Consider the following 144,179-nt stretch of genomic DNA (forward strand, 5'->3'; position numbering starts at 1 on the left):
ATTTAAATAACTCCAATAAAGATTTTAAAAGATATATTTTTTTCCTAATTCCTAACAGAATAATTTTTACTATTCACAGAAAATGTCAACTGTTACACTCCTACGTGTTCAAAAAGCTGAACTGGCTATATCTCTTTTTCCCTTAAGAATCAATTTTTCTTATTTTCCATTTAGTAAAGAGCTTTTTGTTAGTTTGTTTTGTTTTGTTTTGTTTTGCTTCCTAGAGTAACTCAGTGACTAGCTCAACATCTTAGAAAGATAGTGATGCTTGAATTCAAACTTGAGATGTTTCTAGAGGTTTTAACACTGCCAATGTCAACTTTCCTTTGCACATCACAGCATTCTGAAATGTGGTGACCCCTGGACACGCTCTGATCAGCCTCCTTAAAATGCATCAGCAAAACTTCTACATTTTCACTTTCATTTGTGAACATGGTCCTCGAAAGTTTTTTGATTCTTTAAATGTTTTCAAATGTTAAATGAAGAGCAGAGCAGCTGTACCAAGTCATAAGCAGCATAACTTCAAGACCCTCAACTGTGTTCTTTATGAAGTGACATTTCATACAATCGCAGGAAAATGTGAATAGATAGAAACTAAATGGCCACTAAATCAACAAACAGCTCTTTTTTGATATGTGATTATAATGTACATGAAACATCAGAAGTCTCCCATTAGACATGAACCTGGTAAAATGAAAACCGTGAGTTGGTGGCCAGTAACATTACCGTCCTAGCTAAATTCCACGGAGCAGGGATGTATGTGAGAGTTGGAGAAGCTTAAGCTTCTGCTAAGGCATGAATATACCAGATAGAACCAGACTTACACATGATCATATTCTGGCCCCATACATGGACAAAATATTCTTTAAGTAAAACACTAGGAGCTGATGAATGGGCAGGAGGCCTGTACAGAAAGCCTATTTGAAAATGCCTCTTGAGCCTTGTTTGTATTAAAAGCTACTTAGAACTTGGAAGAGTAATACCGTGTTTCCCCGAAAATGAGACCTAGCCAGACAATCAGCTCTAATTTGTCTTTTGGAGCAAAAATTAATATAAGATCCAGTATTATATTATATTATATTATATTATGTTATATTATACCCCATCTTATAGTAAAATAAGACTGGGTCTTATGTTAATTTTTGCTCCAAAAGATGCATTAGAGCTCATTATCCGGCTAGGTCTTATTTTCGGGGAAACACGATAAGATAAAACCGCATCACAGGAGATGTAGTATAACTTCATCCAAAGCTAGTTAGTGCAACTGGATCCTTGCCCAACACTAGTATTGCAGCCCTATCCTATTATCCAAACTCTAGAAATCATATAAAAAATTAAAAACAGAATACATATTTTGTTGCTGCATTGTATAGATCCTTGCTGTTCGAAGTGTAGTCTATAGACCAGCAGTATCAGAATAACCTGGGAGCATAACAGAAATGTGCAATCCCAGTTCCCCATGAGACTACGGAATTAGTCTTCATGTTAACAAGATCCTTAGGTGTGATTCATATACACAATAAAGTTTGAGAAATGCCGCAATAGAGCATGAACACAAAAGGCAGACAGATCTACATTGAAATCATAGCTCTCACACTTAGCTTTGTGAATGAGCAAATTATATAACCTCTTGAAGCTCTAATTTCCTCGTTTTAAAAATGGAAATTATAATAGCTGGCTTATATGTTTGTTGTGACAATTAAATGAGAGCATATATGGAAAACACCAAGCAGAGTCCTAGGTACTAAGTACACGTTCTGTAATATTAATGCTCTTCTACTCTTCTTCCCATTTTAAGAGGAAAGAAAAACACTAAATAAGATAAAGAAACCATACAAAGACTGCAACATTTAGAAATTCTTATCATCCTACAATATTATTGAGAACTAAATTAGGACTTCAACCCGTATCTAAGCTAAGTGTCTTCGGCTGATTCCATTAACACAGACCGGACCTCATGTTCTTATATGGCCATTACTAATATACTCCAGGTTGCACTTTATTTTATTTTTAATTTAATTTTATTTTATTATTAGTTTCAGGTGTACAAAACAACATAATGATTAGACATTTGCACCACTCACAAAGTGATAACCCCACCAAGTCTCCTTCCCCTCTGACATCGTATATAGCTATTACAATGCCATGGTCTATATTCCCTATGCTGTACTTTATATTCTGTGACTATATATATATATATATATATATATATATATATATATATATATATATGTATGTTATAGGTGACATTCAATATGATTTTGTATTAGTTTCATGTGTACAGCGCAATGGTTAGGCATTTATATAATCTATGAAGTGATCCCTCCAGTAAGTCCAGTACCCATCTGACACCCTATATAGTCTTTACAACATTATTATGTTCCCCATACTGTATTTCATATCCCTGTGACTACTTTGTGACTACCAATTTGTACTTTCTAATCCCTTCACCTTCTCACCCATTCCGCAACCCCCCTTCCATCTAGCAACCATTAGTTTTCTCAGGTGATTACAACTAACCAAGATATCTTTTAAGAAAGAGAAATGCCAGGACACTCGCTCTTGATATTTAGGAAATTCTGCCCCAACCCACAAGCAGGACACAAACTAAAGTTAGGCTTTAGCCCTTGTCCCAACATACCTATCATCAGAAGAGGCTAACACCTCTAAGGAATATGAACTCCAAAAAAATTATGACTCCACCTTAGAAGAATAGCAACTATGAAAGAAGGGCAACAAAGTGACAACCCATGCCAGACAAAGCAAAATGAATGGACAACACCAAAGAGTAATTTTAAATCATCTTAATAAATAGTGTCAGGGAGATAAGGAAGGATAATGCAAACCAGAAGCTGAAAAAAGAAGACATGAAGAAAAACCAAATGAACATACTAGATATACAAAGTGTAACATTTAAGATAAAGTGAGTTTAATTGTAGAATGGACACAAAGTAACATACTGTGGAGAGAAAAAAAAAAAAAGATCCAGGAGCAATAATCACCATGAATATATATTAACCAAGCAATATATAAACCAATCAGAAGTCTGAGTAGATCTCAACCTTTGCACTTTATGATTTTAAGATACCCCTCTCAGGAACTAATAGATTAGAACCAAAACAAGTAACCAAATGGAAGAGTTAAACAATACATTGTTAATTTTGAATTTATTGATATATGAAACTTTAAACCCCCAAAATAATACACATTCTTTTAACACACATGTGAATATTTACAAAATTAACTATTCACTCAGTTACAAAGTAAATCTCAATAAATTCCACAGAATCAACATCATGGAGATTATGTTCTCTCATTACGATATAATAAAATTTAAAATCAACCCCCAAAATAAATTTTTGAATCTCAGAAGTCCAAAAACAAAATATCATACTACTGAACAATCATTATATTTAAGAGGAAATTATAAGGAAAATTATGAAATATTTTGAGCTAAATAGTATAATAAAACATCAAAAATTTGGTAAGGAACTAACACAGCACTTACAAGGAAAGTAACTGGTTTAATATATTTATTGGAAACCAAGAAAGCATGAAAACAAATGAGCAAAACATTCAAATAAAAATGAAACCAGAAAAAGAGCAATAAGTAAACACAGAGTCGTGTGGAATGAAATAATTACAATAAGGATGAAAATCAATGAAATGGATCATTAGAAAAATAAATAGTGAAGTTTAATAAAATCAATAACTGGTTCTTTGAAAAGATTAATAAGATTGATAAAGCTCTGATAAAACTGGAAAAAAGAAAATAAGCAAAATGCAGAATGAAAGGGGCAAATAGCTCAGACACAACAGACATTTGAAAAAATACAATAATGTTAACAATAATATAATAATGAATTGAGATAAGCTAGACCAAAGGGATAATTTCTGGGAAATTATCAAATGCCAAAAATGGCACTGAAAATATAGAAAACTTGAATTTAAGTTAAAGAAATTCACTTGAGACAACACAAAAAAAAATTGTGGCAGATTAAGAGAAAACATTTACATAATCTGCTGATTACATGTACTCCCCAAAGAAACCCAAATCTAATTCCGCAAATTCTTGTATAAGAATCCTCCATACGGCCTCTTAGTGGAAGTGCGTCATTGTTGAATATCACCCAGGGGCCTATCTTCAGCGTTTTGTGTAAGTGATAAGTGGCGGATAAATACTATGAAGCAACAAACTAGAAAAGCATACAGTAACGTGGACAGATGATAAAAATATATTGTTGAAAGAAACATGCAAGAAAGAAAACCGAAACCTATCATACAATAGCATTTACGTACATTTTACAACATTCACAAAACTAAATACTGTGCGTGTTTCAGGGGTACATACATAGCTAAGTGCATGTATCATGTATGCACTTATATCCCACACGTTACACTGGGTGCCTTTAAGAGGAACGGAGGGAGATGGAGATGAGAGGCAGTAAACTGGGAGACATGCAGGAGTGTGGAGAGAGATGACAATGTGTTCATCGTGTTTCCTGGTCAATGTGAAACCTACTTGCTCTCTGCATATGATCCATGGATTTAAATTCAGGAAGACAAGCTGACTCTGCTCAGAGACTGAGGGCAGTTTGCACATCCCAGAAGGAGGAACAGCAAGGCAAGAACCAATAGGGAACCCCCAACCTTAGAGCTGAAGGATGAATACTGGACATTGTAAATTAGAAGATAAAACCAGTGTGATACAAAAATTATAAAGATTTGGTCTTTTCCCCTGCTTTCTGGCAAAAAAAAAAAAAGCTCTGAAACCTTTGGAATCTCCTAAATTAATAAGAGTGATGTTTATATGCTAACAAGATGACTCCTGGCTAGGCCTTTAGATAGCTCGAAGGTGAGGGCTGGTCACCAGAAAAACCCAGCCATCACTGAAGTGTTGGAACTTTCAGCCAATCCACCTCACCCAAACCCCACCTAAAAGGTGGGGAAAGGGGCTGATGATTGACTTCAGTCACTAATGGCCAACAATTTAATCAATCATACTTGTATCCACATAGTGAAACCTCCATAAAAACCCCTAATGATGCGGCTTGGAGAGCGTCCAATATATTGAACACACTGATGTGCTGGGAAGTCGGCTCACCCGGAAGGAGAGCATGGCAGGGACACCCCACCTCACCTGCATACAGTGCCCCATGCATCCCCTCCATTTGGATGTTCCTGAGTTACATCCTTTATAATAAACCAGAAAACATAAAGAAATTATTTTCTTGAGTTCTAGGAGTTGTTCCAGCGAATTATTAAACCCCCAGTTGAGCTGGTTCATCAGAAATATCAGTGGCCCAGAACTTGCAATTGGCATCTAAAGTAAACTGAGGGATCTGACACTAACTCCAAGCCAATAGTACCAAAATTGAATTGAAAACACCCAATTGGTGTCGGAGAATTGGAGAAGTGGTGTCAGAGGGAACCGCAGAACCAGCTAGATGAGTAATTGGTGGTTAAGGAATGAAGGATTTGCCAACTTCCTGTGATAATCACCAAATAAAAATACTTTGATATTATTTTATGTCAATTAAATATATGAATGAAACCCAGGGCTGTCAAGTGATGGTGTGTTTTGAAGATCTCTACCAGTCCCAAATATGTAACACAAAGGTGTAACACAACAAAGTGGGATAATCTTAAAATTATAATTCCCTTCCCTTTGTGGCAGCAATAAGAGGCATGAGAGTTACTTATTAAGTAAAGCATTCTCCCCAGTTCCCCAAATCATTTTGCACTGGGTTGAACAGGCTTTTCTTCTGACCAGACATTTCACATTTCACTAATTCTATTGGCATACTTTTCCACTGCATATAGAAATAGCAAATATTAACGGGTCTAATGCTGATAGAATAGTTTGTTTTTTTGTTTTTTTGTTTTTTGTTTTTTGTTTTTACTCAAGCTGCTTTCATAATAGCAAAATACCCTCTCCAAATCTCAGTCTGGGAAACCTGGCCTTGGCCCAGATTTGTAGATTTACTTAATGACCAGGTGGGCTGAAGCCTGCTAATCAAACAATGAAATTTTGGGGGCTGCCATTATAACTATGAAGATACTCTATCTACCTAAAAGTTATGTCCTCTTCTAACTCCATAGGAATTCAGTCATAAGAAAAAGAAAGCAAATACTATGTTATACAAGTTATAAAATGCAGGCTGCAAACACAGGTGTACAAAATGCAACTTTATTATTCCATAATCATTTAATGTCTAGTTTGTGCTCCCAATTCTCTGAAGTCAACTTGGGGTTGTGTTGGAATTCCAGGGGTCTGAGGCAAATGTTAGGCATTAGAGAGGGTTGTGACCCCCAGTGTTATTTTTCTCACATGCGTCTTCCGAGACATCAGCATCTCAGGGAGCAGGTGGGATGCACGGGCCATCATGGCATGACAGCTCATGCTGAGGAATAGCCTGTACTGGTGCACATGACCCCTTCAGATCCAGCTGTGATCACTGCTATTTCCACGCCATTCTAGAAGGCACAAGAGTCATTCTGCTGGAGCCCAGGGATCTCACTGCCATTGACCATGATGTCATCTAATTCAAACATTCCTCTCCTCCCCAGAACTTAATCTAGCTGTAGAGGGTACAGTTCACTGGCCCATGTGGGAATCGCACTGGGGTCCTTGGTGTTAGGAGGGCAGCACTCCAAGCACTTGAACCACCTGTCCACCTCAACCTGCCCCAGAACTCTAACCCAGAAAACAGGCCACAGGGTTCTTGTCTTTGGGAAACTACAGACCTATATCCCCGCTCACTTCTCCATTATTCCTCTTCTCCCCTCTCCCCATCAGCTGAAGAGAATGTCTTCTGCTTGAGAGTCCAGGAAGCCTGCTCTCCTTCACGGTGCTTCTCTTCCACATTCTATCCATGCCCAATACCCAAAGTTGCCCCCACTCTCCTGAGAAAAGGAAGCCACTTAGAGCCTTTTTGCTCTGCTTTCCAGCCTGCTGAGAACTTCCCCTGAAAAAGTGAGTACAGGGGAGGATCTTGCTTGAAAGGAGCAGGGAGAATGCGAGCCCCAGAAAAGGGGGAAGGGAAAAGGGGACTTCCAGGAGAATGAATACAAGCTTCCCTCTCAAAAGTGTTATTCCACATTATCACTGCCTCTCCCTAGATAATTCATTGTGCTCTGCGTCTAAAATAGTCCCATGCTCAGATAAGCCCTTCATGGACAATGATGGCCAAGAGGAGGAGCCAGCATGTCGCAGAATACTGAATTTAAGTCATCAGCTGAAAAGGACTGGTCAAAGAGTCCTTCGTATTGCAAGCCACACCACTGGCACATCATTTGCATTCTAAAATGTATACTTGCTAGGATGAGACTCAGCTGTCAATATCCCAAATGAGATTGCTGTTTTTCAAACGCTAAACATGAAGGAATTATACTAAAACTTCCATCTAATCCAGTGGGACAGAAATACCGAGGTTGGTACTTGTTCTAAGTTTACAAAGATGTGCAAACTCAAGGTAGAGTACATTGGTTAGGACTCATTTAAGGTGTCACTGGCAGAACTCATACTGGCTGAAAGCCTAAGACATTTATTTTTCATGTGACTGATATGGACAGAGACAATGCAGGTTTCTCCTGAAATCATAATGTCAACACAGTTGAGGCCATGTTTCTCTGAGCGTATGTCACCTCTGCCCTCTTCCTTAGGTCAGCTTCCTCCTCCAAATTGTTGCCAGGGCTGTGTTCATTCACTCCACAAATATTTGTTAAGCATCTCTAACATGCCAGGCATTGCTCATTGTTCTGAGGATATAGAAGTAAATTTGTGAGATAAAGCATACATTCTGGTAGGAGAGATGCATAACAAATACAGGGGGGAAAAACAGATGTAAAATATGGTGTTAGGTTGATAAGCACATTGAATAAAAATAAAATAGGGCAAAGAAGTCCTCTCTGATGAATAAAAACATTTCATCTGGGTCCTAATTAAAGCGAGGCAGAGGACATGATAAGACTTATAGTGAAAGGGTCTCAAGCAGCAGGAATATCCACTGCAGAGACCCAAGAAGAAGAAACTGTGTTGTATGGTGGAGGAATAGTAAGGGAGCCAGTGTAGTTGGAGTCCTCTGAGCAAGAAGGAGACCAGTGTAAAATGAGGAGCGGTAAGAAGGCATAAACATGATGGCAGGGTTTCGGTAGGAATGGTGTCAATATGGGATATTAGTACAAGGGTGACAGGAAGCCATTGGAGGTTTGAGCAGGGGAGCGGCAGATGAGATCTAAAGGACCTCATGATATACAATATAGTCAGTAGGGATGTGAGGGCAGAAGTGGGGAGTACAAGTAGGGGGTGAATTGGGTTGAATATAGGCCCCCAAAAAGATATGTCTAAGTCCTAACGCCTGGAACCTGTGAATGTGACCTTATTTGGCAAAAAACGGTCTTTGCAGTTATAATTAAGGATCTCAAGATGAGATCATCCTGGATATCAGATGAGCCGTAGATTCAATGACAGTTGTCTCATAAGCGAAAGTCAAAGGGAGACTTGACACACAGAGACAGAGAAGAATGCATGTAAAGGCTGAGGCAGAGATTGGAGTTACGCTGCCACAGACCAAGGATCACCTAGGACCACTCAAAGCTGGAAGCAGCAAGCAAGGAAGGATTCAGAGAAAAAATGTTTGTGGTTTTAAGCCATGAAATATGTGGAAATTTGTTACAGCAGAACTTAGAAACTAGTACAGGAGCTGTTACAGTATCCAAGGCAAGAGATGCTGGTGGCTTGGATGAGGATGATAGTGGTGAGGACAGTGAGACGTAGTCAATCGGGCTTACAATTGAGAATAGTTTCCTAGAAATAATAGGACTCGCTATTCTACTCTCTTCCCACAGTCATCAAGCCGAAGTTCTGACTTTCATTCTGACTGAGCCATTCTAGTCATAAGCCCTCCCTGAGTCAGATGGATGCCATGCAATGAGGGGCAGAGGCCTGGGTTGTACACTTGGGATGAACACTGTGTCCTACAGCTATTTCATCTTTCCCAAAAGAACACAAATTAATCTCAACAATCTGCCTCTTTTAAAGGCAGTCCATAACCCTCAGGGCATACTGACCCCATCTCCTCCAGGACAGATCCAAGTCCGTCGCAGATGGAGGTTCCCACCAATGTGCTATAGAAATGACTACTTTGAGTGACAAGTCACTGACCTCCTCAGCAATCACAACAGCCAGGTGGACCTGAATCAATTACAGCCCCCAGAACCAGTCACATCTAGCTCCAAGCCTTCTAGCCCCATTCTTGCCCTAGGCTACCCTGAAATATTCTCATTTCAAATGTGTCCCTTGATGTGAAAAAGAAAATGGGACAGCTAATAATTCCCCACGCTGCCTGTAATTTGTTTAAGAAGAGCCCAAACCTAAGCCAATGAGTTCATGAGCTCATAGCATTTGCTGGGTAACTGCTACTGGTCTGGGGTGACCTTGTTATCAAGTGGAAAAATTATCTCCTCTCTCTCTCTCTCTCTCTCTCTCTCTGTCTGTCTGTCTGTCTCAACCTGAACAAGGAAGTATGTGCTCCTGCTTCTACTAGCAGCCACCTTGTGATTCAAAGCAACCAGCCAGAGGTAAGTTACACATGGAGAATGGAGGATGATGCAGAAATAGACCTGGAGCCCTGATCATCCATGCCTTCAGCTCACACTTCCGCTCTGGACTTTCAGCTATGAAAGTAACAAATTCCCATATCTTAAGCTTGTTTGAATTAATTTCCAATCGCTTGCACCTCAACATATCTAGTACCTTTCCCAGAACCAGAGCGGCTTAGCCTAATCAGGAGTCACTTCTTGAACAGGATGGAAGGGGGCAGTCAACCTCATCTAAACCACATGGCTAAAATAGCCACATTGTTGTGGATTAATTTGTATAATTTTTACATGACACATTATTTTATCACTTTTTTTTTCAATTGAGTGAAGGAAAACATGGAATTGGAAGCAATACTTACTTCGGCATATCTAAAAAATATTGGGAGTAACAGAGGTGACGCTATTGAATCTCCAAATTCCTATTCTCTAAGGAACAGATCTAGCTGATCTCTTTAGAAATATCAGCACCACATCTATCAAAAGAACAATACACAAAGTGAGTGCCTTCATTTTGATAGATGCAACAGTTGTTTTTCTGGCTAATAACCTGGGAAAACAATCAAGGCAGTAAAGCCTTCAATGGCAGAACAAACGAACCAGCAAATACTGAGCCACCAGCAGCCTATTTGACATAATTCCCCATCCTCAAGACACTTGTTCCTGTTTAGGCACAGATTGAGGTTTAGGGACTTCCTACTCAAAGCACCACGGACCCCATGCTGCTCTGGAAAGGAAGGTCCAGCAGACTCCATAGACTAGCCACTCACTGACCAATTTAGCCCACAGACATTCTTGTTTCACATGTACAGTGTATATTATTTAAATTATTATTTTTGAGCCCACATTTAAAACCAGATTATTTAAAAATCTAGATTTCTGATTTCTCTATAAAATTTGGAAGCTCAGTTGTAGTGGAGTTCATATTGCCCCAGGGGAACAATTGGCTAGTGTGAGCACACACGGTCCAGCTTGCTGTGCTCCCCGCTAATCCCCATTGTGCTCTCTAACTCCCCATCTAATTTTTCTCTTTAGCCCCTGTAGGCATTTGAGTTTGTGACCCGGATCTAGAGGCTGCTGGGTGGTCAGAACCACTGCCACATCTTTGTAATGTTGGGAAGCATTTCCTCTTACTACTAGAGCTCCTACAACATTTGGTCAATGTTGTCACTGTCACAATGATCTCAGAATTCCTTTTCATCCCTCTTAACCCTGACGAGTTGAGTCTTTGCAACATAAAGCATTCTTACTGATACCCTGAAGAAGATAGTTTCCATGCTCCCCCATGGGGCCTAACGTTGGGAATGAAGCTTCCATGGTATGTTACTCTAGTGCTGTGATAAGGAGAAATCCATCACAGCCTCAGTGGGAAACATGTTCCTACTCTTATCGTTTCTGCCCAGTACCTGGTGCTGTAGGGGTATGGTTTCCTTCCCTGTAACAACACAGATCCTAGAAAGGAAATTAGCACTGTTGACAAGGGGGAGTCAGGGAATGAATCCAGAAGGACCACACAGAAGGATCATGTACATTCAAGGAATAAAGTATGGCTTTCCTAATTTTTCATATCAGTTTCCCTTCCCTAACAAATACATGGACCCTTAAACTGGCAGGTTTGGTTTCTCCTCTTTTGAGGGCCCAAGCTACAGCTTTCACATTTACTCTTTTTATTTTGGCATGAAATTCTATAAATAATCCAAGGCAGTGATCATGACCACTTTGAAAATGAGAACTTTGGGACAGAGCTGTCACTTGGTGCATCAATGACCCCATTTCTTAGCAGGAGAAGCCATGTCAGAAGTGAGTTCTGCAGAATCCTGTTCTATTGGTCTTCCCACTGAATCATGCCATGGTGACTCACTCCACACACCCCCCTTAGAACTATTACACTGCCGTTACTGCTGTGTATTTAAATAGTGACACTGAAGGGAAAAGAAATACGATTTTTTTAAAGCAAACAATGATGAAAGTTTGCCTTCTTTCTAAAATGCCCGATTCAATAACAAAACACTCAAATATATGGATGTGCCATCCTTTATATATGGAAATAATGCACCTGAAACTTTTTATGGGGGGCAAGTGCTTTAAGTTACATTTTTATGGTGGTGTCAAATTTGCCTTGACTTAGCCATTCTATATTACCTTATCAGAGGTATTGGTATAGCAGAGTTTAGGAGCACTATTTAAGGTATAAACTGACAATACCAGTCCTTTAACATAATGGTTTAATAAACTTGAACAGCCATCAATGTAACATTGATCACATTTCTAAGCAAAGATGAGTTAGAATAGGGAGCAAAATTAATAATATTTATTTAGGTCTAGGGAAAACTTAAGAGAAAAAGAGCAGTCATTCACATCAACATTCGTTCATAACATTGATACAATTACTACTGACCACTGGAATGATGGCGATATGTACCACAGAAAGAAGAGAAGCCACTGAGAGAGGTCAAAATCTAGGTCTTAGATTTCAATTATATCTCAATAACACTGTCATTTTATATGGAGTGGAGGACATTGGCTGGAAATGACTACGTGGTTAAAGATTAATTCTGATACAAAAAATTGCCATAGAATTAACAAACTATCCAATTTTAGTATGATTTCTAAGACAGTTTCCTTCTGTGACACCACATTCAAAGATCCATAAAGCAGCCTTTTTTGGATTTATTTCACATTCCGCTAGCAGATCCTACAGTGTTCAAAGGAGCAACAGCCAGAATTGGCACAGTGGTTTCCGATATTTTCCTTGTATCCGAGGAGAAACAGGTTGTAAAGTTCTCATCAAATGCTGTCCTTACAGGAGCATGAGACAGAGATGTGGGGAGAAAAGGCACTTCCTGCCAGTCTCCTCTCCCTCTCCACCAGCCCTCATGCACCTGCAGTGACCCCCAAACCCCAGAGGCTGGAATCAACATGGAGAGAATCCAATTAATATTTGTGAGTAGACAAAGTAAAATCTTCATAAAAATATAAGAGCAACCTGGATTCATGCTTTTTAGTGGGGAAAAAAATCTTCAGGATAATTGACTAATATAAGACAAGCTGCAGCTGGTTTGCCTCCTGCTGGAACCTGGGTTTGCCCCGTGCAGAGGAAACCCCAAGAACTCATTCAAATATGTCACTCATCCCTCTTGTGACTGCTTTCACTAAATAGTTGGGGTAGAGAGGCTCTTGAATGGTCCTTTTCTTTGTTCCATCGAGTCATTCTGCATTTGCAAAATTGAGTTATTTTCAAATGAGTGGATTTTAACTTTTTACTAAAAGTCATAGAGAACTATAACTTGGGACAAATGTACATTTCCTGGAATTAGTCTAGCAACTGACCAGGTGCTCTCCCGCCCTTTTCACACCTCTTTATTATGATCCCCTAGAAATAGAAAGTCTTGGGGTACAGAGGCAAGCTCAGAGGAAAGAGCGAGAGTAACATAAAGGTATCAGGGGCCCTGTGTGAGTTCAGGTAAAATACCGAAGATTTCCCATGAGACCTAAAATTTGAAAGATTAAATGCATTTATGGAAGAGTGAAAAAAAAAAGCAAACAAACCACCATACATGGCCAGTAGCGAGGGACAGAAGTGCAGGGATAAGCCCAGAGTGTTGCAGTCCAGTGTGGCCACACACGCTGAATTGGAAGAACTGAGCTACGAGTGTCCTTACTGCAAAGGAATTTTCTTTTTTTTTTAATTTGCAATCCCTCACAAACTGATACTTTCGTAAAATAAATTTTAAAAGAATTATTAGAAAAACAATGATGTGCTTAGATGCTGTAGCAATGCCAGATTTCCATAAAAGTGTGAAATGCTTACTCCTGATTTCTCTACTGATCTCATCTCAGACCAGTAACGCATAGTTCAAAGGTGAGCAGTGGTCTGTGGATCACACGTGGAATAGCACTGGCTTGCTCCACAGAGACCCAACACAAAGGATTACACATGCAGTGTATCCTTCAATTTGGCAGACGTAAGATTCCATGGAAAGACTTTTCAAAGGTAGAAATCCTGGGTCCCAGTTCCCCATAAAATTCTGGGTACTGGAAACAGAGATAAAGTTATAAAGTTGGGGGGAAGGTGGTGGTAGAGAAGATAAAGGGACACATATCCTTGTCCCAAGGCAAAGACAACAAAAGCAAAAAGAAACAAATGGGACTACATCCAACTAAAAGCTTTTCAAAGCAAAGATAATCACCAACAAAATGCAAAGACAACCACTGCGTGGGAGAAAATATTTGCAAATGACATACCCAAAAAGGGGTTAATATCCAAAATATATAAATAACTCATATAACTCAACATCAGAAAAACTAACAACCTGATTTAAAAATGGGCAGATGACCTGAATAACATTTCTCCAAAGAAATGCAGATGGCCAACAGGTATATGAAAAGATGCTCAACATCACTAATCATCAGGGAAATGCAAATTAAAACCACAATGAGATACCTACCTCATAGCTGTCAGAGCAGCTATTATCAAAAAGATAACAAATAACAAGTGTTGGAGAGGATGTGGAGAAAAAGGAACCCTCGTGCATTGCTGCTGGGAGTGTAGAATGTTGTAGCCAAGATGGAAAACAGTATAGACGTTCCTCAAAAAATTAAAACTAGAACTGCCATATGACCCTGTAATTCCACTTCTGGACATTTGTCCAAAGAAAATGAAAACACTAAAAAAGACGAAGCTATAAGCACCACCCTACGTTCACTGCAGCAATATTTACAATAGCCAAGATAGAGAACTAACCTAGGTGTCCATTAACAGGTGAACAGATAAAGAAGTTGTATACACACACACACACACACACACACACACACACACACACACACACACACACATACACCTATCTACAATGGAATACCATTCAGCCATTAAAAAGAATAAAAGCTTGCCATTTGCAACACGGATGGACCTAGAGGATATTATGCTGAATGAAATAAGTCAGAAAGAGAAAGACAAATACCATATGACTTTACTTGTATGTGGAATCAAAAATAAAAAAGAAGTAAAACAAAACACAAACAGAGTCATAGATAGAGAACAAACTGACGGTTGCCAGAGGAGAGGGCTCTGGGGATGGGTGAAAAAGGTGAAAGTGAATAGAGTACAAACTTCCAATTGTAAACTAAATAAGTCTTAGGGATGTAATGCACAGCACAGGGAATACAGTCAATAATGTAACTGCATTGCGACAGATGGTTATTGGACATGTGCTGATCACATTGTAAAGTATATAAATGTAGCATCACTGTGTTGCATACCTGAAACTAATGTAATATGGTGTGTGAAATATACTTTACATTTTTAAAATAAGTTAATTATGTTTTAAAAGCATAAATCGTAGGTGAGTAATGAGAAGAGTGCACAAAACAATAACTGTGGGGGCAGAGGCAGATCACCATGGAAATTGTCTGGGTGGTGGTTTGTCTAGTTCCTGCCCTGAAGCCACCGTTTGAGCCTCCCTGATTCAGAGCAAGGTAGCGTTGCCCAATAAATGAGGACACCATCATCAATATAGAAATGAGGATGCCACCATCAATACCTGCCAGGAGGCTGAAAAGAGGGCTCAGCTTATTACATTTACTCAAGAAGTTACCCATCATTGCCCTGTATCTATTTTCCTGATATCTTGAGTCACATGTTGTCTTTTAATTTTACTTATGTGTTTTGAAAGCTTCGCAGCTTCTCCGTTTATTAAATCTTCTTTCTGCTTCTTCCCAGAAGCTCCTCTTTAAAAACACATAAACAGTTCAATGTGAAAATTAGCTGTGGTTGATTTATAATTCATCCTGGAAGAGAAGCTTTTAAAAAGACAGAGAGAATTAAGCTGAGAGTTAGGCTTGAGATGTACGTGCCTCCCTCGGCTTTTGAATTAGAAGTGTTTAATGGGAACATAGACACTAGGGCTGTGGGTAGTGGATAAAATCTATTGGCCCTGCTGATACTAAACATTCCAGCTGCGAGTGGAATTCATTTTGGAATACATAAAGTGAATGAGCCTGGACAGGCTTTGAAGCACAGTTAAAAGACCTGGCCTCTCCCTACCTTCATCAGTCCACCAGGTATCTCTTCTGTTGAAACACTGCTCTTTCTCAAAGAGAAGCTCAAATCCCAAAGCCCTTCATTGTACCCATCAGTGGAAAGTAATTTTGAAATTTTCATTGTAGTCCCTATTGAGGACCAACAGTCCCTCCAAACACCGACTGGTGGGATTTTATACCTAGTTAGCAGGTGAGGCTCCTGCAGCCCCATAAGAGGAAGCTTTAGCCCCAGGTAGAGAACTAATGCATCGAAGGAGTCTCAGAATTCAAAGATTTAAGAGATGGAGAGAGTCTGCATTGTTCCTTCATCTTCATTGTTTCAATTGGTGTTAGCAAAACAATGAAAGCACAGAAAGAGAAAGTTTGAACACAATTCTGTTAGGAGAAGGAAATCAAGCTAGAGACAAGAAGATGAAAGGAATGTCAAAAAAGTAACTTTAAAGAATCTGCTTCAGCAATTTACTTTTGATTAGAGTAAAAACAGTTCTAACTGCCGTTTATGAAGCAGTTTCTGACAAATTTATTTTATTTTTAAAAGGTTCAAAATTATTTTAGAAGACAAAATCAATATCTCTAAGAAAAGAAGAAAATTCTGCTTCTATAATAGGCTATGCTTTCATATCTTTAGTTCAGAAGAATTGTCCCAAAGGATGATACCCTGGTTCATGCACTCCAGGACTCTGGGTTTGATAGTGACCGCCGGGACATACCTGAAAGAGCTTGGATGTGCTATTTGACGGAACCCTGGAAGGGCAGACTGGTTCCACTTTCTCCGAGGAATCTCAATCACTGAAAGAAGTGTGCAAACCATATCAGAGTCCATTATCATCTCTTGGTGTTTCATATATTTAACAGATTGTTTTCTGCTCTGTTATTCTGATTCTTTTCTGTTTACTTGGCTAATAATGCGAGATTTAATAAACAGGTCAAATTTTTTTACCTTAAGCATCTTTTTCCAGAATTTATCGATTTAAACAATGTCTCTTAAAACCTTCAACTCTCCAGGATTTAAGAGGGGGAAAAAAGTGGTTTTAATTTCTCCACACATGGCATCTGTCTTCTCATTTTAGTCACCGTTTTAATGGAACCTCTCTGGTTCCAGTACTGCAGAAATTAAATATACATTTTAAAACTGTGGCATAACTCATTAGCGGTATCTTTTGGGGCTGTTCTCATTTTACGGAGCTAAGGACTCCCTCATATTGCACTAGGTCCTCATTTCCTATAAGCAATCTCATCTCCCTCCTGAGTACTTTCAGTGTAGTAAGAGAACACACGCACACTCACACACACACACACACACACACACACACACACACACACACACACACAGCCCTGTACTATGCAGCTTCATATACAGGATCTCTTTTAATCCTGAAACATTCCTGTCAGGCATATTTTACATCCTCATTTTAGAGTCAATGAAACTGACTCTAAGAGGCAAAGTAATTGACTAAAACTATACTGCTAGTAAGAGGTATAGTCATAATGTTAAACCAGGTCTTCTGGTCTCTTCATTTAATTTTTTATTACATCAAGGAAACATGTACAGTGTAATATACAATTACAGAAAAAATGTCATGACATCGCTAGCCAGATCAAAAACTACAATTCTGCCCGCAACTTAGTGAAGAACACCACGTGCTTCTCCAATGATCACCATCTTTTCTTTCCAGAGGTGATACCTAACCTTGATTCCTGTATTAATATTTTTGTTTCTTTATAGTTTTATCAACCCTGAAAGCATCCCTAAAAAATATAATTAAGTTTTGCCTCTTTTTGAAATTTACATGAATGGAACCATATAGTATGAGTTATTTTATGTCTTACTGTTCTTTCCAAATTTGCCACACCACTCTGATTCTGGGTATGTTATCACAGTATATTTATTCCATTATACTATTGAGAGACATCTATCACTCAATTTTATATTAATACTTACTATTATTTATTTCTATGATAAAAAGAGGCTTGAAAGAAAATACCTACTTCATTAGAGAACCAATTTTTCACCTATATTTAACAACCCCTTGTTCTACCTATATATAGGTATAATTTACCAACTCTAAAATTCACCAGTTTGAACTGTATGTTTATAGAATTATGCAACCACCACTACTGTCTAATTCCAGAACATTTTTATCATCCCCAAGAGAAGCCTTCTACCCATTAGTATTCACTCCCCGCTCTCCCTCCCCCACCCTAGGCAACTAGAAATCTATATTCTGTCTCAATGGAGATGCCTATCTCAGTGGACATGTCATAAAAATAGAATCATATAATATGTAACTGCCTTCTTTCATTTATCATAATGTTTCAATACTCATCCATATTGTATCATATATTAGCACTTCATTCCTCTTTATGACTGAATAACATTCCATTGTATAGATATACCACATTTTGTTTCTACATTCATCAGTTGATAGACATTTGGGTTGTTTGTACTTTTTGGATATTATAAATAATGCTGATAAAATAGGGAATACAATCAATAATATTATAATAACTATGTATGGTGTCAGATGGGTACTATATTTACTGGGGTGATCACTTCGTAAGGTATATAAATGTCTAATCACTATGTTGTGCATCAGAAACTAACATAATATTATATGTCAACTGTAATTAAAAAATAAAATAAAATATAATAATGCTCCTATGAGTATTCATATGCAAGTTTTTTGTAGCCATACGTTTTCATTTCTCTTGGGTAAATATCTAAAACTAGAATTCCTAGATCATAGGGTAACTCTATGTTTAATATTGTGAGGAACTTAACACTGTTTATCAAAGTGGGTGTGCCATTTTACATACCCACCAGCAACATATGAGGGTTTCAGTTTCTCCATATACTTGCCAACACTTGCTGTCTGTCTTTTTTTATTATAGGCATTATAATGGATATGAAGTTGTACATGTTACAATTTTGAAATTTGCATTTCCCTGATGATTAATAATGTCAAACATCTTTTTGTGAGCTTATTGGGCTGTGGGGACAGAGCCAGGAGTGCAGTTTCCAGGCTCTTGGCCTCACATAGAAAGGTGCTGGCTCAGGTAGTAAATGGACATCAACTGTGATTGGAAGGCCATCAGCTGTGGCTAGTTGGCCGTTAGTTGTAACCAGTGAGCCATTGGCCACTAATGTAACTGCTGTGGCTACGCTAGCAGCAAATGGGGGCTAGCAAGAAGATGGTGACTGAGCCAGCAAGTGGCAGAGTGAGTGTTGTGGATCATGTGGCTCCTGTTTCCTGTTTCTCCAACCCAGCCACCAGCAAGAATATAGTGGTGTGACTCCCCCATCTATGGCTCTGTGGGTGTACCTTTTTGGCCTCACCGTATCCTGCGTTCTTATGTGGGGACCGGGACCAGAGACCCTGCAGGCCGCCCTGCACGACAGGCCACTTGAACACCTTTGGAGAAATGTCTATTTAAATCATTTACCCATTTTACAGTTAGTTTGTCTTTCTAGTATTGAGTTATGAGTTATGAATATGTATTTTTTCATGTATATACATTCACTTTCTTGGTGGTATACCTTGAAGCTCCAAAGTTCTTAACTTTGATGAAGTCTGCGATCAGTCTTCTCTTTTATCATTTGTGCTTTTGGTACTATGTCTAAGAAATTATTACCTAATCCAAGATTATGTGTTTTTGTCTATGAGTTTTATTTTTAGCTGTTATATTTAGGTCTACGACTCGTTTTGAATTAATTTTTAAGCATGGTGTAATTTTTAAGTATGGTGTACAAATTCATTATATTGCATGTAGATATCTAGTTTCCCCAGAACCATTTGTTGAAAAAATTATTCTTTCCCCCATTGAATTGTATTGGCCTTTTCTATATTATGTAATGGTAAAGTTAAAAGTGAGTAAAAATGTTGTTTATGAGTACAGTTTGTTATATAGTACAACTACAAAAATAGAAAAAATAATGAATATATATGTATATATATTGTTTTAATAAAATAAATATAATTATAGATGCTATGTAAACTAAGATGATAATGAAGAATGTTGGCTAGAAATGTTATTTCCTATGATTATGGTGGATGGAAGAGCTATTGAGAAATCATCTGAAATACTAAAAGAAAATTCTCTTGTCAAAGCAAAAGGACCAGATATATTAAAAAATGGAAGACCCATAAATAAATAGAGGAAGACAAGACAGCCATCTTTGGTGAGAATTTAATAGTTAGAACTGATGAAACAAGACTTATCACTCTATAAGCCAGGCTGCATCCGATGGAGGGGATACAAATTTTAAGTATGTCAAGCCAAATAACTAAGGTTCATTGATTATGCTCCATTGGAGTTCTTGAAAGGTACCCCTATTGACTCACTTACTTACCTTTAAGCCCAGAAAAGCTGTACAGGTTTGTAATATTAGCTATGAGAATATGAATCCTTCAATCCACAAACCGGTTAAAATAGGGATAAGCTCCTACCCCTTCCACAACTTATTTTCCTGGTTAATTCTCTGAGCAAATAGAGCTGGGAGGAGGAATTGTGATCTTTTAGAGACTTTTTTTGTCCTTGTTCCTTAAGTAGCCTTGGTACAAAACTCTAACTTTAAAAAAAAAAAAAATTAAAACTTTAATAAGGGTTGTTTAAATCCAAATGCAAAATAATCCTTAAGAGCATTATCTCACTCTTGCCTGCATTAAAATTCATGCGCCACATGTAGACCCACTGAGCCTTTTAAGATCTCTCTGTCATCTGTCTCCATTTGCTTGGCTCTCTAGTCTTAAAACTTCTGCAAACATGAAGACTTCATGACTTTGGGATCCCAGTAAAGGTTTTCATTAAGAATAGCCCTACAATAATGAGACAAACTGACTGGAGCCTTGATTGAGGAGGAGAAATCTATGAAGTGACTTTTGGAGGCCAACTGGGAAAATGTTAATATGGACTATCTACTAGATAATTTTTGTATTGATCTTAAATTTCTTGAATATGATAATTATGTTGTGTCTATGTAGAAAAATATCTTTGTTCTTAGGAGATAAATGCTAAAGTATTTAAGAGTGAGGTGTCATGATGCCTGTGATTTACTTTAAAATGATAAAAATAGATTACACATACACACAGAGAAATGTAAAAAGCGTGACAAATGTGCATAATGTTTCATTTGAAGTTGACATTGTTGTAGATCTAAAATGGTCTAATATCAGCAATTAGATGTGGTTCAACCTAATAGATGAAGAGTATATGACTGAATCTAAATCAGGGTTACTCAACTTTGGGACCATTGGCATTGCTTTCATTCTTTATTGCAGGAGAAGTCTTATCTGTGAATTGTAGGATGTTTAGCAGCATCTCTGGTTTCCGCCTACTAGATGTCAGTAGCACTCTCAACTGCACAACCAAAAATGTCTCTACACATTGCCAAATGTCCCCTGCGGGTAACATCTCCCCCAATTGAGAACCACTGATCTAGAGAGATACATAAGAATGTATAGATGAAAGGTACTGTTCTTTAGATTAATATTTTTCTCAAAATAAAAGCTAGAAAAATAATAAAATAATATACAATATAATTTATATATTAATAATATTACTAATTGTTGATTAACCAATAATTTATAAAATTCATGCTGGCACCAAGTTTTGATGAATTTATTTTTTTACAATTTTAAAACACTTATAGAATCCCCTAATAATTTCATTTGATTTCATTCCTGAAGCAGAAAGTGTTCACTGTGTCCCTATTTGCCTGAGCTATAGAGAACACAATAGAACAGAAAGGGAATTAACATTTACAGAACACCAGCCACATGGCAGGTATCATTTTATATTTCTTATTAAAATTATTATGAGAGGTAGTTCCATTTGTGCAAATGAAGAAACAGAAGATGAGAAAACAAACTCAGAGAACTTAAGCAACCAGATCATGATGACATAACTTGTAAGAAAGTGAGGAAGAAATGGAGTACAAGACTGGAACCCAAAGCCAAACTCTATATTAGTTCACTGTATCAAGGAAATTTGCTGGTCCCTGGCCTGTCTCTGTTACAATAACACAAATGCCTGTTACATTTAAATAAGTTAAATTTGAATTTTGGAATCCTATTTTTAAAATTTTTTATTGAACTACTCTATTTTCTGGTTTAGTCAATTCTTTTTTTCTCTCTGTGCCCCCTCATCTCTCTTGGCTGCCTTTACTGCCATATTCCTCTTGATTTTCTCATGTAAGCCTATATTCATTCTCTCTCTCTCTCTCTCTCTCTCTCTCTCTCTCTCTCTCTCTTATCTGGGAGACATCTTACTTCCCTGGAAAGCATTCAGAGTTTAATGGAATAAACACAATAGAACTGAATTCTTGTTCCATCTTCACCATGTTCTCACTGAGTTCGATTAGAAAATTCAATGAACTTAACATTACTTAGGTTCTGAATAAAATGGAAATAGTATCAGGAATGCATACATCAAGACTTGTTGTGAAGCACAAATAAGAAACAATTTAAAGTGCTTTGCAAGTTTTAAAATTTTGTAAATAATAGATTATTGTTGCATATACACCACCCATTAGGCCTTAACACAAGGCAGGTGCTGCTTCATTTTTGCTCAAGTAGAATTTCTTTATGTTCCTACCTGAGTGAAATTTTTATATTTCATAGCTTTCTGAACATCATCAAGGAAAAAAATGAAGAAGAGGAAGAAAATAAATAGTTGAGTGCCAAGAATATCCCCAAAGTAAACAGTCTTTCTCTTTAAACAGAGAGAAAAACAGCATTTTACTACACAAAGCTCTAGGTATTTTCCCTCTTTAGGGAAAGATAGTGAGCTGTAAAGTATCTGTGCTGGCAACGAATTCATGAATCACAACAATTACCTGTTTCTTTTGGATATTGGATCTGCAAATTATCCACCAAAGTTTAGATTGGACAGCTGCTACCTGACTTCATTTAGTAGCCAATATGGAATGCTTTTGGCAGAGAATTGGTTTCTCTTTTCCCACCAGGAAAAAGGAAAATTAATTGGAAGTGTCAAAGGTTCAAAAATAGCCAAGGCAAAAACCAATGAATCACTGAAGTAGTAATTAGCAAAAATTTATTGTGCACACACCAAGAAGATAGTTGTAAACTGGGAATACTCAAACCAAAATATGGAATGAGGCTCAGGGGTATATCGTTATAAAGCAGCTTGTATAGCGAGAAGGCAGTGACTGTTTATTCTTCACAGTGATTGGTTACAATGTTAGAATTTTCAGTAGTTACCGCATACTGACCTTGGGAAACAGATCGAGCTCTGCCTATGGTTTCCAGAGGTATAAGCAAGATCAAATTAGTCTTTCAAAATAAGCTACAAAACTGTAGTTGTATGACTTAACTGGGTCTGTCTGCTCAAGGAATCCTCAAGTTGATCTCCATTTGTTTTTTATTTTAATAGAAGACTTTACTATAAATTATTAAAACATAAAAAATACTATCTCTACATGTTTGAATCTTGGATTAACTGTTGAAAGTTTAATCATTGGGTCAAGGAAAAATGCTATGTAAGGGGATGATTAGTTGAAAGTGAATTAAAATTGGAATAACTGATCAGAGAGGACTAGAAATGCTAGCAGTCAGAAGAATAATGTGTTCCAACAAAATCTATATTTAATTTTGGCTTATATATGAGAGGAGACAAATGGAACTTAGATGTTGGTATTGAAATTACCAGTAGTGTTTGTTCATCCTTAGTTTTACCCCTTGAACCAGAAAAAAAACGACATCATATTATAGATATTTGGGTAAAATAGATGAACATATGATATGCTCCACTTTATACGCAAGTGTAAAATAATACTATAATAATTTCTAATTTTAGGTTCTAGTCATTGTCATTAATTAATATATGATTGATAAATTCTTTTATTCTCTATATAATTTATTATTTACAATTGATGGAAGTACCAAATATAAAAGCTAAGTTTTCTATTTGTTTTTTTTATTCAAATAATTAACAAGAGGAAAAGCTAAGTGATTTAGAGAATTGAGTCAACAAAATAAGCTGTGTAGAAATTAGCCTACCTAATTTTTAAAAACATATTTAGCATAATTAAATCAGACAGACAACCAAAACCAAAAGGGGGAGGGGGAGTTCACAAAACAATTATGAGAGACTACTAAAGGTGCATGTCAGTTATGAAGTTTCACTTATCATTAATGGAAAATATTGATTTCCTTAAAAGAAAAAGGAAGTCTTGTCTATGGACGCCAAAATATCCAGTTGGTTTATATTTTACTAGTGAATCATTGCATAAAAAAAGAAATAAAGTTTTTGTTGCAATAACTCTATCACCATAAAGACAATTAGACAAAGACAAAGTAGAATATGCCACATTAATAATGTTCCAGCAACTGTATAAAACTAACAAAACAACAAAAACATCAAGTCAAGATTTTCTAGATTAATGACATCAGAAGCATGGAAATATGAGGGGTCTTCTTCATCTATCCCCTTGAAGTTACAAGTTGAACAGTGAAAATTCAATAAAGGACTCCCTGCACAACACACAAACATGTCTGAGAGACTCACACATCAAAACATCTGAAGGTGGGCAAATCAGGGCAAAGAGAGGAAGAGGGAAGGGAAAAGAGCAGAGACCACTGCCTCAGACACAGCCAGGTGCTCACTGCCAGTCCCAGGACAGGGGAGGTTACAGGATGGAGGTGGCCCTGAGAATTCCTGCCTGAGTGATCAGCATATAAAACAGCTGAACCCAACCCAACCCGAGGCAGAGACCTCGGACAGAGACCAAATATAGAAGTGTGACAGCTATATTCTAGCAGCCACCAGTGCTAGTTGCTAACAGTGTGGTCTTTGTGTTTAATGGGCATTAACAGTCTATTGTGAAAGATCAGAAGAGATTACAGCTTAGGTAAGAGAGGCAGAGAAGAGAAAGACTTCAGTCTGGCACAGAACTAAGAATCACAGTGCCCCTTGCAAGCAGCCAGACCTCAGAGTGTATAATAGCATGGTTTACCTAGAAAGATAAGTTTTATGCACTAAGGTGTCCAGCTTTGGCAAAGTTTTCCCTACATGCAAAGCTGCAAAAACAGTTCCTGAACTTTAAGAGACCACTACCCATTTGAACGATGAGAAAGCCTCAGCTATTATGATAGACTGGAAATCAGAGCCCTCTCTCCTGTGTTCAAAGTAGTACATAAACCTTCTGAATGCTAATGCAACTCTAAAAAGAAAAAGAGAAAAAAAGGGGGGAAGAAATGGGGAGAAAAGACTAGAGGAGGAGAAAGGCAGAAGTCTCCAGTGATAGCTGAGACACAATGTCCTGTCTGCCCTACAGGATGGGGTGTCAAATTTATCAATTAAGTTGTGTTAGATTAAGAAGTGATATTTTTGCATGGTTGAGTTTACTGAGATAAAATCTGTCCTTTTTTTAATCCAGGTGAGGATGGTGGCTCCCAATATTTAACCCCCATAGTCATCTATAGCCAATCAGAGCCAAGCTCAGCGTTTGGTTGTTTGGTCCCAAATCATATCTTCCAGAAATATTTCTATAGTGAGGGAGGTAAATGAGTCTCATTCTTCTGAGACCTATTATAAGTGGGGGAGGGGGATAAGAAGCACAACTGAGTGGAATAGCATCAGATTAGAAGTCAGGGGACTAGGACCTTTATACTGCAACTAATGCTGTATTCAACTTTGGACAGCTGACCACCTATTTTTTTATCAGCAAAATATCTCTCTGGCTTTAGAGTTATACATGTCTCATCCTCTCTCAGTAATAACTGGACCATCTCTGTTAGGCAGAGTTTCTCAAGCTTTCCCCAAGGTACTGGATGTGACTATTAGTTGGGTAACCCTGCTACAGCAACTTTGCTGCTGCTGCTGCTGCTGCTGCTGCTACCCACAAAGGAGTCTTAGAGTTCTGAATGCTCACCAGAAGTGGGGAGGAGCAGCTAAATAAGTTTTCTTATGTCTCTAATAGATTCCTTACTCTCCCACAATTCCTAGACGCTCCAATATTAAGAACAGAATTCTGTTTATATATCTTATAGCTTCTTTACTTAGAATTGTAAGAGACTCTAATTGTTAAAGTTTCTACTACCTAGAATAGGAAAAGAGTTCAGAAACAATATATCCGATGATAAATAATAATAATGTAATCAGTAAAAATTATTGAAATTTATCAATTTCCACAAATATATTTAGACTTTTAAACAGTATTTAATTCTCAAAGGAGCTATATAAAGTATATTCTTTTACTAGCCCTACTTTACAAAAGAGAAAACTGAGAGAAAGCAACCATAGAACATGGTCTCACATCTCATAGCTAGCAACTGGCAGATCCAGGTCTCAAACATAATTGCATTTCATACCACAGCCTATACCATTTCCTGTTAAATTACATAGCCCTGTGGAATAAGTAGGGTTGGGTTTAGACAGAAGGAAATGTAAAAGAGGTTCTGAAAAATACAGAACAGCTCATTCAAATGTTGGCAGCATAAATCACAAGTGGACACAATAAAAATTGTAAATAATTACTATTTATTGGACTCTTGCCCTTCTAAAGAAGACTGATACTTAAGAGGGCCTATAGTTTGCTCAAATCTTAATCATTCTCCATAAAATGATCATTCTCAATATTGAAGATAAGAGTTCAATGATGTGTATAGGAAATTCATTGTTGGACAAGCTAAAACAACAACATTGCTCAGGCTAAGAGAGAAGCCAGAATGTGTATATCTAGAGAAGCAACACTGAAGGAGAAAAAGATCAATCAGCTAATGGCAGAAAAGGAACTTTAGCTGAACAAAAATGTCTAACAGGTAATCTTAATAAGTTTCTGGGTAATGAGATGTGGATCTTTGTCTCTACCAATCTATGAAACATGTAAATTTGACATGACTAGTTAAGGCTTTTGTCATTGGGATTGATTTTTGATATGTGACAAAAACTGTTTTTTACCTCAAAGGGGAAGGGACTAAAACCAAGGATGGTCCAATGGTATTTCCTGCTATATTCAAATTCATACATTATAAAACAAATTAAAATAGGAGGTCAAAGGCATCTCAGCATACATGTAGTCTGACATAAAGAGAAAGAAGTAGCAAATATTTCTATACAAAAAGCTATTAAAGTTTACAAATGATTTAAATAAATGGAGAGATATACTATGTTCATGAATAAAATGATTTAACATAATAAAAAGTTCAATTCTCCTGAAAGAAATCTATCTAAAACCATCCTTATATGTTCAAAGTCAAAACCTGGCAAAGGGTTAGTAATCTAGTGTACACAAAGAATCATATCTTAAATATAATTAAATGTAAATGGACAAAACACTCTAATACAAAGTCAGAAATTGGCACAATGAATTTTGAAAGGTTCAATGATATGCTATCTACAAGAGACAACTTTAGATTCAAGGAAACAAACACCTGGAAAGTAAAAGGATACAAAAGGTTATAGCATAAAAACTGTAACAAAAGACAGCTGAAATGGCAATGCCAATATCAGATGACATAGCTTTTAAGGAAAAAATTTTACTAGAAAAAAAGAGGGACATTTTCTTATGATAACTAGATCTGTCCATCAGTAAGATATAGTACTTATAAGCATAAACACACCAAACAACAGAGCCCCAAAACACATGAAGCAAAACTGACAAAACTGAACCAAGAATGGATAATTTAACAATCATAGTTGGATAATTCAATACCCGTTATTCAATACCAGCTATAACAACAAGGAAGATCAACAAGAAAATAGAAGACTTGAAAACATATTAACCAACTAGACCTAAAGAAACCCATTTTCAGCAAATACACATTCTTCTCAAGTGAATATGAAGCATTCTCCAGGATGGGTTATATAATATAGTAGATCATAAAGCATGTCTCAGTAAATTTCAAGGATTGATATCATGCAAAGTATGTTCTCTAACCACAATGGAATTCAATTAGAAATCAGTAACAGAGGGAAAATTTCTAAACACACTGAAAATTTAAAAAAAAACTAAATAAAAAAATGACTCAAAGAATAAATCACAAGGAAAATTAGAAAATCTAGTGAAGAGAATACACACCAAACACAATATAACAAACACAATATACCAAATACAAGATACCAAAACTTATGGGATGCGATTCAAGCAGTATTTAAAGGAAAATTTACAGCTATAAGCACCTATACTTAAAAAAGAAAGAGAGAGAATATACAAATCAATAGCTTAATCTTGATTAAAAAAGAAAGAGAGAGAATATACAAATCAATAGCTTAATCTTATTTTGTTTAAAAAACAAAATAAACAAACAAAAAAGCAAACTAAACCCCAAAAAAAGAAGAAAACAAGTAAAATCTATAGTGAAAATAGAGAATAAGAGACAAACAGAAAAAAAAAAACAAGAAAACCAGGTGTTAGTTCTTTGAGAAGATAAAAGCATTCACAAACTTTTAATTAGACTGAACAAGACAAAAAGAGAGAAGATTTAAATTACTAAACTCAGGAAAGAAAAAGTGTGCTTCCATAACCCTGACAGAAATAATAATGATTATAAGAGAACTATCAACAACTGAATGCCAACAAAGTAAATAACCTAGATGAAACGGACAAATTTCTAGAAAGACACCAACTCCCAAAACCGATTCAAATAGAAAGTCTGGATAGACATGTAAGAAGTTAAGGTAATAAATTAATAACCAAAACCTTCCTATAAAGAAGAGCCACAGCCAGATGGCTTCACTGGAAAACATTACAAAATGTTTAAAGAAAAATTAATACCAATTCTTCACAAACTTTTCCAAAGTATAGAAATATGGAACACTTTCCAACTCATTCTATGAAGCCAGTATTACCCTGCTACTGAAACCAGAAAAGCACATTACCAAAAAAACAAACAAACAACAACAACAACAAAAAAAAAACTATAGACCTTATTCTTCATAAATACAGATACAAAAGTCCTTCACAAAATACTAGCAAACAAAATCCAGAAACATATAAAAAAAATTATTGGGATTTATCCAAGGAATGCAAGGCTCATTTAACTTACAAAAATAAATCTACATAATACACCATTTTAACAGAATAAAGAGGGGGACCATATTATCATGTCAAAAGATGCAGAAAAAGCATGACAAAATCCAACATCCCTTCATGATAATGCACTCAACAAAATAGGAATAGAAATCAAGTTTCTCTATCTGATAAAGGCCATCTATGAAAAACTCTCAGCCAATATCACACTGAATGGTGAATTACTGAATGTTTTCCCTTTAATATCAGAAATAGGAAGAGGTTGTCTGTTATCCACACTCCTGTTTAACATTATATTGGAGGTTCTAGAAAGGGAAATTGGGCAATAAAAACAAATACAAAGTATCCAGATCGGAGAGGAAGAAATACGACTATATTTGCAGATGACATCATCTTATACATAGATAACCCTAAGAAACACACACACAACTATTAGAGTTATGAAAGTTACAGGATACATGATAAATACCCAAAAATCAATTGTCTTTATATACAGTAGCAGTGAACAATTCAAAAATGAAATTAAGAAAACACTTTATTTGCAATAGCATCAAAAAGAATAAAATCCTTAGAATAAATCTAACAAAATGCAACACCAAGAAACATTGTTGAAAGAAATTGAAGACAATTTAAATCAATGCAAAGACATACCATGTTTGTGAATTGAAGATTTAGTACTGTTAAGGTGGCAATATTTTTCAAATAGCCAGCACAATCTTGACAAAGAACAACAAAAATGAAAGACTCATACTCCTGATTTCAAAACTTAATGCAAAGCCATATTAATCAAAATTGTGTGATACTGACATAAGGACATATATATATATATATATATATATATATATATATATATATATATATTTATTTATTTATTTATTTATTTTTCCAATAGAAGATAATTTACAATTGAGAAATCCTCATATTCCTGTAAAGGGACTTGTATGTACATGCACAATATATAAAGAACCCTTAAATTCAATAATTAAAACACAAACCAATTTAAAAATAGGGAAAAAATTGAATAACCATTTCTCCAAAAAAAGATCTAGAAGTGGCTATAAGTACATGAAAAGATGCCCAATTTCATTATTCACTAAGGAAATGCAAAACAAAACCACAATGAGATAGTACTTCACACCCATTAGAATGACTTAATTAAAAAGTGTTGATGATATGTGGAGGAATTGAAACCCTATACATTACTGGTAGGGATGCAAAGTGGGGCAGTTCATTTGGAGAACAGTTTGGCAGTTCCTCAAAATGTTAAACTTAGAGTTATCATATAACCTAAGTATATACCCAAGAAAATTTGAAAATGAACATCCACATAAAACTTGTACATGAATGTCCACAGCAGCATTACTCATAGTAGCCAAAATGTGGAAACAATCTAGAGATACATCAACTAATGAATGGATAACCAAAATATTATGTACCCATGTATTGGAATATTACTCCACAATAAAAATGAATAAATTACTGATACACGCTACAGCATGGATGAACCTCTAAAACATTACGTTAAGTAAAACAGGGCCACATATTTATGATTCAGAATAAAAGGCCACATAATTATGATTCTATTTATATGAAATGTCTATAATATGTAAATTAAATCCACAGAGACAGAAAATAGATTAGTCTCTACCAGGCTTTACATGGAGGGAAGAATGAGAAGTGAGTGTTTATAGGCACAGGGCTTCTTTTTAGTGTGATAAAAATAGTCTGAAATTACATAATGTTAATAGTCGCACAACCCTTTAGTATACAAAAAACTGAATTGTACATTTTAAATGTGTGAATTTATGGTATATTAATTATACCACAATAAAGCTGTTATTTAAAAGTCCATTAGACAAAGAGTTATGAAACCTGGATTCTAATCTAGATGCTGTCCTATTTTAATACTATGACTTCAGACATCTTTACTCTTTCTGGCCTCAGTCTCCTCATCTGTGAAATGAAAAGTGAGTGCCCTCCCACTTATGAGAGTTTATGGTTCTATGCCTCTATCACTTCCTTTATGAAACAGTCTTTTGTCCAGCTGTCTAGAGGTGATCTCTCCCTACTTTGAACTCTTATAATATTAACTGCCTTGTATTACTGCTATTAGTGTTTTATCTTATCTCCTTCACTAGAAACGTAAGCCACTTAAAGGAAGACTCAGGACTGTCTTGTACATGACAGGGATTCAATCATTTTTTAAGATGCCTAGAAATATAAAATTATTTATATTTACAAGACATTGTATGAAATGAAGCAATCGGTCAAAAAAAAATCAAAATTTTTGGTTTACATGTCACCAAAATAAGGGATTGATAATTTTCCCTAAATTTGACACGATTTAATGTTAATTTTTGGCATAGTAGACTTATAAACTCAATAGTTTAAATCACCATGTAAATCCCCTTGTTATACCATACAGAGGAGCTTCTGGCCTATTTTAAAATAGATTGCCTGTACCATGGAAGCTTCACTGATGTTGACGCTAAATGTGATGAAAATAATCCAAAAATGAAAAGAAATAAAATGCTTGAACTAGTGTTATTTAATTGCAATTAATCAAGTCTTTAGCATTTCAGTAGGTGTCCTGAACCACATTGCTATTTTTAAGCAATGAAATCCTACCAATAAGAGACCTCAGTAGAGTACACTATTATGAAATCCGCATTGAGAGGTTAGGCCACTGTTTTCCCACAATTATTATTGAGTTTACAAATTTTTTAAAAATAGAAAATTATACAGGCTTTGCTGCTTTGTATAACTTTCCATAATGTACGGTGACAAGCTGAAATTTTTAGACTAAGAAGAAAATGGAGTAAAAATGTATTCACTGCTTTTTTACTTCTTTTTTTCTTTAAATACAAAAGACTATCTACAAAGTAATCTTCAATTTTGTGTTCTTTCTTCCACTGATGAACTACATAATTTAATTCAAAAATATTTATTCCTCATTAATAAAAATACAAAAGGAAACATTATGAAAAATTAGTTCTAGCCTGCTAGGATTTAACTGTAACTTCATAATCCCACCACATTCCCTTTCTATTCTGCATAATTACCAGTTCAGAATACCTGAATCCATTCCTAAATGTGGAGTTTAGAAAAAGTCTTTGTAATTGATAAGAAAAAACTAAAGGCAGCATCAAAGCACTTTAAGAACCTAGGCAAAATTAAATTTTTGGTACATAACTGGTAATATCTGAGAACATTTTTTTGTTCTACACTTTGTTTTATATATGAGATGTACCTGAAAACGTGTTTTATAATTTTGGAGGTGGTTTCAGTAAGTACTCGCATCTCTCAAATGTATTGAGTTAAAGCTTCTATATAGTATTCTTATTCTCCATCTTGGGCATAACTTCAATCTGTGCTATCATTTTAAATTTGTGTTTAATGAATATTCATTGAGCACTAACTATTCTGCTGGTATAGATAATAATAACACACACAAAAACTAAGATTTATTGAATGTTTATTATAGTACTCAGCAGTATACTAAATTCTTTATAGTTTTCTCTCAATCAACACTAACAGCAGTCTGATAAAGTGGTAGTTACTCTTACTATCCACATTTTACAAATCAGAAAATTGAAGGTTAATGACATGAAGCAATTTGCCCAAAGTTACACCATTAATAAGTGGTCTGGCACTATGCCCTGGAACTTACAGTCCACGAAGGCTGTCAGAGAAGGAATCAAGTAATAGATGTGATCTATGTTATAAGTGATGACTCATGGTTGAATATGGAACTAATCAACTTAGAGATTACAATTTTAAACATTAGTGTTATGGTATGGAGTGCACGATAGGCACAGTTCTCCAGAGAAATAGAACCAATAAGATGTGTATATGCAGAGAGAGAGATTGGTTTTAAGGAATTGCTCATGTGATTATTGTGACCAGGAAAGAGCCAGTGTTGCAGTTCAAGTTCAAAGGCCATCTGCTAGCAGAATTCCTTTCTGCTATGTGTGTGTGGGGGTGGGGGGGAGGAGAGTTTATAGTCTTTGTTCTATTGAGGCCTTTAACTGATTGGATGAAGCTCACCTACATTACGGAGAGCAGTCTGTTTTATTCAAAGTTCACTGATTTAAATGTTAATTTTATCCAAAAACACATTCACAGAAACATCCAGAATAACATTTGACCAAATACCTGGGCACCATGGCCCAGCCAAGTCGACATGTGAAATTAACCATCTCACGGAGCTTTAAAAATATATAAAAAGTCATAGTAAAAATGCCATGCTCTATAGTAGAGACTTCTACAAATTTGTCTTCTCCAACAAAGCTACACCTCTTGAGCTGAGGACTACGTTATATTTACTTTGTATTCCCAGTTATCCAGCACAATGCGGGACATACAGAACATTTTTAGGAGCTCTTGTTGAATTAACTTTGCTTGAATTGAATTGAATTCAGTTTCTGACCTTTTAAAATGTCTAAAAAAGGAAAGTGAGTTCAGAATAAATAAGTGCCATTGAACAGTTTGGGAACTCATAACTCTATCAGCTTTGGTTGCCCAATTTGTGGCAAAAGTTATGTATTAGTTATACATTGCTACATATAAGCAAATGACTACCAACTAAGCAACTTAAACCAACACTTGTTTATTATCTCATCATTTCTGTGGCATAACTGGGTGCTTCACTTCCAGATCTCAACCAGGGCTGCAATGACGACAGGTTAGCCAGAGCTGAGTTCTCATCTGAGGCTGGCTACAGAAGAAATTTTTTCAAAGCTCACATGACTGTTCTCACAATCCAGTTTCTCAGCTCCTTGCAGGCTGTTGGCCAGACACTGCCCTCAGCTTCTTACCATGTGGGCCTCTCCATATGGTGCCTTACTTTATCAAAGCCAGCAAGGGAGAGAGTCAATATGGAAAAGTCTACCAGTAACATGGATGTTAAAAATCTTACATAATTATGGAAAGGACATACTTGGCCATATTCTATTGATTCGTAGCAAGTCACAAGTCGTACTCACATTCAAAGTGAGGGGATTACACAACAGCATGAAGACGGGGATGTGGGGATAATTGGGAAGTGGGGTAATGTATTTTACAGTTTGTTCCCCACACTGTTTGTTCCCTAATCCCGAGAGCAGGATTAGACTTTGGGTTGGATTTTCGGAAATCTCAGCCCTGTTGCTACAGGAAATAAGGGTTTCTTTTAAGGCAGTTATAAAAACTTTCAGGTCCTTCAGGGGCACCTAACTGAATCATATTAGGGGATGTCAGTGCAGGGAGGAGACCAGATGAGACACCCTGCCTCAAAGAGAAAGGCAGCACATGAACCAGCCACCTCACTCCCATTGTTGGGAGTCCTGATTCCTGAGCTTCCCCTACACCCAGACACCACCTTGGGAAGAAAGCCTCTGGGGAATTTGATACCCAATTTTCTAAAGACTTAATTGAAACAGACTGCTTAAAATGAAAGAAAAGTGTTGTCTGCTAATTGATCAGGTGTGTGGGTGTATGTGCATGTGTCTTTCTCTTACTATCATAAAAAGTGAAGTACTCAGGAGGACAATTAGCTTGGATATGGGAAATGAAAAGTTAGTTACTAAACTTGGTGTGATAATCACATTGTAAGATATATAAATGTCATCAAATCATTGTGTTGTACACCTGGAAATAATATATTGTATTCCCACGATAAAAAGTTTAAAAAAAAAAGAATTAGCGCAGTGTGAGTGAACTTCCAACTCTCTAAAATTAGAACTGGCTATACCTATGAATAGTTAAGTGATCACCTGTGTACCCCAGGTACACCCTGGCAGTCTATACCAGTAGGCTGCCACAATGCAAAAATCCCAATCCATTCTTATAAGAAAGGACAGGCAAAGAGAATCACGGCCTTGTCGCTAAAAGACAAGAGCTGCTTTACCTAGGAGTGGGCTGGGGAGCCCTCTCCCACACATATAACAGCAGGATCAATAAAAATAATAGTTAGCATTTATTGATAACTCATTATATACCAGAAAATCCTTTTTCTATTTCTTTCCATCTTTTAGTTTGAAATGTTTTACATCAACAGAACATTTGAAAATATAGCACAATGAATGTGCAAATAATGCTTGCATTGATTAACTAGTCATTAACATCCTTCTACAGTTCTAGATCGATCGATAGATAGACAGACATAGATTATATATACGTATGTACATACAAAATTCACCATGGAATTTATACAAAATTGACTACTCCCAGTGTCTGCCACAATGAGGGGCATATAGAAAGATTTTAGGAACTCTTTTAATTGGATTGAATTGAATTCTAAAAAGGAAAGTATATTCAGAATGAATAAATGCCACAGATAAGTCCAGTGGTTTAGGAAAAAAAAATACATACATACACACACACACACACACACACACACACATGCACACACACATACACAAAGGGTGCCAAAAAAAAATGTATACACATTTTTAAGAAAGGAAAAAACTGTATCAAAATTGTAATACTGAATATATACTGATAACAAAAGATGAATACAAGTCATGTGTATACATTTTTTTGGAACCCTTGTATATACTGTAGCATATGCTAATACTACATAGTATATAATACATAGTAGAATACTACATATAGTTATACATGTGTAAATATATATACACACATACACACACACAGACAAACCTTTTTTTGATTAAATTATTTGAAAGTATAGGTTTCAGACATCATGACACTGACACTTTTTACAGTTCTTGCAATAAATTGCCCAAGTTTGCAAAACTCAGGCAAAGTGCTGATCTTGGAACGCTGAGAGTCAAACTTGGAGACTATAGTTTTAGTAACTGTGCTATTCTTGCTCAGTTCGGAAAAGGTTAGAAAGATGCCATAGGTGGGATAGATGGGGTACCTGTCAACCACAGTCAGGATAAAAGCAGCAGGAGAAAACTTGAGGATGGGTACGAGGGAAAGATGGGGGAAGGATGAGAGAATTTTTTATATAAAGAGAAGTGCTTGTCAAATGAAAAGTGCCACTAAGAGAAAATCTCCCCCTTTCTCCTTTCATTAATACCTAGTGCAGAAGGATACACTATTTCAAACTTGATATGTGAGAGTATAAACACCCAAAGGGTAGTGTCTGCTCGCATCGATGTGAGTCCAGCACCGTACTGCATGCAGAGTCAGGTCCTTGGCCAGGCACTTGGTCTGCTTCTAATGTTAATGGGCACAGATTTCTGACTCATTGAGGAATCCAGTCATAAAACTATGTTTAATATTATGTGAATAATATGCCAATTCTCATGAAAGCTTTCAAAATTTATCTCTTTAGCTATCATGAATACAGCCGTGGGGATCTGTAATGTAAGAACAATTATAGAGGATCCATTGTACAACATGAATTTGAGTTAACCCTTGCTCATAATAGCTGAAAAAGGAGCACCAAAACAGTTGTAAAAAATAAAATCCTCAAATTCTTTAAAGATTAAGTTCACAAAATTACGTCAGAGGGTTATTCATTGTTTAAGATTAAGAAACTAACTCCATCTCTGCACTGAATACTCAACATAGTTTTTGTATCTCTATATAAATTCGTATATAACTCTTGAGAAAATAATATTAATTGAGAGAAGGAAACAAATCAATCTTATAGGCTTACCAAACAATTAACAAATAAAAAATAAATAAAACTAAATCTTGCTTACATTATACTTTGCTTCTCCTCTCAAGCCTGCTCGTTCTATTCACCCACTTGCCTGTGAAGGCAAGTTTCAATTCTCTTATTCTTTAAGGCAGGGGCTTACAAACTTTTTTCACAATGACTTGTGAGAAATATATTTTGGACATACACACCAATATATTTACAGAAACATTTATATTTTTAAGTATTATATTTGTATATATTCTTTTAAAAGCCCTTCATTCTCTCAATTAATAAAGTATTTTTCAATCTGATTAGCAACCCTGTAAAGGTCGCAGAATCAATTTGGTGAGCTTAATCAACATTTTAAAAAATAGAAAAAAAATGCCAAAGTGAATAGTAGAGAATATAAGTTAAGTACCGTTTCATGAAAATTGTTTCAATTTTGTGTGTATGTGTATATCTAACAGTGGGTCTTAGTCAAAAACTTTTGACACTTTACCATTTTGTGGTATTGGAATTTGAAAAGCATTGCAGTCTAAGAGGCCACAGTTGGCTGTCATCATCTTCAAAAAATACTCTATTCATATTCATAATGTTGAAAGTTTTCATTATGTCACATCTTAGTGTTTTATCCTCTCCCAGGGAAAATTAGTTTGAGAAATGTAACTCAGCAGTGTGTAGCTACACAAGGGCCATTTGAAATGATAGAAAAAAGAAACTTTGAATCATGATGCTGTACTCAGTTTTAGACCCTTAGCACACTAAAAAGATAAAGGTAAGTGTAGAAAACATCAAATAAGCAACAAATGGTGTAAAGACAAATAAATAAATAAATAAATAAATAAATAAATAAATAAATAAATTTAAAAAGAACTTATAAGGAACCAAAATGCTAATAAGAAAATATTAGCTATTTCTATATTTGACTGAAATGCCATAATTAAACACATAAATTCTCCTGAATTTGATATCAAAAAGGTATGGTTCTGGTGTACATGAAGAGGATTTCATTTTTAATTATAGTTTAGCCTATTTTCACAAACAGCAAGTTTCTATGGTGAGAGCCACTATAAACATCTAAAGGCAAAGATTAGCAGATGAGTATGTACTGGGCATATGGTCCAAGAGATGATAGCATAACAGTTAGAAAAACTTAATAATCAAAGATGAATAAAATGTTATCTTGGTATAAAAGAAGGGGTTTGTAGTAGTGGGAAGAAGTTTTTAGTGGAAAAATACTCTTAAATAATGTTACTGCAGTTTTATGTTTCAATACTGGAAAAGATAATAATAATAAAACAACCCTCTGGGATAAGATCCAAGATGACAGAATAGATAAATGCTGTGCTTGCCTCCTCCAGTGATCACATTAATATTTCAACTAAATTATAGAACAATCAACCTGAAGAACCATCTGAAGTCTAGCTGAACAGAAGCTTTAGAACTAAGGATATAAAGAAGAAGCCATATGGACTCTGGTAGGAGGGGTGGAAATGCTGAACAGGCTGTCCCCAAACCTCCATGTCATGGTTGAGACTCAGAGGGGATATCTCTGCAGTGGAGGTCCTCCCTTAAGGAGGAAGGGACCCCAGCCCCACACTGGGCTCCCCAGCCCATAGTACTGATGCCAAGAAGAGTAGTCCCTGTAACATCAGGCTGACAGTGGGGAACCCAGACATCCTCTTAAAGGGCCCATGCACGAACTCACTCACTTGCAGGCACCTGGACTGTGGCAGAGGGACAGTGACTCAGGAGGCATCCAAGACATACAGAGGGACCGAGTTGTGGGCTTCAAGATGAGGACTAGACGGACTGTAGCCATTTTCCATGTGTAGAATCCTCTTCCCATGCAGCCAGAAGGCGGGCACCATCTTTCCTGTGTTGAGCCCTCCCCTACACAGCCAAATCTGAATCTGAATTGGCCTAACGAGCTCTGCTCCCTCCACCCTGGTGACTCCCCAAGATCACACACCACCCAACTGTGCAACACCAGAGCCAATTATTCAGTAAACAACCAGCCCTTCTCAGACTTCTCAGACTCTTTCTTGAACAACAATCAGGGGTCCACAGGCCATGGGCAGGCAGTGACTGGCCTTGGTGTGCTCTGAGACTTTTGCTGGGTAGCTCCAGAATCAGCACTGGCACCAAACCAGAATCTAACCTAGTGAAAACGATCAACAAAATGAAAAGACAGCTTATTGGATGGGAGAAGTTATTCCCCAAAGATACATCTGCTAAGGAGGTAATATCCAAAATTTATTTAAAAACTCATATAACTCAACACCAAAAAAAAAAACAATCCAATTTAAAAAATGGGCAGTGGACCTGAATAGACGTTTCTCCAAAGAGGACATACACATGGCCAATAGACATGAAAAGATGCTCAACACTATCAGAGAAAAGTAAATTAAAACCACAATGAGATATCACCTCTCACTCAGAATGGCTATCATAAATAAATCAACAAACGACAAGTATTGGCAAAGATGTGGAGAAAACGGAACCTTTGTGCTGTTATTGGAATTGCAAATTGGTAGAGCCACTATGGAAAATGATTTGGAGGGTCCTCAAAAAATTAAAAATAGAACTACCTTATGACCCAGCAATTCCACTTCTGAATCCAGAGAAATCCAAAACACTAATTCAAAAAGATACATGCACTCCTATGTTTACTGCTGCACCATTTACAATAGCCAAGACATGGAAGCAACCTAAGTGCTAATCAATAGATGACTGGATAAAGATATTGTATATATACAGTGGACTCAGCCATAAAAAAGAATGAAATGTTACCATTTGGTCCATTCAATACCTTTTAGGTCCATTCAGCTAGTGAACAAGCTGTCCAGAAAGCTGACTTAACATTCTTTCAGAATGGACCTAAAAGGTATTATGCTAAGTGAACTGAGTCATATGGAGAAAGACAAATACTCTATGATTTCACCGTATGTGGAATCTAAATAACAACAACAAAAACAACAACAAAACAAACAAAACAGAAACAGACTCATAGATGCAGAGAGCAAACTGATAGCTGCCAGAGGGAAGGGTAGCTGGGGAGCTGGGTGAAAAGGTGAAGGGATTAAGAAATAGAATTTGTAGTTACAAAATAGTCCTGGGGATATAAAGTACAGCATAGGGAATATAGTCAATAACGTTGCAACAACCATGCATAGTGCCGGGTGGGTACTAGACTAATTGGGGTATCACTGCATAAATTATATAAATGTCTAGTCACTATGCTGTACACTTGAAACTAATCTAAAATAATATTGAATGTCAACTGTAACTGAAAAAAAAAGAAATAAATAATTTAAAAATAACCCTTTGAAAAATATCAGTTCAAACTGAAATAGTTCGCAGCAGACAAAGCAAGCGATAATATAAGTAGTACATTGAACCAAAGTGTTGGATAACATTACCCAATGACATTGTCCTTTCTAATATTAAGGATTTAAAAATAACCCTTGATAATTGGCATGTTACCTCAATCAACTGTTGTCAATAGGCAAAGCAGAGCTGAAAATAATCCTTGGCTTTTTGTTTTCAAAGCTACAGATGAATCCTGGCACTGATGGGTAAGCCAGCCTCTGGAAGAATGTTAAGTCAGCTTTCTGGACACCTTGTTCACTAGCTGAATCATATAGCAGAATATGCATAAACTCTTTATTTTATTAGTTTCAGGTGTACAAAACAATGTACTAGTTACACATTTACACCCCTCACAAAGTGATAACTCCCCTCCCCCAATCTACTATCCCTCTAACGTCGTATATAGCTGTTGCAGTTCCACTGACTCTATTCCTTATGCTGTACTCCACATCCTGTGACTATATATATGTTATATAATAGTTGACATTATTATTCAGCTTCAGGTGTGCAGTGCAGTGATCAGGCACCTACACCACCCATGAAGTGGTCTCCCTAATAAGACAAATGCCCATGTGACACCCTACAAAATCTTTACAACATTATTGATTCTATTCCCCAAACTGTCTTTCATATCCCCGTGGCAATCTTGTGGTTACCAATTGTACTTTCTAATCCCCTCACCTTCTCCCTCATCCCCACCCTGCTCCCATGCAGCATCCCTCAGTTTTTTCTCCATATTTCTGAGACTGTTTCTGATTAGTTTGCTCATTTATTCTGTTCTTTAGATTCCACATATAAGTGAGATCATATGGTATTTGTCTTTCTCTGTCTGACTTATTTCACTTAGCATAATGTTCTCTAAGTTCATCTATACCATTGCAAATGGTAAGATTGCATTCTTCTTTATGGCCAAGTAATATTCCACTGTATAACATGTACCACAGTTTCTTAATCCAGTGGTCTACTGATGGGCATTTTGGTTGTTTCCATGTCTTGGCTATTGTGAATAGCGCTGCAGTAAACATAGACATCAAATCATACTACAAGGCTACAGTAATCAAAACAGCATGGTACTGGCATAAAAACAGATAGATACATAGATCAATTAAACAGAATAGAGAGCCCAGAAATAAATCCATACCTATATGATCACTTAACCTATGACCAAGCAAGAATTTACATTGGGGTAAAGACAGTCTATTCAATAAATGGTGCTGGGAAAACTGGAAAGACACATGCAAAAAAATGAAGCTGGACCACTCTTTACACCATATATGAGAATAAATTCAAAATGGATTAAAAACTTAAATGTAATCCAAAACCATAAAATTCCTAGAAGAAAATATAGGAAGTAAATTTGCAGACATTACCCTTAGTAATATTTTTACTGATATATCCCCTCGGGCAAGGGAAGTAAAAGAAAAAATAAACATATGGGATTACACCAAACGAAAAAGATTTTCACAGCAGAATATGCATAAACTCTTGAAAGGCATTCTCATTGGTATTTCTAACGAATGTTACCTAACTTTGGGCTATGTCTCCACCAGAGGAAGAGTGTGTAGAAGGAAGTGGGGAGGAGAAGAAAGGGCAAAGATTACAAAGAACCAGCAGTGCCCTGAGACAGGAATTACTTTGTATATGGTAAAGACACCCGACTTCATTGATGAGCTACTAAGAGAGAACAATAAGGAGACCCATTGCCCAAAATGTATTGCCAATTTTTGCTTTCTGTTTTAAACACAATTACAAAACAGGATATTGAGCTGCTTGGCTTTCTTCCTCAGCATTTGCATAGAGAGATAACGAAAAAGAATGGAAATTCCAAAGATTTGTCCTTCCCATAATTAAAGCATGTTCTTTCCTATCTTTCCCAATATTTCTCTTCCAATTAAGTTTTGTATACAAGAAACAAAGTCCTAGTAAAGTCTTCCACATAATTTCCAATTACTCTTTAGCTAAGGATGTTTCAGCTTTTAATGATGTTTTAGTATTTAAAGATGATGCGTTCTCAAATTAACTAATGTGATCTTGAAAGTATAGCAACGGTTTGAGAATTTCTCTAAAACCTAGGAGCAGGGCAAGGGACAAAGCTACTACCCAGTCATTACTCTCTCCCACTGTTTTCTCTTTTGCAAACAGTGTGATAGAAGAGATAGAGGTAGTTATATTGTACTTATTTTATTTTTATCTAAATAACATTACTTTCCTTATTAAGATTTAATTGATTAAGCATGAAGTTATCAGCAAGCCAGTTCTGTTTTAATTAGATAGGTATGGAAAATTTTGATAATAATTTTAATAGTGACAAGCTGTAGTGTTCACTCATTCATGAAAAAAGTAATATTACATTGTTTGGCTTATCTAAATGGGAGGGGTAAATATCATTTCAATATTTTACATGTAGGAAAAATATCTAATAGAATAATGATCTACTAATAGGTTAAGTTTAATTGTAAAAGTAAAATCTTTACAAATAAGCCTTAATTATGCACCTATTATTAGGTCGGTGCTAAAGTAATTGCGGTTTTTGCAATTTTTGACCTTTTAAACCAAAATTACTTTTGCACCAACCTAATATATGTGAGGCACTGGGGATTTAAGTATAAAGAAAAGCCACTGACCTCAATATTTTATTGCTCAGAGACATAGAAACATATAATTTCAATACAGTGAAGAAAATATGAATATAAGTTATACAAAGCACCATGAGAACATAGAACATAAATGAATAATTTACTAGACATCCTGAAAGTGGTGGTTTAAAGGAGAAATTTACCTGGTAATTGTTCCTGAGGAAAAGGTATTTCTGACAGAGGTAAATTATGTCCAAACAAACAAACATACTCTGGATAATGTGCTAACACAACAGTGATTTGAGAATATCACCCATAAATTAACAAAATTTAAGCAAAAAATTAAGCAATGTATAGAGTATAGACTCCAATGGAGAGATATGATGGGCATTTGTTTTGGGGATTTCCAACATATGTTTCCTCCTTTTAACTGTATCCAGATTCCTTTCATCATATTATCTGTTCCACATTGTATGGCACCTTGAGGAGGTGGTAAATCCAGGTTCCTTATCTCTTGCTAAGAGAATAAGCATATTCTCCATGACACTCCAGCTCAGGAAGAAGAGTAAAAACATAGCCTAAACTTGCTTAATAAGACGAACTCTTCTGGGACTCTGATACTTGACCAAGAACAGAAGAAGCTGTTAAATATTATTCATTTCAAAGGGCATCAAGACAAAACTGTTTCGAAGGTTTTTACATTCCAGCACCCTTTCAGAGTTTACCCCCATGTGAGATATCAAGTGACCAGGAATCTATAGATCACTAAGCAGATACAGACTCCCTCAGAGAAATAATGTGCTTTCCTCAGAGCCATAGGAGTCTGCTCAACTCATGCTTAGGGACATATGGGAAATTCAGAGAATCTACCCTCAGATAGAAAATCTACCATGTACCCTTCTACCATCTACCATCTATTACAAAACCAAGTCTTTTTTGTTATTATATGTTATAGCGGACAATTGTTATTTTTGTCTTTCTAGCATCCATTCTACCTTCTTTTAGTGGATGCACACTAATTTTCCTTGGAAAACTTCTTTCCCATTTTTCCATGCATGTGATTTGAGTGGAGTTGTCTCCATTTTTAGTTCCAGGGGAAGGCATGGGTCCCAAACCTGGCCAGTGAGAGCTAATGAGACTCAGTTTCACATGTTTTGTTTGATTGTTATAACTGTTAGTACAGAGGTACAATGGAGTGCAGGCCTGCTGAAATCAATTAGCAGGAAAAAAAGATGATGGAAATGGAGGTAAACTTTCTGAATTCTCAAATGAGATAAACAACTTCTACAACCTCATACTTTTTTCCCCCTAAAGTCAATTTAATTGGTTTTTTGACATTTATAATTAAGAGTCTTAATAAACATAGGTGATTTGGACTCTCTGTTATTTTATTCTCTATGATCTGTATTCTAAAATCTCTGGCTTGTAAGTGATTTTAAAGATCACTTGGTAAAGCCAACTAGGTAAATTTTTGATGCTCCCTTCTTCCTCCAGTCATGAGGAGTTTGCAACCTTCAAAAACAGATTATATTTAAGGTGCTTGAGATTTTAAAAAATCCTAATGAAATCTATCTTCTAGACATGAAACAGACAAAAAATAAATTACACAATAACTCAGTTAATTATAGAGTATGTTAAATATTAATAAGTGATATGAAAATAAGGAAAAGGCAGTTAGGAGGGGGTTTAGACTGAGGAACACAGTTTACCTTATTAAGCCAGGGTGAGTCTCATCGACAAAATGAAATTTGAGGGAAGACTTAAAAGAGGGTAGGAAGCTAGCCAAGAAGATTCCTGGAGAATTTAATATTTTAGGCACAGAAAGCAGCTAGAACAAAAGCCCAAGTTGAGTGTATGCCTGGCATGTTCTAGGAATTGCAAGAAAGCCAGTGTGGCTGGAGCTGAATGAACAAGGAAGAGAGTATAGGAGATGAGGTGTGAGGACCAAAGGAGGGGTGTACATCATGTAAGCTTACAAGGCATGTATTACCTATTGCTGCGTACCAAATTACTCCACACCTCAGCAGCTTTAAACACTTATTATCTCACACAGTTTCCACAGTTGTAGAATTTGGGAGTAGCTTACTGGTAGTTCTGGCCCAGGGTCTCTCATTAGGTCACAGTTATTAATATAATCTCGATTGCGGCTGCAGTCATCTGAAGTTTTGACTGAGGCTGGAGTATCTGCGTCCAAGATGACTCATTCACATGACTGTTGGCAGGAGGCCTCAGTTCCTTGCCTTGTGGGCATTTCCTTAGGGCTGCTTGAGTGTCCCTACAAAATGTAACTATCTTCTTCCAAAATAATTCATCTGAGAGAGAGGACAAAATCCCAATGTAGAGCCTCAGAAGGCACATTTCTACAACATCCTATTAGTTACACATTCAGGATTACTCAGAGTGGGAAGGAATTACAATGTTAAATTCTAAGAGGCTAGGATTATTCAGTGCCATATTGGGCACTGGCTACCATAGCTGTAATTAGGAACTTGGGTCTTAGAAATATGGGGAGTCATTACAAGGTTTTAAATAGAGCAGTGATGTAATCTGACATATTTTTAAAGGATTACTCTAGCTACTCTTTTTTGACTAGAGTTAGGCAGGCAAGAGAAGAAGCAGGAACCATATTAGAAGCTATTTCAGTAATCAAGCTGAGTGATGATAGTAGATCAGGTGGTAACCAGGAAAGAAAAAAGAAGAGGTTAGATTACGGCTATGTTGAAGGTTTGGTACAGAATTTCCTTATACATCTTCTGTGGGGTTTGAAAGACTTAGAGAAACCAAAGCAAAGCTTTGACTAAGCAACTGGAAGGATAGAGTTGCCATCAACTGAAAAGGAGAAGACAATTTGTAAACCAGTTAGGTGAGGCAGGAGGGAGTGAATCTGGAAATTCAGTTTTGAAAAGCTGAGTATGATGTGTCTGACAGACATCTGACTATATGGCCTAGAGTTTTAGAGAAGTGTTTTTCTACAGCACTACAATATAAATGCATCCATATGATATTTAAAGCTATGAGACTGAATAAGATCACCAAGAGAGTGATCGTAGATAAAGAAGAAAGGAGGTCCAAGCACAGAGCCCTGGACCTTTCTGGTATGAAAAGATGGTGAAGAGAAGGAGCCAAAAAGGAAACTGAGCAAGAGCTCTCAGTAAGGTAGGAGGGAATCCAAGAAAGTGTGGTTCCCTGGAATAGAAGTAAAGAATATATATCAAGGAAGATGGGTGATTCAAATGCTATAGATGGGCTAACACTAAAACAGAGATTTGATCCTGGGATATGGTAACCTGGGTGAGCTTCAGGGGACATGGTTTGCAGGAGTCATGGCAGCAAAAGCTTGACTGAAGTGGGTAAAAGAGAGAATGGACAGAGATAAATTGGAGATATGACTATGGGTAACTTTTTCAAATCATTTTGCTGCAAATAGGAACAATGAAATGGAGAAATAGCTGTTGAAAAAAAAAGAAGGATCAAGAGAAAGTTTTTAGCTTGGAAGAAGTAATTTTTTTCTGTGATGATACAGGGGGGAAAGATGGATGATATAATAGAGAAAGGGAAAGTTTCTCAGACAATGCAGTGAGAAATTAGTTCCAGATCACAGTGGAAGTATTGATGACAGGCAGCATGTCAGAGGACATAAGGGCAGGTGGGGTGAAGTGGTGGTGATAATATCTGTAAGTTTTCTTGCGAATGTTCAAATTTTCTTAGTGGGGAAGAAGGTATTTGGGTTTGGAAAGGAAGAAAAATATTTTAAATCCTCATCAAGAGAGTGGGACAATGAATTTTTTTAAAACCATCTAGTAGGATTACCTTGCAGAATTAAAGATCTACTTCTAACTTAAAGTCAGTGTGGCAGTTTAAATTAAAGTCAGTGTGTTTTCCTCCAGGCAGTTTTCGCTACAGGATTGAAGACATGGAGTAGGCAGGAAGTTAGATTTGACCAGGGTTGTTTATTACCACACGAGTAAGACAAAAACGAGAGGAGAGCAAGGAAGCGGAAGGTGTTTACAGGGAATGATTATAATGATTAACCAAAAATTTTAATCTGGAAGGATTAATTGAGGTCAATTAAAAGAATGTAGGATCAAAATATCAGAGGTCTCATTAAGGTCAAAGAATGGTTGGGGCCCTAATACTAGAGAATGGGCTGAAATGTGGGAGATGGCAGTCAGAGAGCAGGATGTTTGAAATTGAGATTATGAAGAGTTCCAGGTATGACCATGAGAGACTGGCTAAGATAAGGGAAAAAAACAAGATCTTGGAAGAAAGGTGGTCATGGAAGTGACAGGCCAAGGTGTTAGAAGAATCATCTATACGTCTATTGAAATCTACCATAATTAAGACAGGAATGTTATTTGAAAGAGTGAAACAGACACTTATATCACCAAGAAATCTGGAAAAATAATGCAGAAATCCATAAATGACAGCAACAATGAGGGGCAGGGTTGACATCATCTAATGGCACAAGATCCACAGTGGGTTGATTTTAGGGAGAAGGTAGAGAGAAAGGTCTGAAAGTAACAATGAGGAACCAAGAGATTCCTCTTGAACAGTGGTCTAGGGAACTGGGAGAAAAAATAGCCATCTCTTGAGAGGCTACAGGGAAAACATGATCTTAGGAAAGAGTCAAGAAGGTGAAGAAAGGCTGAGGATACAGGAGATTTTGCTACCCACACACTCTGATTTCAGAGAGCACAATGAGTGAGTTTCAGTACTTGGCGAGGGTGAAAAGAATAGGGCAGGAGTTTCTCCACTGGGACTGGAAGTGTCCGATCACCTCAGAACTTGTTAGAAATTCCAGTTCTCAGGTCAGACTCTGCCTACTGAATCAGAATCAAATTCAGGCCCAGCAATCCTGTTTTAGCAAACACTCTAGATGATTCTTATAGGTGATAAACTTTGAGAACAATTGGAACAGCAGATTCACTGGCTTAAAGTGTAGGAGAGAAGGGTGACCTGGAAGTCTGGGAATTTGTGTTGGCTGACAGAAGCATGGATCGAGGACATAATGAGATTATGTCTGGATATAAAGCAGATAGTGGAGATAAATTTGAGTGCTAGGGAAAGGGGGAGAATAGGGAGGGGCAGGTTTTTGGGACTCTTCACCCCTGAAGGCCTGGAGGGTCACAGATACAAAATTTCCCCATCCCTTTGGCTTAAAAGGTTTGTATTGGTGCAGACTGTCACCACACTAGAGCCTCCACTCACCACTATCTCTCTCTTCCTCTCTCTCCTTTTTCTCTATCTTGATCAAGGTTTTCTGTTGTTGTTGCAGGTAACAGAAAGCCACTATAAATAGCTTAAATACATAAAGGAAAATTATTTTAAGGATGTGAGGATTGCAAGGCAGAAAACATTATGGTACCTAATAAGGCGTTATCTGGGGTGTGTGTGTGTGTGTGTGTGAATTTCTAGGACAGTTTATGTTAGGTAAGTACCTTGGGTGACTGTAGCTTGAGATGTGGTGGCAAATGCAAACATCGTTGCCAGGGGCCATCTGTATGAGCACAGTTAGGAAGGGAGCCATTTCTTCAAGGAGTGCTGTGGGCTGGGCCGCCACTCAAAACAGAATCTACAACTGAGACTTTGTTCTGAATCGAGGACTTAGCATAATATAGGTGGATAAATGCCTGGTAACTTCCTTTCAAATGGCAAGTGGGAGAGCACCTTGGCTAAGTATTTCTTTTCTAATTGTTTTAAACACTGATTTAATAATTTGAGAAAGCTCCTCTTTGTAAGAGAGAAGGTAGCAATTACCCTGGAAGTGCAGTATTTAATAAATTATGCAGTAGTTAATAAATTAAATATTTCCTCTCACTGACTTAAATTAGATAGACCCATCATTCTGCATATTTATAAGCCTGTGTATTTGTGTGTGTGTGTGTGTATGTGTGTCTGTGTGTGTGTGTATGTGTGTGTGCACATGCATGCACACATGTATATGTTTTGTGTTGGATGTGTGTTTTACCAACTATATCTGTACCCTATATGACTTCTGTAAGGTAGGTTAGAGTATATTTCATATTTCTAGCATTATCACACACCTTTCCTGAGAAATCCTCCCAAAATGGGTTTTAATTGAGTAAACCTTACTACTTCTCGGGCTCCCAAAATATTTTATGAAATTTAATTTTCTAGATTTTAGTAATATGTTTTATTCTTTTATAAGTTATTTCTAAGTATCTGTAAGATAAAAGTAAGGAACAGAGGTGCCAATAAAGCCTAACTCAAATGACAAAACAGATTCAAAGAGTGATATGAAAACCAGTAAGTGTAGAAGAGGTTCCCTATGCAATCAACTGCTTAAGCCTACCTATGTTTACGATCTTTTCTTCCTCCTCTCTCCTCTCTCTTCTCTCCTCTCTCGTTTCACCTCTCTCTTCCTTTCTTCACTTCATCTGTCCCAGTGCCATATTCCTGTTTTGTGTTTTATTTTTCAATTTTCTTATTCAATTTCATTACTTGTGATATATTCTCTTTTATGTCTCTGGGAAACATTTTAACATTTGTAATGCTAAACCAGCCCCTGTTTTTCTTGATGAAGGTTCAGAGACAACAGTCCAATATACAGAGGGTAACAAAAAATGTATACACATTTTAAGAAAGGAAAAAACTGTATTAAAATTGTAATGCTCAATATATACTGATGATAAAAGATGAATACAAGTCACATTTGACTTCTGCAATTACAAGAGGTGCTCAAAGTGGTTACCATCAGTGTAATTTTAATACAGTTTTTCTGTATTTATACAGATATTGAATGTTGCACACATTTTTTAAAATACAAGTGTACTGCCCTCATTTTTATCTGAACTTATCCTTTTCATGAACCATTTAAAGGAAATACAAACAGGAATAAAAGGCTTCAAAACACCTGTCCAGTTATGTGATGGATTTTTTTTTTTTTAACAAAGTGATCATGTGTCATTGCCTTGATGATGCTAGATAGAATGAAGGGTATATATGTCTCTAATATATAATGTCCTAGATTTGGATACCATTTCTCTACCCAATTTATTAGAAAAATTACTGCACTCCAGGCTATTTACATTCTTTCTGTATAAATGTTACTCAGTATGAAAAAAATTCCAGAGAGAATTTCTTAATCCATAGCCATTTCATGTTCAGTACTGTTCCATTTCATTCATTGTTCTCTTGTAGAAAGACAGTGAGCTGTGATGGAACTTACTCTGATTTGGGAAGACCTGAATTTTTCTATCATTTCTACAAATAGATGAGGTTGAAGGTATGCCCCTTAGATCAAGCATTCTTTAGAAACACAAACTTTTGGAATCTAATGCTAAAACAAAGGATTGCTATTTAAGTTTTAAATGATTGTATTTGTCTCTTATAATCTTTTTATTTTTTAAGACTTTTATTAAAATACAGCTGACATACAATATTATATTAATTTCAGGTGTACACCAGTTATTCAACAATTATAGAACTAAAGAATTGATCACCATGATAAGTCCAACACCTATCTGACAGCATACCACGTTGTCACAGTATTATTGATATATTCCCCATGCTGTACCCATGATTTATTTGTTTTATACCTAGAAATTTGAGCCTCTTATTCTTCTTCACCTTCCTCCCCTTTTTTAATTTTTCAATTATAGTTGACATACAGTATTATATTAGTTTCAGGTGTACAACAGAGTGATTAGACATTTATATAATTTACAAAGTGATCACCCCAATATGTCTAGTACCCATCTGACACCATACATAGTTATTACAGTGTTATTGATTATATTCCATGTGCTGTACTTTACATCTCTGTGACTATTATAACGGGCAATTTATACTTCTTAATCCTGTCACCTTTGAAATGAGTATAGCTCTTCAAAAGCCCCTCTTCATACACCTAGACACAAACTAACACAGTAAGTTTCCTTCAACACCCTACCTTTATTATAGTCAGTTGTAATAGACTGGCCATTCTGGACATTATAAATCTGATACCACATGAGGTCAAAATCAATCAAGACTTATTGCGCTGTAATTTGGTATTTATGCCACATTTGTTTAAAATCACAATGCCAAGAATAATAGTAGAATTAATTGTGTATGTTTTGCATAACCACACTATTTGCCACTGACACATGCTCTTCACACAGAAAGAATTCACAGGTGGTGAGTCTCCGATACATTTAAAGTATATCTAAATTAAGAGAAGTAAACTAATGGGTGGAGAAGAGAGAGAGAAAGAAAGAGAGAGAGAGAGAGAGAGAGAGAGAGAGAGAGAGAAGAGGGAGGAGGGAGTACTGAGTCTGAGTGTATATAATTTATAGCAGCACTTAGTATAGGATACAAATATTATAAATATAAGTAGTATCATAGCAGGGGGGGGGAAACAGGAACAGGCAGAGATAGATAAAAGTCCTGTAAATAGAAGTATCCTATTCCCTATTCCCTCAGGGACTTAGCAAGAAGGATGAGGAAGAGGGAAAGGAGGGGAGTAGTGTGCAAGGGAGGATGTGAAAAAGGGAAACAGAAAAATAGAGTCTCCTTTCCATGCATGTGAGGCTGAAGGTCTCCCTGACCTTCTCTAAATCTTCTGGAAATTGGGGAGTGAAAAAAGGAAACCAGATGGCCCTCCTTTCCTCATGCTTCGCATCTAGCACCAAATCCCATCGAGCCACTGGGCACTACTGCTTCTTACTGACACCCACACCAGCTTTGTGCCACACCTCCCTGGTACAGGGCAGCACTGCCACCAGCTCATTGCCTCTGCCTGGATTACTGCAATCACCTCTCAACCAGGCTGTGAACCCCAGGCTTCCCCCACTATCTCCAGCCCCTTCTTCACCTAGAAGCCACAGTGATTTTCCAAAAACAAACAACTGACCTTGTTATCTCCATCCATTGCCTTGAAGATAAAATCCACTCTCCTTATCCTAGCTTATAAAAGTCTTTCCAGTCTCTTCCATCCCTACCTCTTCAACCTCATTTCTTGTGTTGGGGTGGGAGGTGACAAGGACGTTGTATCTTTGTCAGGACTCCCGACACTAGTTGTATCATGTGGATGGCACCATACTCTCCTCACATTTCTGTTCTTTACTATTCATTACTCCTTTTTCCCCTCCACCCCTACCGCTGTCCTTCACTTTGCTCAGACAAGTCCTCAAAATCCCAGTTCCTAAGTTCCTAAGTTCCTCAAAGTCCCAGTTCCTAAACACAATGTAACATGTCAGAAGAAGAAAAGGCTCCATTGAAGAATCTCTTATGGGCAGAATCAAAATGGACTTCCACACATTTATATAGTCATTCTCTTTAGGATTCTCTTTTCTCCCTTTGTATCAATTACTTTCTCATTGGGAGGCATTAGACTGCAACCCATGGGAAGGAGCGTCCGCATGGTCTCCTGCCATTCCCCCCACCCGACACCAGCGCATTGCCCAGGGTCCAGCCAGTATTTCCTGACGAGCCAGAGCAGTTTACCTCATGGCGCTCTGCTGGGGCTAAATTCACAGACCTCCACCCTCATGCTGACAACCTGTCTCACTGTTGAAAAACAGTTCAAGGTAGCACTTGAGACCAAACGTGTCATTTTCCTTGTCAAAATGAAAGCTGTAAATTTTAAACCTAATGCTTAATGTATCCAGATATTGAACACAGGGACTTTTATCCTCAGCTTAATGGTCTGTCTAAAAACATCAAAAAAGATTACTTAAAAACTCTGGGCCTCAGAGGTCCTATAAAATTACATGAAGCACCCCCCCTCCATCTCCTCCAAGTTTAAAAAATTTATTAGAAAACACTTATGCAATATATGAACTCCTTTTTCCTTAGCCTTAGATACTATGTGTTTGATTGCTGGGGGGGGGGGGGTTAAGAAAAGCAATAGGATAAGATGAAATTTTATTAGATTACAATCTAAAATTTTAATAGAGTTTCTGCTTCTGGGAATGGATGGGAAACCTTATTCAGCATCTTCTTGAACAGGGAAAATGTAAAAGCATGGCTTTCCTCCTTTAATAGAATGCGACAATAAAGAATGGCAGAGCTTTTTAATTTTTTTTTTTAACTCAGATATTTGTAGAGACCTGATTAGAACAACAAGACAGGAGAAGGTAAGTGAAAGCAGTAGAAAGAGAATTAAAATATAATTGTTATCACCAATAAAAGGAGATTTGGAGTAAAGAGTAATTGCTAAGATTTTAGGGATGAAGGAAATTATAACACTGGACCTTGGCAGCTTTATCAAAATCTCACCCACCAGCATGCATTTATCTGAGGCCCTAAAAATCCACTCCACGGGCAGAGTGTCTGTGAAGCACTGATGTGGCAAAGTTTGTTTTGAAGGTCTTGCTGGCATAGCCCTAAAAATTATTTGTTGACAAAAACAGAATCTTGATTGCCTCTAGGCTATAAAGAGAAAGGGGGTGTTTTACATACAGTCATTATCTTTCTGCCCAGAGAAAATTATGAAGTTTAGAGGGATCGAGCCTGCTTTCAACTGTTGCATTAAATCTAAGACTTCATACTGTACACTGCTGCCTGTTCTAGAGAACAGAGTTGCTAATTAGGGGGACAAGATGTTTGGGAAAATGGAAAGCTTCCAAGTGCCTCCTGAATTCAAAATTTCCAATATTTTTAAAGCACTATAAACCCACAGATGGTAATAGTATCATTTGCTCTACCTGCCTTAAGAGTGCTCTCTGATGTGTCTGTTTCTGACATAATAATAACTCCATTATAGGCCCCATATTTAAGGTTCTTCCTTTAATGCCCCAACATTTTGGTGCATGTCTGGCTTCCCTACAATACAGCAGCCTCATTAAGGATGACTCGTGGGCTAAAGAAGCATCTAATGGGTTAATGAGGCTGGGTAGTCTCAGCCTGTTAGCAGCTGCTTAAGCAGCAGGCTGGGGAAAGCTCTGTTGATTTTCGTTCTTCACTGCTGAGTGATGAAGGGCAACCTATATGCTAGACGTCTAGTCAGGCCACAACCTGTACTCATGTACAAAAAAATTCAATTCAATCTATGTCCCAGGTCAACAATTACTCCATGACACATGATATAAAGGTAAAGTTGATGCATTTACAGTGCTGAAGGGGCTAAAACCAGGGGGCTTTGGAGATTCGTCACTATTTTGATTATCCTTTACGGGGAAAATGAATAATACTATTGGGTCTGATCTAGAACCCAAATGGTTCTTTGATTGATGATTATATATGTCTTGATTAACGTTATTGATGCTTTCAGCAATAATATTTCTTAGCTGGTCACTTTGGGTCTTTGAACTCATTTTGGGACACAGAGCCCAAAACTCTACTACTAAACATAGCACACTGTTTTCTTACAAAAATATCATATTTCAAAGATGAGATGATTTTAATATGAACAGAGAATCATCACCTAATAGACTTGATAGACGTGAAACGCCTCCTTTGTTTGGTGTCACTGTGTAAAAGAATCAACTCAAGTGCTTGTTAAAAGATCCCTGAGGTCCATCTCCAGAGATTCTTACTCAGTAGGGGTGGGGTGGGGTCTGACAATTTACATGTCTGAAAAGCTCCCAGGCAATATTGATGTTGCTGGTTCACCAACCACACTTGAGCAACACTGTGCTAGAATACCGCTTTGTTAATATCTTTTCTCAGTTTTCTTTGCTGGATTTTCCTCTTCTCCATGACCTCTAACATGGCATGATATATGGCTCAGTCTTATACCCCTTCAACCTTCCCTCCTGAGGCATTTCATTCAGTCCCATGGCTCTATATCCAATCTATAAGACGATGACACCTCATTTTGCCCCAAATTCATGATTGTGGATCTACTTGCTATTCAGCATCTCCTAATTCCCTTTTCAAGCCCAAAACCTAGTCCTCTCCAGTGTTCTCTAACTCAGTAAAGGACACCAAGATTTAAAAAACTATTCAAGCCAAATCCTTCATCATCCTTAATTCATCCCTTCTTCTCACATTCCACTTCAATCCACCAGTAAATCTTGTTGGCTTTCTTTTCAAAATATATCCAGAATAAGGCCATTTCTTATGACCTACCCTGGCCAAGCCACCGTCATCTCTTGCCTGGACTATTGTTATTATTTCTCAGCTGATCTCCCTACTTGTCCCCTTGTCCCCTACCCTACTCCCACAAAGTGATCCTTTAAAATACAAGTCAGTTCTCACTATTCCATTCTAAGCCCTCTCCATATAACTCAGAATAAAAAGCTGGAGGTCTGACAGTATCCCATAAGGTTCAGCATAATCTGACCACATTCCCCCATACTTGTCCTGCTTCCTATGTCTGCAGTTTCCTCTTCACTCACACAGTCTGGCCAGACTAGCCTCCTTGCTTTTCCTTTCATACAGCAAACCCATTCCTGCCTCAGTGCCTTTACACGTGCTGTTTCCTCAGCCTGGAATATTTTCCCCTGGTTATCTACAGGGCTCAATCCCTCACTCTGTTCAATTCTCTGCTCAGGTGTCTACCAAAGGAGCTTCCCCAGCTCCCTCTCTAAAAGAGTTCACAGTCCTGGTACATATCACTCTCCAACCTCCTTACCCTGTTTCACTTTTTTCCCTTGATATTTATCACCCTGATGACTTATTTATGTATTTGTTTATTGCAGGTCTCCCTCCACCAGAATACAAGCTCCATGAGAGAAGAAATTATTTTTCTGCCCACTGCTAGTACCAGAAATAGTATCTGGTCTATTATAGGAGCTTGATAACTACTCGGTGACTACATGAATAAGCTGGTGGAAAAGTGAACAATTTAGTCTGTCAAAAAGAAATTGACTGATTATTTTTTTTCTCTCTCTCTCTCTAGAATTGATTGGTTCTTTTTCTTAGCCGTAATCATTCTAAGATGCAAAATTTTTGTAATACTTTCTTCAAAAGAGTTGGACAGATATGTTACTTAAGTAAAAATTATCCAAAAGACTAGTTGCATAAATTTTCATTTCACACTCCCAATAAAATTCTGCGAAACACTCACTCCACTCCACCTCCGTTCCCCGCACACACACATACACACACCCATTTTCCATTGAATCCATGGTCTCCAGGAACATTAGCCTGAGAAACACAGTCTTCTGAGTGACCCTGGGCACAGAAAGAGCTGCTGAGTCTATATATCAAACTGATTGGTCACAGGTGGTCACGATGTTGGACAAAAAATGTAAATTTTTAAACACTGTGGTTACTGCATAGAGTAATAGTGCCTGTTTGAAATGCTACCACGGCTAATTAATGCAGCCCAAGAGTTCTCACAGTTGATAAATACAGAGATGGCAAAAGTCTGAAAGTTAGGTAAAGGAACCAGTTTGAAAATAGCTTTGGAAAAATACACTGCAGCACACAGCCACCATTCATCCCTAACACTGAAAAATTGTATTAGTGCTTAAAATGACTCCTCTCACTAACTTTCCACCCAACTCAATTTAATTTAACTCAATTTAGGCTTAAATGCTTATACTCTGAACTCGACCATCTTTGAGAATTTTAAAGAGTAATGACATTGATAGCTGAACCTGTGGACCATGTCGCATGTTTTCTAATGTTAATTGTTGAGCTGAAGCTTGCAATGAAAAGCAACTATTAAAAAAATAAATGCGTGTGGAGATTAGAGTCCACATTTTGAAATGTCAGTAAATATAGTATTTATGTGACAGATCATAATGACTTGTAAAAGGCAGCCATATGTGTATCAAGCTCTCAGTCTTCCTAATGTTTTTTTCTTTAAAAAAAATCTTTTATTTTTAAATCTGAAGAAAACGGCACCAAACGATAACTATCTTTCAATTTTTTTTGAGGAATGAAGACTGAAAATCCGACATCTTCAGCCTGTGGATTTCTCCCTTTCAACGAGAAAGCAGAGGATCATTTCCAGTTTGTGTGCGACTGTCATATCACAACATTTAGGGCATAGAAAGATTTAAGAAAAAGAAATCAAGGATAGAACATTACAGTCAGTTCCTTAGTCTTTAATGTACTGTTTCACTACTTAACAGTGCCTAAAGGTAGTTTGCCGGTGTACTTTCACAAATAGCACCATTAACAGAATTTTACATGCCTAGGTCACTTTCCTTTGATCCCAAAGAAGTCTTAAAACAGTGTACAAACAACAGACTTGAGGCTACATCCCTGAAAGACAGCCACTTCTGGGGAGTAGAAGTGGTCCCAGAAATAGCAACAGAAAAAGCAGGACAATTTCAAACAAAGAACAAAGACGAATGTTGGTCCTTCTGAAAATCACCAAGGATGTTAAGTGTTTTCAGAGAGTGAAATCAAACACAACAGCATAAGGCCGGTGGAGAATTTTCCTAGGAGACAGAACTTCTGCTTAAAAGTGATTAAGTACTTAATGGTCATCGCAGACCTCCAACTTTCACGGTCCCCTCTGCATAAACCACGTCGCCAAATACACTGAAATTATATCTCAAGCATAAGCTTGCTTTTGTTCTGAGGACAATTTGTAAGGGATCTTTACATGAACAAAAGCTTCTGTCTTTACAATAACCATCTTTCTTTTAAAAAGGCAAACAGTATACTTTTGGGATGCCAAATCACACAATAGAGGAAACCAAATAAATTCCAGGGAGGTTTGATGAGCCCTCAGCAAATGCTACACCAATTCTAATCATCTGTCACTCAGGAAGTATCTTATAAAGAATTGTGTGACATTGCTACTGTCTATTACCTGCGTATTCCTTTTGGTTCACTTGAGATATTTTTTTTAAATATATAATAAATGCATTCAATAATTGTTTGAATTGCTGCTGTGCATTCTGCCATAAATGGTTTATGGATAACCATCAATTGGTTCTGCTCATCAGTCTAACAAGTTCAGTGTACTACTCAGAGCAAAGGATGACTATTTATTTAACAGCTCTTGGCAGGAAAATTTGTTGCATGCCACAACTTTACAAAGAACATTAAAATCAATGACAATTTATAAACCAAAGGCTGGGAATTATGCGTTGGATTCCCATAATTCATCAGAATAAAGCTGTCAGATACCTTTTATTATAAATTAATAGCATGTTGTCTAAGAGCTTGGAGGAACAGATGTTTTTCCAGTTCAGTACTGACATCTAGTGGACAATAAAAAATATTCCCCCATGTGCTCCCATCTCTGATATACCTACCCTCTTTCCCTAAAGATGTTTGTTGCTGCTGTATCTGTCAGAAGATTCTTAAAAGGCAAGAAACTGTATTTGATTTTAATTTTTGTGTTTTTGTATTTGAGCTAACAAATATGTCACAGTTTGAACTTTTAGTGATAAATATTGGCAACGTTTACTTAACATAATTTAAAACCTACTCATACCATTTTAAACTTTGTACTACTTTTCATATTTGGGGACTTAACTACCTCTAACTATCTACTCTAAATTAACCATACTATATTAAAACATCAAACTTCCAGCTCTAATACCTCATAAAGAAATAGAAATACAGTTCTAAATGTAATTTTAAAATAAGCATTTACTTAGTTTGTATATAATAAAAGTTAGCATTTTACTTAATTATTGTAAACTTTTCTCTCAAGTTTAATGTGATTTATTAATGGCCAATATATTGCAGAGGGATGGGGAGGGAAAAGGGGAGGAGGGAAGGAGAGAGAGAGGGGAAAGTAGAGAGAGAGAGAGAGAGAGAGAGAGAGAGAGAGACTACTTAAATGCACTGTTTGTGGATTTTGCTTCCTTAAAAAGTATTTCCAGGTTAGTCTACACAATAACATTTGATGGTCATTAACATACCCAAAAACTGAAAAGACACCTTAATGTACACTGGCAAACTCTCAGGTACACAGTCTTGACAAAGGCATCACCTTGGAGCAGGTAGGATTTTTTTGTGCCTTAGGTAAGTGACAAAGCTGAGGCTTTTCAAGTATTCCAGGCTACCTGATCTGGACCCATGTGGACTTCACTTTGCAGGGGATTATGGAGGTTGAGGAATATATTCAACTCAGAGCCATTTGGAATTTAGTTTATCTAAAAGTAGAAAAGAGAAATGAAACTAGTGTTTACTGTGTCCCTGCTGTTGTGTTTGCCCCTATAACAGGCATTCTACCTAAGAGATTAAAGGAGTATGGCAGGGTTGAAAATTATTGGTGCACTTTTATATGCTTTAAAGGGGATGTGAATGACATGCTCTAGGACTGGCATCAGGCTGAAATTTTTAAGAGAGAAGAAATAATACCGCTTTCTAACTTGATTGTCACTGGGAGACAACTGGTGAAACTCAACCAAAATCATAATCTGCCCCATTCTACTTTACTGAACTATAAAATGGTGAGAATGGTATATGAAACCACCTTATAAATTTTGTGAAGTTTATAAAATCTGTGTTAGGTTACTTTGAAAGCAGTGCATTACAATTATTTCAGAGCCCTATGTGATTATTATGAAGGTAAATAAATAGAAGAGAACACAATATCCTCCCACAATAAAGAGAAATCAACTTTGGGAGTTCTTTATGTGAGTGGGGGGTGGGGGGTGAAACTGCTCAAAGCATAAACATACAATTTTTTTTAAAGTAATGTAAAAGGAACTATTTCAAGATATTCATATTTAAGAAACTCTACAATCCAGTCCCAACCTTCAAATCACTGTTTGAACATCTTTCTAAATAAGCTTTTTGCAAGTCATTAAAAAAAAGACACTGTCTGAATAAGGACAACTGTGGCATTTTGTCAACTAACATGCACTCAGTGGGCAGGTTTTGTATATTACTGAAGGATAAACGAGGCTGCCTTCTGGTGTCATAAATAACTAACTTCAGTTCTTTTAATAAAATAACCTTGATCACACATTAGTCTTTAACTAACATTCCCTTATTTGTAAAATAATTTTAACTCTCTAATCATTCTAAATCCTATGTTCTAATCTAAGCTATGGAATTACACAAATTCCCTCTATATAGAGACATTTTAAAGATCCCCAATAATGAAGAAATCCATGATGCTGATGTACAGCTGTCACATTCAGTGCAGACAAGTTAGAACCAAAAAGCTCACCAGGAGAACCAGAGACCCACAAAGCCAGCTTCTTCCGAATTAGCGTAGGGCCAAGTTCTTATAGTTACAATAATTTTTATTAAAGGCTTCTTCTCACCTTTATTATTTTAGGTTGCGATTGAAGGAGACAGAATCATTATATATTCGATCTGGAAGAAACCTCAAAGAACACCTAACCCAACTCCTTAGCCCCAGACAAGGAAGAGAGCCTTAGAGAAGTTAGGGGGCACTACAAGTCAGGAGTACAGTAACGGGTACCATCACGTAAAGGGATAAGAGGTCATCAGGCTGAGACTGTAGGAAGTTATCAAGCCCAAGAAAAATTTAAGGCCAGGAGGATGAAGTAAGCCTAAGAGTAAAGACTAGAAGATAAACACAGGAACAGGGAAGAGCTGTCCCAGAAATGTGTGGGCAAGTAGAGTGAAAATTCCTGAATGAAGGCAGCAGCCAGGAGCAAGGACGCATCTGGGCACCAAAGACCAGAATCATGCTTAGTATCAGCACTCATGTAGGCAAGCAAGAATTCAAGGCAAGGGGCACAAGAAAGGAAAGCAGAGCAAGACAGATGAATAAGAGCCCGTAGATTCACAAACAGAAAAAGGACAGTCAAACTCACAATCCAAAGCAAGACTTCACCTCCACTTTCTACCACCTGGAAAGGGCTTCAGAAACTAAGGAACCTCTGGCTCAGGCTCAGATATTGTATACAGTTCTATGAAGATAGGATTCAATCCCAGACCACCTAACTTGGCAGGTTTGAGTTGGTCATTGGAGCAACTGGTTAGGTGATAAGTATATGGTCACTAAGGAACCAGCGCCAAGAGGACAGAACTTAATAGAACCTATGTTAGTTGAATGTACTATACATATCGACAAGGGCAAATCAATAAGATGTGTGATTTATACACATACGCAAGTTAATATTTGTACACACGTACAGAGACCACAACTTGATAATCTAGAGACATTCTCCTTATTTCCTCTCCCTTCAAATTTCAGTCATTTTACTGTTTGTTAGTAGTCTTTCCACTACAGAGTCCCCAGTGCATTTGAATTTATTTTCCTGGGTAAATTCACATCATCTATTTATTTTTCAAGTTTGTTTATAAAAACGTCTACTTTAAAATGTCATTTCTTAAAGAGCGAGGTACATATTCATTTAATAAATGTTTATGCTTCTTTTGAATTTCTTAGTATTCTGTGTCCAACTCGGGGCTCAGAATAAGACAAGCAGTGAATTCAAATCAGTCTGTTTTCCAGCTGAGAATTTTGAATCTAAAGATTTTGAATTTTACTTAAACACATTAGAAACCAACTGTTTACTGTATATTTTTAAAAAACTGAGTAAATTCTAATTAAATACATTAGTTTAAATGATGACAAAATTACATCATTAGGAATTTTAACTAAATAACTTCAGGTTAATCAGAAAATAGCAGCAGAAAGGAAGCAGGATGGTTTATAAATTACTGCATTTAATTAATGATTTATAGTTAATTTACTTCACTAAGTCCCTTCTTCTATCTGTCACTAAGATTTTATCTCTGAATTTTAGAATAAAAAAGCCAGACTATTATTTAGAGAAACGGGTGGAGGTGGGGAGCCAATTGAAAACTCCAAAAGCTTTCTGTATATTCCTTTTGATATTTTATCAGTAAAATATTAATAGTTACACAAGAACCACATGTTGATGTTATGTGATAGTCTCAAGCAGAGATATCAATGACTATAACTGATGAAATAACTAAATATCAACAGTAAAAGGACCTCCAAGATGATAAAAAAGAACATCACAGAGGGGGGAAAATGAATTGCTGGCCAACATGTAAACAAGAATTTAACTCTGTTTATTTCTTTCTTCCTTCAGATATATTGGAGAATTGCTTTGTGCCTTGTACCTCTCATGGTCCAATTTAATGTCTTCCTGTTTTTCAGAAGGTGGTTTATGCAACTTATTGGAATATTTCCAGGAAAAGAAGAGAGAGAGAGCGAGAGAGAGAGAGGAAGGAGGAGGAGGAGGGAGATAGGGAGGGTGGGGGTGGGAAGGAGGAAGGGAGAGAGGAATAGAATCTCACAGGAATATAAGGCTCAGTATATAATATCCTTGACAGAAGCTTTCCAAGGCCCCCATTCCTGTCTTAAATTCCATTTATTTTTGTTATGATAGATGTTGTTAGAAAAGTGATCCCTGAGAATGAAAATCTTTATTTTGCCCCAAAATGAATATAACAGAGAAAGAGGGGGTTTGAGCTCCATGTATGGTTATCATATGTTACATTACGCCACAGGATCTGGCAAGCCCTGTTTGCTTCAAGGACAGAGTTGTCCTCTCTTGTTTCAGGCTGCAATCAGAAACTAGTGCAGGCTCCCAGATAGGTAGCAACACAGAGTGAGAAACCATCTCCTCCCAACCTATTCTTAGGTTGCCTAGAGAGAGTAGGAATAGGGGTGTACCAGTTACCTCATCATCTTTTATAGAAGATCTCCATCTATAATTCTCATTGCTTAATAAAACCCCTAAGGTAGTGCTCTGAAATAGAACTTCCTTCTGCCATGATGTAAATGTTCTATATTTGTGCTGTCCGATCTGATCATCGTCAGCCACCTGGCAAGGTGACTGAGGAACTGCATTTTAAATTTTAATTATTATCAATTTCAATTTGGACAGTGCAGTCTTAAGGAGTAACGAAGACCATAAGGCACTATTTTAGACACATCCACAATATTGGAGGGTCTATTGTCCTCTCAAATCACAATGTGTTCATAAGTACCTATACCATAAGCCTATGAGCAGCCCTGGGCATTTCACAGGCATTTCTTCTTTTTACAAAGTAATGCTTTTATTATAGATAACTCTCTCAATATAAAGAAAATGTAATTTAATTTATAAACTTTGCACTTTTAAACAACTTTTTGGGAATCCATCAGCTGGATTAAATGCGTGACATCTTTATTTATCGTTATATAGCACTGTGTTAAACTTGAGTTCTAAATAAATTTCACCTACAATTGTAGGAGTTGAGGATCTATCACTGTCTTCAGTGCACTTACTATCTATCTGAAAATACACACACAAAGACAAATCAGTATCCCACAGTGTCTTAAATTCCCTAACAAAGGTACATAGTTCACTAACAGAAACATGAAATAACTCAACTGCCTGGGAATGGATGAATCAGAGAGAATAAAAAAGAGCAGGAGATATCTGAGTTGGGCATTGGCCAGGAATAGGGAGGAAAAGTATTTCAGGAAAAGAGAACAGCATCAGCAAAGGCATGTAAATGGGTAATATATAGCAGTTTTGAGGGATGATGAATAATCTGGTGTGACTAGAACATAGGACACAGAGCAGGAATGGCTAGAGATTAAATTCAGATAGCCAAGCTAGGATCAAATTTAAAAAGCCATTGTATGTTTGGAAAATATCTTGCAGACACTGGACAGTTACCATAGGTTTTAAAACTTGGACAGGTGATGTAGTTAAAATCTTTATTATAATTTTGGCAGCAGTGTGGGAGACAGCTTACAAAGACTAGAGGCAGAGAGAGACTAGAGGCAGGGAGAGTGTGCATATAAAAGCTTTGTATTAATTTTTAATGCTGAAGATAAGAAAAGATTAAGATCATACATCACTGGGTCAATGATCATGAGTGGTACCCCCAAATTTGGTAAAACATAGATCAGCTGTCACAGGCTGTAGGTCGTCAGACTAAATTTAGCCCACAGATGTGTTTTGTTTGTCTTACACTATTCTTTTTAATATCTTGATTTGGTTGCCAATATTTATATATCAGAGGATTTTATATGAAAATCCAGATTTCTCTTTAGAATGTCTCTTTCCTTTTAAAAATCATAAGACTTAAAAATAGTAGGTCTGCATTTTCTCCTGGCCATAATCAGCTGTTTACTGGGTTGCAGCCGCTGATCTTTCCTCGAAGAGCAGCCATGCTCTAGTTTTCCATGGGCCCCACTACTTCCTATTACTTGATTTCTAGCCAGTTTTACCCATTTATAACACCTACCTGTCCCTGAAGTCATTTGAGTTATTTATCCCAATTTAAGATAGTTGATTTGATGGAAAGTTTAAAATTTCACTTGGTTTCAGAAACTTCTATGAATATTATTTTCTATTCTTTTTTTATTCTATTTTTTATTCTAATCACCATGAAACTTAAAAAAATTGTTTTCTTTAGAATATTTAACCTTCCCAACCTTTTCATTAACTTAGGCAGATTCATCTCAAAAATTTGCAAGAACTGATTCATCTCATAAATTTGGAAGAAAGAAATGATAACCTAAAGAACCAGAAAATAGATATTGGACATTAGCTTTATGCAGTTATAATGCTTCTCCTGTTGGACCTTTTACAGTTGGCAAATCTTAGGCCCAACTGGCTCTCTCAGGATGACTTCTACCACATGTCTATATGTGCCATCTTCCCTGTGTCCTCCTGACAAGTACTGAAAGGTAATTGCCAGGATTTGGCCAATCCTGAAGCTTGGGCTTGGTGCTAGCTGAGAAAGCCCCGTTATTTTAAACTTGGTAAACATCCATTTTGAGATAACCTTTCTGTTTGGAAGTTAGAGGTTTGCAATCTACTTAGTATTAATTAAGATGCAGATAATGAGCAATATTAGTGTTTGTCAAATTGGAATTAATTGTAAACTAGAGAATTTGTAGTATACTAAGTCCTTGACTGAGTAGATGCTTTAGCTTTGATGACCTGCTACTTGCCAACTAATGGGATGTCCATATATGATAGTCAAAGACTGGTGACATATTTTCTTCCTGGTTTATAAAACTGTGAGCATATGTGTTCATGTTTCTTTAGGACTATTTCTATTGATCATAATATTGAGTGAGAGTGAAACATGTTTTCATGTCTTGTTATAAAGCCTCTGTGACCTTACACAGACCAGTATAACACCACATTTGTTTTATCAGAAGTTTGTATTCATTTGACGATTCAGAAAGTGGGGAGGAGCTAAAGCTTGGAGACTATGAATAATTCTTATTGTGATTCTATGACTACAGGGACAGGAGGGCAAGGAAGGTTTATAAGGAAGTATTTTTTCCCCATCTTTTACTAAGTGTTTAGAATGTTCCACTCTTCCAAGTTCTAAAAAGGGAGGCTGGGTTGGAGGGCATAAACTGTTTCATTGTGTGGATTCCTATCCTGGAACAACAGGTAATCATAATATTTAAATCCTAGATGCTACCCTTAGGCCAAATTTTGAACGAGATGATTCTGCCAAGCCCTCAGTTCTATAAATACCCTTGCAAAGCACTTAGGGAAACCCCACAGAGCTGCTGAAACCCAGGAGGCATGTGTCTCCACTCCAAGCTCAGATCTTTGATCCCATATGGCTCTGCCCGAGCTGCTGATACTGGGCAGAGCTGGAGGAAGAAGGTCGTTTATCTCACTGGGCTAAAAATTGCTCTTCATCAGTTTGACTAAGCAAATGCAGCCAATCAGATGCTTGGAAAAAAATTCTTGCCAATGTTAAATGGCAGGTAGCCAAAGAGGAAAAAATCAAGAAATTGGAGGTTCAGGACTGCATCTCTGAGGCATGAGCTTAATTTCACAAGCTGAATTCTACCTAGTAGCCTTAGAAGTCTCTAGGGCAACACACAGAGCATTTATGTTGTCAAAGATTTCTCCTTTCCATGTTTGGTAAGTTCTTTTTCACCCCAAAGGGAAAAAACAAGAACAATGACAACACAAATGTTCCTTCTATCCACACTTCTCCTCTTAAGAACCTCAGCCTTGCTCAAGCAAATTCATTCTCCATGTTCACCGGAAACCCACACTTTGGGATTATTTTCTAACATAGGACAATTTGATGTAGATTTTGACTCAGCAGACGTTTGGATATAGATATGTCCCAACAGTCTTTTTGAAGCAAACCATCAAAAAGTCCCCATGCATAATTCTTTATACCAAATAATATGCATCTTTCACTCTGTCCTCAATCCATCTATTATAGAGGACTTTCTACTTTGTTCAGTTCAGTGTTGTGTGGCTTTCAGGAGGATGTACACTATAAACTCTCTTAACCAACCCCCACTCAGAAAACTGGCCAAATGGGTAGACATTCTCCATTCCTTCTGCAAACCTTACTGGTTGATGCCCACAGCACATGGAATGGTCAAATCAGTGGGCTTGTCACATGCTTACCAAGAGCCAGATGTATTTGTCCCCCAACTTGTTATGTCAGTTGTATTTATTTTACTTATCTAAGTTAATAATAAAAAAATAAACCATTTTAAATATTAGTATGAAGAGAAAGAGATTTGTTTCTATGAAAACTAAGTTGAGCATTTGGAAAGACGTCATAAAGGCAAGTTGCAAAAACCAAACAGCAAAATTAGGTGAGAAGAGAGAACTGCAAAAGATTTTATAGTTCATAAAAATTTAGGTTTCCATAAGCTTCATGAAAGTCTTTAATTTCTATGTCTACTTTAAATAATCTGAAACTGCAGTTTGAAATTATAAGTGCACTTTAGTGAAGAAACACCAAATAGAATTCCAATCAGCAAATCCACACTCAGTTAAAAGCCTTACCTTTGCTTAAAAAGATTGATGAACAAATGTACATTTATATGTTTTAAGTTAAAATAAAATGTTTAAAATATGCATGTATCCCTTTTATGAGCTTGGCTTTCACCATCTTTTTCAGTTCATCAACCAACTACAAGCCTCAGTTATCTCAGATAAGAGGACTTTTACAGAGAGAGACCCATGATGGTCTCTCCATGATGGTCTGTGTCTATTTACTTCTGTAATACATAAAAAGTACAACTAACTTATAGAATCAACCTGGAGGAGAATCATCTGAAGTCTAGCTGAACAGAAGTTTTATAACTAATGATGTAAAGAAGAAACCACTAGTAAGAGGGATAGAGATGTGAAATGGGCTGGTCCCAAACCTCCGTGTGACCATTGAGAATCAGGAGGGATAACTCAGCTATGGAAGTTCCCCCTGGAGGAGCAAGGAACCCCAGCCTCACACCAGGCACCCCAGCACAAAGTACTGGTGCTAGGAGGAAAATGTCCCACAATGTCTGTCTGTAAAAAACAGTGGGGATTCCAACTATCTGGGAGGAACAGAAGGCTGGGGGAAACCCAGATGTCTTCTTAAAGGGCCTGCACACAGACTCACTCACTTGCATCCCTCACCCTGAGCTCCGGTGGAGACCTAGTGATACAAGGGGTGTCAGAAGCATACAGGGGCAGACTGAGGTGTGTGGCTTCAGAGAGAGCACTGGAGGATAGTTGCCATTTCTCCTGTGTGGGGTCCATTTCCCATGCAGCTGGCAGGGCAAGTGACATCTTTTTTGTGTTGAGCCCTCCCCCACAGGCCAAATCTGAATCTGATTGGCCAGGCGAGCTTCCCTCACTCCACCCTGCTGACTCACTAGGAACCTGCCCTACCCAACCCCCCAATGCTGGAGGCACTTTCTCTGAGAGCAGCCATCCTGCCCACATTGCACTCTTTCTTAGAAAACTATCAGAATCCATGGGCCCAGTCAGTGGCAACTGGCCTTGGTGTGCTCTGAGACTTTTGCTGAGTAGCTCCAGACTCAGCATTGGCACCAAACCAGAATCTACATTAACCTGTGACCATAACTCTTCCCACTCTAGTGACTCCCTGAGAACCCCACCTCACTCAACTCATGTACCACACAAGAATGTATCAGCAGCTGAACCTTAAAGGAGCTGGCAGGTGGCAGCAGGCCTGAGGGTGTTCTGGCTGCCCCAGGCCCATAACTGGTGGCAGCCATCCTCAGTTCACAGTGTGGCTCTCCCTCATGCCTCCAGGTTTAGCACAGACAGAGAACAGCAGTGGATCATTTCATATCTCCTACCAGGTAGTCCCCCACTTGTCACAGACATTGGGTGACCTAGCCTGCATAAGAACCCATCCCAAGGGGACCCAAAACCAACATACTTGGAGGCTGGCTTCAGAGAACTGCCCAATTAGCCCCACAAGTGGCACACCCAAAGGGTGGTCTCAAATGGACCAGAGCCCACAGGGGCAATTCTCACTCAGTAGGGTAAGCCCCCTGCACAGCAGCATATAAGATGTGGACGTGGCCACACCCCATAACCAATCAGCCTGAGGGTCAATCCCAGGTACTGATATGCCAATAACATTCAAAGCTCAACTATAATAGGAAGGCACACACAACCCATACAAGGGACACTCCTGGAGCACCCGAGGCAGGTGACCAGGGAGACTGTACCAGGCCCTCATAGGGCACCTACTACATAAGGACACCCAGCCAAGCCTGGGAGACATAGTAGATCTATCTAATACATAGAAACAAACAGAGACAGGCATCCAAAATGAGGAAACAACAAAAAAAAATTATGTCCCAAATGAAAGAACGGGGAAAATTCAGGAAAAGAACTAAACAAAATGGAGGCAAGCAAACTACCAGATACAGAGCACAAAACAATGGTTATAAGGATGCTCAAAGATCTTATTGAGAACTTCAACAAAAAAATAGCAAGCATAAAAAAGACATAGAAATCATAAAAAAGAACCAGTCATAAGTGAAGAATACAATAACTGAAATGAAGAAAGCACTAGAAAGAATCATCAGCAAACTAGAGGAGCAAAGGATCAAGTCAGTGATTTAAAAGACAAGGTAGCAGAAAACACCCAATTGGAACAGCAAAAAGAAAAATAGTATGTCCAAAACAATGAGGATAGTTTAAGAGACCTCTGAGACAACATCAAGAGTAACACCCTTCACATCATAGGGGTAAGAGAAAAAGAAGAGAAAGCAAGGGGTTGAGAATCTATTTGAAGAAATAATGACTGAAAAACTTTCCTAACCTGGTGAAGGAAATAGACTTACAAGTCCAGGAAGCACAGAGTCCCAAACAAGATGAACCCAAACAGGCCCATACCAAGACACATAATAATTAGAATGACAAAGGTTTAAAGACAAAGAGAGAATCCTGAAAGCAGTAAGAGAAAGGCAACTAATAACTTATAAGGGAGCTCCAATAAGATTGCCAACTGATTCCTCCATAGAAACTTTGCAGGCCAGAAGGGATTGGCACAAAATATTCAATGTGATGAAAAGCAAGGAATTATGACCAAGCGTACTCTACCCAGCAAGGCTATCATTTAGAATTGAAGGACAGCTAGAGCTTCCCAAACAAGAAAAAGCTAAATGAGTTCATCATCACACAACCAGTATAACAAGGAATGTTAGAGGGATGTCTTTAAGATGGACAAAAAAATTCAAAATTATAAATAATAAAAAGGCAATAGCTATATGTCCATCAACAATTGTTTTCAATGTAAATGGATTAAATGCTCCAATCAAAAGACATAGGAGGGCTGAATGGATAAGAAAACAAAACCCCTACATATGCTGACTATAAGAGAATCACTTCAGATTGAAAGACACCCACAGACAGAGAGTAAAGGGATGGAAAAAGATAATTCATGAAAATGGAAACAAAAAAACAAAAAATCTGGGGTAGCAATACTTATACCAGACAAAAGAGACTTTAAAACAAAGGCTATAACAAGAGACAAAGAAAGACCCAGTAATTCTATTTCCGGGTATTCATCTGAAGAAACCCAAAACACTACTTCAAGAGGACATGTGCATCCACATTTTCATTGCAGCATTGTTTACAATGACCAAGATGTGGAGGCAGCCTGGGTGTCTGTCAATGGAAGAAAGGATAAAATGGAGGTGGTGCATACATACAATGAAATTTGCTCAGCCATGGAAGGAAATGGGTTTTTACCATTTATGGTGGCAATGGATAGACCTGGAAGATACTGTGCTGAGTGGAGTATCAGACAGAGAAAGACAGATGCAATGTGATTTCACTTACATGTGGAATTTAAAGAACAAAACAGAAACAAACTCATACCGTAGATACAGAGAGTATTTTGATGGTTGTCAGATGGAAGGGGGTTTGGAGGTGTCAGTGAAAAAAAGGCAAGGGATTAAGAAGTACAAATTGGTAATTACAAAGTAGTAATGGGGATGTAAGGTATAGCATAAGGAATGTAGTCAATAATATTGTGATAACTATGTATAGTGTCAGATGGGTACTAGATTTTGGGGGGTGATAGTTGGGGGGTGGGGGACAGGGTGAAAAAGGTGAAGGGATTAAGAAGTACTAATTGGTAGTTACAAAATAGTCATGGGGATGCAAAACAGAGCATAGGAAATACAGTCAATGACATGTAATTACTATGTATAATGCCAGGTGGATACTAGACTAGTTAGGCAGATCATTTCTTAAATTATATAAATGTCTAACCACTACGCTGTACACCTGAAATTAATATAAAGCAATATTGAATGTCAACTGTAACTCAAAATTTAAGAAGGGGAGAAATGGTGAAGGGTTGTTGCCACACAACAGCCTACCCATCTGTCTCCTCGTACCTGCCCCTAAAGAAAGAAGAGTCTGTGAGACAGATCCTTTCAGGGACTTTGCTTCACCTTTGTGCTTGCACCTTATGTCTCCCTGTTTGGCCCCAGAAAGATGGCTGGTCAGCCAATGAGGGTATGATTCCCCACAGCAGGGGAGGGGGCAACCTAAGCCAGGAGGAGCTGTGTGGGGACCAACAGGAGAATCCACAGGGTTCATAGAGGTGGGCACAGTTCCCTATTTTCCCCTGGCTAAGGAGAGCCTCTGCCTCTGTGGCTGGATTCCTTCCCACAACGTGCAAGGGAAATGACTCAATGATGTGCTCTCCATCTATTCATACTGTCCCTTGGGGAAGTACAGACATCCTGAGACTTACGGTTCTGCTGCCTGCAGGCAAGTGTGATTGGCTTGAAACAGTTTCCTATTATAATGTATGGGATTCACAGATCTTGAGATTGACAAGCTTTATCTCCTTCACTTCCCTACCTAATAAAAGCTATGCGTAGGCCAATTCGGGGCATAGGCCGATTCGGGGCTCAGTCCTTGAGGCTGGAGTCCCTTGACCCCACTTAAACACTATTCATGGCTACTGTTTTTCTTAACCCTGCGCCGCCCTCCTCGCTCCCCACAACCCTCGTCGTGCGGACAAAGGGTAATAAGAGGTCCAAATTTCCAGGTATAAAATAAATAAGTCTTGGGGATGTAATATACAGCATAGGAAATATAGTCAATAATATTGTGATAACTATGTATAGTGTCAGATGGGTACTAGATTTTGGGGGGTGATAGTTGGGGGGGTGGGGGACAGGGTGAAAAAGGTGAAGGAATTAAGAAGTACTAATTGGTAGTTACAAAATAGTCAGGGGGATGTAAAATAGAGCATAGGAAATACAGTCAGTGACATGTAATTACTATGTATAATGTCAGGTGGGTACTAGACTAGTTAGGCAGATCATTTCTTAAATTATATAAATGTCTAACCACAATGCTGTACACCTGAAATTAATATAAAGTAATATTGAATGTCAACTGTAACTGAAAAATTTAAGAAGGGGAGAAATGGTGAAGGGTTGTTGCCACACAACAGCCTACCCATCTGTCTCCTCGTACCTGCCCCCAAAGAAAGGAGAGTCTGTGAGACGGATCCTTTCAGGGACTTTGCTTCACCTTTGTGCTTGCACCTTATGTCTCCCTGTTTGGCCCCAGAAAGATGGCTGGTCAGCCAATGATGGGTACGATTCCCCACAGTGTGGGAGGGGGCAACCTAAGTCAGGCAGAGCTGTGTGGGGACCAACAGGAGAATCCACCAGGTTCATAGAGGTGGGCACAGCTCCCTATTTTCCCGGGCTAAGGAGAGCTTCTGCCTCTGTGGCTGGATTCTTTCCCACAACCTGCAGGGGAAGAGATTCAATGATGTGCTCTCCATCTATTCATACTGTCCCTTGGGGAAGGACATACATCCTGAGACTTACAGTTCTGCTGCCTGCAGGCAAGTGTGATTGGCTTGAAACAGTTTCCTATTATAATGTATGGGATTCACAGATCTTGAGATTGACAAGCTTTATCTCCTTCACTTCCCCACCTAACTAATAAAAGCTATGCATAGGCCTATTGGGGCTCAGTCCTTGAGGCTGGAGTCCCTTGACCCCACTTGCACTCTATTCATGGCTACTGTCTTTCTTAACCCTGCGCCACCCTCCTCACTCCCCACAATCCTCGTCATGCGGGACGCAACAAAGGGTAATAAGAGGTCCAAATTTCCAGGTATAAAATAAATAAGTCTTGGGGATGTAATATACAGCATAGGAAATATAGTCAATAATATTGTGACAGCATAGTACAGTGTCAGATGGTTGCTGGACTTATCATGGTGATCACTTCTTTAGGTATATAAATGTTGACTAATTATGGTGTACCCCTGAAACTAATATAATATTGTATGTTAGCTATGTTTTAACAGAAATCAAAAGAAAAAAAGAGGACTTTCACTGTAAAAACTGTAAATTAAGTAATCTACTTCAGAACCTAATTTGTGTAACATTAACTGAGCCCTACTAAATGGCAGGCATGTGGCAGGTACAGACTGTACAAATGAATAACTCAGAGTCCATACCCTGGGTGAGCACATGGTCCAGTCGGAGAGACAAGGAGAGGAAGACTTCAGAGTATTGGAGAAAGAGGACAGATTAAATCTATTATTTGGACAAATCCATTTTGGATAATTGACAAAGCCTTTAAATTTTAACAGTTTACAGAATATCTGTCCCCCAAAGCATTGAATTATTGTCGTTTTAGTGTATTCAAAGCAAACTACAGGTCCCTAAGATGTATACTTACCTTTGATAGAAAATAAAAGTAATTGTGCTTACTAATGATTATTTGTAAGGAAGTATTTAATATATTTACAGTTTTTCCATTTCAATAACATGTATTACTTATTTCTTTTTGCAAGATCCATATATATTAATCGTATAAAATTTAGAAATACTAACATAAAAGGAAGAAAATTAAATTACTCATGATTTCAACTCTTTGAGATAGTTACTGATAATATTTTTGGTGTATGCCCCTCCTATATTTTCTGTAAGCATGTTCATAAGAATATTATTGATTATAAAATATATGAACACAGTAAGCACATTTTGCAGGCTATTCTCTTTGTTTAGCAATATACCATTAGCATCCTTCAATATTGTTGTACAGTCTTGTATAAAATCATTTTTAATGGCTGCATAGTGTTCCATGGTAGAAATGTCCTATATCTAATTTCCTACTTTGGGAACATTTGGGAGGTTCCAGTTTTTAACTACTAAAACAAGGATACTATTACCATCCTTATAGTCAGATTTTTATTTAAAAATCTTGATTATTTCCCTAAAATACATTTCTAGAAGTATATCTGCAGAGTCAAAGAATATGCAAAAAAAATCAAGATTTTGCCAGCTGTTGCCAAATTTCTGAAGAAACATTTTGTGTGTGTGTGTGTGTGTGTTTCAGTGAATGGGTGACCTTTTCACATACCTTTTTTATTTGAATCTTTGCTATTTATATAGGAGAAAAAATGAATTTAAATTTTAATTTTAATTTTTTGGATAATTAGTAGGTGGCAAAATAACTATCAGCCCTCAAAGAGCCCATTTTCTGACAGGAGAGATGTTTTACATAATTTTAAGATTAAAACCATAATTTATGTAAATATATTTAAATGTGTATTGTATGTAAGACCAATTCTCACTAATAGTTCTCATCACTTTGTTCAGTAACACAAGTCCTAGCTCTTTGTCCCACAGGCCAAACATTCTCCTCCAACCCCCACACCAGAGCCCTTAAACTTGCAGTTTTCCCCACCTGGGACATTCTTTCCCCATATTATCACATTCTTAATTTCCTCACTTTATGTTTTAAAAGTGGCCCCTATCACTCTGCATCCCTTTACCCCGCTTTACTTTCCTTCATAACACTTATTATTACAGCCATAAGAGTAGATATCTATTTGCTTGTTGGTTTCATCAACTGGCTTCCCAATTAGTTTGTAAGCTCAACAAGAACAGGAGTTGTGTTTTATTTGCTGCCATATTCCCAGCACCTAAAACAGTAGGTGCTCAACAAATAAACAAACATATGTGTCTGTGTAGCACTAAACAGAAGATGGATTTCAAGCGAGTTATTCATGCACTAGACTTTTGAAAAGGATCGTTTTTTCCCCTCAGTTGTTTAACCTTGGGTAAGTCATCTAATCTCTCATTCTCAGTTTCCTGGCCCAGTGATGTGAATTACAATATTAGGTATGACAATTAAGTTCGCAAAAAAGTCCTAGAAAAAGTACCATATACCTCATTGCTGAATATCACTACAGTCATCTTCAAAGTACTCCCCTTGGGGAGCTATGCACAGACGCCAGCGCCTAGTCCACCCTTCAAAGCAATTTTGGAACTCTTTTTCTAGAATGGCCATCAGAGCTGTCATCGTATTACCCTTGACATCCTAAATGTCATCAAAATGTCTTCCTTTCAATATTTCCTTTATCTTCGGGTAAAGAAAGAAGTCATTAGGGACCAGATCCGGTGAGTAGGGAGGGTGTTCCAATATAGTTATTTCTTTACTGGCTAAAAGCTCTCCCACAGACAGTGCCGTGTGAGCTGGTGCATTGTCATAATGCAAGTGCCATGAATTGGTGAAAAGTTCAGGTCATCTAACTTTTTCACACAGCTTTTTCAGTACTTCCAAATAGTAAACTTGGTTAACTGTTCATCCAGTTGGTACAAATTCGTAATGAATAACCCCTCTGATATCAAAAAAGGTTAGCAACATCATTGCAACAAGTTTGTGAACTTAATTGTTGGACCTTCGTATGCCAAAGAGAAGCTGTAAAGTGCTTCATTTACATGAAAAGGTGAGTACAGTACAATAAGATTTTTGAGAGAGCAAGAGAGACCACATTCATATAGCTTTCCTTACAGTATATTGTTATAAGTGTTCTCTTTTATTATTAGTTACTGTTGTTGATCTCTTACTGTGCCTAGTTTATAAATGAAACTTTATCATAGGTAGGTATGTATAGGAAAAAACATAGTATTTATACGGTTTGGTACTATCTACGACTTCAGGCATTCACTGGGGTCTTGGAACATATGCTGTGTCAAGAAGTGGGGACTATTGTAGTTATAAAGAAAAACAAAGAAATGAGCCCGCTCTTTTTCTAGCACAGCCCTTTCCCTAGATGAACCAGGCTCCCAGTTTGATGTGACCGCCAGTGTACATGCAACGGGTACCAGAGGCCTCGATGTGCTCAGTTCACTCACCTACCCACTTGCACAAGTGCCCCTATTCTCTCTCGTCTCAGCAACCCTACAGAGTTAGGAATTCTGGTGGGATTCAGTGGCATCTCTGCCACTCATTTCCATAGGCTACGATTCCTTCACATGCAGGGGTCACAGATCACCCTACTTCTTCCTTCTTCCTCCCAGTTTCATCCCGTTCTTACAAACTTTCTTCAAAGTTCTGGAATATGGTTTTCACCTTTCCAGTATTTCTAGCACTAATACAATGTGTTTAATATTTATCTTTTTCCTTTGACATTACAGTGGAAATCTAGGAAGAATCTTATTTTGATATATGTTATATATAAATAATATATATTTAACATAAATTATATATATACATATATATATGTATATATATTCAAGCTGCCTTATACCTAGAAATCCTAGAAGTTTAAATTTTTTCAATAGGCAAAACTATCGAGTTCTTGTGTTTACTGCCGTTTCTTTCAAGTTTAAAAACTCCTTCTCCATCAAGAGATGGGAAATATATTTCCTTCTAGCTTTTTTTTATAATGTGATGATGCTTCTTTTTCAAATAGCTTAACAATTATGTGAGATGAGAGCACTAAATTTATAAATTTGTAGTGAAGGTTACATCTAGGAAGAGACCAGGTTATATTTTTTTAAATGTTACTGTTCAAAAATCTAAATATGGACAATTTATTCTCACATAAATCTGAACATTTGTGTTCCTTAAGGTCAAAGTGTATTCATGAAATTTCTTCAGAAATAACTAAATATAGAAAAAAATATAAAAAATTTCTATATAATATAGAAAAAATACATAAAATGAAAAAAATATAGAAAAATGAACGGGCATTATTAACCTTTGGCTTCTCTGGTTATCTAGTGACTAAAGGTATTGCTTAATTTACAGACCGCAGAAACGATAATCATTAGCTTGCAAACTCACAGCTGGCAACATGGACACTGTCATCATGGCGTGGCTTCAGCATCATTACTATTTTCTGAATAAATACTCACACTTTGATCCATCCTTTTAACGTAAGCAAAAATTCTTTTCTTCAAAAAAAGAAAAGCAGCTAGAGGGGTGGGGGGGTGGGGATAAGGGGAAGGTGAGAGGTTTTGGGAATGTACAGAGGGATAGTGGATGGGGGGAGGGGGGTTCACACAGTGTGAGGGATATAAATGATAAATGTCTAAGTTTTGCTTTGTCTTGTGCACCTGAAACTAATTAAAAAAAAAAAAAAAAGAAAAACAGTTTTGATTTACAGATATAAAAAGGACACAGTAAAACCTGAAATAACAAGATCCTAATAAAATAAAAATTTAGTTTCTATTAGGTTGGTGCAAAAGTAATTGCGGTTTAACTTTTTAAACCGCAATTACTTTTGCACCAACCTAATATTTTCTACCTTATTGAGAATAAAGCAAGTAATATTGAGAATAAAGCAAGTGGCTCACATTCACTGGAGCTTTCTATGGATTAGATCCTATGACAAGTACTTTTTACACATTAATTTGCCTATTGTTTCTGTGCTATGAGTCGTGTTGGGAAAGCAAGGCTTAGATGAATTGCTTAAGACACCGTTCTTAAATAGCCATGAATCAAATATAACATTGAATTTGTATGACATAGGAAGAGGCGCTGCATAACTATGCACAGTTTCTCTCTACCATAACCCCCCAGGACTATTTCTTCCATAATGCTGCTCTCCAATCTGCTTAATACTGAAGAAGACAATTCACTTCTGTGAAAGTTCTGTGGCTATTTTTATCATAAACAATATATTTCACTGTGTATGTGATCGTGAGATTCTTGCAATATATGTCATAGAATAAGTTCCACCTAATTGTACATCTTATAATAGGAATTATTTGACACATCTTATAATAAGAGTTATCTTTACACTATATCTCCATGTTGGATTTAAAGAACATTTTTAGTCTCAGTATCCTGTAATAAGACACCTTTTACAATGCATATTAATATACTTGTTTTACATTAGGTTGGTGCAAAAGTAATGGTGGTTTAAAAGGTTAAAAATAATTGCAAAAACCACCATTACTTTTGCACCAATCTAATATAAAGATATCATATATACATTCCTATTTCTTTCAAGTGAGAAAAAGCAGTCTTAAGGATCTTAAGACATATGTTTTAAATAAAATGCATGCTGGTGTTCTTCATATTTTATTTTAACATGCTCCCCAAACTGTCCTACCACTATCATCTTCATTTTTAGTGTCCTCCCATATTACCCACACTTACTGACAGTTTGCCAGATTCTCACAGACTTTCAGAATTGACAAAACACACTGTGAAAAAATGTCTTAACAATGTGCAAAGTTTTTCATGTATTTTATTGAAATATGTGCATATTACTTACAATACTGCTTAATAAGACATAAAACTGGAAAGTGTTCAAAAGTTAAAGCCCAGGCTGCTGTCATCATCTTCATTCTTGTGAACTTAAATTACTTTTGTTGAAGAGAAAGGAAAAAACAAATAAATTTGGGGTTCATAAAATATCCCTCCTAAATACTTAAAAAAAAAAAAAAAGAAAGAAAAAGAAAAGGACAGACTTCAAGTCAACCCAAACTATAGACTCAGTCATCTAGCAGTAAGGACCAGCCAAGATGACCCACTCCCTCTGCCATTGGGTGAGGCATAGTTGCATAGTAATACTACCACTGAAGAGAGGAAGAGAGTAACCCAGTTCTGTTGCCTATGATCAGAGACTTCAAGCTAGAATGAATTTGGAGGACATTGAGTCTAACCCCTTTATTTTATGAATGTGAAAAACCAAGGTTCATCAATTTCCAGAGGTATTTTTTTTTTCAGTTCTTAATAAAGAGCCTACATTAAGCTAATACTTTGCCTGTTTTATCAATAAATTAAAAAATAATAAATTTCTTAGCACGCTTCAGTGTTAAATAAAATTAAACCTGCACCCTCAAAGTCTTCCCTGATTCCATAAAGAATATATATAGTTTATTTTTAAAATATATACTTTAAAATAAAAATACAAAACCAACAAAAGTAAATATAATTGAGTGTCAAGACACATTAAGCTGGTGTGGGTCAGCTAGGATAGAAGGCGGATATTGAGTTCTATAGTGTCTATAATAGAGGCTCGGATTTGGCTCTGAGATTCTGGGTGGCCACAGTAAAAATGGAAATCTAATTATATGATTCTCATTGTCCTTGAGGAAAAAAAAGCCTCCTATAAAACTTGATAAAAAACTAATATTCTTGTCTGTAGATTGAAATAGTAAATGGTAAAGCATACTTAGCAAATATGTTAGAAATTATTTCTAAGAAAATTTGATTGTTCTCAACTTAATCCATTTGATTGACCTGAGCCAATTAAACTACATAGTAGGGACTCTAACAGAATGATCCGCCACTAAATATCTCTTTAAAATATGATTTAGTTCCTCCTTCTACTTTTCTTCTTTCCTTTCTAAAATGAGAAATTTTTTTTATTCCTTTTTAGAACATCTATTACCCTTAATGTTCAAAGGCCATTTAGAGTAATTTTATATACACTATATATTTATATTACATATATATATATATATATATATATATATATATATATATATCTTTAACATATACAGATATATAGATATAACCATAACAGAGTCTCAGACTATACTCATATTAATATATACACAAATATCCTTTATATCAGAATCATACGTTTCAGAGTTGCACTGAATCTTACATATTTCTTAGTCCAAATCACTTGTTTCATCACTATGAAAAAAACATACCCCAAAAGGTAAAATATTTTTCCCATTGCTTTAAAATTAATTGGTTTCCAAATCTGTGGTCATCAAAATGGCAGCGTGAGGTGAGCCTCTATAAATCTCCCCTGGAATTTACAACTAATCGAACAACTACAACTCCACAAAGGACTCCCTGCACAGCAGTCAGGCAAGACAAAGAGGCCCACTACTGAATTCACCTAAAGGTGGGCGAATCGTGAGAGTGGGGGAGGAGGAGAGGGAGAAGCGCAGAGATGGAGCCACTCAGGAACAGGACGCAGACCTAGCTCAGTGCTCCCAGCTCGCTGCATCCCGGAACTACCACAGCTGCGGGACAGGGAAGAATTCGGACTGCTAGGGCTCTGCTTATGGACCACAGGTCTGAGGGGGCAGCATATAACACGGCTGAACCCAACGCTCATGGCAGAAACCTCGGAGAAAAGACTGAGGGAAGAAGGCTGAAAACGGTGGTTTAAGCCCTCACTGCTGAGCAGAGAATGGAAGCCTTGGGCACTGAGACGAGCCGCCCCCTCTCTACCCTCCCAGAGCTCGCCCTGCCCCCACCTGCCCAGCGCTAGAAGCAGAACAGTAGCAGAGTCAGATCAAAAGAATAGAATGTTTGCTGTTTTGAGAACTGTGGACCTCAGACACAGATTCACAGCCCAACTAGTTCCGGCAAAGGGAAGGGAGCTGTGAAAATAGGACCAGCTGTGGTGGTGGTTGCCGCCATTGCTCTGGGCCACCTCTCACAACTCACCCCGCCCCTGACCCCACCTATCTGGGCAGATCCCTGCAGAAGTAAACAGAACTACTGAAACACACAGGCTCTGAATCTGGTGCAGGAAGAGCTTTGGAACTTCAAAAGCTCTCCGCATACCCACACGGACACTGCAACCTGTGACCCAGGCAAACTGTTATCAGAGGAGAAGCCTGTCTCCCAGGTAATCCCCCCATTGTGTGAGAAGCTGGAATAGTGCAGAGAAAACATAGCACTACTGTGTGAGAGAGAAAAAAAGGCTGCAGTCGGAGAGAAAATAAAGCATTCTACCAACAAGTACTAGAAAACAAAAGAAAGACCTCTTCCTATCAACCTGTTGCAGAAGCCACTCCTGTATATGTCTGGGAAGAAAAATAATAAATTGGTAATTGCCATGAATAACCAAGGCAACAAGACAGCACAGAAAGAAAGTGAAAAGTCTCCAGAAAAGGAACTTAAACATATGGAAATATGTGACTTAAATGACAGAGAATTCAAGATTGCAGTTCTGAAAAAAACTCAACGAGATGCAAGAAAACACAGAAAAGCAGGTTAATGAACTCAGAAACACAATCTAAGAACAACATAAACATTTTACCAACGAGACTGAATTTTTTAAAAAGAACCAAATAGAATTTCTGGAGATTAAGAACTCAATAGAAGAAATTAAGAATGAAATAACCAGCTTAGGTAGTAGAGTTGACCAGATGGAGGAAAGAATCAGTGACATCGAAGATAGAAACCTGGAAATTACACAGATAGAAGAAGAAAGAGACTTGAGACTTAAAAGAAATGAAAGAACTCTACAAGAACTTTCTGACTCCATCAGAAAGAGCAATATAAGAATAATGGGCATACCAGAAGGAGAAGAAAGAGAGAAGGGAACAGAGAATATATTCAAACAAATTCTCGATGAGAACTTCCCAAACTTATGGACAGAACTGGACCCTCGAATCCAAGAAGCAAATAGAACACCTAATTACCTCAATCCCAACAGACCTTCTCCAAGGCACATTGTATTGAAGCTGTCTAAAATCAATGACAAAGAAAGAATCCTCAAGGCAGCCAGGGAAAAGAAGACAGTAAACTACAAAGGAAAGCCCATTAGATTATCATCAGATTTTTCAGCAGAAACTCTACAAGCCAGGAGGGAGTGGAACCAAATATTCAAACTATTGAAAGAGAGAAATCATGAGCCAAGAATAATATATCCAGCAAAGATATCCTTTAGATATGAAGGAGGAATAAAGACCTTTCCAGACATACAGAAGCTGAGGGAATTTTCTAACACATGACCTGCACTACAAGAAATACTAAAGGAGGCTATTCGACCACCATCAACAGGGACAATTTGTGGCAACCAAAACTCAAAAAGGGGGAGAGTAAAGGCCTGAACCAGAATACAGGAATGGAGAAAGTAAGCATGCTGAAGAAAATGGAATACTCTAAATATCAAACTTTCATTTACATAAACTTAAGGGTAACCACTCAAAAAATCCAGAACTGAAATATATACTGTAATAAAAGAAGAAACAGAGGGAAACATCATAGAATACCACCACTCAGAAATAATAGACAACAACAAAAAGGTAAAGAAACAATGGAGACACAGCCTTACCAGAAAACTAAAGACAGAATGACAGGAAATCCTCACATATCAATAATCACCCTAAATGTAAATGGACTGAACTCACCAATAAAAAGGCACAGAGTAGCAGATTGGATCAAAAACTAAACCCAACCATATGCTGTCTCCAAGAGACACATCTCAGCTACAAGGACAAGCATAGACTCAAAGTGAAAGGGTGGAAATTGACACTCAAGCAAATGGTACCCAGAGAATATCAGGTGTAGCCATAATGATATCAGATGAAACAGACTTCAAGGTAAAAAAGATAACAAGAGACAAAGATGGACATTTCATAATGGTGAAGGGGACTGTACAACAAGAAGACATAACAGTCATCAATATTTATGCCCCCAATCAGGGAGCCCCGAAATATACCAAGCAACTTCTAACAGAACTAAAGGGAGAAATTGACCAAAACACAATTATACTAGGGGACTTAAATACATCATTGACAGCTATGGATAGATCATCCAAACAGAAAATAAATAACGAAATAGCAGCCCTAAATGACACATTAGATGAAATGGACATAATTGACATTTATAGAGCACTTCATCCTAAAACATCAGACTATACATTCTTTTCTAGTGTACATGGAACATTCTCAAGGATAGACCATATATTGGGACATAAAATCAGTCTCAACAAATTTAAGAAGATTGAAATCATACCAAGCATATTCTCTGATCACAAGGCTTTGAAATTGGATATCAACTGCAAAAAGAAAGCAGGGAAAAAACACAAATACATGGAGATTAAACAACATACTTTTAAAGAACGACTGGGTCAAAGAAGAAGTTAGAGGAGAGATCAAAAGATACATAGAAACAAATGACAATGAAAATACATCCTACCAAAATTTTTGGGATGCAGCAAAAGCAGTTTTAAGAGGGAAATTTATCTCATTACAGGCTTATCTCAAGAAACAAGAAAAATCCAAAATAAATAACCTCATGTTACACCTTAAAGAACTAGAAAAAGAAGAACAAGTAAAACCCAAGGTCAGCAGAAGAAAGGAAATAACAAAACTTAGAGCAGAACTAAATGAAATAGAGAACAAAAAGACAATAGAAAAAATTAATGTGACAAAGAGCTGGTTCTTTGACAAGATTAACAAAATTGACAAACCCTTGGCTAGACTCACTAAGATAAAAAGAGAGAAGACACTAATTAACAAAATCAGAAATGAAAAAGGGGAAGTTATCACGGACACCACAGAAATACAAAGGATCATCCAAGAATACTATGAAGGACTATATGCCACCAAATTCAATAACCTAGAAGAAATGGACAAGTTCTTAGAAACATATAGCCTTCCAAGGCTGAACCATGAAGAACTGGAAAATCTAAACAGACCGATCACCAGTAACGAAATTGAATCAGTCATCCAAAACCTTCCCAAAAGCAAATGTCCGGGACCAGATGGCTTCACTAGTGAATTCTACCAAACCTTCAAAGAGGATCTAATACCAATCCTGCTCAAACTCTTCCAAAAAATTGAAGAAGAGACAGTACTCCCTAACTCATTTTATGAGGCCAACATTACCCTGATACCAAAACCTGGTAAGGACAGCACAAAAAAGAAAACTACAGACCAATATCTCTGATGAATACCGATGCAAAAATCCTAAATAAAATTCTAGCAAATCGAATACAACAATGCATTAAAAAGATTATTCATCACGACCAAGTAGGGTTCATCCCCGGGGCACAAGGATGGTTCAACATCGCAAATCCATCAATGTGATACATCACATAAACAAAATAAAGGACAAAAATCATATGATTATATCAATTGATGCAGAAAAAGCATTTGACAAGATACAACATCCATTTATGATTAAAACACTTAATAAAATAGGTATAGAAGGAAAATACCTTAACATAATAAAGGCCATATATGACAAGCCCTCTGCTAATCTCATAATTAATGGTGAAAAACTGAAGCTCTTTGCTCTATGTTCAGGAACACGACAAGGCTGTCCCCTATCACCTCTGCTTTTCAACATAGTGTTGGAAGTCCTTGCCAGAGCAATCAGGCAAGAGAAAGAAATAAAAGGCATCCAAATTGGGAATGAAGAAGTTAAATTATCACTCTTTGCAGATGACATGATGCTATATATAGAAAACCCTAAAGACTCCACCAAAAAGCTATTAGAAACAATCAACGAATACAGTAAAGTTGCTGGCTACAAAATCAACGTACAAAAGTCCATTGCTTTCCTATATACTAACAATGAAATCTCAGAAAAAGAAATACAAAAACAATTCCTTTTGCAATTGCAGCAAAAAGAATAAAATACCTAGGAATAAACTTAACCAAGGATGTGAAAGACCTATATGCTGAAAACTATAAGACATTTTTGAAAGAAATTGAAGAAGACACAAAGAAATGGAAAGACATTCCGTGCTCATGGATTGGAAGAATCAACATAGTTAAAATGGCCATATTACCCAAAGCAATATACAGATTCAATGCAATCCCCATCAAAATCCCAATGGCATATTTTAAAGAAATAGAACAAAAAATCATCAGATTTGTTTGGAACCACAAAAGACCCCGAACAGCCAAAGCAAGCTTAAGAAAAAAGAACAATAATGGAGGTATCACACTTCCTGACTTTGGCTTGTACTACAGGGCTACAGTAATCAAAACAGCATGGTATTGGCAGAAAAACAGACACATAGACCAATGGAATAGAATTGAGAACCCAGAAATAAAACCACATAAATATGGACAGATAATTTTTGACAAAGAAGCTAAAAATATACAATGGAGGAAAGACAGCCTCTTCAATAAATGTTGCTGGGAGAATTGGATAGCCACATGCAAAAGAATGAAACTGGACTGCTCTCTGTCACCATGTACCAAAGTTAATTCAAAACGGATCAAAGACTTAAGCATAAGACCTGACACAATAAACTGCATAGTAGAAAACATAGGTACTAAACTTATGGACCTTGGGTTCAAAGAGCATTTTATGAATTTGACTCCAAAGGCAATGGAAGTAAAAGCTAAAATAAGTGAATGGGACTATATGAAACTTAAAAGCTTCTGCACAGCAAAAGAAACCATCGACAAAATAAAGAGGCCACCAACTGAATGGGAGAAGATTTTTGCAAATAGTGCCTCCGATAAGGGGCTAATATCCAGAACATACAAGGAACTCATGCAACTCAACAACAAAAAAACAAACAACCCAATTGAAAAATGGGCAGAGGACTTGAAGAGACATTTCTCCAAAGAGGACATACAAATGGCAAATAGACATATGAAAAAATGCTCAACATCACTAATCATCAGAGAAATGCAAATCAAAACCACAATGAGATATCACCTCACCCCAGTCAGAATGGCTATCATCAACAAGACAAATAGTAACAAGTGTTGGAGAGGCTGTGGAGAAAAAGGAACCCTCATACACTGTTGGTGGGAATGCAGACTGGTGCAGCCGTTATGGAAGGCAGTGTGGAGGTTCCTCAAAAAATTACGAGTAGAATTGCCATATGACCCAGCAATCCCTCTCCTGGGTATCTACCCAAAAAATCTGAAAACATTTAGAGATAAAGACACGTGTGCTCCAATGTTCATTGCAGCTTTGTTTACGGTGGCCAAGACATGGAAACAACCAAAATGTCCTTCGATAGATGAATGGATAAAGAAGTTGTGGTATATATACACAATAGAATACTATTTGGCGGTAAGAAAAGATGATATAGGAACATTTGTGACAACATGGATGGATCTTGAGAGTGTAATGCTGAGCGAAATAAGTCAGGCAGAAAAAGCAGAGAACCATGTGAGTTCACTGATATGTGGTATATAAACCAAAAACAACAAAAGAACAAGACAAACAAATGAGAAACAGAAACTCATAGACATAGACAATAGTTTAGTGGTTACCAGAGGGTAAAGGGGGTGGGGGTGGAAGATGAGGGTAAGGGGGATCAAACATATGGTGATGGAAGGAGAACTGACTCTGGGTGGTGAACACACAGTGGGATTTATAGATGACATAATACAGAATTGTACACCTGAAATCTATGTAATTTTACTAACAATTGTCACCCCAATAAATTTTAAAAATAAATTTAAAAAAAAAAAGAAATAATCAGTCCAAAAAAAAAAAAAGTTACGTTGTTGCAGACATGTACTATGTAAGTAGACCTACAATTGTTTCACCTGTACTGAACATGACAGACATTTTTTGCTTCATTTTTTCCTGAAAAATACAGTATAAGAAATACTTATATAGCATTTACACTGTATCAAGTATCATAAGTAGTCTAGAAAGATTAAAGTGTACGAGAGGATGTGCACAGGTTATATGCAAATACTGTAGTATTTTATTTTATTAGGGGTTTGAACATCCATGGATTTTAGTATCTGCAGGGTAGGGTAAGGGACTGGAACCAATCCCCTGTGGACACCAGGGGACAACTGTAATTCCTACCTTATCAGGTCATCGTAAGATTTAAATACAGCAAGTATTTAAAGCACAATGATACTCACAGCAGAGGCACTCAATCATTTTAGTACTCTTGCCCATTTTAATATAAGGTACTGAAGTTGTTGAAGGTCCCTACTAAAATATAAGTGCTGCCTGGCAAGTAATGAAGTGAACTTCCAGTAGAACCAGAGGAAATGGGCAGAGGCTAAGATGTGAAAAGCCCACGAGTGTGGGGTTCAGACAGGCCTATCTGAGGACCAGAAGCATTTTGGCTAACAGGCAGGACAGGAGAGTTGTACAAACCTAGCAGCCAAATTCTAGCAACTGTTGGCAGAATGAGTCAAGAAAAGAAAAAAGATACTTAAAACAGGATAAAGCCTTAAAATAGGACAATGGATAAGACCTCACTAAGTTTATCAATCCCTGCACAGGCTTGAACAAGAACACAAGAATTTAGTTTCATAGTTACAATATATTCCTCAAGTTTTAATTCAAATAAGAACATTTTCCACGCCATAACCAGACTACAAAGATATGAAAGTTTGGAAATTTCAGTCAAAATTGTTAATTATGCAGACAGCAATCTTGGCTGGCAATCATTGGGGCATGATTTCACTCTGCTTTTTTGAATAATTTTCAAGAAGGCTTTTTACATGCTTTGCTATGAAACAAATATCATTTTTCTATTCAAAGAGATTTCTTTAAATGCCTTAGTAACAACAGGGTCGAGTGGCTTATACTTTGTGATATAGAACTTACTGGAATGAACAAAAGAACTGAAAGTAACATTTGAATGGTATATTTTAATTACCATACCAGCATTCATTTTGACAAGTTGATCTTTTTTTACTAAGTGTAATCAGCCCTTAAAGACATTGTCATAATGGCAAATTACCTGACAAGGATTTTTCAGGCAGGAATTTTCAATTTGAAAATATGGAACTATAAAAGAACCTAAATATCCCAAAAATATTATTGAGTATTCATTTAGATATCCTTTCCAAGACACAAAAGGGGATGTGAAGTTTCTGATCAGAGTCAGAGACTGAAACATTTATTTTAACTTTAATCCCTACCTCACTTCTAACATTTTTTGTGGGACTTTGTCCAATTATTCAATTCATTTGGTGGTTTTATAATATCTTGTGAAATCTCCAAATTTCTCTGGGTTAGTAAAGATAGTTTATCTTTACTAACCCAGAGAAATTTTACTAGAGTAATAGTTATAAAGTGATTTGAGAGCTTTCATCTAAATGCTAAATTTTATTAGAAACTTTATTTATGCATTTAGGCTTTTTGGTCGAACAAAGTCTTAAACATATTTACCCAGAAAAACGTAGAACTCTAAGGCCTTTTGAGTTAACTGAAAACAATTTTTTCCTATAACATTTAATAGTATCCATTTCTTTTTGAGGAATAATACTGCCACGAGCATTTTTGTGATATTTTATCCACTAACGTAAAAACTTATGGCAGTTTAATTCCCCAAATAAAAAGGGGCTGCTATAAACATAACTGAGCTACCAGGAAGCAGATGGTTTTAATTATCCACATAAAAAGCTATTTATATTGGGAATTTGAAAAAACAATCTAGAAACAATACTCATTGTAGAAACATACATTTTAATTAATTTGGGCTTTAAAACAGAGTAACGAGTGATTATTAAGTGTTACCTAAAGTCAAATTGGCATTAAAGGCTAGATCTGAGTGCCTCTGTGGTAAGCCTTAGAGAATTGCAGTCGCATATGTAATTGTATATTTGATCTCTTATGAATAAATTGAGGGGAAGAGAATTACTTGAAATCAGCACAAGCCTACTTGCATGATGATGTACAATAATAGTCTTGTTTGAGCGGGGAGGTAAAAAGGACATGTTATATACTGTACAAAGCATCCCAAATTTTGCATCCAGGAATATTTATTGAGACTTCAGAACCAAGGGCACATTATGCCAGATGATTTTTCTTTCTCCTTCCTTAAAGATTTTTTTTTTTTTTTAATTAGAATACAGCATTGGGTAGTGGTTAACAGCAAGCACTCCCTGGATGAGGGTTGCTGGATGTCACAATAAAAATACATGCAATACAAGGACATAGTTATACTTAAAAATTATTTGTTGTTTACCTGAAATTCAAAGTTAACTGGGTGTCCTGTATTTTATCTGGCTATCCTATGTAAGTGCCAATTCTATCTCAGTCACTTGCTAGCTATGTGAATTTGGGCACGATATTTAATGCTTCATTTTCCTTATCAGTACACTCAGGACAACAATAGTACTTACTTACTTACTTACTAACTAATAAGTAATAAGTTAGTAATAATAGTACTAACTTACATGTTTGCTTGACAATTAAATGAGTTAATATTTACAGAATGCTTAGATTGTGTTTAGTATAGAGTGTGTGCTATATGTTTTGTTAAGCAATTATTCCTGCCTGGAAGAAAAAGTTCAGTTAAAAAAAAGACAGCTTTGGAGTCTATGTAGAAAGGTTTTTTGCCCTATTGTTCCGAAAAGTATTTGTGTGTTAATTACAAGTATATGTGCCTCAAATCCTTCTCCATCACCACTCTCCTTTAATTCTCCTACCATCACCTCCCACGCCCACACTTCCTCTCTCTCCTGCTGTTCACCGGCTCCCTCCCTAAGTCACTGCGGATGCTCTGGCTCTGGAGAGGTCAGCCCCAAGCCCCACAGGATTGCATAGCCCTTGACTACTCAAGTAGTTGTCTATGCACAACAGCCATCACTATCCAGAATTGGACAAATACAAGGGCGAGCATAATTCAAAAGGAGGTGGGCAGAAAAACCATTTAAGAGTGAAATCTATAGCGCTGTGGTAGTCAAAGTGGATATTTAACCATGTTATGTGGGGCATTCTCTGGGAGTATGTATTGCTCCCTAGTGGTGATTCTTTTCTGCTCAGTCTCCAAACAGGAAGCTACCTTTCTCTCTCCCAAAAGAACGGAATGTGGTCAACTGTTGCAATCGAAGCCAGAAGAAACACGCAAATAGAAGGGCAGGCAATGGAGGGAGGCGGTGCAAACTCAGTGTTTCATAAGGAGCAGAGCAGCCAATCAGCGCAATATGCAAACAGCATTAGCAGACTACATGGGAGGGAGAAAAAAACCCATTCAAAATTCTAAGAATAAGGCTTGGTTCTTAAAGTAAAATTTAGCCATAATTTCTAAAATTCTAAACTGCATTCAGGACCCCATATTAGTTTCCTAGGGCTACTATAACAAATTGCCACAAACAGTGTGGCTTAAAAACAATAGAAATATATTCTTTTTGCAGTTTTATTTAGAGGCCAGAAGCCAAAAATCAAGACGTTGGTAGGTTTGGTTCTTTCTACAGGCTCTGAGGGAGAATTCATTCCATCCCTCTCTCCTAGTTTCTGGTGTTTTCCAACAATCCTTGACATTCCTTGGCTTGTAGGTGCATCGTTCTAATCTCTGCCTCCGTCTTCATTTGCCCTTCTTTCCTGAGTGCCTCTGTCTTCTCGTCTGTCTCTTAACATACTCATCATTGAATTTAGGGCCCCTCTAATACAAGATGATCTCCTCTCAAGGTCCTTACTTTAATTACATCTGCATAAATGCTTATTTTAAATCAGGTCACATTGTGAGGTTCTTTGTAGACGTATCATCTTGTAGGTGGCGGAAGGGGCACCCTTCAACTCACTACAGACCCAAAACAAGTAATTGACATTTCAGGGTAGACCTGCTTGGAATAAAAGCAAAGTAGAGCCTTCAGAAGAAAATTAGAACTTGGAAAGTATAAGGCAAGAGGAATTTAGCTTAGACCTGAATGGAGATGTGCCTTTAAGAAATGTTAGACTACGGGTTTTTAACATTTATTTAGTGAAAAGGAATTAGAGATTGATATTAAAAACTCACTATCACAGATAATATGCTAAATACAATTTCTAATAAACCTTATAGAGTTCATTTTTGGTCATTCTCAACAAATTGTTTTTATTATCTTCATAATTCCCACAATTATCCAGCTTCCCCCATCCCAGCACAGGGATTGTTACAAGATAAATAATGACAAGAATCTGCTGCCCATAGACAGAAGTAAGTAACTAGAATGATTCAGGGGAAAGCTGTCTTATCCAAACTTCCTCCTGTCTAAGTGTGGTACATGCTACCCAGGGACATTCTGGAAACAGCCCAAGGTCTTCTCTAGTCTAACAATTTTAACTTTCATCCTTAATCATCTATTCATTGTCAGGCACTAACCCAGAAGAGTTTGGTGTTTGTTTTCTCAGAGCTTATTTTTTAGAGCAGTTTTAGGTTCATAACAAAATTGAGGGGAAGGTCCAGAGATTTCTCATATATCTCTGAGCCCCACACATGCACAGCCACTTCCATTATCACATCACCCACCAGAGTAGGACATTTGTCACAGTAGATGAACCTACACTGACACATCATAATCACCCAAAGTCCATAGTTTCCATTACTTTTCACTCTTGGTGTTGCACATTCTATGGGTTTGGAAAAATATATAATGACATGTATCCATCATTATGGTCTCACACGGAGTTTTTTTCACTGCCCTAAAACTCCTCGGTGCTCTGCCTATTCATCTCTCCCCCCACCAACCCCTAGCAATCACTGATTTTTGTTTTTTTACTGTCTCCATGTTTTTTCCTTGAGGTTTTGTTTTTAATATTTTATACAATTCCCACAGCCACACTTCAATGTAGGTATTATATACCTTTTATAAATGACAGAGTCAAGATAGGAACCTGGATCTTTCTGACATGTATATCTATGCTGTTTCCTTAATACATTGCCTCCCATCCTTCCTACAAATTGAAGAGTAATTTTGAATATGTGAAACCCCCTTCAGTTATAAGAATCCATGGTTTATTTGCCTTCATGTTACACTTCTCTTTATTCTTGCAACATGTAGCGCAGAGCTACATACTTAGTGAGCCTTGTATAAATAGACAGTGACTTGTTGAGTGCAAAGTGAAAGGTCCTGCAACAAACCGGAGCTGGCTAATTTAACTGAACCCAATTCATTACATAGTACTAAAAAACTACTACTACTAAAAAAGTCATAAACTTTTGCAAATGTCTAGGAAGTTCAATTCAATAGAATGATGTAATTTTCACAGTAAATACCTACAGTCTGGTCAGACAACCTTCAAGGCTAAAACTTCTGACTCAGAAAAGTATCTTTTCCTAAAAATGCAAAAGAAGCAACAAGAAGACAGCTGTGTTATTCAGTTTAAGTAACAAGGCCATGCTGTTTCGAATACCATTTAAAGGTAGACCATATGAAACTCAGTATTTATACATTGCAATGCAGATTTTGTGGTTATTAAAAAAAGTACCATGATTCTTCCAATTTAACAGATTATTCTCCACTTACCCATCAAAATAATGTTTAAGCTACCTCTTGGTTATTCAAAGGTAGTTTATTCCATTTACCTAGACTCTTGGCTTCTCTTCCTCCTAATTAGTCCTGATGATAACTGTGAGCTTCCTGTTAAACAGCAGAAGAGACATGGAAATAGAAATGAAATTCAAACCAAACACTTTGGATACTAACTGGCAGTTCATATAAAAAGTTTGGTAGAGAAGACAACCACCACCAAAAACTAAAATATTGATCGAAACTTCTTTTTGGCTTCCCTCCCCACCCCCCTTAGCGTTGGGTACCGACTGCCTGACCTCCTGTTTCCTATGCTGCCACCCAGCTCCCGGATCAGCCAATGCCGTAGGTTTTAGAGACCTGAAAAGCACCGCCGGCCTCCAGGTGCTCAACGACTACACCTGGCAGACAAGAGCTACATGGAGGAGTATGTGCCATCACAAGCAGATGTGGCAATATTTGAAGCAGTCTCCAGCCTACCACCTGCCGACTTGTATCATGCCCTACGCTGGTATAACCACATCAAGTCTTACAAAAAGTAAAAGGCCAGCCTACCTGGAGTAAAGAAAGGTTTAGCCAAGTATGGCCTTGCTACTGTGGATGACACTACAGGAAGGGGAGCTACAGATAGTAAAGACGATGACGACACTGATCTCTTTGGATCTGATGAGGAGGAGGAAAGAGAAGAAGTGAAGAGGCTAAGAGAAGAGCACCTTGCGTGGTATGAGTCAAAGAATGCCAAACACCTGTACTTGTTGCCAAGTCTTCCATCTTATTAGATATGAAACCTTGGGATGACGAGAAAGACATGGCAAAATTAAAGACATGTTTGTCAAGAGCATTCAGCAGATGGCTTGGTCTAGGGCTCTTCTAAACTAGTTCTGGTGGGGTATGGAATTTAAAAACTTCAAATATGGTGTGCAGTAAAAGACAATAAAGTTGGAACAGATATGCTGGAGGAGGAGACCAATGCTTTTGAGAACAACGTGCAATCCATGACATGGCTGCTTTCAACAAGATCTAAAATCCATCATGGATCATTACCCCTAAATCTAAGCTTGAAAGACAAAAAGTTCTTCTTAGAAATTCCCATATGTTCAGCACCTACGGTCTCTCTCTGTGCCTCAGTACTCTACCCCATCACGAATTGAAGACCATTTCATATTTGTTCTTACTAATCACATTGGAGAGTAACATTGGGAGGAATTTCCATTATTATGAATATCTCAAAATGTTGAAAGTCTGTAATAAAATCTAAAAAATATGTTCAGTCTTGTTTTAGCTACAAAAGTACCACCATAATATAATAAAATTATTCTGTAGAAGAATGGTTAAAGGTTTTTCTCCTATAGCTTTCTGTGAACCAAATCAGCTGTATTCCTAAACCAGGGATTGCTAGAATTTCCCCCACAAAAGACGTCCATGTTTTCATCATAGAAACCTGTGAATAATGTACTTTACATGGCAAAGAGATGTTACTAAATTAAGTATCCTGAGATGAAATTATCCTGATTATTTAGGTGGGCCCAATGTAATCATGAGAATCCTTATGGGGGAGGCCTAAGGATCAGTCGGAAAAGGAGATGTGATGACTGGACTGAGGAGCCAAGGGGTATAGACGACCTGCAGAAGCTGGAAAAGACAAAGAATAAATTCTCCTGGAGCCTGAAGAAGGAACACAGCCTTTGATTTAAGCTCTGTAAGACCCATTTTGGACTTCTGACCTCCAAAACTATATGGTAATAGATCTGTAGTGTTTTAAGTCACTAAGTTTGTAGTAATTTCTTATAGCAGCAATAGGAAACCAATACAACATTCTATATGAGCTTTAAGTTTTTTAACAAAATATCAGTAATTTTTAAAAGTGTATCCCAACTAGCTTTAAATGTGATTTGTTTCATTACTACCAAAGTAGAGTTTCCAGTACCTCACAACGAGCTATTTAGAAAGCCCTTAACACTCCCAGTTCTCTCAACCCACCACTGGACCTATGATATGTACTAGGTCCTAAGATATAACCCTCTGCAGGCTATTCCCCTTATGGCATATTTAGCTTGTTCATAATAGTATTAGATGAAAGAGTATCAAGAAAAACAGAAGCTTTGCTAGAATATTAAGGAGATCACCAAGAGCCTTGTAGGTTGCTTTGTGGCATGCCTATTTCCTCTCTGCCACACCCCTCCCATCACGACGACTCCCAGTCCCATTTAGTTTTGGTAGATACTTTAATAGCATTTTTCAGCCACAGTAACTGTCATTTTTTGTAGTTCTATTCTGTTCTGTGGGTGGGGGGGAATAGCTTTTATAAGTCCAAGTGTCTTTTCTTTGCAATTAGATAACTTTCCCTAATGTATGCTGCCTGCCTCTTTATAAACAATACTATATGCAAATTCCATGTATTTACAGAAGGTAAAATTTTGTCCTTAAGGAGCTGAGAATACATTAGAGGACCCAAAAAGAGACATATGGTAGCGTAGAGGTCAGCATAAGTTCCAACTCCAAACCTAATCCTAGGAAGTCTGAGAAAGTTCACTGGAAAATCTAATAACTGAGCTCTATAAAGACTGAAAAGTACTGATAATCTAAATTTACAAAATTGTAATTGGAACAATTCTTGAATTTTTGTTCCTACCAATAATACCACAGCTAACACGGGTGAAGAACCTCATAGTTTACAAAGCACTGTTTTATCTATCATTCTCTCAAATGCTTTGTATGATAAGCGGAACCATATCTCTTATTGTTATCCTTATTGAACACTTATGAAGAGGACAGATAAGTTAAATGCGCTGATCAAGGAAACACAATTGTAGCTAAGTGAAGATCTTTCATCATCAAATTCCCTCACTGTCACACTACTTTCTAAGAAAAACACAGTTTAAATGAATCACTAGAGACATCATGACTTAAGAACAAATACATCATATCTCTAGAAAAATAATTGCTGAAAAAAATGATATTCAGCTACTTACCAATAAACATCATGACCATCTGACAAAACTATCTAAATATAAGCAGTAGAAAACTAGATTCAAAAATATTAAATTTAATTAACTAATATCAAATTGCAGCAGTTTTCCCAGTGCAATTTAAAACAAAGATGACAAAAAAATTAAAGCTAAATTATTTTCAACACTTATTTCAAGTCACATGCTATTACTGCCAACTCCAATCTTCACTAATTGTGAATTCCAAGCAAAAAGGTAGATTTTTTGCAAAGCCATTAGAATTTTTACCTTAACAAAACACAAAATCCTAATCCCCAAAACCATGTTATGTTATTCAGGACAATATTTTAATACAACATTTATGTGGAACTATTTCAATATTAGTTTCAGCTGCGAACACGAACTATTCCCCAATTCCAAAATGAGAGACAAGACCAGCACACAAAAAAGATGGTCAAAACCTGTTTTGCTACTCTTCATCATATCAAGGTTATGTTAAGAAAAATTATCCAAAATTTGGAATTATAGCAAAAAGATTACTGTGTGCCCTTTCCAAGTCATAAGAAGGCATGGCCTAACAAACTCACCTATGGGTTATCTGATACTCCACAGTAGAAGTCAGGAAACTTTTTCTATAAAGAGCAATATAGTAAATATTTGGGGCTTTGTGAGCCATATATGGTCTCTATATCATCTAGTACACTCTGCCATTGCATAGGTAAGACACAACGTATGGGTGGGTGTGGCTATATTTCAATAAAACTTTATGTATAAAAGTCAGTCAAGCGTCACGGGGCCTGCAAGCTATAGTTTGCCTCCCGCTGCTCTAGACAAAGACAATTTTCTTCTTTACTATAGCTTAGGGCCCAGAATGTACGAAACTAAATATTAACTTGTAGAAGACTAATAAGCTACAAATTATTTTTGTCCAGTAGACATGCATATGATTTCTGCCTGGTAAAAGAAATAACCCCAAAGGATAGTGTTTCACTGCTCTGTAGGACATTAGACAGTTTTGTATCTAACTTTTGTATCTTATTTCTGTATTGTTTCTTTCACCAACTATGCTATATTTATATACTTCAGTATCTCTCATCCTCAACTGACCCATTCCTCATCTTCATTACTAATTTATGAGTACAATAGTGCCCCTTGTCTATGGCTTTGCTTTCTGCTATTTCAGTTACCCGCAGTCAACCATGGTCCAAAAATATTAAATGAAAAATACTGGAAATACAATTCATACGTTTTCAATTGCTCATCATCCTGAACAGCATAATAAAACTTTGCTCTGTCTTGCTCCATCGCACCCAGGAAATGAATCATCCCTTTGTTCAGCAGACCTATGCTGTATATGCTACACACCTGTTAGTCACTTAGAAACTGTCTTGGTTATCAGATCAGTTATCAGAAGGAGAGAGAGAGAAACCACTTTCACATAACTTTTATTATAGTATGTTATTATAATGGCTCTATTTTATTATCAGTTATTGCTATTAATCTCTTATAGTGTCTAACTTATAAATTAAACTTTATCATAGTATATATGCATAGGAAAAACGTGGTATGTATAAGGTTCAGTTCTTCCTCGGTTTCAGACATCCATTTGGGGGTCATGGACATTATCCCCCACGGATAAGGGGAGACTACCATAACATAAATCTTTGGCATGGGCTCACTGCAGATTTGTATAAGAATTATGCATGTCATCTTTTGAAAAGTATACTGGCCAGGTATAAAAGGGCAAAGTAGGAACCTTAAGAAGGATTTCTTTGAAGAAAGCTTACTTGTGAGTACACCTCCCACCTCCTTGGAGGAAGCTGTGTAAGCTCCCTCCTCCCCTCATGCCTAAGAAATGGGCTTCCTAAAATCCCTTAGGATGCCTGACATGTCTCTCCTGCAGCAAGTGGGATACCATGGACTTATGTTTGACTCATTCCTATAAATTGTAAAGGGCGAGTTACTATGGCTTGCTGGATGCTCTGCTTTTGGAGGAAAGAGACTTGGCAATACTGGGGCTACCCTAGACATTCAAAGTTAGTCAGGGCAAAGAATACTTGACGATTTTCTACTTTTCAGATGTGGAGTATGCACAAGGAAACTAGCCTGAAGATGTCTTCGATTCAGTTGAACTGAGTGCTCTGGAAGGGCAAGGCTCCACTGGATACCTCAGGGCTAAGGAAGGAGTTACCCAGGAACCAGCCAGAGTCAAGTGCTTGGGAGGTGGGGTGTCCCCACCAAACTCACAAAATAACACCCTAAGAAAAAGAAAACCCGAGAAGGCTGGCACTACCCAACGACAGTATCAGTCAAGAAAAACCTTTTCTGCTCCTTTTGGCTCCTCATTTTCCTGCTGCGGTTCCAAGAGAGGCCAAAGATCAGCCTAGTGAAGTTGGGAGAGGGGTGTAGAGGAGGAATAAAGCTCCAGGCATGGAAATAAAAAAGAAGCTGGCCATGCTTTTCTAACTGCAAGCAACCAGCTCTCAGACACAAGCTGGGATAAAGGGAAATGCACATTTTGATTATTACACTGAACTGAGCATATAAATGACTAAGCTGGGCATTCAGTGACCAGAGCAACTTTTCTTACCAACAGCAATCAGAAAGAAAGTCTGAGATTCTCCCTAAAGAACAGGTTGACGTTTTCAGGCAGTGAGAAAAAGGAATAGGGTGTTTTTCTGATGACATCCCCCGCCCCAGTGAGAGGGGAAGGTGAAAACACAGCTTCCCTGTGGGGAAAAACAATAAATGCTCAAAGCCCTTCTCAGCTGAAGGCACTTTGCTGTGCCTGGAAATCAGAGAGAATTTACCCCATATAAATCAACAGGGAAAAGGAACAATTGGAAAACAAGATTAGTTTTGAGTGACTACATTTAGTGCTCGAGATTCCATCTGAGGTTTTTTTTCTTTGCTATAGAAAATGTTCTCAACCGTACTTTAATTTGTTTTATCATTCACACAGTTCTTACAAATTCATTTGAGACTTAACTGAGGGAATTTTTTAAAATTACGTACATATGCCATTTGAGAGGCCATTTTATAACTTTTAGATTTGCTTGATTTTCTAGAAAGAGGTACTGAACAATGATTTTCAGCTAGGGAGATTTTGCCACTCGGATGATATTTGGCAATATGTGGAGATACTGTTGGTTGTCACAACTGGGGTGATATCACTGGCATCTTGTAGATAGATCCCAGGGGTACTGCTAAACATCCTACAGTGGACAGGTCAGCTTTCTACAAAGTATTACCTGGAACAAAATGTCAATAGTGCCAAGGTTGAGAAACACTAATATAAACTGGTCTTCATAGAGAGGGTATGTGTAATTGTTTTAGAGAATATAAACAAAATACAGCCATACCCCCCTGTAAGTTGTAATATGAACTAACGTCAAATTTTGGAGTCTTAAAATTTTTAGTCTAAATCTATTTTTTTTTTTTTTAATTTTTATTTCAGGCTGGGTTTCAATTAAGGTGTATGCTATATTTCCCAGCTTTTGTTGTTATTGTTGTTAAATAAATATGTTACAAACACCCCATTGTTTATCTGGATCTAATCCTTAATTTTCTTTATCTAACCCATTTTTATCCCCTACTGTTCTGAGAATTTATATGCTGCCAACTGCATAAACGCTTCTCACATATTCATCACATGCTTATTTTTCAAGCAACTTCTCAGAGATGTTCCCGTACAGATACTCTCCTTTCCACTGTTTACTGCTTTTCTACATAAATAACAGATTGCAGTAGTGATATCACTGGAACTGGTAGGGGGAAAAAACACCAATAATAATGTTTTCCTTTTCAGTCAATCTATTAGCAGCACATGTGCCTTTCCCATGAGCCATTTTTGCTACCCATTTTCAGAGCTACAAACCACTGAAATCATCTTTGCTATTAAAAATAACTCATTTCCCTTTAGAATCCTGGCTGTCATTTATTAGGTTGGAAAACCAATTTTTGGTTTTGATATATGGATTTAGATTTATCCTTCCAATGTTTATGATAAGAAACAAACTCATCACATTCTCAAGTTTCATAGAATTGAAAAAGAACAATGGTATTAAGATATGTGTGTGTGTGTGTGTGTGTGTGTGTGTATATATATATATATATATATTAGATAGGTAGATGATGATAGATAGATAGATAGATAGATAGATAGATAGATAGATAGATCTTGGAAAAATCTCTTGTTTTAATTACAGAATTTTAAATCTCCTTTATTTTAAAACCTAAATGTATACAAGAAAAAATAATTCCTTTTTTTCTGACTTATCTGCAATTAAATCAAGGCTTAAAATCATGGATATCCAAAAAGCCTTTGGAGCATGTTTTTATCAACCTATATCTATTTCTTGGACTCTAAATGTCATAGTAGTGAGAGGACCTCTTACTTGAAAAGAGATTCACGTTCCCTCCTAAAAAGAATGGCCATATGGTCCAATTCTGCTAAGCATCATAAATAATTTCCTAAGGCAAGACTGGCCTTAAAGTTCAATTAGACAACGTCTAGAGTGAAAATCCTCTGTTTTGAGGCTGGACGGCAGGCAGCCACAAACACCTTTTCCTCTCCTCACATTTGTAATCACCAACCTTTCTGTCTCCTTCCTCTGTCTTCCCTCTGGTCCTTCCAACATTTATTTTGTTGACTGATTGAATTATTTTTACTCTTGATTGCATTTATTCAATATTTACTCAAATTAGTTTTGTATTTTGTCTAATGATTTTTACTCCAAACTTCAAGCCTATGGAGGCTGCTATTGTTCATAGTGGAAAGGGTTTGGTCCTTTAGTAAGAGCCATAAAGCTGAGATGAATAACAAGAAACAGACACAGATAATGAAACACTTCCACTCACCCAGGATTCATCAACTGCTTCTATTTCTGCTGTTGGCATATGCGTTGCTACTCATCTGCTATAGATTGCAAAGCAAGACATTGCATTTCTATACTCCAGTTTTTCTTAACATTTAAAGATTTTGAGTCTTGTGTAGAAGGAACGCAGTTTAATTAAATCATTTGTATCTAGTCTCATATGTTGTATGTGAAATCTCTCTCACCCTTCCAACTCCTATTTTCTGTTCAGAGTTACTTATGATTGATTAGTGCTCACTTGCCTTTTTATTTATAGGCATTGGCTTTCCATTTAATATTTCTTAGTGCACTTATTTTTTTTAACTGCTGCTGCTCTGATTTTTTGGCATCCACACTAGTGCCTTCTGGACTGTGCTAAGCTTTGACAAGACTGAAGAGGAGGCCCGACTGAATTTGTCTAGTACAGCTAGCACTCCACTCAAAATAACTTTTCCTTTAAAAAAATCTATTTTTATTGGTTCAAGCCTCATCTAATCTCTCAATCATAAGGTTGAACCTTGCATTTTATTTTAAAGTACAATGGATAACACTGAAGACATTAATAAATAGGAAAAATCATGTTTAACGCTGTAGATTTAGGCTGGATTAATTTGATAAAGTTAAATCTGTTGTTTGACTCTTCTGAGCTAATCAGCTTTGTACGCCAAAAATATCAAACACTTGGCCTTTTCCAGTAAAATATCTTGTAGTGAAAATCTTTTTTCTTTTGCTAGTTCTTGAACTTCATATATATGACGTGGGACACTATTTCCAATCATAAGTCAATAATCAAGTAAGAAATTATCTAGTTTGTCATAAGATGGTTTATAATAGAATTTGTTCTAACACAACTGCCTGTCCAATATGCATTTCTACAAATACAACTGATGCTAAATTAGCACCATCTGAGTTATTTGGATTTTAGGGAAATGGGATTAACAAAGGAAATTGAAATTAAGAAATCAGGAGAAAAATGTTTTAATTGGTCTAAGTTTGCTTGCGGCTGACCAGAGCCATTCATCTCCTGATGGGCTCTGGACTCATTATGTTCTTTGAGGCTTTATGGGAAATTAATAAGATGAAATAGGAAGTGGCAAGACAAAATCAATTCAAGAAAAATAACTCGTTACTTGTAACTTCCCAGGATCATGGAAAGATTGGAACTGTTGATTCAAGAGACAGAAGAACTTCATTTTATATTACTTCATTTTTGAATAGGTAATAAATGTATCTGGTTATAAGTTAAAACAATATTAAAAACAACGCAGTAAACGTCCCACTCCCATTCCTGCTTTTATCTGCCCTATTTACCACCTGCCACCCCCAAAGGTAATTAATTTTTTGAGTTTCTTGTGTATCTCTTCAGTTTCTTTATGTGATTATAATGAAATATAAATTTATATTCCTATTCTTCCTATTATTTTATACAAAATATAAAATATTATTTACATTGTTTCACATCTTTTTGTTTTTACTACTCAATACCGCTGGGAGAATTTTCCATTTTCCATATCAATACATAGAGAACTTCTTTTTTTCTTTTTTAGAGCTACCTTATATTGCATTGTAGAGAATGGACCAAAAATGTTTTTAAATCAGTCCCTTACTGATAGATACTTAGGTTATTTTCATCCTTTTGTTACTATAAACAAAGTTACAGCAAGTAAGCTTGTATATAAGTCATTCTTTATGTGTACAGTTTTATCTCTAGGATAAATTCCCAGAAGTTAAATTGCTGGACCCAAGGAAAATGTATTTATAATTTTGATAGATAATGCCAAATTGCACTTTATAGAAATTGTACCAATTCAAGCTGTTAGGTGCAAATTTGCTTTTTAGTGTAGGTTTAATTAGCATTTATCTTATAAGGAGTGATTCTGAGTATATTTCACATTTTTGAAGGTCCAATCATATTTCCTTTCCTGTAAAGTGTCCATTCATATTACTAGTCTACTTTAAAAAACACAATACTCTTTTTACCAACCTCTAGAAGCTCTGTATATATTGGGTAGATTGATCTTTTATCCATGAGAATTACAGATTGTTTTTCCCAATAATTAGCTTATTATAGTTTTTATCCTTCAGAACTTTTTGAGATTGTATATAAATATACATACATAAATATATACACATATATATAAATGTAGTCAAATGATCAATTTCTTCTTTCATGACTTCTGAATTTTTAGTCATTGGTAGAAACCCTTCCCTACTCCAGAGTTAGAAAGTAATTCACCCATGCTTTTCCTTCTATAAATTTTGGGTTTTTTGCTTGTTTGTTTTTAATATACATACAATATTATATTAGTTTCAGGTGCACAACATAGTGATTCAACATTTATATACTCTATGAAGTGAACACCACAAGAAGTCTAGTAACTCTCTTTCACTGTAGTTATTATGACATTATTGACTCTATGTTCTATGCTGTACATTGCATCCCATCATGTATTTTATAACTGAAAGTTTGTACTTCTTAATTCCCTTCCCTTTTTCTGCCAATCCCCCCACCCCTCTACCCTTTAACACCCATCATTTTTTTCTCTGTATCTATGAGTTTGTTTTTACTTGTTTTGTTTGTTCATTTCTTTTGTTTTTTATATACCACACATAAATGAAATCATGTGGTATTTGTCTGTCTCACTTATTCCACTTAGCATAATACTCTCTAGGTCCATCCTGGTTGTTGCAAGTGGTAAGATTTCGTTCTTTTCTATGGCTGAGTGATAGTCCATTGGGTGTTTGTGCGTGTGTGTACGTGTGTGTGTTTGCATCACATCTTCTTTATCCATTCATCTATTGTATGATTTTGTATTTTATAGTTAAATATTTAATATATTTGGAGTTTATTATGATGCATAGTATGAGCTATGGATCAAATTTTATTTTCCCCAATAGACTATCTTATTATTCCAATTATTCCAATACAAATATCATGTGATGAAATTTATTCCATCTTCTTGCCACTGATTTGAGATGCCACATAAGTTTTTAAGGAAATAATCAAATATAGAGAGTGCCAAAAAAAGTATACACATTTTAAGAAAGAAAAATTGTATTCAAATTGTAATAATGTATACCGATAACAAAAGATGAATACAAGTCACATTTGACTTCTGCAATTCCAAGAAGTGCTCAAAGTGGTTACCATCAGTGTCCAGACACTTCTGATTACAGTGAATTACTGCTTGAGCAATGCTGACCAAAGTGTTCACTTATAGACATTTTTTGGCACCCCCATAATATTTGTAAGATTTAGTAAATAAATTGCTGATATTAACTAAGTACTCAAACTGTATTACCAGTATTACCAAATGTCATATTTTCAGTTCTCTCTTCCTTGAAACAGAGATAGAAATGAACAGCTCAGTTTTAAAAAGGAGTTGATTTTGGCCCAGTCTATATTGTATAAAATAAATAACTAAAGTCATAGGAATAATATTTTAATATCTCTTGGTTTTATGAAGTCATTTTAAAAGAACTATGATCAGAGATGACCATTAAAACATATGTAATAATAATAGACAATAGCTATTAAGTGCCTATCAATAACTAGAGAATTGATCAGGCAACATCGCATATTTTATGTCATTTAATTCTCACAACACCCCTACAAAGCTTAGTACATCCATTGTGCAATTTAAAAACAACTGCAACTCAGTAAGTATGCGTATAGAGAGCCAGGATTGACATTCAGGTTTGCTTTTTATCCAAACTCACGTTCTATAATATACTGATATTTATTCTCTCCATATATTTTTTTCACTATTCCTACAAGCTCTTTTTCTTAATATCTTCCCCTACTAGACACAGAATACAGAAAATAATATAATCTTCTTTTATAATTAAAAATACTGTAGAAATATCCAGTTATCATCAAACCATAGTAGAATTTTATTCATTTGTCTCCTTTACCCTAGGGCTCTCCTAACCAGCTGCCTCTTTTGGCCACTCAGCAGCTGCCTCCGCCATGCTTCAGCCTGACTTTGAACATAACTTTGCGAAAGCCCTTGGCATTTAACATTACCCTTTGTTTCCTGCTGATGTCGCTGCTTCTCCCTCAAGCCATTTCTCACCTCCACTCCCATCCTCACTCCCATTTAAAGGTACTGGCTTATTCATACTTCTGTGCAGGCCCAGGCCTGGCACATAACAGTGCTCATATGTATTTATTTTATTAAGCAACATTTTAAATGATCTCCTACTTCCTCTTTCTACAATTCACCTTATTTCCTGGATTTCATCAATTACTCCTACCCACCACCTGCCAGCCTCACATTTAGCCCTTATAGCTTTATGTTGCCCACCACCAAACCCTTACCCAGGCAATGTCCTGTGATGAGATTATTCTATGCTTCAAAATTATCCTTCCCTCATTTAATAATATTCTTAGCTCCATAGTACTCTGCTTTCAGCCTAATGGCCCCAGGAAAAAGTAAATCAGATAAAGTGTGGCACTAAACACTTTGGGCACTAAATAACCCAAAGTGTTTACCTAAGTGAAATCTAATTTTTTTTATTTATTTATTTATTTATTTATTTATTTATTTATTTATTTATTTTTGAAGATCTTATTGGGGAAGGGGAACAGGACTTTATTGGGGAACAGTGTGTACTTCCAGGACTTTTTTCCAAGTCAAGTTGTTGTCCTTTCAGTCTTAGTTGCGGAGGGCACAGCTCAGCTCCAAGTCCAGTTGCCATTACTAGTTGCAGTGGGCACAGCCCACCATCCCTTGCGGGAGTCGAGGAATTGAACTGGCAACCTTGTGGTTGAGAGCCCACTGGCCCATGTGGGAATCGAACCGGCAGTCTTCAGAGTTAGGAGCACGGAGCTCCACCCACCTGAGCCACCGGGCCAGCCCTGAAATCTAATTTTAAAAGAAGCAAATCTACACCAAAGAAATGAACGGCTAATACCGCATTATAGGTGTTTGGCAGAGAAGGAAGACATCTTCCTGAGGTTCCTTAAGTACCACCTAAACAACTATTCATTCTTCACACCCCCATTATAGATAATAGATGTACACACAAAATTTAACAAAAAGGAAACCAAACCCCACACCATATTTTGAATATTTGAATTTTATTTGTCATTGCTACATTACCTATTTTCCTATTATCTTCTTTCCACTTTAAAGCCAAGTGCAGAAAATTTTCAGTTAATTCAGGGTTCATACTACAATCTATTTTAGGTATAACTATTTCTCATTCAATCTCACTGCTTCCTTTTAAGTTTATGAAATCCACTAAGTGTTTTACCAATCTACCTAGGCTCATTTGTAACTAAGTTTTTTGTTTCATTGATAACATGAAAACAGCTAAAAAACATCATTAATTTCTGCACACAAGAATTTTTATGGTATATTAAATCACCACTGCAATCCATTTGATTCTCCATTATTAGCAAACTAAAAAAACCATAAGATCTTCTCAATAGATTCACAAAAGCACTGATAAATCTTACACGCATTCCTGATGAAAAAAAATTCTCAGCAATTAAGAATAGACTGGAAATTCCAAAACCTTATAAGGGGTATCCATAAAAAATCTACAGCTAATATCATACTTAATGGTTGTATTAGTTTACTAGGGCTACCATACAAAACTCTATAGACTGGGTTTAAACAATAGAAATTTATTTTCTCACAGTTCTTGAGGCTAGAAGTCCAAGATCAAGGTGTTGGCAGAATTGATTTCATCCTGAGGCCTCTTCTTAACTTGTATATGGCCTTCTCTCTTTCTTCACAGGGTCTTTCCTTTGTACTTGTGCATATCTGAGTCTTAATCTCCTGCTGTATTTCCCCGAAAATAAGACCAGGTCTTATATTACTTTTTTGCTCCAAAAAACTTTTTTGCTCCATTAAAACTTATGTTCAGGGGATGTCATCCTGAAAAATCATGTTAGGGCTTATTTTCCAGTTAGGTCTTGTTTTCAGGGAAATACGGTATTCCTCTGAGGATTCCACTCATATTGGATTAGGGCCAAACTACATGACCTCATTTTACCTTAAGGATTCTATCTCCAAATACAATCATATTCTGAGGTACTGCAGCTAAGAGCTTTATCACGTGGATTTTAGAAAGACACAATTCTCCCCACAACAATGGTGAAAAACAATGCTTTCCCTTAAGATTAGGACAAAGCAACGATATATGCTCTCACTACTCTGTTCAACATTGTACTGGAGGTTCTAGTAATTTCAGTAAGGCAAGAAAAAGACAAGGTATCCAGATAGGAAAGGAAGAAATAAAACTGTCTTTACTCATAGATGACATGATTATCTATGTAGAAAATCCAATGAAATCTATAGAAATAGCTATGAAAATTAATAAGTGAGTTAGCAAAGTTTTAGAATAAATGGTCAAAATACAGAACAAATTAACTTCTATGTGCTTAATGAACAATTAAAACTGAAATTTAAAAATAACATTTACAATAGCATCAAAAACATGAAATACATAGGAATAAATATCATAAAATATGTGTAAAATTTGTACCAAAAAAAGCATTGTTCAGAGAAATTAAAGAAGACCTAAGTAAATGGTGACGTATAACTATCATTGGTTAGAAGATTCAATATTGTTAAGATGTCAACCCCACCCCCAATTGATCTATAAACGCAACTCAAATCAAATCAAAATCTCAGCAGGCTTTTCTGTAGAAACTGGCAAACTGGAAACCAGTGCACAAAGGATCCTTTTCTCCACATCCTTACCAGCATTTGTAATTTGTTGATTTATTGATGATAGCTATTCTGATTGGAGTGAGGTGGTTTCTATTTGCATTTCTATTTGTGGTTTCTATTTGCATTTCTCTAATGATTAGTGCAGTTGAGCATTTTTTCATGTCTGTTATGCCCTCTTTAGAAAAATGTTTCTTCATGTTCCCTGCCCATTTTTTATTGGCTTGTTTGGTTTTTTGGTGTTCAGTTGAATGAGTTTTTTATAAATTTTGGATATTAACCCCTAATCAGATGTGTCATTGACAAATATCTTCTCCCATTCATTGGAATGCCTTTTTGTTTTATTGATGGTTTCCTTTGCTGTAAAAATCTTTAGTTTGATGTAATCCCATATGTTTATTTTTTCTCTTACTTTCCTTGCTCAAAGGGATATATCAGTAAAAATATTACTAAAGGTAATGTCTGCAAATTTACTTCCTATATTTTCTTCTAGGAGTTTTATGGTTTCAGATCTTACATTTAAGTCTTTAATCCATTTTGAATTTATTCTTGTACATGGTGTAAGGAGGCGGTCCAGCTTCATTTTTTTGCATGTGTCTGTCCAGGTTTCCCAGCACCATTTATTGAATAGACTGTCTTTACCCTAATGTAAACTCTTGCTCCCATTGTTGTAGATTAAATGACCACATAGGCATGGATTTATTTCTGGGCTCTCTATTCTTTTCCATTGATCTATGTTGGACAACAAATTTTTGAGAAAGATGCAAAGATAGCTCAGGGAAGAAAAGATAATGTTCAAATAAATGATACCATTTTCAGAAAATATTTAAAAGAAATGAACTTCAAACCATACCTCACATATAAAAATGAATTCAAAATAGATCATAGACTTAAATGTAAGATAAAAAATTATAAAACTTCTAAGAAAACATATATTAGAATCTTTGTGACCTTGGGATAGGCAAAGATTTCTTAGAAATTAGGATAAATATGAATATGACTATCCATGAAAAGAAAAGTTAATAAACTGGAATTTATCAAAATTAAGACTATCTGCTCCTCAAAAGACACTATATAAAATAGACACTATATAAAATAGAGAATAAAAAGACTTCCAGTCAAGATGGCAAAGCAGGTAAATGCTGTATTTGCCTTCTCCCATGATCACATCAAAATTACAACTAAATTATATAACGACCACTCTTGAGAACCACCTGAAGACTAGATAAACATAACTCTTATAACCAAGGATATAAAAAAGAAGCCACATAAAGACTGGTAGTAGGAACGGAGATGGGGGAATGGGCTGATCCCACATGCATGTGTGGCCATTGAGAATCAGAAGGGCTATCTCAGCTACAGAGGTCCCCCCTGAGGAGTAAGGGATCCCATCCCCACACCAGGCTTCCTAGCCTGGACTGCCAGGGCCAGGAAGAGGAGTCCCCACAATACCTGGCTGTGAAAATCAGCGAGGATTCTGTCCCAGTGAGAGGGAGGGATGCTAGAGTCCCAGACATTCCTCTTAAAGGGCCCACACATGGACGTACTCACTGATAGACTTATTCCTTCTGAGGTCCAGTGCTGTGCAGCAGCTCAAAAAGCTCCAGGGACATACGAGGAGGAGGAGCTGAACTGTCCGGCTTAAGGACGGAGGCTGAAGAGGCAGGTCTCTCTGTCATTTTGTTCCTTTGTTGAGCCCTCCCCACGCAGAGCCAGTGAGCAGGTGCCAGATCTGAATCTCCATCAAACTGGCCCCACCTTCGTGTTCCCTGAGAACCAGCCCCACCCAACTAGGCTATAGGCTGGAACCTCTTTCAGCAGCTGTTACACATAAGCAGCTGGCCTTGATCTGTGAGGTGGACTTCCTTGAAATTCCTGAAAGATCTACAAATACCAAACAAGCAGCTGCTGGCCTCAGTGTGCCTTGTACTTCTTGCTAATCAGCCCAAAGCCCAGCACTAGTAGCAGCTGGCCCCAGTTGGCAGCATAACTACTCCCAGGTGCCTCTAAGCCCAGCATAGGTAGCTAGCAATTGCTGATCACATTGTACTTCCTACCATGTGGCCCTGGGCTAGACAAGGCAGTGGCTAACATGGGCTTGCACCAGAGCCCCTCCCAAGAGGCCCCAGAACCAACACACAAGGTGAGTGGCTTCAGACCACACCAGAGCATCACCCAACTAGCTCCACAAACAACATACACAAAAGGTGGACTTAGCAGGCACCAGATCCCTACTACAACAAATCCCATTCAATCAGTACCCACACAACAGCTCATCTGCTGTAGTCATGGCCAGACCCCACAGCCAATGACACAATTCTACACACTGAGGGTCAATACCACCCACTGATGTGCTAACATCAAGGCTCAACTATAACAGGAGGGCACACACAACCCACCCAAGGGACACCCATAGAACACCCAGCTCAGGTAACGAGGGAAGACTGTACCACTGAGCCCCAAAGGACACCTACCACATAAGGCCACCCCGCCAACACTGGAGATGTATCAGCTCTATCTAATACATACCGTGTTTCCCAAAAAATAGGTCTAGCCAGACCATCAGACCTAATACATCTTTTGGAGCAAAAATTCATTTAAGACTGGTCTCATTTTAATATAATATAAGACCGGGTCTTATATAACATAATATAAGACCCAGTCTTATATGAATTTTTTGCTCCAAAAGACGCATTAGTCTGGCTAGGTCTTATTTTCGGGGAAACACAGTAGAAACAAACACAGAGAAGCAGCCAAAATGAGGAGACAAAGAAACATGTCCCAAATGAAGGAACAGGACAATACACCAGTAAAAGAACAGAACAAAATGAAGGCAAGCAATCTACCAGATAGAGCTCAAAACACTGGTTATAAGAACGCTCAATGAACTTAGGGGAAAAATAGACGAACTCAGTGAGAACTTCAACAAAGGAATAGTAAGCATAAAAAACGACATAGGAACTGTAAAGAAGAACCAATCAGAAATGAAAAATACAATAACTGAAATGAAAAATACATTAGACAGAATGAACAGCAGAGAAGATAAAGAAGAGGACTGAATCAGCAATTTGGAAGACAAGGTAATGGAAAACACCCAATCAGAACAGCAAAGACAGAAAAGAATCCAAACAAATGAGGATAGTTTAAGGGACCTCTGGGACACCAAGAGTAACAACACGTGCATCATAGGGGTACCAGAAGGAGCAGAGACAGCAAAGGATTGAAAACCTGTTTGAAGAAATAATGATTGAAAATTTCCCTACCCTGGCAAAGGAAATAGACATACAAATTCAAGAAGCACAGAGAATCCCAAAGAAGATGAACCCAAAGAGGCCCACACCAAGACACATCATAATTCAAATGCCAAATGTTAAAAACGAAGAAAGAATCTTATAAGCAGTAAGAGGAAAGCAGTTAGTTACCTACAATGGAGCTCCCATAAAACTGTGAAGTGCTTTCTCAACAAAAACTTTAGAAGGGATTGGCACAAAATACTCAAAGTGATTAAAAAGCAAGGCCCTACAACATAAATTATACTGCACAACAAAGCTATCATTTAGAATGAAGGGACAAATAAAGAGCTTCCCAGACAAGAAAAAGCCAAAATTCATCACCATTAAACCAGTATTACAAGAAATGTTAAAGGGACTTCTTGAAGAAAAACAATGAGGAGGAGGAGGCGGAGAAGAAGGCGGATGAGGAGGCAGCGGCGGAGGAGGAGATGAAGGAGAAGGAGAAGAAGAGGAAGGAAAAGGTGAACAAAAATATAAATAATAAAATGGCAATAACTACATACATATCAATAATTACTTTAAACTTAAGTGGATTAAGTGCTCCAATCAAATGACATAGGGTGGCTGAATGGATAAGAAAACAAGATTCATACATATGCTCGTCAGTTGCACCACAAGACACTCACTTCAGGTCAAAAGATTCACAAGCTAAAAGTAAAGGGATGAAAAAAGAGATTTCATGCAAATGGAAACAAACAAAAAAATCTAGGGTAGCAATACTTATACCAGACAAAATAGACTTTAAAACAAAGGCTATAAGAAAAGATAAAGAAGGATCCAGAAATTGCCCATTTATTAATTCCTTTTTTTCTTTTGAATTTTGAGAGTCTGAGTATTTACCCAAAAGAAACACAAAACACTATTCAAAACGACATATGCTTCCCTATGTTCATTGCTGCATTATTTACAATAGTCAAGATATAGACAAATGGATAAAGATGTAAAGATGTGGTACATATGTAAAATGGAATATTACTCAGACATAAAAAAGTGAAATCTTGCCATTTGGGACAACATGGATGGACCTAGAGGGTATTATGCTAAGTGAAATAACTCAGAGACAAATACCGTATGATTTCACTTATATGTGGAATTCAAAAAAACAAAAACAAAATAAACAAACAACCAAAACAGAAACAAGCTCATAGATACAAGGAACAAATTAATGGTTGACAGGTGGGAGGGGGATTGGGGAGCTGGGTGAAAAGCTGAAGGAGTTAAGATTTACAAATCGTCAGTGACAAAAAAGTCATGGGGTATAAAGTACAGCATTGGGGATTATAGCTAATAATATTGTAATAACTATATACAGTGTCAGGGCGTACTAGATTTATTGGGGAGATCACTTCATTAGTTGTATAATGTCTAACCACTATGCTGCTGTACACTTGAAACTAACATAATATTGAATGTCAACTATAATTGAAAAAAAATTTTTTTTTTTTAAGGCAAAAAAAACAGCCACAGACTGGAAGAAATATTTTTAAGTTCCATAACCAAATATAAGGTTGTTATATTTACATATAACAAATTTATGTGCAGTTTAGTGTACATCAATTATACCTCAATAAAGCAATTGAAGACAATTCATAGGAAATACCTCATTCTCCAGATATTTCCAAATTCTAATCCTCATCAAAATTCGCTCTGCCTTCACTTATGCTGTTCTCTCAGATTAGGGAACACTCTCTTTTCCTACTCTTATCCCTTATACTCTTATACTCTTTTTGAAATTTTTCTTCCTCTTCAAAGTCTAATTCAAGCACAATTAAAATGCCTTCTCTTTTCAAAGCTGTTCTCAATAGTCCATGTCAACATGAGCTACTCCTGTCCTTAAAATCTCAGCTGTTTATTTCATTTTGCCTTTGTAATCTAGTTAACTTTTATATGCTCATCAGTTTCACTACACTGAAAGTTTCTTTAAGAAGGAGCTGTTAATTTTTTTTTCTATTCATGGACTAGCAGAGGTTCTGATTATAGGAGTACTCTGGAATTATTTCAAGGATAGATGGATACATGGAAGGAAGGAAAAGAAAATAACATATTCCATTCCCTTCACTCAAGTTTTCTCCTGGAAGGCAACTTCCATTCTAATAACCCAGTTGGTACAGATGTGCTAAATGGCACTCATGTGTTATCTGCACATGGTGCTCATTTTAAACATGTCTCCCTGGAGATAACCTCTTAACCCAAAGGAGCTATTCTTGTGGTAGACATTTCAGACATTCTGGGAGGTTGGTGGGGAAAATAAACATTAAGAAAAATAAGACCCTACAATGCCCTCATATGATCCTGGGCTGGCAACCCACCCTCGGGAAAGGAGTGCAGTAAATGACTCTCACCAGCTGAGCCAATAGATTTCTTCAAGACTCCTCAATGATCTCCAGGGAATAGCTATAAAACTGAAAGAATCTGACTTTCTGCCTCTATCTTACCTGAAAATGAGAGATTTCTATTATATTATTTAGTCTTTACCCATAGAGATACTGAGGGACAGAAGGATCCAGAGGTCACAGAATAGTTGAGAAGCAAAACAAATTATTAAGTATTTCTTTGAGCCCAGGTCAGAATCCCTTACAGGGTCTTTTAGATCATGTTGTTTTAATATTTCATTAAACACTGGAAAAATAGTTGACATCCTACCAAAATTGCTGTGCATTAAAAAATATAATATAGTAAAAGCAACAGTAACAGTTTGGGGACAAAGATTATTTATTTGGCTAGAGAGTCCAATAATATTTTCATGAGTGTCTTAATGTAAGAGCTATTTTTTTATAGGCTTATCTACCCTACTCAGAAAGAAATGGAATATGTGTTCAATGTAGCAGCAACTACACAGAGGCTGCAGAAGCTGTGGGAAGGACCTTTGAAGCTGAAGTTAAGAAACATTAATTCTTTGACCAGTCACAAGCCCTCAGATTATAATAAATTATGCATTTTGTTTGCAAGTTTGCAAAATCCATGAGTGTAAGAACTGCGTTTTGCTTCTTTGTATGTCCCCATTCATTCATTCATTTATTTATCAAATATTTTCTGTGTACCTAATCTATGAAAGACTGTTTTTCACTGGTAACATGGTAACAAAGAAATAGACAAATGTCTTTCTCTCACAGAGCTTACATTCTAATAGGAGGAGAAAATCCATCAATAAACAATCCACAAAACAAAGGATGATTAATGCTCTTCAGAGAATTAAAGTAGGGCAAGATACTTGCGCGTTACCAGGTGACCACTAAATTAAGGGAGTCAGGAGAGATCTGTCTGAAGAGCCAACATCTAGGCTGAGAGCTGAATGACAAGGAGAAAACCAGGCATGTAAAGAACCAAGAAAACACCTTCTAGGTAGAAGAAACAGCCTGCTGAGGTACAAAGAAGGTTGGTGTGTTCTAGAAAAAGAAAGAAACATAATGTGGCTAGAGCCTGGGTGTGAAAGAGAGAAGTGATGGAGGATGAAGAAGTGACAGGCAGGGCACAAGTAAGGAGGACTTTGTGAGAAAGAGGAAGGAGCCCAGATTTTATTCTAAGTATGATAGCAAGTCATGAGAGGGTTTTGGGAATTGAAGTCACATGATCTGATTTACATTTTTGAAAGGTCCGTCTTGCTACCACATGGAGGATGGGCTGTGGGGCAGGCAAGAGTAGAAAGAAGGAGTCTAGTTAAGATATCACCATATCCAGGAAACAATGAGTAGTGACGTGAAGCAGGGCTGTAGTCGCAGCAATAAAGATAGATGAATTCAGATATGTGTTGCAGGTAGAACTGACAAGACGATGCTAACCCAGATATGGCTTTTATGGGAAAGGATCCAAGGATAATGCCTACCTTTTTAGCTTGACTAAGTAGGTTACTATGACTTTATAGGTACTAAAAAAATAATAATCACTGTTTAATTAAATTTTAATTGCCTGAAACTCATTAGACCAACATAAACCACTATAAAAATTTAGAACTAGAATTTTAGACATTTTATAATCCAACATTTTACAAATGATAAAAATGAATTGCCCAAAGTCAGACACTAGTTGGTGACAGAGTTGGAGTTCTTTGACTTCCTCGCCCCTTCTTTTAGTGACACCATGCTAACTAAGTACAACATGGCCACAGGAGTTATTCTTCCTACTGCCTGAGGGCAACAGGACAACATCAGACAATATCAGCAATGTTGTGATGATTAGTCTTTTTCCCCAATTGTACATGGCAATCCAGAAACACAAGAGACTGTCAATACCTAGCTCCCCTCCACCAACAAGATTTGTTCACCTTTCCTATTATATAATCTATCTAATCCAACAGCTTTAGTCCATTTCCTCCACTTGTCTAGTTCAAGCTCCCAGTTCTCCTTCCAAAGTAGACCTGCCTTTTCCAGTACAACCCCAACCACCCTCAGCCTAATCTTTCTAAAGACAGGTTTTTCTCATGTGCCTTCCTTCTCAAGGAAACATACGGTAACCTGCTCCCTAACCACTTCCTTTGTCCAGCCTACTCCTCTCCTTTACTTGGGCCTGGTTAATTTACATTCTCCTTCTAAAGCTTTGTTCAAATTTTGTTTCTTCAAGTAAGTATTTTTTGCCACCACCACCCCCACAACTAGGTCAGATATCCCTGTTAAATTATTTACAGATCACTTTCAATTTTTTGTAGAACTTACTGTGTTTCAATAATTAATTGTGCAATTAGTTGTTTAATATCCATCTTTCCTGGTAGTTGAATGTCAGTCATCACTCCTGCTAGAATTTAAGGTCAATGAAGATTCAGAACATATCAGTCTTGTTTACTCTGTATCTGCAATGTCTTTAGAGTGCCTGATATACCATAGGTAATTAATACATATTAGATAATTAAATTAATATATATGTTCCTTTTGGTTGTAGACAAGAGATCTCATATTTTATACTACCAAAAAGTTTTATAAATGCTAATTTCATGTGACTATATTTGGTGGGAAACTAAATAATAAAAAGATATTAAGGATGCTTAACATACACAGTAGGGAAAAATGTAAATAGAAAACAAGGAAGGATTGGGTGAATTCAAAATTAGTCACTGTTAGGGGGCCAGCCCGGTGGCTCAGGCGGTTAGAACTCCATGCTCCTAACTCCGAAGGCAGCTGGTTCAATTCCCACATGGGCCAGTGGGCTCTCAACCACAAGGTTGCCAGTTCAATTCCTCGAGTCCCGCAAGGGATGGTGGGCAGCGCCCCCTGCAACTAAGATTGAACATGGCACCTTGAGCTGAGCTGCCACTGAGATCCCGGATGGCTCAGTTGGTTGGAGTGTGTCCTCTCAACCACAAGGTTGCCGGGTTTCGACCCCCTCAAGGGATGGTGGGCTGTGCCCCCTGCAACTAGAAACAGCAACTGGACCTGGAGCTGAGCTGCACCCTCCACAACTAAGACGGAATGAACAACAACTTGAAGCTGAATGGCACCCTCCACAACTAAGATAAAAAAGACAACAATTTGACTTGGAAAAAAGTCCTGGAAGTACACACTGTTCCCCAATAAAAGTCTTGCAAAAATAAATAAATAAAAATTAGTCACTGTTACTTGAAGATTTACGCAAGTATTTCCTTTTACTTTTACATATGTTATATCACGGAGCCCCTGACCAACCTATCTAAAATAGTTCTACCCATCACCCCACCACCCATGGCAAACACTCTCTAATTACCTGATTTATTTTTCTTCATAGTACTTATTACCCACCATTATATTATCTATATGCTTACTTGCCTGCCTTTCCCTCTATAATATAAGCTCCATGAGGGCAGGGACTTTGTACTGTTTAATGCTACAGTCTCACTAGTACCGAGCACATAGTAGCTGCACAATAAATACATAGGGTGCCTGAAAAATGTGCACATATTTTAAGAAAGGAAAAAATTATTAAAATTGTAATATTCGATAGATACTGATAACAAAAGATGAATACAAGTCACATTTGACTTCTGCAATTAAGAGGTGCTCACAGTGGTTACCATCAGCGTCCAGATACTTCTGATTATGGCGAACTACTGCTTGAGCAACGTTGACCAAAGTGTCCACTTGTCTACTTTTTTTGGCACCCCCAGTATTTGTTGAATGAATGCATGACTACATCACCTAAACAACTAGGTACCATAGAGATTATTATTCTCATTTTGCAGATGACAAAACTATAGGAGGCAAAGCTTTTGAGATTTCTATTGTTTTGCTTCTTCAAAAAATATTCTAAACTAAGCCTAAACTGTTTGGGACACACTACTATTTTGGATTTACCACTCCCCATGCCATCGTAATTATTAACACAGATAATAAAAGCCAACCATCATTCTTAATGAAGACAGTCACAGAACCGGTTGCCCTAACAACTTGTCCTTCAGTAATAAAGCTGTGGTCTGAGTGCACACGTCCTTTATTGGCCCTGACTCCAGATCCTTCCTTGACCTCTTCTCCCCAAGATGGTGTAGCCATCTCTTCAGGCATGTGACTTGGTCAACTTCCTTTCTGCACCCAGAAGATGTCAAACCTGCCTCCTAGTTATTTACTGATAATCAGAAAAGAATATTTAATTCCCAGCTATTTTCCAGAAACTTAACCTCAAACACTTTATCACAATTTAATTTTCAATGATAGTACTTTAAGAAGCTTGCCTAAAGGGCAAGCCCTCTATCTACTTCTCGAAACACTCTAAATATTATCCTTAATGAAGATAGGTACTCAAAAAGCACCTACCTCAATATTTTGGCCCCTCATAGAGGTGCTCCTGTGTCAAATTTCTGCAGTGTCATCCATGAGCAGTGCTACCATGAGCATGTTAAAGCCCACCACACCCTATGGTGTCATTTGTACAAGGACTCACAGCAAACAATTTTCTCTCAGGTTCTCAGCAACTAAGAGGCTCTAAAAAGAGCCCACTATAATCCTAGGACTGAAATCTCCACACTGAAATCCTAACTCCCCAGCCTAAAACTTCTTTCTGAGTCTCTAACAGAGCAAGCAGGCAAAACCAAAAACAAACAAAAATAAAAAACAAACAAAACCTGTTCACCTGTGCAGGTCACCTATTCTAGCTTTTGCTCCATTTCCTGTGTGTTAATTAGAACAAGAAATAAGAAATTTTTATTCTAATATTATACTACAAATTGAAACATTTGCCCTTTGGAAAGATCATCTTGGTTTACAGAATGGAAATTTGATCACTAAAAATTTTCTTCAAGATATTAAAATTGAGAAGCTATGTTTCCTATAAGATTACCCAGTAAATCCAAAGATGTGAGTTCATATCATTTTTCTAAGAAAAGTTGCAAAGTATTGGTCAAACCTCCTATTTGCATGTATTGAAAATTAAACCTGACTCACTTAAGCAGAAATGGGATTTTTGAAAGGATGTTGGGCATTGACAGATAAGAAAACTAGAGAATCAGGCCTGGGGGCCTATCAATCAGAAATCATTCCCAAAATCATGAAACCACCAATACCACTCCCAATGACATAGACCCTGCAGATGGCACCATGATCAGACATCATCGCCACCACCAGGCACGGGACAAGGATACCACATTAATGCCCCCACTGCCTTTAGGAATAAATGCAATTGCCATCCCTGTCATCACTTTCATCAGAATGGAATCTGGAAAGTTCCTCTTCACCAGCTTCCCACACCAATTTGGGCAGAAGTGTATACTTGGCAGAACTTTGAGGTCGTGTGTCTATACCCTACCTGCAAGAATCACTGGGAAGGTAATTATCTGACATGTCTAGCATTACAGTGGGAACCAGTATCTGCCTCATAAAATGGGAAATTCCCAGATGTTGGAAAGGAAGTTAAGATATTAGTAGCCAAAAACAATAAATAAATATGTCCTATAACAACTGACCTACTTGTCTTGAGTAACTGAATTTGAAATGTCACCCAAATATGGGACACTGTAGTAGACATGTGAAATCTTTTTAAATCAAGATACTCCCAGAAGAGTGATTTCTTTATCCTCCTGCTATGACCCTTAAACTTCAAGCACAGAGATTAGGAGAAAACAGATATATCAAATTTTCACAAAGAGGCACAACCCTTTGTATCCTCCAACTGAGCTCATGATTCCTTCATTCTTGTCCTTCCATTTTTCAGACAATGATGTTTTTCCAGGGAATGTGGCAAATGAGTGTATCCAGATTCTGAACTGTATTCTGAATATATCACAGCTAAAGAAACTTCAAGAGGATAGAATAGCTCAGTGAAAGATGAATAAATCTAAAACTTTATAACATAACTAATAAATAATAGTTATTTATTATAGATCAAAGAATATTTCAAACATTGGATGACAATATTTATGGTTCCTAAACATAAATCTTAGGTGGTACTTTTCTTAGCATTATTCAAGCAGGTTCTCCTGGTTACTTGAGAGTCAGCCCTATATCTACCTAATACTTTCTTTTAATTTCAAATTCCCAATTATCTGTCATGTATTATATAAGCAATTGATAAATACCCATTGACTGGATAAGGTTGTTTCACTTGGTTTTCAAGAGGTCAACAGAAAGGAGCCGTGAGCAGTAACTGGGAAAATACGCCTCTGTTTCTCTTTTTTGGATATTTGCCCATCTGCCTTTTTGAAATTTGCCTAGCTATGATAGAGTATATTATTTAATAATGAATCTGTTGAATATTTTGTGGATAATATTCATCTGAATATGAATCTATCCCTCACCACACCCTTTTTATAAGGAGCAGGTGCAGTATTCTTTGAAGTCCATGAGATAGGTGAGGAGGACAGGAAGAAAGAAGCTGGACTGTCAAGGGCACACCAGCAGAAAGCATACAGGAGACGCAAAAAGAGTCAGGAAGGGGTCAGATCAAAAAGGGTCAGCACAAGTGGGAATAAATATGTGAGAATGAAGTAAAGAGCCTGGGACCAGCAGATAAAACCAGGAGACAAAACTGTGCACAGACAGGGTATGTTCAAACATAAAAGGCAGAGAGAAGAAGGAGCATCCCACATCATTGCTAGCTGCAGTGGTTCTCAAACTCGGGTGGATATTGGAATTAGCTGGAGACCTAATATAGGACGAGAGGTTATCCCAGGCTCCTGGAAATAGCAGTGGGCCTGGGCCTTTGCATTTGTACCAAGTTCCCTAAATGATTCTGATTTCCACCAAAGTTTAATAACTATGGGTCTAGAGCATCAGCTAATGGATGCAGAGAATAGACTCAAATATTTTAATAACTGGTGTAAGTGAGAAATTATACTCCCCTAAAATTATCTGTGTTGGATTGCCTCCTTCACAAAATGCATTTTAGGATAGGCAATTACCTCCCCTGGTACAAGTCTTTAAGTATTAGGAGAAAAGATACTGCCCCCCAAAATGGGAGTTAAAATACAAGTTAAATGCCGTATGTAATGCTTTCATATTGTCATTTGCTTCAGTGCCTAGAGTTAAAAAAAAAAAAAAAAGAACTGTCAGGAAACCCCTTGTCTTTTGCTCTTCAATTCATTTGCTGTTCACCCTTCAGTTAGGTATTTGGTCACTGAAAACTTCACATAGACACACTACGGTGAGCACCGGTGTCCATGGGAGCAAGCTACTTCCTCTGCCAGATCTCAGTTCTATGCTACTTAGGAACTGGACTGATGCAAATAATCAGCTCCTCCATTATATTCTTCAAGCAGATGCAACTCTCTCCCCTCACCTGTACCTCTGGCAGATTCGTTTATGTGGTCTTACTTCTGCCTAACTTCTGACTGACTTAATTAATTCATTCATTAATCAAAATAAAATGAAACAAAACATTAGAAAACTTATCTCAAGTGCCTGACATTCCTGTCTAGGAAAGATGCTTTATTCCTCTTTATGATCATGATTGACATGTGGCCGGGGAATCTTCCTTAGAGTTTTATGTCATGTTGCTGAGTAGAGCAGCATTGCAGAGGAAAAGGCACCACTCAACCTATGATATGTTAACAGCAATTGAGGTGTGTCTGTGTATGTGGAGGAGGGAAGGGATGGGTCATCAGGGTGTTTGTGACTGAAGAGATAGGTTAGATGATTTACCCATAAATTACAAATACTGAACCCGAAATCTTCTGTCACTCTAGATAAGTTGAGGGACTTGCAAGTAATTGACGTGGCCACTGACTCTAGCAGCCAAAACCTGTTCTGTTTCATGCAAAGAGCAATGTGAAAGTTTTGTATCCCCCTCATCTTCGAGACAACTGACCTTGCAACTGTTCACATCAGAAGCATCTATTACACGTTTGATGCCTCATTCAAGCCTGTTGAGTCACTGTGCCAGGCCTTGGGTATTCAAAGATGAAAAAGACATGTCTTTACCCTTTAAAAGCTAACAATCTAGTAGAAAAGTCAGAGTTGATTGAAAAATAGACTGGCTGATTTTTCCAAACAACTTCCAGAGCTGTCTCAGGAAACCCTTGATTATTGTGATGCTCTTCTGTGCGTCTCTTTCTTCAAATCTACTTGCTTGTCGTTTTCTTTTCAAGTCAAAGTTAATTCCTTTGAGGTTCCTTTCCAAAGTATGCCCAAAAGCATTTTAGTTATATGATCAAAATTCATAAGAGCAATGGCCTTTTTCTTAAAGTGCTGGAGATATCTAGTTCTAGGCTCTTCAAAATCCAAAGAATTCAAAACCTCCCTGGGGATGTAAAATGACTATATTGAAAAAAAACAAACCTATGTGAAACCAAAAGCCTTAACAAGAGCCAGAGCTACACAGCTGTCCATGTTGCAAAGAAAGACAGAATATTAAAGTAAAAGAAGATGGGCTTTGAAGCAAATAGAACTGAGCTTGAATTTAAACTCTAAACTTTCTGGCTATGTAACATTTAGGCAAGTTGCTAAAACTTCTGAAACTTAGCTTTTGAATGTTTAGGTGCACATAAAAGCTGCCTTGTACTCTGACCAGGAGGACTAGAAAATGTTTGTGGCATGCCCTGTACATAATGGATTCTTTAAAATGGTGGCTATTATTGCATTATGCCTAGCTCAATTATATCTAAAAATTAAATTATTAACTACAACTTAGATAATTACACACCTAAAAAAAAATAACCACTTTAAAAATCTGGCTTAATAATGAAAGCCTGGAATAAAATAGTTTTGTTCAAAAATGTTTTCCTGCCCTATATACTTAAAAACACACAATTAGTGACCTAGCGAGGTCACGGTGGGAAGACTCACAGTCATTGTGAGCCTGTCCTCGAAGGGGAATGAGTCTCTCTGGTGACTCACTGGCTTCCTCAGCCCCTCGCTTCCTTTGCCCTTCCTCTTTCTCTTGCCACAAGTTTTGTGTGTTTCTCTCCTCATTAGTACTTCTATCAAGGAGATGAGCACATGAAAAACATAAATGAGGACATATTAAGTAGTCAGAGCTCCTTGGGAGGAGGGAGAAACCATATGCAAAAGTAAGATTCCTTTGTTACCTAGTTTCACTTTTCCAAATTTTCCTTTCTTTATCATATATTGGCCAAAACCATTAAAACTCCCTGGTTATAGACACACTCACTGCATTATGATGAGAATCTGAGTACCCAATGACAAAGAAAATGCAATTCTAGATTAGGCTCCTTGAGAGCCCGTTCTTAAATTCTTAAATCCAAATCACTTTATGATTAGTTTGCTCATGAGAAGACTGAAAGGCTAAAAAAAGACATCAAATGTAATTGTTTCTGATGAGAAATCGATCAACTGAGTAAGCATCACCAGGTGTCTCATGCTGGTCCGAATTTTGAGAGGGATTTACTGTATGTATGTATTATTAAAAATTATGGGAAAACAAGTCATCTTAAGAACAATAGCCAAGGACAATGTTTAAAATAAGGGACTACTAGTGAAAAATAAAGCCTATTATTTTGGGGGCCAAATTTTGGAAGACATTAGTCTATCTTATTTATTTAGTAGTATGTGAGAACTTTACTAAACCATAACACTTTCTCAGCGACCCTCCCCACTGCCAACCTTACAGTCTCTAAAGGGAGGATCCGTGGCTTGTGATTTCTTGGCTAAGCCCCTTTATCTGTTCTTGGCAGCAGCAGACAGCTTCTGTGCCTCTCATCAACCACCATTACTCAATGGATGATCAATAAGGAGAACTAAAAGAATTCGTGTATTTTGTAAATTAAATGCATTCTTGTGTTTTCCAGAACTGCATAGTTTATAACAAAAAATCAATTAGTAAAACTCATTCATTGTAATATATTCACAGAATACCTCAGGAGCTATAGTTAGAAATAAAAGATATTGCCCTAAAGCATTCTAAGGCCTGTTAACATCCAAATACCCTATTGTAAAGCAAACTAATTATCACAACAAACCTGTTTTAATTAACTTTATTTACTTATGTGTCTCTCTTAATTGCATTTCCCTTATAAGACATCTTTCGAACACTGTATGGTAAGATAAACTATAAGTCTGTCTGCCAAGAACAAATTCTTACTGGACAATTACTAAGGAGTTTCTTTGATCAAGGTGAACACTGGAAGCCATTTCCTATTGGTAAAATGGATTCTTGACTTGTATAGCCAATCATTTCATCTCTCTGAAGGAAGAAATAATGGAGACACAGAAACACTGTATCTAATTGTGTTTAAGAAGTGAAGCTGGTTGGAAAATGGAGGATCCTTGAAAGAATGCAATCATTTTATCTAAAGGTACGGTATAGCCAGTGATGGGAAGACCAGCACTGTAAGAAAACAGATTTAAAAAGGATTAGTTGGGTAGGATTCCTTAGAAACTCTGAGAAGGGAGATGATTCAAGAGGGAAGGAAGGCTCGCACCCATAAAATTCTGACAACACAACATCAAATAGTGCCACTGAGGAAGAGAAAAGAAGACATGGCAATCAAATGTAGGTGAACCACAGACAAGTGTCATGGAACTGAAAGGACCATGTCAGGCATGTTAAAAGCTGAGAATAGGAAAAGGCTTTCAAAAATGTTAAGAGTCAACAAAAATGACTTTTTTCCTTTGAAGTAGATGAAGACACACACACACACACACACACACACACACACACACAGACACACACACACCCAAAGCAGAGAGAGATACAAGGGTTGGGGCCACTAAAAATGAAGAAATAACAGTAAGTCCAGGATTTCAGCTCCTGTTTTGCGTACATCTTCTGTCAAGGGAAACACTAGTAAGCCCAGAAGAGTAAAATGAATCTCAGAAGGTGAATTGAAGACCAAGATTCAGCAAAATCGTGTTCAAAATGCCAGGCAGTTTTATTAGATGAGCTAAGTGCTTCTGACGAGGTGAATTCCATCTCAGGCTTCTGAAAGAAATCACAAAACAAAATCACTGAACCACACTGGAATTTCCACAGAGGAAACTTGGGGAAAAGGAAAGGCACCAGAAGATAGAGATGAGCTAATATTGACTTAACATACTTAAAAGAAGAGAGTGAGTTTCATTAATTGAACTCTTAAATTCTGTGTTGATTCTGGGCAAAGCAGGAATTGAGAAAATCAAACAGGATCAAAATGGAGCCAACATAGATTTGTGATGAACAATTCAGGGCAGACCTAGCTCATTTTCTCTTTTGATAAAACTACTAGAGCGGGAGACAAGGAAAATCCTGTGGACCTATGCGTCTGTGTTTCAGCAAGGCAATTGACAGGCTCTCATTTTACCCTTACAGGGAGTATTTTCCAAATTGGTGTCTGCAAAGAACAGACTTCCACAGGATATTCATCTGTATGCAGGGAATGGGGTTCATACACAAGTACATTTGGAAAACATGAGTTAAACAAAATACAAATTTTGAAGAATAATATATAATGTCCACTGTGGCCCTCCAGGAAGAGAATGCAGTGTGCAGCATCTCCCGAACTTTTTTACTATAGCACTCAATTTTATTTGGATACATCTATTAATATCTTGAAACAAAATTTGGGAACTGCTTTATTGAGACAAGAAATAGGTATTGAATAAAATGTGCAATTAGAAAGCATCCTGATTATATGATTAACCATCCCAATCAACAGAGTACTGACCTGAAGAGAGGTCTCCACTGGGGAGACACAAGCCTCTGTCTTTAATCTGTCCCTTAACATCAGCCTCACTAACTTGTCTGAGGAATTTGGTGGCACTTTACAAAACTATGAATGCTACAGAACAGGAAGAGATAACCAATATGTCACCTAACAGAATCAAAATCCAAAAAGATTTCCATTGAATGCAATCGTGCGATGATTCTAACGAGATGAAGTTGAATAATAAATAAATACAAAGTCCTGCGCCACAGAAATACAAAGGATCATCCAAAAATACTATGAAGGGTTATATGCTACCAAATTCAATAACCTAGAAGCAATGGACATGTTCTTAGAAACATATAGCCTTCCTAGGATGAATCACAAAGAACTGGAAAATTTAAAGACCGATCAATAGCAAGGAATTGAATCAGTCACCCGAAACCTTCCCAAAAGCAAAAGTCCGGAACCAGATGGCTTCACTAGTGAATTCTACCAAACATTCAAAAAAGATCTAATACCTGAACTAATTTGTCAAATGCCTTTTCTGTATCTTTCGATATAATCATATGACTTTTGTCTTTTATTTTGTTTATGTGGTGTATCACATTGATCAATTTGCATATGTCAAACCATCCTTGTGCCAAACCAGGAACTAATTTGACAAACTAGGAACTAATACCTAGTTTCCTACTGAAACTCTTCCAAAAAATTGAAGAAGAGACAATACTCCCTAACTCATTTTATGAGGCCAACATTACCCTGATACAAAACTTGGTAAGGATAATACAAAAAAGAAAATTACAGACCAATATCTCTGATGAATACAGATGCAAAAATCCTAAACAAAATTCTAGCAAATCGAATGCAACAAGGCATTAACAAGATTATACATCATGACCAAGTGTGGTTCATCCCAGGGGCACAAGGATGGTTCGACATATGCAAATTGATCAATATGATACATCACATAAACAAAATAAAGGACAAAAATCATATGACTATATCGAAAGATGCAGAAAAAGCATTTGACGAGATACAACATCCATCTATGAATAAAACACTTAATAAAATAGGTATAGAAGGAAAATACCTTAACATAATAAAGGCCATATATGACAAACCCTCAGCTAATCCCATAATTAACGGTGAAAAACAAGCCTTTTGCTCTACGTTCAGGAACACGACAGGGCTGTCCCTATCACCTCTGCTTTTCAACATAGTATTGGAAGTCCTAGCCAGAGCAATCAGGCAAGAAAAAGAAATAAAAGGCATCCAAATTGGGAATGAAGAAGTTAAATTGTCACTCTTTGCAGATGATATGATGCTATATATAGAAAACCCAGTTATTAAAAAAAATGAAAATAAGTAACAAAGATGTAATGTACACCATAGGAAAAATAGTTAATATTACAGTAATAACTTTGTATGGTGACAGATGGTTATGAGACTTATTGTGGTTGTTACATTATAAGGAATATAAATGTTGAATCCCTATGTTTTACACCTGAAACTAACCTAATATTGTATGTCGACTACACATTAATTTTTTAAAAAAGAATAACAGAACCAAGGACAATGGAAGCAGTAGGCTACATCTACTCCATTCTGGTCCTACCATATCAGGGAATCCTGTTATGCTTTAGGGACCATGTTTCAAAGACACAATGCCAAGCTGAATAGGGACCAAATGAGTCACCAGTAGGGTAAAAGGGCATGAAATCATTCCACAAAGCATTACGAAATGAGGCAGAAGGTAGCACTGCTTTCTCTGCAGAAGGAGGACTAAGGGGGTACAATAGTTGTCGCCAAATATTTGGAGAACTGTCCTGTGAATAGAACAATAAACTTCTACAGAACAGAGCTGTGCTGAGTGAAGGCTCCAGGAAAGTACCATTTTGCCTGAACCTATACTCATAATTGGAGCAGTTTGAAGATGAACTGACCCTGACATTTGTGAGTTCCCTATTGTTGGTGTGTTCAAACAAAGGCTTCACAAATGGTTAATGGAAATATAGCAGAGAGGACTCATGTGGGAGAGGAATGGACTATATGTTTTTTAGGATTTTTTTTAAAGCTTAGGGTTCATATTTTGGACTAGGAACACAGTGTGGGAGGCCGCACCTGATTGCCGAGAGTTGTTATAGAGAATAAAGAAGTCAAAACTGAGACCAGAATCTATGCACAAGGACAAAACTAAAGGAGACTTTAGGTCCTATGTTCTTAATCTTTGGTCTTAGTCTTGGGCATGAGGATAGATAGACCATCTGGAATTAGATGGAGACTCAGCCTTTAATTTTTTTAAATTAAATTTATTGAGGTGACATTGGTTAGAAAAATTATATAGGTTTCAAGTGTACAATTCTGTAATACAGCATCTATAAATCACACTGTCTGTTCACCACCCAGAGTCAGTTCTCTTTCCATCACCATATATTTGAGCCTCTTTAGCCTCTTCTACGACCTCCCTCCCCTTTGAGCCTCAGCCTTTATGACAGGATCACCAGATCTTAAACCTTACCAAAGAGTTTAAGTTTAAGGATATTCACTGACCTCAAGACATCCATTCCCAACACCAGAACTAGCCCAGCAACTGAAACAAAACTAAACCTCTTGGTGGGTGTAGGTTGAGGGAGGTAAGAATGCTTCCAACAACGAGAAAAGGAAGAGCAGCAGATGCTGGGGAATAAGTCCATTACGTCATGACTCTTGGACCTATAGTTTTTATCTGTAAAGAATATTATCTCCAATGCTACATTTTTAGGTTAAATAGCAGTAGATGTTTTCTATATCAAATTTAGACTTAAGATAGAAAAAAATGGTCTATTTAGATACAAAAATAAATTTGCATATGAATATTTGAAAAAATAATGGAATATCTAACTTTAAAGGAATATGTTGATTGATCTTGAGATGGCTACATCATGGAGAACACATTAAAATTCAAATTAGCTAAGAAAAACCATATTATATAACATATAAAAAATAATAAAAAGTAGAAAAAATAATAAATAATAACAATGATAGCAAACACTATGTACCAAGCACTTTATATGCAATATATATATATATATATATATATATATATATATATGAAAAACTTTTATTCCCACAACCCTGATGTAGCTACTATTATAATACCATTTTTACAGAGAAAAACTGAAGCATGGAGACATAACGTAATCAAGATAAATACAACTGGAGGGCAATATATTTAAGCAGAAAACAAAAAAGGCCCAAATTCAAATTGGAGCACAAAAGAGAAAAACGAAACCAATGCACTATACACCTGAAGAGCTGGAGTAGAATAATATTGAATGTCAACTGTAACTAAATATATAGGTATATATAGTCACGGGATGTGGAGTACAACATGGGGAAGGTAGTCAATGGTATTGTAACAGAGGGGTAAGATGTCAGAGAGGTAGTAGCTTGGGGGGTGGGTTATCACTTTATAAGAGGTTTAAATGTCTGTTACGTTGCTTTGCACACCTGAAATTAATTTTTTTTTAAAAAGTGTAGTTAAGAGTGGGCTCTGGAACCAAAGTACCAGGGTTCAAATACCAGTTCTACTGTTACTGGGTGACTTTAGGTAAATTAATTTCCTTATCTGTAAAATGATACCTACCTCATAGGGTTGATATGAGAATTAAATGAATTAATATACATAAGCACTTAGAATAGTGCCTGGACCCAGGTAAAAATCAAAAGAATTAATAATTATTATTATTGCTTATAACATTAAATTCTCAACAAAAACAAAAATAATATCCCCCAACTAAGTAATATGATCAGAATAGAGAGTCCTCAACTTTCAACCTATACATTTATGAATTTTCACAGGTAAGAAGAAACACACCACTTCAAACAAGAAAATAACCGTGAACTTTGCCTGCTACCAAGAGTTGACGTAGGTGGGCACATGCATTCATTTTAGTCAGCACCTGTTTATTGTGTCCATGTCTGGTTTTTGAGGTATTGTATAGTTTTACAGCTTTTATTAGCAACACTACGTCCAGTTAAAAAATGACAAGTTTAAAGGACAGTATAGTAATAAGAGGCATATGATTATAATGGAAATAAAAAGAGAAAAAAAGTATAAACTGAAAGTAGTGGGAAGATAATGAGATGTTACACGTACAGGTGAGATGAATCACTGGACCATAAGAAAAATTCATAGGAAAGAAAAGCATGTGACATTTGAAAAATGCCAGGCCTATTTGATCTATATTTGATCTATGGTAATCAACAGCAGATGAGGAAAAGTGAATAATGACAATAAACAACTTTGAGGATGTGGCCAGATGAGTATCAAAGCTGGACATCTGGCAACCTAATGGTAATTGGTTGTAGCTGGTTATTTGCTTGAGAACTTAAATGCTAAGCATGGTCAACATGCTGCAAATGAAACTTTTGTTACAAACCGTGGATGAGTCCATTAGTTAAGGCCTTTTTTTTGAATGTCTGATTTCCTCATGGAGTCGAGAGATAGTAAGAATTCCACCTGAAGCACCAAGGAGTTCTCCCACCCTAGAATCAGGCAGGTAGCTTTCAAAGGCCTCAATAGATTAGCAATGTAGACGAAAATCAATACTTTGGGAAAAGATGTCTGATAGACTGCATATTAATTTGGAAAATAACACAGCTCGTTTCAACTTTTCAAAGTTATATTTTATGGGAATGCACTTGAAAAACACACCTAAGCCCTTCTTAGGAATATTGCTATGGTTTTATTATTCATTTTATAGATAACCCTAAAGCCTATATTATTTTTTTTTTCATGTTTAAAGTAGTGTAGTGTCATTCTGATTTATGTGCAAATGGACTTAGAAACAACTTTTTTTTAATAAGTAGAGGTGCCCAGAAAACTTGGAAATAAGGAAAATAAAACCAACTAATGAATACATGATGCATAAATATGCAAAGTCACCTGAAGGAGGCAGAATAGTTCTCAGGCATGACTCAGGTATAACTATTCTAATTATTTTAACATATCAAAACAAAGAACAAATTAGGCAAAAAACGATGTTCAGTCTAGAAATAGAAGATCAATGAGGCAAAGTCTGGCAGAGTCCATCCTAGCATTGTCCAGGAAAGAGATGACACTAACGGATTTTGAGTATTCTAGCCTTATTGATAAGGCCAATTGCTAATAGAAAGATGGCAAGTTGGCAAGTAACCAACAACATCTTATTATGTCAGGCTGATTCCATTAAATATTCATCTAACTCTTCCACTCTGTTTACTTGATCAACAAGCAACCATCAAATTTTGGTCTGGCTTCCTATGTAGATATCCCTATAGAGACGTAATGCTGCGCTGATGAAGCCCATGATAAACATGGTCCTTGTGACCACAATTTCACTGAATATTATTAAATTGGCTAACTACTATTTTGCTTTCTGTCTAGCTGGGCAATAGAGAAAAATCAATATTAATCCTGAGTCCATATATGAAAAGCCATTGCTCACTGAAATTTTTAAAACTGGTATTCTTATTTTATACATCAGTCTTCCTAAACTTGGTTAATGTGAGTCAGCCCTTAAGAATTGGATCCACTCTTCTTATGTAGACAATACAAGACCGAGGAGGCTGACTTTGGGCATAGGTAACTAAGGCCATCCTGTGCAATCCCCACTAACCTTCTCTGGTGGTGATACCCTGATAGTGCTGTTAGTTGCAAGCAAGCATTCTATATTTCTACAGGGAGCAAATCAATAATTCTGTTTGTACTCAGTGGTGTTCATTTCAGTCTCCACTGAAAGACTCATAAATTGGAAAGGAACCAGGGGAAAGCAACAAATACGATATTTGATTAACTATGTGTTTTAATCCTGGGAAATACAAGGCTGAAGGAAGGGGAAGTGGTCAGAGCCATGTGACTTCAGAAAAGAATGACCTTTGCCATAACTTAGTAGACTGTAGATTCCAATTACTGCCACTTCTTAAACATGGTGCACCCATCGGCACTGGTTTAGGAACACTGAGCATGTGACTAAATTTATTACAATTCCCTGCTTAACATATAATAGAACTGCTTATTGTATATGATTGTTATTGATCATATGGAAACTACTATGCCAAGTTATAAAATGCTGTCATGCACATTGAATACACTGCAGAAACTTTATAATAGGTGTCTGTCCCACAGTAATTTGAAGGACTTAATCCACCCCTAGATATTTTTCATCCTTTCCCCTGCTTCCTTGAGACCCCATTTTTGATATGTTAACTAACAAGAACAAGTGACCCTCTCATTAAGTCAGATTTGTTCACTATAAGAATGCAAGTAACCAACAAAAGCTCCTCAAGAGGTTCACAGAAAGGAAGCAGTTAAATGATAAAAATGTGAAATGTTATGCAGCAAGCTGTGTACAATTAACTAGAATTCAAATATACACCTTGTTCCAATCCAAGCCATTTATCAGATAAAAATAGTCTGCTACAAGAATGTCATGATTAATGAGGTGAGACTCCAGCTAATTACTGTTTCCTCCAGAAGTAATTAGGTTGGCATTGCTAATCAAGATGAATGAACACTCTGACCCGCTTTTTTAAATGTAAAACTATGAGCCGCTACTGCAATAACATCATTTAGTTCAGGCAATGTAGTCTTTATTAGGCTTGTAGTTTGATTAAATTCTTTTGTTACACCAGGCTTTCCACACATGAGCAGATGAATGCTGTGATGTTCAAAGAGTTTTTCACCCTTAATTAAAGACTGAAAAGGCTTGTTCAAGTCACAGGGCAATACATAGGACAGCTCTAAATTGATAGCTTTTAAGTAGAGAATAACGGAAAGAGTCTTAGGGCTTGTCCAGCTGTGAGAGGTTTCCTCCTACTACTGTAATTCCACTTATTACAGTTGAGAAATGAATGTGAAATACTTTTATTATATTTTATTAAACAGCTTTTTCATTTCATCACAGCCTCTTTTAAGGAACGCAGTGCATATATCTGTACTTATTTTTTAATGCTATTAATATAAGGGGTGAGGAATACAGCTGATTCAATACCATTAATAGAACAAATTGCAGTGTGGAACGCAGGTCTGTGAGAGCAAGCAGATCCAACCGCTGATTCCTGCAATTTACATTAGAGTGACTAACACTGGATACTAATGGCAATGGTGACGGAAACAGTATTTTCTCAATGTGATTATATTTCATTTTCTTTGGAGCAAAGGGGCTAACTCCTTGATTAGCAGCTAAGCTTATATCAGATACACTCTGAAGATGATCTCTTATTAATCTTTTATCAAAAATGTCACTACCTTTGCCTCCAAATTAGTTTGCTAAAGACTTAGCTCAGATCTCGGCCACCTCATCATTTGCACACACTTAATAGGTTTTCTTCCTCTGCCTTTCCTATCTTTACTTCTCCACAAATTTATGTTTTCTGATCCCTAATGTTTTTCGATAGTTATTCCAAAGGGTGGGAATATCCTTTCCACTCTTCCTCTGCCAGTTGGTTTGTATTTCCACTTGCCAGGTTGGGAAATCCTATTTTTATGTCTTCTACTTAATTATATTCCCAGTCTAGAATGTGCTGTCTCCTCTTTGATTGACATGTTTGAACCTCCTGCTGTTTTGTTTTTCTCTGTAATTTTGTATACAGGAGGATAAAATAATCTTAAATTTTGACACCTTGTCTAGGCCTAGGAGTCAGTTTCTTTTTCGGGATTTTCCTTGCAGGATTTCATAAACAGCTTTTAGTATTAGTGATTTCCTTTTTTTTTTTTTTTTTTTAATTCTATCTTCATTTAGAAAGATATGAATACGGCTGACCTACAGGTCGTACAGTGTCTGTTCCCCTGAACGCCTTTTGACAAGCAACAGAAGCCAGCCATTCTAAGCCTCACGCCTGACAGAGACACAGAGATGGAAAATGGGCCACAGTGGTGCACAAAGCCTCATTGTGCAAACAGAAAGCCTAGACACCAACGCCTGCAGCACCAGGATAGGTAAATGTGTCAGGACATGCCCCGCTGCTCGAGGGTAATTGTCAGGGTGTCATTATACACGACACTTCATTCTCTTTCCTAATTTTCCAGTTGGGTGTTGAATTTGTCATAGTTCCGTGTCATTTACTTTACTCCATCATTATTCTACACCAGGCTGCCTTTCTTAAATGTGGCTCCCCTCACGTCTACGGGTAGCGTTAGATTTCATCCTAGGATGTTGTATTAAATAGCTCCCAAGCTTTTTTAGACTTGTCTCTCGGGTTCTCTCTTTTCCTTGGTGCCTGTCTGTTTAGCACAAGGATAGCTCCTGTTATGCCTGATAAACCCAAGCTGGTTTCTTGTACTTTCTGCCATGTGTTATTTAATTAAAACATGTAGTTCTTTCTTGGTCTTCTAAATAGTTCTGGCACCACAGCAGTTGCTGAGACTCAGGGCAGAAGTAGAACTTAACATAGGGCTTTTGACCTTGATCTAACCTTTTATAGTTTCATAATTTTTTGTTGTTCTGTAATGTAGTCTTTATTCCCTGGTGAGAATTAAGGATAAACTCCTTGAGCTCAGGGACAGTGCCAGGAACTTCCCATATATATTCCTAAGGCTACAATGTATACAAGAAATTCTTACTGGACTAAATTATACATTCAAAAAAAAAAAAACCTCAGAAGAAATTTTCTATGAAAAGATAATGTCTTTAGCTTGGGTTCCATCACTGATCTATTGGTTGAATTTATATAGTAAAAATCAAGTTAAATACTAAACATGTAGCTGACTATCCATTAATAAAGTAATTCACAATATTATCCCCTTCATTTATTCTTTTTAAATATCATCATATTTACTTGAATTATTCAGATTTTTCCCAACTCTACACTTCATCATTTTTTTTTTTGAAGCTATTGCATGGAAAATAAAAGTTAATCTAATCTTTCTCAGGTGCCCTGTTCATTTTTCTTTTCCCAATTAGAGTTCCTGTGTTTCCAACCCAAGACGATAAATTGTGTGATTCAATTTCTTAATTATAAGGCAGGATTTTTTTTTAACTGACTTTTACTGAAGTCATAAGAAGTATATCAACATTCACTAAATAATGGTAGTTCAACCTGAGAGTCATGACCTCTAGGAGTGAGAAGAAAATTTTATTAAGGCAGCAGTGATATGTTTACAAAGTCTGAATCTCTTTTCTCACGTTATTATTTTAGGGGTAGACTAAGGATAGAAAAACAGTGGTTTCTTGAGTAAAATAGGAGCATGAGAAAGCCAGGAGTTGTACAACACCAGCTCACCAGGGCCAAGACGTGAACCCAGCCAACAGCAGGAGTTTCGGCAGTTAAGCAAGGCAAATAGCCAGAAAAAGTGGCGAATTCTGTTTTGATTTAGCCAACTGTCAGCACTAGGGTTGCAACAGATGGCACAAGGTCCTAACACAGTGAATGGAATCCAGGGGACCACTGATACTTGAAAGTTTTAAGATCAATCATTTCTAATCTAAGGCCATCTATCCATTTAAATTACAGACACTGGGAAACAGGAAAGAAGACCAAGAACAGCAAGGGCCTTCTCACCTTGCGGAGGTTTCAAGAGCAGGGCCCAGAACTGTGGGAAGAGACTATAAAGACAAGTTCAAAGACACCACAGCATTAATTCAGTCCTGGGCACTGGAACACACAGGAAAAGAAAAACTATGACTTGCAGGAGCAACCCAGACACCTGCAGAGGCATGATATCCACTCAACAATTTTTCAATAAATATCCACAATGTGTACTGCAAAAAAGAGGCTCGCAACCATCACAGAGTTTACAAATGAGTGGAGAGATCAGTAAAAGTCACTAGCAATAATAAAGCATGAAAATGTTGTAAGGGAATAGCAGGAGTTCCTAACCTACTCTGAGAAACAGGTATCAGGAGAGCCTCCCTGGAGGAACTTGGGTTTAAGCTTAAGCCAGATCGAGAGTCTGATCAGCTACAAAAGGGAACCTGGAAGCAATTCCAGAGATTCACAGTCAACCATACCCACTAGATCCATGAAAGAGAGTATGACAGAGGAAATTGGGAAAACACACATTATTTATTACCAGCTAGGGATCTGACCGTAAACAATTACATGGAAACCTTGGTCCTAGTGAACTTACATATGCAGAGCATAGTACTTCCTTCTTGGATGACAAGCAGTTCAAGCAATCCAGACTCGCATTTACCAAAGTATGTTCCATGGATCACTCACCCCATAGAATAATCCATGTCAAAAGTGCCTTTGGAAAACTTTGAATATTCCATTGCCATCTCTTTGAGAGTCACAAATTACACCATATATTTAATTAAATATATTTTATCTAATTTATTGAAGTATTATACATATTTATATTTATATAGTTATATTTATGTTATTTATACACTATTTAAATATATAAGTAAGGATATATTAATTAAATATATACATATGTAAGGCACTAAAAAGATTTCTGATTGAAAAATGTGCTTGAATTGTATAACCATGGTAATTCACAAATTTATTTAACCATGGAGCCCATTTTCATGTAAAAACTATTAATATTTCTTGGAATTAGTGTTCTATACTATATCATATTCAGGAAACAGTGTTCCAAAGTAGCCTTCAGTCAATTTATTCTGTAAAGAGCCAGAGACTAATATTTTAGGCTTTAGGGGGCCTGGACAATCTGTCACAAGTGATCGTTTCTATGATTGTAGTGCAAAAGCAGTCATGGATAATATGTAAATGAGCGGGCATGGCTGTTTTCCAATAAAACTTTAGTTACAAGAACAGGCATTAGGCCAGATTTGGCTGACAGGCCATAGTTTGCTGCCCCCTATTCTAGACAATGACCCATTACCATAGGTCCCACACCAGAGTTTTCCATTAGCCATCCAGTGACTAGTGGGGAAAGACCAATAGCCAACCTAAGTAGAGACAATCTTAGGCATATGTTACCCAAAGGGAAGAATACAAAAAGAAGAACTCAACAAGTAGAAGAAGGAGGAAGACCAAACGATTATACAGAATAAAAACATGTAGTAGATAGCTCCATCACTTAGTACCATGGACTAATCATATCTTTGGCCAGATCCCTTCCCAGGATTTTCCTGGGTAGACTAAGTGGGCAAGAAAACAAAAGCAGGGGAGTCAGAGCACAGGATACTGCTCTAATACAGTTAAAACACAGAGGCTCATAACCATCTTCCAGTAGCACAAGAGTCCCTCTTGTTGCCCACTTATAATCACACCCACTTCCCTCTTGCCCCCCCTACCCACTTACCTCCTTCTTACGTTAAGCCCTGGCAACCACTAATTTGTTCTCCATTTCCATAATTTTGTTATTTTAAGAATGTTATATATATGGAATTGTGCAGTATGTAATCCTTAGGATATTCGTTGTTTTCACGCAACAAAACTGTAGATTCATCCAGGTTGTTGGATGTATCAATAGTCTGTTTATTTTCATTGATGGATAATATTCCATGGTATAAATGTACCGTGCTTTGTTTAACCATTCACTTGTTGGAGGACATTTCGGTTTTTTTCTTTTCTGGCTACTGCAAACAAAGCTCCTGTGGACATTCACATTTTTTTTTGTGTGTCACATGGTCATGGTTAAAAACAAAGCCAAAGTCCTCCCCCCCCCCCTGCCCCCCTAGCCCTGGCATGATGATGGATGCATTACATTGCTAAAAAAAAATGAAGCTCAATAATTCAACTTACCACAGAGGAGGTAACTCCAGCTCTCGCCCTCCAACAATAATGGAGCAAAACCTTTCTCGAATGTGTTCCCTTACAAATCTTTGTAGAGTTCCCAAGGGATATGTACTCAAGAGTACGGCACTAGGTCACAGGGCATAGGCATGTTTCTCCAAACACTGCCCCACTGCTCTTCTCAAGGACCACACCAGGTAACACTACCACAAGCAATGCAAGGGAGTTCCTGTCTCTCCACATTCCTGTCAACACTCAGTATTTACCAGCCCTTGTTGCTTTTTATTTTCTGATATGCATAAAGTGGTATTTCATTTTTGTTTTAATTTGCATATCTTAGATTATAGATGAATTTATAAACCTGATACCACTTAAACTCTGTAGTCTGTAAATTATCTATTCATATGTGTTGTTCATATTTTTGTCTCAGTTTGGTGTTTATTTTTTGTAGATTTTCAGGAATCCTTTCTATATTTGTATATTAAACCTTTGTCAGTTTACATACTAGAAACTTTTTTTTCATCATCTGTCTATTAATATTGTCTGCAATGTCCTTTACGGAACAGAAATCCATAATTCTGATGTAGTCAAGTTCATTAAATTTTTACTTGAATTCATCTAGAATCCACTTTTCTAAGTGGTGTAAGATAAGGATCTAGCAACATTTTTCCCCATTTTAGTGAGCTTTTGTACAGCATTTTGTACCAAATAGTTTTTCCCCCATTAATTTGTGATGCTCCATTTATTGTATGTCGATTTCCCATATTTAAAAATCTATTTCTGAGATATTTATACACCATTGGTCAATTTGCTTATTCATGACTCAAACCAAACTATTTTACTTCCAATAGCATATGGAATGACTTAATATCTTGTAGGACGAGAATCCCCTTTTTGTTCTTTTTCAAGTTTGATGTAGTTGTGTATTAACTTTGCTATTTATTTTGTTATGTATTTGGCAAGCTCCTCAAAAATCCAGTTGGAATTCAGCATGTGTAGATTAATTGGAGAAGAATTAACATTTTTACATAATAAGTCCTCTCATCTATCAACATGGATATTGTTCCATTTATTGTTATTTGTTATGTCCTTTAATGGGATTACAAATTATCTTACTAAATTCTTATGCATTCCTTGATATTTTGATTCATAGATATAACATAGTCTATATTGTAATGTATATATTATCTTATATTTTATTAACATTTTAATTGATTATTTCTGATTCAAGGAGCACTACTAATTTTTGTTAAATCTCTTATTTAGAAAATTTGCTGAACTCTTATCAGCATTATTTCCAATAGCTTTTTTTTCTTGTTAATAGTGTTGGATTTTCTATGAAGATCATCATATCATTTGCAAATAACCATTTTCTTTCAAACCCTATTCACATACATTTTTCTTGTCTTATAATATTGAACATGACTTCCAAAATCATGTTAAACAGTTGTATTGACAGTGATTATTTTGTCCTGTTCTTTACCTTAATGGACATGTAGCTGAATTTTCTCTAGGATGCATAATATTTTCTAAAAGTTTTCAGTATATATCCTTTATCAAAATAAAGAAATCCCTTCTGTTCCTGATTTTATAAGATTTTTTGAATTATATGTCAATATTGAATTTAGTCAAATGCTTTTCTGCATCTATCGAGATGATAAAAAAAATGTCTTCTTTGTTCCATATATGTGGTAAATTATACTGTTTTTGTGATATTAAACCATTCTGGCATTCCTGGAGTAAAATAATAGTAATGTAGTTTTAATGCATTGTTGCATTTAACTAGCTGATATGTTACCTAGGATGTTTACACCTGTGTTCATACACTAAATTGTGTGTGTGTGTGTGTGTGTGTGTGTGTTGAATATAGAGATATATATTAGTAACTTATGCAGTTCTGAAATTAAAGTTATTCTAGTTGTGTAAAATAAGTTAGGCAGCTCTAAATTGTTTTCTATTATGGAACAAAAAGATAGGGATTATCAGATCCTTAAAATTTTAGTAAAACTTATCTGAAAAATTGTTTGGGCCAGATTTGGGGAGAGAAGATATATGATTTCTAGTTCCATTTGCTACAATTATTAGTTATTTACTTTTTTCCCTTCTTATTCCATTTCTGTCATTTATGCTTTTTTCATTTAAGTTATCAAATTTATTAACATATAGTTGTTCATATTTTTAATCTCATATCTATAGTCATGTCTTCATTTTATTTTTTACTTTTTTTATCTGCACCTCTCTTTTATCTTATTAACCTCTTTATAGCAACAGCTTTAGATTTTGTTAATCTCTATTTTTTTTGTCATCTATTTCATTGATTTATGTCTTTATGCTTTTTATTTCCTTGCCTCTTAAAAAGGTCTCTGTTAAGACAGTGGAAATGTAATGGCTCTGTGCGATGTCAGAGGGATAGTGGATGGGGGGAGGGAGGTTCACACAATGTGAGGGATATAAATGATAAACGTCTAAGTATTGCTTTGTCTTGTGCACCTGAAACTAATAAAAAAAAAAGTCTCTATTAGTATTTTTCAAACTGACTGTTCACTCATTTGTTTTTAATAAAACTTTCTTCAAAGTGATGTTTTAACAGTGTTATATATATTTCATCATGTAAATTTTTATTATTCATGAATCTAATTATTTTTCTATTTTCTTAAGATTTTATATTTATTATAGAGGTGTTTGTAGTAATATTGATTTCCAAATATATGGATGTTTAAAAGCTACTCTTTCATTATTGACTGATGGACTGAGGATATGGTCAGTGTGACCATACTGACTGACTCCTTGGAATTTGCTAAAATTTCCTTTATGAGTCACAGTTTTTGTGTATGTCCTTTGCATTCTTTACAATAATATATATTTCCGGATTATTGAATAAACCTATGTAAATATGTAGAACTATAATACACAAATTATATGTATGACATCTATAAAATTTTATATCCAATAATGCATTTCATATATATTTAAGCAAATTAATTATCCTATTCAAATTTTCCACTTAATTTTTATTGTCTCTTTGATTTATCGGTTTCTTAGAAGAGTTAATTAAAAACTCCAACTATGATTATTGAGTCATATGTCTCACCTCATAAATCTATCACTCGTTACTGTGTATACTTTGAACCTATATTATTAAACATATATATATTATTTTCTATTATCATTGTATCTTTTTCATCTATTTTTCTAGTAGGTCATGTATAAGGTCTCTCTTTATCCTCTATGACTTTGGCTTTGAATTTTATTTCTATGTCTGATATTAAAGTTGTTTCCTCAGAGTACTTATTTTACTTCATATTTACCTAGCAAATATTTTCACTACTTTAATTATATCTGTGTCTTATAGACAATATACTGCTGTATTTTTCATACAATCTGAGATATTTCTGCCATCTAATTTCATGTTTTCTATTCAGAATATTTTTATACTTTCTCCCTACTTTTCTGTCTTCTATTCAGTAAGTCAAAATTTCTTCTGCTACAGAAAATTTTATGCATTTTAATTGTATTTTCTGATGGATACCTTTATCTTATTAAGACCCATATTCATGTTCATCTAACCACATCAATTTAGTAAACTTTCAATACTTAAGAATATTTTCCTACAGAAAAAGCTCCCTTTTTGGAGGAACTTTGTCTTAGCAGTCACTTTCTGGATATGACACCATAAGCACAAGCAAGAAAAGCAAAAATAAACAAGTCATATTACATCAAACTAGAAAGCTCTGAACAGCAAAAGAAACAACAAAATTAAAAGTAAGCTCTGGGAGAAGATATTTACAAGTCATTTATCTGATAAGGGTTAATATCCAGAATACATAAGGAAATTATATAACTCAACAGCAAAAGCACAAATAATATGATTAAAAAATGGGCAAAGGACCTGAATAGACATTTTCCCAAAGAAGACAAATAGCCAACAGGCATATGAAAAGGTGCTCAATATCACTAATTGTTAGGGAAATGCAAATTAAAACACAGTGAGATATCATCTTACATTTGTTAGAATGCCTATTAACAAAAAGACAAGAGATTACAAATGCTGGTGAGGATATAGAGAAAAGGGAAACTTGAGCACTGTTGGTGGAAATGTCAACTGGTATAGCCACTGTGGAAAACAGTATGAAGGTTCTCAAAAAATTAAAAATAGAATTACCATATGATCCAGCTATCTCAGTTCTAGGTATATCCAAAGGTCAGGAAATCACTATCTCAAAGAGATATCTGCACTCCCTTCCATGTTCATTGCAGCATTATTTGCAATAGCCAAGACAGGGAAACAACCTAAATAATCATCAATTGATGAATGACTAAAAAAGTGTGGTATATATGTACAATGGAATACTATTTGGCCGTAAAAAAGATGAAATCCTGCCATTTGCAACATGGATGGGCCTTGGGGACATTATGTTAAGTGAAATAAGTCAGAGAAAGAAAGATATTGTTTGATCTCATTTATGTGTGAAAACCTAAAAAATAAAAGAACTCACAAAAACAGAGAGTATGTTGGTGGTTGTCAAAAGCAGGGGCTGAGCGAAATGGGTGAAGGTGGTCAAAGGAGAAAAACTTTCAGTTATGAAATGAATAAGTCTGGGGAATATAATGGACAGTATGGTGCTATGGTTAACAATACTATATTGTATACTTGTGAGTTGTTAAGAGACTGAATCTTAAAAGTTCTCACCATAAAAATAAATGGCAACTAAGTGAGGTGATGGATGTGTTAACCTTATTGTGGTAAACATTTCGCAATATTTACATATATCAAATCATCACACTATATATAAATGTGATAAATAAAACTACACAATGTTATAAATCAATTATATCTCAATAAAGCTGGAGTAGGAGAATAGTTTCCTACAAATTGAAAAAGTATTTTACCATATTCTCCTTCAGGTTTTTGTACCCTACCTATCCATTCCTAACCATTTTAATATATCCTAGAATTTAGTTCTGAATTAGAATGAAATATTTTTGTTTCTTTATGAGGGGACTGTTGTTATTTGGATCATAATAAACTTTCCTAAGTTATTTATAACCTGTACTTCATATATCAATCAAAGCATCCTCCTTGACTTTTCTTTCCTTCCTAGAGCATTTCTTCCAAAAGAGTTTTAAAATATGGTTTTTATGTGTCAAAATTTCTGAGGCCATGTTATGACCAAAACTATCATTATCATGATCATCCATTTAAAAGATAGTTTAGCTGAATATAAAATCACAGTTTGAACAGATTGTAGTTAGATCTGGGTTTAAATCCCTAGTCTACCACTATCTGCATTAACTTTACTGAATTGCTTAATATCTGTGAGCCTCATTTTTCTCATTTGTAACAAAAGAAGGCTAATGTCTAACATATTAGCATTATCAGGGTAAATGATGATGCATGCAACATAACTGAAATGTTGTATTAACCAGGAACTTAATAAATGGTATTACAGTTGCTTTAAAAAAAAAACCACTATAATTTAAGGTATTCTCATTTAACACATTGACACTATTATTCCATTGTCTTCCTGTCTCCAGTATAGCTGTTGAGAAATCTAATTTCAATCTGATATTTTTAATTTTGTGCATCATCTTTGTATCTTAATCTTTTCATTTTTTAAATTTTTCTCTTTGAATTTGATGTTCTTAAATTTGACACCTCTTTGTGTGAGTTTTTCCTTATTTATCCTATTTGATACTCCATAAACTCTTTCATATAACTATTGTTTGTCATTTCTTAATTCTAGAATATCCGTTGCTATTGTTTCTCTATTGTTTCCTCTGTCTTTCTGAGACTCCACCACTGACATATTGGCACTTATTTATTCCCCTTATCATAACTTTATTTTATATTTTTTTATTCTTTCTGTGACTTCTGGGAGATACTCTTAGATCAATCTTCCACGTCACTGATTTATTCTTTGCCTATAACCTTCAAGCTATTTATCCCTCATTAAAATTCTTTATTTCAATTGTTATAATTTTTACACCCAGTATTTCTACTTGGCTCTTCTTTACAACTGCTCCTTTACATTTTATGTAACCAATATTCATTTATTTTTTAAGAACATTTATATTTATTTTAAATTCTTCATCTGTCTGTTTCATTCATTCTGATTTGCCTATGATAAATAGTACAGTTTATTGTCTCTCTTTAGGCATATTGTGCTTCTCAGCGATCTGGCTATTATTGTGTTTTTCAGCTACCTGCTAACTGAAGCTTATTTTACCCTAGAGGAATTACCTGTCTTAGCTGATACGTGGGAAGGGCAAAGTTCAGGCCTCATCTTGTGCTCTTCTCATAGGTTTATGAAGAAGGGGTGATCACACTCAGGCCAGAGAGCTCAGTGTCTTGACCTATCTTTTTTATTGCTCTCTTTCCTGTGACCCCAACACTCAGGGGTATTTCTACTCCTCTAATCCTGAAATTGTTCTCTTCTGAGGGCTTTTCTTCCTTGAATTATTGACCTAATTTGGGGTTTGGAGGGGTAGGAAAATGAGAAGGAGGGATTGCTTCGGGGGCACCAAATCATTCTTTGTCTAATATCTGATCCACACTCAAGCCAGTCTCTGGCTTTGCCTTGATGATACCCCACAAACCCTTAAGATATTGGGCTGACTCTACTATAATTTCTGTTCCACAATTACATGAGAGCAAACAATAATCTATCCAAGGCAATGTATCCAGAGGGGAATTAACCACCACTTCTCAAGAAAGAAAAATATATCAAAGAATTTGTGGACTTTTTTTTTTTAATCACTACTGAAAGGCTGAGTAGTACAAATAAATGATGTGTCTCCCTTGACCAAAATAAGGTTTAACAAATTTGGAACTCTCTTTGTAAATTAATTTCACAAAGAATTTCAAAGATATAAAAACAATATGTCATGATGTAGTACATGAGTATTATTCAATCATTTATCTAAGCCTTTATAATACTGAAAAATTCTGACTAATGTTAAAAACTTTAAGATGTTAGAACTGTTCAGGAAAATTATCCAAAGCTTTAAAATAACGCAAAAGATGCCAAAATTACTTTTCAATGTCATACTAGAGCACTGTCTGGCAGGTCTACCAAGGTTTATTTAATTTTCTAGGGGAAGGTATCTTTGTTTAACTCATTATTTACTGTTCATTAACAGCCCCAGACACTGAAGATACATACTAATCTGTGAATTTTTGTCTGACAAGTGATGATTTCTCTCCAATAGAGAAATTAATGTTTATGATTCTATTGCTCTGTAAGACATAACTTGTTTTGGCTCTTATTTAGCAAGCTTACTTCATCACGCCTTTCATGAATAACTATATAAATATTTGTCCCTTGAGTTCTTCTTTAAACCAGCTTTACCTTCCAGCTGGACACCTCATTAATGAGTTAAATAAATCTTTGACACATTCTTACTGTATATTTGTATTAGAGTCATGATTTTAACTTTTTGAAGAGTATACTTTAATCTGTGGGGTTTTCCCACTGAGATAGACTCATTTGCTGGAGTCTATTAAACTGTATTGTCCAAAAAGTACACTTATGAGCTGTCTTCTCCCAGAAACCCTTCTTCTTGAGTCCCAGAGTGAATCTCAAGGACAATATAATTTTTCTCCATTGATTCTGTTCTTTATTCTTATGATTTTATGTTTCTATTTTCATTTCTGGCTATTATTCTGTCTGTATTTTGTCCAATTGGTGGTTTTGATCATGTTTTTTCCATCATCCTGCCCAGAAAATAGTAAATAATGGACCATTAGGCCAATTCCAACGAGGCAGTCTAGAGATCACCCTGCGTATCCCTATGCAAAATCCTTACAGATTATATCCATTGTTTCTCTATATAAATGACTTCTTTGACACATGTTCACTTTATATTAGTACAGGTCATATTTTTAATTTTTTGAAATATTTAATTAGAATGAAATTACCGGAATTCAGTTTTTGAAAAGTCAAATGACCACAAATGAAATTTGGGTTGTAACCAGAGATTGACACAGAATCTTCTCCAAAGAATTATTGTGTGTGTTTGTTTTTAGGGGATGACTGATGTAGCCTTAGACAATTTCATGTAGTAGCTGATTTCATGAGGCAAACAAAACCTAGATGTATTGGATTAAATACTGCTTTATAAATCATTAAAACCATCCTAAAATCAATTAAAAACAAACTAGAAGCCACTGCACTTTGCTCCAAAGAGAAATAACATGCTTAGTAAGCAACGCAAATGCTACTCACTCTTCTCCAAACTAAAGTAGCCAGCTGAGTCAGCACAGTGACGACTAAAACTAGCGGACAAGGGCAGTAAAAGTCAAAACCAGCAAAACCTACTGAATAAAAGCTGAAATATTGGAAATTTCATTTTCTCTGTTGTTAATAATTATATTAGTATAAGGTTCTAGGAAAAGCATAATGGCAACATGTGGCATAAAAATCATATACAAAAAACCTGTTTTGAAATATGCACTAGCCAGATCTCTCAAAAATAAGAGAAATGCCATAAATTCCCATATGTCACCTGATATTGATGAAGAAACCTAAATTCAAATTGATTAGAGAGAGACTTTGACTTTAAAGGACTGCAGCCCTGACAACAGAAGCAGCAGCTGTTTTCCTGTAGATGACTTGGCTTATTTACACTGCTCTTCCCAAGTGTTTTCCTGAAGTTACCAGAATTAGTTCTTCTAAGCTCATGTAAAGACACTGAGGTCCTGCTATAATGATATCCTCAGGGCTCCTCACCCTGATGCTATCGTAGATAATATTTTTTGTAAGTATTCTTCTGGTGTCTCCAAAAATTAAACAGTCGTGACTGGGTTCAATAAATAAGTACAATCATTGCCTGCCCTCCCGTCACCAAAAAAAAAAGCAGAATTTCACAATATGCCATTTCATAATGAGAGAGCCATTGGTAATTAAAGATGAGATGAATATATAGAAAATAATTTGAGAAAACGCAACAGTAAATACTCTCAAAATCTTTTTTTTTTAATTGCTTACTTATTTATTTGGGCCTCAGATTCCTACTTCCAGAAACTTACACTGGCAATGCAATAACAGTTATGAAGTGGAAAAGAAATGGAAAGAGAGTAACACTTCAAGTTTGATTTTTTTTTTTCTCACAAAACCCATGGATTGTGGGAGAAAAGTGAAAGACATAAAGAAGAAAATATAGTATAAATCAAAGGACATAGCTTGGAATAAGGTTTAAAAAAAACATGTGTTTTTTTGTTTTGGTGTTTTGTTTTGTTTTTATAAGCCTGCTATCCTGTGACTTCTGTGGCATAAGTACTATTCTTATAATCCCCAACTCCTAGTACATGTAGTACTGAAAATGTAGTAGGCACTGGATGATAATTAACTAACTAATAAGTTACTAAAAGTTCTGTGATGATTACCATTATTTACAAATGAGATTTCAGTTAAGGCTAGATATAAAGAAGTGTTCCAAGCCAGAGCTTCTCAAACTTGAACGTTCATACAAATCACCTAGATATCTTGTTAAAATGCAGATTCTGACTCAGTAATCTATGGTGGGGCTATAAAGTCTGTATTTCTACCAAGTCCCTAGGTGATGTTAATGCTTCTGGTTCATGGACCACATTTTGAGAACCCAGATTCCGGGAGATCTAATGCTTCACGTCGATGAGGATGCAGCAGAGTGGGTGTCAATAAGTGTTGGGGCAGGGGACTCGCAAGGAGAGAGGAAGGTTTGAGCTAAACTCACATGGCAGTAGTGACAGGGTAGGTGGCCACTCAAGAAGTATGTCCACTCTTTCTTTCCCTTTTGCTCTGTTAAATGAAAGTTTGTACCTCCTTTAAAACAAACAAATGAAAACCTGAAAACTGTTTCAAGAATCAGTGAGCAAGTAGGAGGTGAGAACAGACTGTCTCCTCACCCTTGAAATGATGTTATGGCCTTTCATATGCTTTTATGAGGCTAGGTGAGAAGGGTTGTAAAAGACCAGGCTCTTCCCCTGTGGCATCTTCTCAAAGGTCATTTCCAGAAGAGAGACCTTGGCTACAACCATAGAGGCCTATTCATCAAGAACTTTGAAGTTTGAATGAGAATGTTCTGCCATCACCAGCCTCACAAGTAGATTTCACCAATTAGATGTCCCTTTTCCTCTCTCTTTCTACACACTTCTTAACTCTAATCCCTCCCCCTCTGCTCCAAGACTCACAAATACTGAAAATACCAAGACGACTCACACTATGCCTGCTTCTTCCCCTATACCTGGTCAGCCATCATTGTCCATCATGGCAATCATACTCACGGAAGCCACAATGCACTCAAAGAAATTGACCCTTCTCTGGAAATATTATTTAAAGGTCAGAGTGACTGAATCTATTCAGCTAGGTTACTAGCCTAGAGGTTCCATGAATCTGTCATTTTAACCCCTGAAGTTATCTT

General features: G+C 36.7%; 1 pseudogene; it reads left to right on the plus strand.

Moving 5' to 3' along the window:
* The first annotated feature begins 7,963 nt into the window (after positions 1-7,963).
* LOC109449669 (elongation factor 1-beta) lies at positions 7,964-91,383 on the plus strand (annotated as a pseudogene).
* The last annotated feature ends 52,796 nt before the right edge of the window (positions 91,384-144,179 follow it).

Source organism: Rhinolophus sinicus, linkage group LG02, assembly GCF_036562045.2.
Source record: "Rhinolophus sinicus isolate RSC01 linkage group LG02, ASM3656204v1, whole genome shotgun sequence".
Lineage (NCBI taxonomy): Eukaryota > Metazoa > Chordata > Mammalia > Chiroptera > Rhinolophidae > Rhinolophus > Rhinolophus sinicus.